Here is a 126,408-nt window from a genome sequence, read left to right as displayed (position 1 = left end):
GTGAAAACCCAGGTACTGCAGCGCCAATGGCATGTTCGCGGACGTCAAGGTTCCTGATTACTGCGTAGTCTTAAAATGTCGAACAGCTAGCCGTAGGAGTTCGATGAAGCTGTAAAAGCCAAAACGGCTAACAGCACGCATCAACATTCGAATACAGCCAGCCAGACAGCCAAGCGTAGGACAAGCTATGGAATAATAGAAATGAAATTTATTTAATGGAATCAGGCGTTACCTTGCGGAAGTCCATCCTAAGCAAGAAAAGGACCAATATTTTAGCCACCTCTGCACATGGAATGAAAGGAAATGGAATAAAAAAGGAAAGGAATGAAATTTTAACTGTAGGCGCGTGATGTTCACCAGTGATTTTTATCACCACTGGATACAAGTGTATGATTACTGTATTTGTGTAAGGATAGTCTTATGTACGTACAGAAGAGTGTAAATGGCAAAATAAACACTACTATTAAAAAAATATCTTAAGTTTTTTTTTTTATATTAAGCGATTTTTTTAAAAAAAATTAGTGTTAGTTAAATTGTATGTCATACTAATCCATAACTAATATAGCCTTTAAGTAATTATAATCTATGGACTCGTAGATTTTGAAATAAAATTTAATATTATTATTATTATCGCAGGCAACACCATATCGGTAATTTAATGGTTTTATTTAGTTTGTTTGAACCGTACGGAATTTATTTGGGTCAAAATTAGAAATTGAAATTTAAGCACCTTCCCGTTGTCAGATTGATCTGAAATTTGGTACACACATTTAATTTAGATGAAAATACAGTATAATAAAATCAATAACATTATAAATCTAAGATGGCCGCCGATACAAAATGGCGGATTACGTATTTTTCCTTAACCCCCTCAATATGGGTATCAAATGAAAGGGCTACACTAGTAAAACACGATGATTATGTCAAAATATAAAATTCAAGATGGACGCCGTTCTAATATGGCGGACTAGGTACATATTTTTTATCATTATACTGCAAATATCCGGACATAAAAGTCACTTACCGATGACACTTGATACCGAACCGGACATAAGAATTTAACATTTTAAAATTTAATATCACTCTCCATAATATTTTAGTAAATGTATTTCAGTAAATGTAAATAAAAGTTGTTTTAAGAAATTTTATTTTAATTTATATTTTTTGTTGGATATAATCTATTCACAGGGTGTTGCATTCAAAGCATTCTGTTGAATCAAGCCAGGGGTTTCACAATAACAATCACTACTAAATAAGGTTCAGATATGCAGTGTAATTTCAAGTGTGTTTGATACAAAATATAAATATTCCATTATTTGAAAAAATAAAACTAAATAGTTTTTATATATCTTTTTTAATACACAACATATTTAAAATACATTCAATTTATTTTTCGTCATAAACTAAAAAATTGAAAACATTTGTACTTTAATACTTTGTTATAAATATTCATATATTATAAACTCTGTATAAAAATTACATCTCAGGCATAAGAAGTCCTTTGGTGGACATAGATTCCTAAAATGTTCGGTTGGATGCAGTCGCATCAAATATTCCAACATGGGCGATGGTTACTTTTATTCGTATACGAATGTTTACATTCCTGATTCTATCTCATAGATACCGCATTTATTTCTATATTCCAGAAGGTACTCGAGCAATTCTTCTCGACAATTATTCTTCTTTGGCAGTATGAGAAAGGCGACTTATAGAGACTAATCCAAGATTCTATATCGAAGAGCTCTTATCTTCTAGAAGGTCAGGTTCAAGCAATTCCTCTCCACAATTATTCTTTGACAATACAAGAAACGCGGGATACAGAGAATAATCCATGACAGAGTCCAATGTGAGAGACAAAGAAATGGGGGCTGGAGTTGTAATATTCTTATAAAATACCAATATATATAACTCGAGATCATATATTACATTTAAATATAAAAATCCGATCTATATAAATAAATCTAATACAGTGTATCCCAGCGTGGGACCAACGTTACACTGGTGGGCAATTTGATAGTTAAGAGGTCAAATCGAAAATGGATTTAACAGATTTTTGTATTTATTGGATTCAGGCGTTATTTTGCGGAAGTCCATCCTATATAAGGAAAGGACTAATATACAACTTCATAAAATTTTCACCTGTACATTATAATATCAACTATGTAAATTAGTCAACAGAACAAGTTCCACATATTTCGATCAACTAAAAACTCTTGAATGCTCTTATGAGATTTATTTAATAATATACTTTTAATTTTAGATTTTAAACTAAGAAGTGGAAGGTCTAACATATATTGTATAAGTTTATTATAAGATGAAATTCCGGCGTTACGAACATTTTATAATTTTTGGTTTTTATCATGTACATATAAGGTTATAAATTATCGTAAATTCTTAGGGAAAATTAGAGTTTAAGATAGAAATAGACCGTACAGTTCAAACTGTGAAATAAATATACACTCATATCAGGAGTATTTTCCCGTAATAAAATACAGTGAGAACGCTATGAAAATAACTAACTAAAAGAATGGTAACTACGTATTATTAAACCTAATTATAATTTTAATATTTTTGAACAAAGTATTTAGAAGGTTATCTTTTACATATCTATACATAAATTATCAACTAACATTGTAATAGGTGGCTCAAAAGTAATGTCATAATATGAACGCATCTTAATTTTTACAAATGGCGCCAAATGTCACTGTCACTTTGACATATACGTTGTAGATATACAGAGAATTAATTGTCAATAAGCGATGCAGCGATATACACGTCAAGAACGTTGAATTGTTGTCACAGATTATTTGACAAATATTCAGTCTGTTGTTTTAACGCAGTGTGAATTCCGTCGTTGTTTTCCATGTGCATCAGACTTCTTCCTTTGGGGATTTTTATCATATACTTACCGCAACATACAACCTTACAGGCTTTGAAAGCTAATATTGAAGATGATATCGCCAATTTAGAGCCAGATGTTTTGAGATCAACAATTCAAAATTCCCAAACGATCAAACCAAACCAAACTTCTCAAAAATGCATAAACTCCATAAACTCGGAAGGAGACCACGTTTTTTTCCAATAAACGACATCAATCTCGTACTAATAAATAAACTTTTTTCAATAACAGACCTATATTTTCAAATCTATAACATAATGGCTGCCGATTCAAATTATGACATTACTTTTGCACCACTTATTATAGCATATTGTTACATCCACGGCCTTCCATATAAGATTTCAGTTAAGAATGGCTGGTAGATTTCAATGCCAAGAGAAAACACAGTGGCAGATGAGAAGATAGATGGAAGCGGTGACGAGGTGACCGATCATGACCGGGAAACCTATCCTGAAGAACCTCATGAAGGTGAACCTGTAGCCATGCTGCTCTGCTACTCCAGCGCATACCACATTAGCGCTGGCTCCGATCAGTGTACCATTACCTTAAATCCACCAAACACAACCCATCACTTACAAATATGTTCAATACAGATTGGTTATAAATATGAAATCTTTAATCAGGTGAGGTCTATATTCGAAGAAATAAAGCCTCCTGAAGAACGAGCCTTTATTTTAGTTCGTACTTTATTTCATTTCACCGCCTGTCAGCTTAATTACCTGCATCTATGAGATGTCCAGCCGTCAGCCCCGATAGTGCCGTTAGTGGAATGCATTCATGCGTTATAGTTAACTTAGCAACATAAAAATGATTAAGTTACACTAACCTCCCAAACAGGCACCGAAGAGTAGAGCCCATATAAGAGGAGCTATAGGCAGCCCAAGTGCAGGGTTGGATCCAATCGCCACCACCACACGCACCATCATGGTGGTCAACGGTATGTTGTCTACAAACGCTGATAACATTCCAGACACCTGGACAGTATTACAAGCAATAACGTAGTTTTTTATTATGACCTTTATACCATATTCGCTGTGTAGAGTTAATAACAGAAAATGCATTAAATCATCAGGTAATTATAGTGATAGGATGTGTTTACACTGTAAGAAAAACATCTGACCAAATAAAATACAACTTATTATTTTAAACGCTTTTATATATATACATTTATCTTATTCTTTTCAGCCGAAGGACGCTGTCTGCAAGTCATATGGCCTTCCACTATTGATATATTTATATATATATATATATATATAGAGAGAGAGAGATAGTCTATCTTTCTAAAATCCTCTTAGTAGCATGATCTGGGTAGGCTAGCAGCTTAAAGGCTAGGTTTTTAGAGATTCCTTCCGCTTCTCTCTTTCGGAGGCACTTCGCATACAAAAATTTTACATGTGCCAATAAACAGCACAATAATTAGAGTAATTCATATTTTCATTAAATTAAAAATAGGCCACGTGTTGACGCATCCTTACTTTTCTATACTATCTTTAACACTAACTCTCTCTATCTCTTTCGCTGACAAGAGAGGTTTTTTTTATTTATTAAATGGTCCCCGTTATTGGGGACCTCTCGTTCCCCTATCTCGTGTGGGACAGGGACTTTTTATTTCTAATAATTTATTCATACAATTTTTTATTATTATCATTCTCCTCTTTCGTGTATCATATCTGTCGTACTGTTCCTTTCGTTCTACAATTTTCCCAGTCTTTCTCTAACAAGTGAGGTTGTATGAGGGTTTTATTAACTCTTGTTAGCGAGTACAGAACATTCATTTTAGATTTCGTTACTCTTTCGAAGACAGTTCTCTGACAATAGTTTTTGGGCGATTTGATGGTCTTTACATGATCTGTTAAGAAAAAGCTGGATATATATGTGTATATATATGTATAGAGAAGGCTTTACCCATAATATCAGCATCAAAGCCACAGCCAGGCGTGCGGAGTGGTCCACCTGAAGAATCAGCTGTTCCATTAAACCACCGATGTATAAGATCAGGCCAAGCTTTGACAGCGCCTAGAATATAGGAAATCCCAAAGGAAAATTTCATGGTTAGTTTCTTAAAAATAAAAAACTTCACAAGCAAAAAAGAATTCTTTAATATTTCTTAATAGCTAATCTCTAATCTATGTACAGGATGATTGGATATACGTGTAAATTTTCAAAGGGTGAATATATTGATCATTTGCTGTCAATAAATGTTTGGTTCTGTCTGTGTGTTAAGAAAAAGCGCATTCATAATTCGTATTACTACATATTAAAATTAATTATTGTTTATTATCTGTTTCTCTTGACTTTGTACTTCTAGATGTTATTGGCCAGTCGCATTCCCTGGTATACTTGGTCATTAAGACTTGATTTTGGTAGGAATATTACTTCCTCCTTCAGCTAAGAAGACCTCAAGCTATATGATAAATTTATAACACATCCAGAAATCTTTATAAATAAAAACATACAGTAAATAAAGAAGAATTGAAAGAAGATGTAGAAGTAAAAAGAGAAACCCATCCTAACTTACCTCCATGAGCACGAACAGTGCAGCAAAAAACAACAACGTCGACCACTCGACGCGGTGCAGGACTGGCTCCAGATCCTGTCTGTCAGCCAGGATCAGCAGCAAGATGGCTCCCAGGAGTGCTGTCCAGCTTAGTGACACTCGATCTGTGTCACATACTTTATCATAGTCCAGGGTTTTGCAGAATACATCCAAGATATCAGGTGATAGACGTCCACTAAGTCACAAGCTTCTTCCAAATATGATGACGAAGACCTGTCCAGCGCTGCCTGTACCCAGCGACTTTCTGATACCTGAGCTATGTCATAGGAATATCTAGTTTGGGACCTACTCACATCACGTCTACTGGCTCTTTGTCGCACCTTGAGAACCTTTCTGCTCCAACAACCATAGGAGGCATGAACTACCTTGGTTCATCTGCTGATTTCCTCATTTGTTATCAGGCAATAACGAAGAAATATACCAACGTGTGTTGTATTATATTTATAATATGCATTAAAAGATTGCCTTGTGTGATAAGACCGCCCATTGTACTTTTCTGTATATTATTTTATCTGTATATTATGTATCTTATCGTGTACAATAAAGAATATTAAATAAAATAAATAAATAAACGTTTTTTTATTATAAGTATATATGTTATATACGTATGTATGTTTAAGTATGTGTGTCTATGTATGTTTATGTATATTTATGTTCATTTGTTTGTATGTATTTTTTTTGTACACGTGAACTACCCTTTATAAGTACTATTATCTTTTCCTTACTATGGTTGTCTGTAAGAGATTGCCTTGTGTGATAAGATCGCCCATTGTACTTTTCTGTATATTATTGTATCTGTATATTATGTATCTTATCGTTTACAATAAAGAATATTAAATAAATAAATAAATAACAACGTTATCGGTCGTGGACGGGGAAGGTCCATTACTGAACACAGCCCCCCCTCCCATAGATTGATAGGACCAATGAGAAACATCCTGCATCCTGTAATATCTGTTCCACCAAGACCACAAAGCAATTGAGATGGGTATACATCCATCTCAATTGCTTTGTGGTCTTGTGTAACAAATCTAACAAGTACTTCTAAATATACTCGTAATGTTAAAAATATATGTGTATGTATGTATATATACATATACTCCATATACATATATATAGTATTTAAATGGATTAGGCATGAGAAAATAGTCACACGAACTGTAATTCTAAAAACTGGACATTTTTAGGGCGCCATTAAAAACCAGGACATCAATGATTAAAAAAAAAATATTTATAATAATTAATTGACTTCAACTTAGTTTTAAATTGTTTATGATTTAAGTTGGTACATATTTTAAAAGACATATGCAAAAACGCGAGTAAAACAAATTCGGAAATATTAATCGTAATTGTTAAAACAAAGGCACGGACGCTAATGTCTGTGGAATATAGATCCTTTTAAAAAAAAAGGAGAATGTCGACCCACTACCACCGTTATACGAAATTTCACTGGAGTCATATACTAAGCGTTTCGATTCTATAAAAGAATCTGCCGGATTCTTTATTTCCCAAAAATTTAAACCCAAGTATCTTCAGGGTCAGATTGAATAGGCACCTTTTGCGTACATCTTTCACCACATCATCGCTTTCCAATAAGCAAGTTTGGGGTCAATGGCGGACTATCAAAATTATAGAAATGTCCAAAAAACAAGAAAATTGTAAGTAAGTTTAATTGTGGAATGAATGAATGGAACGATAGATTATGTGAAGAATGATAGTAGAGAACTATAATGAAAAGGACGGTGAAAAAAAATTATTAATCTATTGGAATCAGGCGTTACCTTGCCGATCCATTCTAAGTGAGAAAAGGACCAATATTTAGCCACTTCCGCACATGCATTGGTAGTCGTGCAACAAAGTGCACCGCCCGTCAGCCCCCTGATAAATGCGTATGCGGCAAACAATGCGAATAACACAACTGCCACCGTTAATTCACTCAACACGTGTTTCACCCCTCCACGGGGCATCTTCAGGAGTTATGTTACACCGATTAGTGCCAAACACAGAGTGCAATAATATAAGTAAGTAATAGTTGGCTTTTTTACTTAGGATGTACTTTGTTTCTTACTTAGGTTGGACTTCCGCAAGGTAACGTCTGATTCCATTAAATAATAAAATTGTAGTATCCCATTTATATGGGAGTACAAATTGATTCTAATTACAATCAACTTGAAATCTTCTTTCATTCTTCTTCGCTGTTCTTCTTACATTAATTAATATTATATTTATATAGACTAGATTGTTATATATCAACTATGTATATAAAGTTTCAATTATATTGTGATATGACGTTGATTTATGGGACATGGTGATAATATCAAAAAGATTTAGTTCTGAAACATCCTGTACTCTGAAATAAGGATTGATTAGTAGGTAATACTCACTGAACTCTGGTATTGAATGCAGGAAGAAGACGGTCACCACAAACACAATTGCCACCGTCGCCTTGCCGAGTAGCGCCGTATCGCGGATCTTGTACTGTTGTTAGTTCAATAAGAATTTTAACGAAATTTCACTAGATAGCTATAGATTACTTGCTTTAATAAATAACCAATAAATATAATCTGTGTGTTGATCACAAGTACAACACCTGGAGATAAATATTGCACGTCGACATTTGGAAAGAGACAATCGGCTAATTTCGTTTTTGTAGAGCGTTATCTCTGTCGCACGAAGTACAACGACTGACAAAACGTCACATAGGTATTGTGGGACAGAGATAGTGCTCTACGAAGCTAAATAAAGAATTTTTATTTTATTAAAATTCACCATACTCTTTTATCACAGTATTATATCTTGATTTAATATTAAAACCAAAAATTTTTTAAACTTTAAAAAAAAAAACGTGTATTTTTGAATTATTTTGATTTTAATAAATGAACAAAAGCTATTAAGATTTAAATGGATGAATAGGAACGTCAAATGGTGCAAGCGAGAGGTGTGTGAGAGGAAGAGAGACAGACAACGGTTGAACGCTGAAGGAGCGAGCGCAGTTAAGGTTAGGAGTTTTTCTTTAAAATACTTTAAAATTCAAACCTTGCATCTCGATTACCACATATATATACATATACATGCTACATATAGCCAAAGTATAACATCAAATATTTTTGTACAATAAATTGGAAATGAATATACAATATTATACACGATGATTTGTTGTAGTGTAAAATATATAAAGACATGAATGCATAAGGCTTTTAAACTAAATCTATTTCAAATCACCCTTTATAGAGTGATCAGTTTGAAATGTTTTATGTATTTTTTCCATTGTAATATGATAGGATGACATTTACCAGTATAAATCTTCTGAGACAGATAGAAAAAAAATTATTTCAATATGTAGCTATACGAATTTTGAAGACGCTTATTATATTATCATTACATTGTTTATAATTTCCGATTTATTCTTCTAAATCTTTTTAACATATAATATATCATCCTGTATATTCTTAAGAAATGTATTATTTGTCAACACATGTAAACATACCTTGTCTTTGAGGTCTGAAAGAGTGCTTCTAAACGTCTCCTTCGGGCAGGCTCTCTTGCTGTTCTCCCTTAACATTTTTTTGAGTTGAACACTCAACTTCTCTATCTTCCTCTCCAGTCTCTTTCTCACTACTTGCACGTCTCTGCTCAGTTGGGGCAATGAATCTGCTGCTCTTCGCCATATTGAGATCTGGTGACGAAGGTCTGTAATAAATCTGGTAAATTATTAGATCCTCGTGGTGATAATGGTTACTTTGGAGTTCAGATACAATAGGCTTTCACTGATTCAATAATAGCTGAAGGCTACTCGGTAAGGAATTTATTTGGAGAAGAATTATTTCAGGATCGTAGGTAGCAAGTTCATTCTTCAGGATTATCTAATTGCACCTCAATATTGACGAAGTCTTTTTTGGAAAGTTTCTGGTGTATTATTTTTATCTTAAATTACCTTTTTATATATTATTTTTAATAAATAACCATGCTTCAGGATATTTACTTAGACGTTGATTCGATTGTGAGGATGGTGATAGAATAGACACAAGTAGTGATGATGGTATTATTATAAATCTTTTCATCGAAAAGGGCTAAGGATTAAAGTGAATATTCTTATATAGAAGATTCACTTTAATCCTTAGCCCTTTTCTCTTCTCTCTTTTATCTTTGTATTCAGAAACAGATGAAATACAAACTTTTACAGATATTCCTTCGACAAATGTGTTTTTCAAAGCAAAAAATAATTATTCAGTGTGTATTACTTCGGCTAATGTGGTATCGAACGTGGTTCATACCTGATCCCACCAGCGCATGGTGCTGCAGCTTTAAAAAAGCACCAATTAGTGCAATTTACATTGTTAAATAATCTCCAAATTATTGATACTCCTCAAAGAATTATAGTTTATGATTATAACTAAACAAACAAAGCAAGTCCAACTAACCTTGTATCTCTCTTGGTTCCTTTAATCTCAGCTTATTGGTGTCGCGGTACATGAAACGTATCTGCAGGCTGGTCTGCAGAGTGACAAGCAGGATGCCCAGCGCCATGTGAGCGGTGAAATTGGTGAAGTTGATGCCCTGGTTGGATGGACATACGATTATACTGGTGGTAATCTAGGACTGAGATTTGCGATCGAAGATCGCGGGTTCAATTCCCGGTGTACAATCTTATGTAATTCACAAGTTTTTCAGAAGATGTACAGCAGCGTTCTCTGCATACCATAACACCACACTGCGATCACCAAGCCTGCCAAGCCTGGCGATTATGGGATATCCCCCTATAGATATCTTTGGGGGAGGCCTTTACCTTGCAGTATGTGTTTACGAGCAGAAACGACGACTACTCAAAGAACATTTTCATGGATTTACATTCTTAAATATGCCGTCATATTCTTCAATCTAAATGTATACAGTAATACCCCGCTTTACGCGAGGGATACGTTCCAAAAAAAATCGCGTTAACTGAAATTCGCGTATAACGAGGTTTATGATTAAACACAGTCAAAAATTATTACAAAAAAATACAAATAATTTTAATCCATCACTTTAATTCTAGGAACACTTTATGCAACACATACTCTTATTTTTTACGGAAAAATACATCTATTGTATTTTGGGTAACGTTTTGTTTATGTTTTTGTAAAATACGTTCATAACACCCAACACTGTTTTTAATTGTTTGACAAATGGTCAAGACCATAGAGAAGTTGATGACTACATTATATTTATACACACTCTTTCGCGTAATTCAAGGCATTTGAGCGCGAAATTTGCAATTCGCGTTATAGTGAAACCGCGTATAACGGGGTCGCGTAAAGCGGGGTATTACTGTAATTGTGGTAAAAACTTATTACAAAAAAACTTGTATTTTGAGTTCAAGTTATAAAATTAAATTTGGGGTATTTTGTTTTATGTATGACCTACATTTGTGAGCGTCAAATATAGATGGAACAAATCAATTGATATGCCAATATGTCTATAACAGGGTGTCCCATAAATCAACGTCAAGACAAAACTGATCTAGGAATTACATCTATAATCCAGAATTTTAAAAAGGATCTTTGTATGTTTTTAATATGTCTATAACAGGGTGTCCCATAAATCAACGTCAAGACAAAACTGATCTAGGAATTACATCTATAATCCAGAATTTTAAAAAGGATCTTTGTATTGAATGTTTTTCGTATATTGTACGGTTTTGTTTTCTTGTTCCTAGGTCTAATTATCATACATAAATTATTTTATCAGTACAATTTAAATTATGTCCTATGACAGGCAATGGTTATCTTTTTGTATTTACGTCAAATCTGAAGCTGATAGTCTACGTGGTCTGAATTTTAGGTCTTGGAGACTTACCGCTTGCACGACTGCCTTATTAGAGGCGACGATGACGTTAGGAGGATCACCAACAGGCGTCGCAGTACCCCCAATGTTGCTATAGATCGCCATGAACATGAGAATTGGTACCGGATCCAGGTCCATCACCTCACATAACCTGGGTCAATGGAAGGTCACAACTGTAAAATTTTCAGAGATTAAAAACAGATTTCATCACCATGATATCAGCCAATGCAGTGAACCCTCCAATATCGACATGGTGACAAGACTTCTGATGCCTACATTCAGTGACTTACCACGACCATAATTATGAAGAGATGAAGGAGTGTCTATGTGTCCAGCCAGGAGATGAGCTCCTGAAGCGAGTGTCTTCAACCAGCGCCATTTAAGTTATCGATGTATCGATTCCCTGCACCTCTGGGGCGCCTTCCTCGCCGTGTCTACTAGTGTCTGCACGGGTGATGTACCTCACCCAAAGCTATCTCAGACCAGGCTATTCGAGCTATAGATATCAAGCCATATGGCTCTTCCAAGTTGAATTATTGACAGTGAACATGTATACATTACGAGGTCCAAACTTTCTGGAGACCGGTAACCGGCAAGTGCAGCGTTGGACATCCACACACATAATGTTTAATGAAATCAGGCGTTACCTCGCGGAAGTTCATCCAAGTAAGAAAAGGACCAATATTTAGCCACTTCCGCACATGCAGTGGTATTCGTGCAATAAAATGCACCGCCCGCCAGCCCGCTGACAAATGCGTATGCGGCAAACAATGCGAATCACACAACCGCCACCGCCAAATTACACAACACGTGTTTCACCCCTCCACGGGGCATCTTCAGGAGTTATGTTACACCGATTAGTGCCAAACACAGAGTCACTTTTCCTTTTTCTTACACACATAATGGACAGACAACCATATCAAAGATTTTAAGCTGTCTATTTATTTATGTGTTTTAGATGGAAAAACCTTCCATTTCAGCCAGAGGACTTAAACAGCTGGACATAAGGCTTTCAAATATATTCCAATAGCATCGACTGGAAGCGCATAGCAGTGAACGTCTAACTCCTTAATGATAATGACATATATAAGTACAGATAGTGCACGAAAGAGTCACGGAGAACGTTATCACGAGTTATCTTCTTACCTGATTGTAACAGGCGACATGAGGAGAACTGTGGTCACGTTGTCCAGGAACGTTGAGAGGATTGCCGTGATGCTGCATAGAAGGAAGATCAGAGGCCAGAGGCGGCCTTTTGTCACCTGATAGATTTATTTATTACAATGGTTTACGGTATATTTTAAGTGGATGTCACCTGAAGCTACATAACCCTACTCCAGACCCCTACTTCTAGACCTTTTCTTGTATAAAGAAATCCATTTTAAAGTGATTTATGATCATCTCCCGTCTTCTACTCTTTGTATATGGCCTGTTCACTTTCACTTTAGTGCACATTTGAGAGTTGAACACCTTGTCTCAAAGGTTGACAATCAGGAAGCTTCTTTCGAAACCTCTTTGACAAGATGTTATTATATTTAAACCACCAACCCGCCTGCCAAGCGTGGCGATTATGGTATATTTCTCCATAGATACTCCAAGACATAATCATCTCCTTATAATCGCACAGAAGAGTATTTGAAGGGTTTGAAATTTACGTATTGATTTCCAAGTCACTCTTCTTATTTTTCTTTTAAGCTGATAGATGCCAGAAGTCATGGACCTCCAGAGACATCCCTTATCTCGACGATCCACCTAGTGGTCAACTAATAATTTACTTCTTACCTCAAAAGTAAACACGGCCAGGAAGTCGAATATTCCAGTCTCAGCCATTATAGCAACGAGAAGCATCATGCTGAAGAGAAGAAGGAGCGTCTCCGCGTCAAGCCAGGAGATGAGTTCCTGGAGCGAGGGTCTTTCTCCAACCAGCGCCAGCGCTGCTATCGATGTCGTCGAAACCACAATCGCTGCCATCGTGCGGTTTATTATCTAAGTACAGGTATCCGTAAATTAATATTTTTTACTGTACACGCTTAATAATATTAGTGCATAACAGTCAAAAAGAAAGTACAATAGGCGATCTTATGTAAGAAAAGGACCAATATTTAACCACTTCTACTAACCACCGTACATGCCAAACACCGAGTCCACCGAGGTAATCGGTGTAACATAACTCCTGAAGATGCCCAGTGGTGGGGTGAAACACGTGTTGAGTGAATCAACGGTGGCGGTTGTGTAGTTCGCATTGTTTGCCGCATGCGCATTTATCAGCAGGCTGGCGGGCGGTGCATTTTGTTGCACGACTACCACTGCATGTGCGGAAGCGGCTAAATATTGGTCCCTTTCTTACTTAGGATGGACTTCCGCAAGGTAACGCCTGATTCCATCGACGATCTTATCACACGAGGCAATTTATTCCAGACAACCATAGCATGGAAACAGTAGAAGTATAAATAATGGGTAGTTAACGTGTATATATAGACAAAACATATATTTACATATATACGTATAAAGCATATATACTTATAATTAATACTGTATAATATATAATTATATATAGAAACATCAAACTGATTTAGATCGCATTAACCTGAGAAAGGAAAAGGAACACAGAAAAAAAAATATTGGTTTAGCAAGAGAAGTAGAGAAAGAGAAAGAGAAGAGTTTAGTAGGATAAAAAATCATTGGTTTAGAAAATGTTTCTTAATTATTTACTTAAAAATAGATAGCGTAGACGTCTTATATTTACCGATAAATTCCACAATCGAACAGCCTGTTTGGTAAAAGATTTGGTTATAAACGAAGAATGTGGCATTGCTGGCATTTCATTTTTAATTTAAAATTCTCTGATGATCTCAAAGACCTCACATGTGTATAAAGAAATAGAAATTTAGATTTGAGAAAAGAGAGAGTGAGCGAATTGAAAAGCATATTATTGTGTAGACCAGGGCTTCTTAAACTTTTGTTATTCACGACCCCATATATGATTGCTAGTTTCTTGACGACCCTATACAAATATAAAAAAAAAAAATATTTTTCCATGATTTATTTATTAGGTAACAATATACATATATATATGAAAATATATTGTTAAAGAATTAGTTTTGAAACATACAAAATTCTAAAATTAAAAATTGCACAAAAAATTATAAAATTGTATTTATATTAGTTTAAAACCTTCAACAAATGCGCGTGTCTAGACGCTGCATGTCCACTGTATTCCACCAACTCTAGTGATGTTATAAAATGGTATATATAAACATTTGACATTAAAATCTGTCGACCCCAGAATTTTGCTACGCGACCCATAGTTTAAGAAGCCCTGGTGTAGCCAGATGATGGGAGTATGGCGGACAGTCTCACTACGTCGGACTGTCCTGTCCGCGGCTGCAACATGCGCGCCCTAGCGCATTGACGTAAGCCAGCAGCCCGGATCCCCGGTCATCGCACTCTGGATTCGGCAGCACATCAGCGCACACGCAAGCACGCCCCAATAAACTCTCGCTCCGACGCGCCTACCTTTGTATAGTGGTTGTCTGAACAATAAATTTTCTCAATAGCATCTGCTTATTTTATTTCACCACCACAGGAGCATTCCGACTAAACCGAATTAAATGGATACATTTATAAAAGATCCAGTAGGGTCAATTTGAAATTCAAACACTTACCTCGAATATAATTAGAATATATAACCCACACAGCAATACGCAAGCATATACCACTCCAGTGCTGCCATCTATGGGGTCTGTAGTAAAAATCACTGTCATGGCAACCTTTTGCATTGAAGTTGTATTCATTCGTAGTGTGTGGTCACTAGAGTCGAATCTAAATACAGAAGACCTAGGTTCTCCGAGGTTGTAGTCTAGATCTTGGTCTTGTAGAGTGATCGTCCAAGAGAATATTGGCTGGAATATTCAATTAAATCTGAATAAGGCCTGTGGCATGGCAAGTGTGATATTATGGTATAGCAGAAGACGCTCCTACATATCCTCTAGAACAGTGATTCCCAAAGTGGTCTATATCGACCCCTAGGGGTCTATGACAACCTGCAAGGGGTCTACGTCAGCGAAAAAAAAATAGGGGGTCCATGAAATGAAAATGGGGGTCCACAGACTGGACATAATTAGTCGAGGAGATTTAAGATTAACCCTTACAAAATTGACGCAAAATGTTGATAATTTATTATTAAAGCATCAGGTTCATCCTTCTCACTAAAATATTGACTTATTGCTTATGTTATTTTATTTATAGTTTATTTTATGTTTATTTAATGTTACGTATATTTTACATGACAGATACAAAATTTTATTTTAAGTAGTTTTAATTTAAATTCAATTAATAAATGTATAAATTAACATGCGTTTTTACTTTAAGTTTTTAACACTAAACTTCAGTACAGTTAGAAATTTACAGGAAATCAATATCAGGTAAGTAGGGATCTACCCAACACGGAAAAACATGGCAAGGGGTCTACGACACAAAAAAGTTTGGGGAACTCTGCTCTAGAACCTTTGTAAGAAGGGGCAATCCTATATAATTACTGCACAATGTCTGAATTATACGTAAGACCGTTTCCTAGGAATCGAACCTACGAATTACGATCGTAAATCTGTCATCCATCAATGAAAATCCTATTGATGTAGAAATCCCTAAATTCGGGCAGAGAATGGTCATTGTGTCAATCTTTGGGGAAGCCTATACCTTAAATTGAGGACTATCAACTCTGATGATGATCATAAAATAAATATATTTTACATCTGCTTGTGGTTTCACAGAGCGAGTTTATTTCGTAGTAGGTAGAGAAGTCAGGTATGGCGCTTGGGGCAGTCGACCCATAGCCAATCTTGGAAAGCCTTTTTGAAATGCATTATTCACATTCATCGACCAGATTTCTCTCCCCTACTTAAATAAATTCTAAACAATCTTACCAATGCTGCTATAGAAGCATGTTTTAGTAATAAGCTGATGTTTGATTTTGTGACCAATCTTGGGGGAGGTCTAGACCTCAAAAATTAATTTATATCTATCAAATATGACTTATCTAGTTTTATAGTGTATATGAACGGTACCTGGCATAATACTGTGCATATATAACAAAACGTTTTATATCTTAAGACGTTTGGTTCAGTGTTTGTGCAATGCATTAGAATTTACTCGGATAAAGTAAAAGAAAAGAGGGTACTTTTAAAAACTGGCTAATATCATTTATGACTACCCACAAAAAATGTAGGGTACATTTTTTGTGGGTAGTCTTACCTTAATAAAAATTCTGTGTCGTTTAACATCAGATAAATCACCGGTTTTTATCGTCATTTATAAATTTTGAAATAATTTAGAATTAAATAAAAAGAGGAGAATAAATATTTACCAGCACTCTGCTTGATTCTCTATCTTTACTCGATGATATATTCTTCTCCAACCAAATAACCATCTTTTCTTTCAATTCCAACTCACTCCTGTTTAACTTTACTTCTGCATGCTCGGAGAGAAATGGTCCGGATAGCTTCACCAATACCGTGCTTACTTCAGGATCGAACGTGAAATCTAGGATTGTGACATTCAATAAATAAATGGTCTGTTAGAGAGGTTAAAATCTCTTTATCTAGGGAATACATCGAAGTGGGGTAAAGGCTATACATCTCTGTTTATCTATTGGCATTTACAGCCTTAGGGTAGAGATAGCAAAGCCTAGAAGGCTTGGAAGGCTTCTTTAGAGTAGTTAAACTCAATCCAGGAGCGCAAAGATCTTAAAACGTTCACGAACCCTTCCTCTCCGTAAACTTTGTACCGATGAAGCTGTAAAAACTCTCGGACAAACAACATTAACATCATAGGTTATTTATATTATTTTGTAGATACGATAGAGAGCTTTTTTACAAGACCCGGTAATAAATATTGCACATCGACCTTTGGTAAGAGACAATCGGCTAATTTCGGCTTCGTAGAGCATTATCTCTGTCGCACGAAATATAATAGTATTATTTAGGCAAAACCCCAAGGCAAGCCACCACTTATAGAATAATTAGTGCATTTTATATAAAGAATAAAAAATTATTATCAAAAGAAGCAAGTGATACTTGTTGTAACAGCTCCTTATAGATACCGGACTGTTTGTATTTCGTGCGACAGAGATACCACTCTACGAAGCCGAAATTAGTCGATTATCTCTTTCCAAAGGTCCATGTGCAATATTTATCTCCAGATACTGTAAACATTTTCACTAAAGTTTTATTTAGTCTGTAATCCAAAAAGGTTTACATACTTTTGACTTCGCCCGGTCCAATGGCGGTGTTTTTGATTATTTCATTCTTCTCACTGCATGTCAGGAATACGACAGTGAAGAATACCCAGCATCCAAGCAGAAGCGTCATCTTTGTATATTTGCCATGATTACTCTGCAATTTCCTTAATTATATTAAAACTTGGAGTGAAATTCGCCATTTGCAAGATCCACATTCAGCATGAATCACCATAACATATTGTAAATCATAAAGAAGCTTTTGAAATTTAACTGTCTTTATGGTGTGGGTGATGGAGCCTTAGGTTCTGGAATGGACACCATAGCTATTTCCACCAACTTGGTGAAGAAAAAGTGACCTTCCTTAGAAGACATTGGATGAAGACCACTTCCAACCTATGATATTATCTATGAAAGGTGACATATGTTTAGTAAAGAACCTCCTATGGCTGTAAGGTTTTAGTGTAAAATTGTTTTAAAGTAAAAATATATGTTGGCGGTTGGGATCCGTTCCGGTTCTGCCGTCAAATTTATCTATCTTGTACGGATAATATCTCTGGCCGTGGTTAAACCTTATCTTAAAATAAAACTTTATATATAACACTGACAATGAACATTAACGGGGATTGTTGACCGTTCCGCGCCGCGTTCAATCTCAAACTACCCTCTCCATATCGCTGCACGGTGGTTTTAACGTTTCGCTAGAGTAGGAACTTCCGGTCAGTTCCACTCTCGTCTACTTCCGGAAGGAACGTTTCATTCTCTTGTACTAGATGGCGCCACCGACACGCCGTCATATATATTTCTGTATTATTTATTTATTATTTGGTACAGTTATACCGAAATGTCCACACTGGTAAATAGCTTCCCTATTTTTATTATATATTACGTGCAAATTCAATTACCAACATGAAGAAGCAGATTAACATATCATTATCAGTGTTTATGTTCGATTCGTTGATGACCAGGAAAATTGGGCGTATAGATATATTCACGGAGGAGGAATAAAAGCCATACCTAGCAGTCTTACGAATGAAATGATGATGGTATATCTAATTTTGAAGCCAATATAATTCTTTGATCAAAAAGTAAGGTTGTTTAAAAATTTTAATTCTTTATTTATTCTTCAAAATCAATTTCATCACCTTCAAAATAATCTCTGTCCGATGAAATGCACTTTCGCCAACCTTTTCCGGTATAGCCTTCAAGGCTTTAGATTCGGTTTTTATTTCCTTGATCTTGTCAAAACGGCGACCGCTTTGGGATTTTGAGTTTGCTGAATACCCAGAAGTCGCATGGAGCAAAATCAGGAGCTAATCATTTCAATATGTTTAAATTTTAGCTGTACTGCACAGTACAGACTTTTGATCACTTACTTAGACACTGCTCCCGATTCGCATCCAAAAGACGTAACCACGTGACCTTATGTGAAAACCTTTATATACCTCCGTTCAACTTATCGGACCTTCTCAAGAAAAAATCTGCAGCAGAATCTTTGGATGGGTTGGCCCGGTACATTGTCCTAAACCTTAAGGCATTTAACAGTCTGAAGCGCTTGGGCAGCGACTTGATATAAAATAATGTACCAACTAATAGATAATTGAGTAAAACTTCCAAATTGTATTGTTAATATGTATAAATTTTAGCTGTATTTACCCATAAGAGAAAATTGTGTAAGAAAAGTTGTAAAAATTATAAAACGCTGTCGTGCCTCGCAGCTGGGAGAATAAAGATCCGTATCAAATAGCGGCAACCCTCTCCCAACTATCTTCACTTAGTAAAAGCGAAAAAATAATTATGAAAAAAAAAAACTTTAGCGATATAAATTTGAATTAATAAAAAGAGAGCTAAATCAGGTGAATGCAGTGGTTGTGGAACGATATCAGTCGAGTTTTTGACAAAGTCGCGAAGAACCAATGCAGTATGATATCGACCAATCGAGACTTGACGCGTTTGAGATACAAAATATACTTCAAAATGGTTTGGACTGAGCCGAATGATATTCCAATTTATGACAAAAAGTCGTTTGGCAAATGTTATACACAATACTACCTTTTTCTAAATAGTTGAGAGTTTTAAATGACCTTACATTTTGATCACGGTAGTGCAGTGATTCCCAAAGTGGTCTATATCGACCACTAGGGGTCTATGATAACCTGCAAGGGGTCTACGTCAGCGAAAAAAAATTTGGGGGTACATAAAATGAAAATGACCACGATAGTGGATCTCAACACATACACTGATAGTACTTTTTTACTTACATCATACTATCTTATAATATCAAAACATTTACATTATTGTAAAAAGTACCTATGAAGTAAAAAATTATTAATATGTTACCTATATTTTACATAACAGATACAAAATTTTATTTTGAGTAGTTTTAATTTAAATTCAATTAATAATTGTATAAATTAACATGTGTTTTTACTTTAAGTTTTTAACACTAAACTTCACTACAGTTAGAAATTTACAGGAAATCAATATCAGGTAAATAGGGGGTCTACCCAACACGGTAAAACATGGCAAGGGGTCTACGACACAAAAAAGTTTGGGGATCTCTGCGGTAGTGCATGTTCAAGTAAGAACCATGCCTGATTAACATAAATATATATATTAGAGGGACCGGAAAGTAATGTCGCTTTCTTAAGTTAAATTCACATGACTATATTTTTAACAAGTTTTTATTTCTAATCAACAATATGTTCACCTTCGTTATCAACAACCTTTTATCATCTAGTATACAAAATCAATGCCGGAGCGGTAACAAATCAATCGGTTTTTATGTAAAATATGTCGACAGATACCATATTACTTTCCTTTCCCTCTAATACAATGAGATATTGCTTTTAAAAATTATCTTACCTTTTTACGTAACATATTTGATGGTTGAACTTGTCTGAAATAAAACAAAAATTAGTTAGTTCAATAACGAAAGAACTGTAATGGGATTAAGTACGCCTTTCAATCAGATCGAGTCATTTTCTAGTGTAATACAATCTTTAAATATTTATTTAAGTTTTGTGTGTGTGTGTGTATGCAGAATCACTAGATTATACACACAGACACACAAACACACACACACACGCACGCACGGACGCACGCACGCACGCACGCACCCATACACACACACGCACACACAAATATATATATATATATGCCATCCTGTCATTCAAGAACCTTACAATCACCTCGGCCATCACTTGCATTATTTCGACACAAGTTTTGACCCTTTAAAACTATGACTGTAACATTTATTTACTTATAAAATTAAATATCTTCTACACTCTTTAACTGTACGAACACCATCGCGACAGTATAGTACATTTATCATACTATCTTCCCCGATTGTGTTTGTACAATCAAATGTTATTGGCCTTTTGCAGTTAAATAAAACTCGAACTAATTGCTTTAATTATAAACAACGATAATATATATAATTTATATGTTCGTTACACTGAAATAATTTAATAACAATGTATTTTTATTTTCATTGTAATGATTCAAGATACATATTTTTTTTTAAATTTCGATTGACGTCAAACGTGCTAGCGAATTCAAATTAAAAATACTTTATTTAATTTATAATTAATTACATATCGTATTCACGTCAAGATTTACTTCCTGTTCGGGTGATAAACACCTATAGATCTAAGAGAAAAGGCCGAAAGAAATTCCACGGAACACTACATGTTTTACGCCTGGCGATTCTACTATGAAATTATTTGTTGTGTAGAAAATCCATAGCATGATAAGCTTTATTGACATTTTTTTAATCCTACATTAGATGCATTTCATATATATGCTACTAGAAAGGCCTAAATAATATACAAAAATATGAAGACAGAAGGAGAAGACATATGAATCCAGACATGGTACGACTGCTGCTTAGAGATCAATGCAGCAATGGATGACGTCAGGTTAGAGCTTCGCTGTGAGATCGAATGAGAAATTAGGAGATAAACGACAAACCAATGTTACTGATATTTCTCCAAGAATTGCTCGTCTGAACACACAGTTGGCGGGACAAATTGCTCGTATATGAAGGCTTTTGAACCTAAAATTTCTCCAGCAACCACGAGAAGGAATGACGAAGTGGTCGCACAAACCGTAACTTTAAAAACTAGATATTGTTAGTGCGTCGACAAAAAGAAACAACACGCCAATGATTTGAGAAAAATTATAGTAATAAGTTTTCAGAGTTTATGCTGGAACATACAAAAACGTGAGCAAAAAAATATTAAATATTAAACGTTATTGTAAAAATGAAGGTTCAGACGCTAATGTCTGTGGAATATAGATCCTAATAAAAAAGGACAACAAGCCGGAAGATGAGGAAGGGATAGGTTCCCTACTAGATGGACCGATGAAGTTTCCAGAGGATGGACAGCAGCGTCGTTTGCGTACCATAATACCACACTTCAATTGCCAACCCGCCTGCCAAGCGTGGCGATTTTATATGATGATATCAAATTAGAAACGAGGAGACCCGCAAAAGAACGAAGATTGCCGAAGTAGCTCGAAGAATTATCTGATATAGCAGTGAGCAGGGCACATGGCTCATGCAAAACTATGGCCGTTGGGGTCGATAGGCTCTCAAGTGGCGACCGCGACCTGGTAGAGGTTCCAGGTCACCGAGAGAGCAATGAAGAGGGCTATGTTCGGAGTTTGTTGAGATCAAATTAGAAACGAGGAGATCCGCAAAAGAACGAAGATTGCCGAAGTAGCTAGAAGAATTATCTGATATAGCAGTGAGCAGGGCACATGGCTCATGCAAACGATGGCCGTTGGGGTCGATAGGTTCTCAAGTGGCGAGCGCGATCTTGTAGAGGCTCGAGGTCACCCAGAGAGCAATGAAGAGGTCTATGCTCGGAGTTTGCTGAGAGATCGAATTAGAAACGAGGAGATCCGCAAAAGAACAAAGATTGCCGAAGTAGCTCGAAGAATTATCTGATATAGCAGTGAGCAGGGCATATGGCTCATGCAAACGATGGCCGTTGGGGTCGGTAGGTTCTCAAGTGGCGAACACAATCTGGTAGAGGCTCGAGGTCACCCAGAGAGCAATGGAGAGGGCTATGTTCGGAGTTTGCTGGGAGATCGACTTAGAAACGAGGAGATCCGCAAAAGAACAAAGATTGCCGAAGTAGCTCGAAGAATTATCTGATATAGCAGTGAGCAGGGCATATGGCTCATGCAAACGATGGCCGTTGGGGTCGGTAGGTTCTCAAGTGGCGAACACAATCTGGTAGAGGCTCGAGGTCACCCAGAGAGCAATGGAGAGGGCTATGTTCGGAGTTTGCTGGGAGATCGACTTAGAAACGAGGAGATCCGCAAAAGAACAAAGATTGCCGAAGTAGCTCGAAGAATTATCTGATATAGCAGTGAGCAGGGCATATGGCTCATGCAAACGATGGCCGTTGGGGTCGGTAGGTTCTCAAGTGGCGAACACAATCTGGTAGAGGCTCGAGGTCACCCAGAGAGCAATGGAGAGGGCTATGTTCGGAGTTTGCTGGGAGATCGACTTAGAAACGAGGAGATCCGCAAAAGAACAAAGATTGCCGAAGTAGCTCGAAGAATTATCTGATATAGCAGTGAGCAGGGCATATGGCTCATGCAAACGATGGCCGTTGGGGTCGGTAGGTTCTCAAGTGGCGAACACAATCTGGTAGAGGCTCGAGGTCACCCAGAGAGCAATGGAGAGGGCTATGTTCGGAGTTTGCTGGGAGATCGACTTAGAAACGAGGAGATCCGCAAAAGAACGAAGATTACCGAAGTATCTCGAAGAATTATCTGATATAGCAGTGAGCAGGGCATATGGCTCATGCAAACGATGGCCGTTGGGGTCGGTAGGTTCTCAAGTGGCGAACACAATCTGGTAGAGGCTCGAGGTAACCCAGAGAGCAATGGAGAGGGCTATGTTCGGAGTTTGCTGAGAGATCGACTTAGAAACGAGGAGATCCGCAAAAGAAAAAATGTGGCTTGAACAAAAGATAGCTTTTGGGGCCGAAAGGTTCTCGAGTGGCGACCACGAGCAGGTAGACGCGGCGTGGGTAGCCCCCCCCCCCCCCCTCATTAGGCAGACGCGGATGCAGCTGAATGCGGGCAACGCCGCAACGCCGGTCATCGTGGCGATCTTTGTAGGAGACCTGTGCCTTGCAGTAGGCTTTTGGCCGATATGATGATGAAGATACTACACGTGACGTCATAAATAGAAGCACATGCATATTGTAACAGGTTATAGAACATTCCAGAACATACCCGTTTCCAGTGTCCGTGTCAATATTTTGTAGGGTAGATTGATTTTTGGAGCTATCATTTTCGTTACCGTCATTTCGGTGTTTACCGTCTAATATTGGTTCAGAGTTCACCGCGGACGGACGTTTATTTGGTTCAGTCCCATTCTTCTCGATTAAAGGTTGCTCTATTTGACCTGGAAGAAACAAATCTATATATATAAAAACGTTTTAATTACTTACGTATAACTTTGTAGAAATTTAAGTATGTTTGTCTATTATTCTCTGGCCTCTTATTCTCCCCTATTTAAGGACAGGAAACTTATAATTTTTATTTAATTATTTCACATCCCTCTTTTTATTTCTTTACTTCTATTTCAGTCTTCTTAAGACCATTCATTCGGTCTTTTAACATACTTCACATGATCTTACATACTCATCCATTTTTAGTTTCCTCCTTTTCATCACCTTTCATTCTTCACCATTCTTCTCAAATCATCACATGTATTGGATTTCTTATCTTTTTATAACAATTCACAGTTGGTATCACAATTTTGTTTGTTTACGATTTGACTGTCTTTTTTTATCTTTTACTGTTTTACCTTATTCTTTTTTCTAAGGAAAACAGAAAGAAAGTAGGTCGGTCTATATACTTCATCGCCCAATATCTAAGCGATGCTATCTTATCTGATCTTTTTACTTAACAAGAGCTTGAAATCGCACCGGGGTCCTCCGGATTCGGAAGTCGGCCACCTTGTGCCCCCATTTATCCCATGAATGAAATAAAATACTAATAATCTAGGTTAAATTGATTACAGAAAAGATTTTTTACTTTCTAACCATGGTGTTGACGGTTGGCATTGGCCAGAGCGGCCATACGTAAAGCTATTCCCCCGCACCCCGCAACTAGAGGGCATGACCCAAGCGTGAACACGCAGAACAAAACCCTGTGTCCCACGCCTCGATATCTCTCCCACTAGTGCGCAGGCCCGAGTAAAAGAAGGTGGGATCGAGGTACCGTAACCAAAGGCATTCTCTCTCTGGTACGGTATCTCGAAGCATTGTATAGTTAGTATTATAATTATTTAGTTGTAGTATTTTTGTGGTGTAAATAACGTACTTAGTTTTTGTTACATTCTTGCGTGTAATCTTTATCAGTAAACGTGTTTGTTTAGTTCATCGTCCTGTGTGTTTCTTTCCGGGGATATGCCCACGTGTAAAACTACAGTCAATTAAATATCAACGTAAAAAGCGTCTCTTTGGAACGAGAACGGAGCCGCAATACTTGTTTAGCCGATATTTTCACATGTGGTATTGTAGTAAGATTTTTTTTTAAGGAAAAAATGTCGGCGTTGCTAGTGGCGTGATGAAAGGTTTTGCATCATAGTTTAATGATCATAGTCTATTAATTACATATAATCCTGCAACGTTTCTCTTGGCGGAGTTTCCGCATTTCTTCAAGCGACTTCCTAAAAAATCTGACATTTGCAAAATTCAAAATGGCAGCCAATCCAGAAGTACCAGCTTTTTATTTTCTTAACACTATATTCACAGTTCTACCACATGTTTTCTTATGTATCACAATTCGTTCTTATATATTTTTTGTTATACTATGTTTTTCAATCTATATTTCTTTCCCCCATAGCATTCCTAAAATTATTACGCCCCTCTTTATAACATATATATATAGGAATACAGATTAAATATACTATGTTACGAGGTACTGTACTGGGGAATTGGTTATAGATCTAATAGCTTTAAAGAAGTGAATGTATAGTTGATTGATAAATTTGTCAAAGGAGATATATATATATATATATATATATATAAAAATATATAATTAAAGCGAAACAGTTAAACTCATGTTGAGTCCACTTTGGAACTTGTCTCCTTTATTAATCAAATTGCCACCTTGTGGGCTGTGGGCCCCATGTTGGGAAACTGCTTTAAATTCTATCCGTGGTAGAGTAACTATAGTTGATTTAAGTATTGGAAATCTACAGGTAGGCCTATGTCCAGCTGTGGGCATACTCTAGTTTAAATGATGTTGAACCAGAGTTAATTAAATAATATATTACCGATCTCCTCATATAGTTTTCTAAACTTCTCCAGCTCAGGGTCATATTTGACTTCTTCAGGTAATCCAAGCCACAGCTGCAGAGTGTCCGGGGTGACCTCTCCGCACGACACCAGCGAGTACCTACTCCGATCCAACTCCTGATCAGACCTCATTGGACGTTGGAACAGCTTTCGTAACTTCTCCATCTTAATTCTTATTCTACCTGTAATAAATAAGTTATTGTTACTATTATACTGGGTGGATTTACAGAAACTAGTTAGATGCGGAAGATAGATCATCGTTGCGATCTTTGGGGAAGATATATGCCTTGTAGTGACAGTCTATAAAAGCAGAATCAATTTAGAATGGAAATTTAGTTATCATTTGTGTAAAGGATATTTACACTCAACGTATATCGGTACGACAGTCAACAATGTTAACAGCCGTGTGTACAAGGTCCCTTATAATCGTGAATTTTTTTCAACAATATGTTCACCTTCGTTATCAACAACCTTTTGCCATATAGTACATAAAGTCAATGCCGAAGCGATAATAATCAACAGATTTTTCTGTTAAATATGTCGATACAAAACGACACTACTTTCCGATCTCCTTAACATTTAAAAGGGCTCGAAATAAATAACACTTGTCCTCAAAATATGTTTATTCACAGTATAAAGATAATAAAAAGCCGCAGACGTATAATTTCATATCTACTGCAACACTGCTTTACTTCGACATCAGGTGACGGGTCGACTGTCGTTTTATTATCGCTTCGTATCGCTGATAAGACGTCAGATGATAAACTCCTGACCTTCCAGGAGACTCGTTCTTAACTGCAACATGCAGGTAATTTCTGGACTCTAGACGTGGGTTGGGGAAATGATGTAAAAAAAACAATAAACCCACTGAAGCTTCTAGTGTAGTCCGTACTTTATTTCATCTCAACATCTATCACAATGATCCAATAAAGCTAGAGAAGCACTATTATTGATATCTCGCCGTCAGCCCCGATTGGCTCGGTCACTGAATTTATCCTTTGTATCAGATATTTCGACAGTCGTTACATTACAATTTATATATCATAAAAATAATTACAAAAATATACTACACAGTCAAAATACCATATACAATATGATTGGTTATATATATAAAAAATATATATATAGATATAAAAAAATTTAAAGGTGTAAATGTATAACTATGAAATGGCAACGTTGTGTTATAATCAGCGCCGTCAGCCCCGATTGGCTCGTTCATAAAAATCGTCCTTTCATTCCGACGTTCTCCTTTCTATCGGATATTTCGACAATCGTTACATTACAATACATATATCATACAAAATAATTACGAACTATAATACATAACCTACACAGTTAAAATACCATATACAATATAATAAATTACAGATACTAAAACTTTAAAGGAGTAAATGTATAACTACGAAATGGCAACATTACGTCATTATCAGCGCCGTCAGCCCCGATTGGCTCGTTTATGAAATTCGTCCTTCATTCCGACGTTCTCCTTTGTGTCGGATATTTAAATGGTCGTTACATTACAATACATATATCATACATAATAATTACAAAACTATACTACATAAACTACATCGTCAAAATACCATATACAATATGATTAGTTATAGATATAAAAACTTTAAAGGAGTAAATGTATAACTATGAAATGGCAACATAACTTCATCGTCAGCGCCGTCAGCCCCGATTGGCTCGTTCATAAAATTCGTCCTTTCATTTCGACGTTCTCCTTTGTAACAGATATTTCGACCGTCGTCTCGTTACAAGACATATATCATACAAAATAATTACGAACTATAATACATAACCTACACAGTTAAAATACCATATACAGTATAATTGATTATAGATACTAAAACTTTAAAGGAGTAAATGTATAACTATGAAATGGCAACATTACGTCATCGTCAGCGCCGTCAGCTCCGATTGGCTCGTTCATGAAATTCGTCCTTTCATTCCGACGTTCTCCTTTGTAACAGATATTTCGACCGTCGTTTCGTTACAATACATATATCTTACAAAATAATTACGAACTATAATACATAACCTACACAGTTAAAATACCATATACAGTATAATTGATTACAGATACTAAAACTTTAAAGGAGTAAATGTATAACTATGAAATGGCAACACTACGTCATCGTCAGCGCCGTCAGCCCCGATTGGCTCGTTCATGAAATTCGACCTTTAATACATAACCTACTCAGTCAAAATACCATATACAGTATAATTGATTATAGATATAAGCGCTGGCAATCCTGTATAAATATAGCACGAAATGTAAATTATATAAGATTGCTTCAGCGAGAATCGAACTCGCGACCTATGATTGCAGGTCTGTCTTCTGCTACAAGGCTGCCAGAACTAACGATAATCAGAAATAAATAAATAAAATCTTAGAATAAAATAGTGAAGATTAACCAGGCTTTTGAACACTGCTTTTCTTATAGCTACAAGCAATTTGTTCTACAGTATACAAATTCAATTTATTAACACATTCCAAATACGACACTTCTAATGGCACATGGCCTCTATGCGATGCTATATTTATTCATTTGAACAAATAGGTACATACGCGAAGTAAAATAATATAATTTGTATTTATATGATAGCATTGCTTAAAATGGTTGTATGTCATGTGCCTTATAGGAAGACTCAGGGTCAAACAGAGGGCGATCGAAAGAGCGATGAACCAAGGTCAACTATGTAGTTGTAAGAATTGAATCGCCCCTTGTAGAGGCATTAGGAGGCACACAACTGCCAAATCACTCAACACGTGTTACACCCCTCCGCGGGGCATCTTCAGGAGTTATGTTACACCGAATAGTGCCAAACACAGAGTGCAACACACACAACACATACGCATTTATCAGCGGGCTGGCGGGCGGTGCACGTTGTTGCACGACTACCACTGCATGTGCGGAAGTGACTAAATATTGGTCCTTTTCTTATTTAGAACGGACTTTGGCGAGGTAACGCCTGATTCCATTAAATTATTTTTTTTTCCACCGTCCTTTTCATTATCGTTCTCTACTATCATTCTTCACATAATCTATCGTTCCATTCATTCTTTCCACAATTCATTCTATCTTTCTCTTTCGTTCTAATCCTCATTCATACATCGCCTTATTTCTCGATTTTTACAATTGGATGGATAGTTTTTTTACAATTCAATATTTTTTCATTTCTATTTATGGAGGCGGGACCCATTGCTTGCGTTCAGCACCATTGAGGCTGAAAGGTTTTGTGAGGGACAAGGAACCATTTAATGGAATCAGGCGTTACCTTGCGGAAGTCTATCTTAAGTAAGAAAAGAACCAATATTTAGCCACTTCCGCACATGCAGTTGTAGTCGTGCAACAAAGTGCACCGCCCGCCAGCACGCTGATAAATGCGCATGCGGCAAACAATGCGAATTACACAACCGCCACCGTCAAATTACTGAACACGTGTTTCACCCCTCCACGGGGCATCTTCAGGAGTTATGTTACACCGATTAGTGCCAAATAGAGTCTCTGTGGAACTGGTAGATGCGGCGTGGGTAAGTTCCCCATGAGGTAGACCGACAACCTGGTTAAAGTCACCAAAAGTCGCTGAATGTAGGCAACGTAAGTCCGGCGATCTTTCCGTTATTTGGGGTCTCTCGTTCCCCTATCTTGTGGATGGACAGGGTCATTTCTTCTCGTTTAATAATCTTTTCACATCTTATTTTATTTCCGCACTCTACATCCATTCATTTTTAGTTCTTTCATTCTTTTTGTCACTTTTCACATTTCGTCTGTCTTACCCTTTCGTTCCATTTCAATCTTTTCGGATTAATTTCTTCTATCACCTAATTCAATAGTTTTATACCATTTGTTTTCTTTTATTTTTTACAAAATTTTGTTTTTCAATTATTATTTTGTTTACAATTAATTTTTTATTTGGTTTTACGATTTTACTCAAGTCTTATTTCGTTTTATTATGTCTTTTATAATTTTTCTACACAGTTTTAGGAATGTAGGTCTCGGATCTTTATCTCTTATCAGTAAAAGCTATGCATCCTATGTATCCCTGACAAGAAAAGAGTGATTTATATCTTTCTGATCTTGGGATATATATCACTCTTTTATATCTTTAACTCATTTAGCTCAGTGCGGCTCAGAGAAAGAATAAGACAGTTAAGACTAATAATATATCCTTTATATCTTCGGCTCTTTTAACTCAGACTTAGAACTCAGTAAGGCAGAATAAAACGTGTGAAATATTCCTATTAAGCATTTCACGCCCGCGCGTATGACGTCGTTCCGAAAATCCGTAGTTTACATTTGTAATACAAACATGCAATAGCTATCCGTCTCTCTGTTTTACGTGTAAAATGCTTTATAAGCCTATCTCTTTCTCTCGAACTCTGAACTAGCCGTAATTCATCACGAAAATTGAGTCTTAGGTATAAAGACATAGAGATACAATTGAATCACGCCAGCTATAGATTAATTATATCTTTTGCAAAGATCATCTCTACTATCGTACCCATAAGAGAAAATTGTTTAAGAAAAATGCTATCGTGCATCGCAGCCGGGAGAAGAAAGATCCGTATCAAATAGCGGCAACCCTTTTTTTTGGTTTCGGGGAGGGGAGGGGAATCTTTCGGACGTTCAAGATGCCTCGCCTCTGGGAGGAGGACAGGGGTATGTGGGATTCCTACCCACTAAACCCCCCTCCTCCCGGTGATCGCCCTCTGCTCTATACGGGGAACCGCGGTATCTCCCGGTCAGGGATCGCCACGCGGTCTTCCCTCGCGCCGTGCTTTTCGTCCGCCCGTCCCTGGGTATGCGTGTATACGCTATCCCCGAAACCCTCGTGATGCAATCACGATGGTTCGAGACCACATCAAACCATCGTCCGCCTCAGAGTCGCCGAAGCTAGTGGGAGTTTAGGGCCCCCACCCTAAACTCCCGCGACTCTGAAAACGGCAACCCTCTACCAACTGTCTGCGTTTAGTAAAAGAGAAAAAAAAATGTAAAAAAAAACACTAGTGATACAAATTAGAATAAAAAAAATAAAGGCTCAGAAGAAGATAGAAAGAGATGAAGCATAACATATTCGAGTCGATCCCCACAGCGACAGACTACAAAGACAATAAAACAAAACCTTGAAAAGCCTGAATTGTTTACAGACGAATAATTTAATTTTTTTATCTTAAATACCGCGTTGTTTATCTTAAGTGAGACTCAAGCAATGTAGTGCATATCTTAATATTTATCTTAACACTTCGTTTATCTTAACCGTGGGTATTTTGAAAATTTTGCGAGTGCTTATATTTTCGATTCCTTTTTCAAATTATATCTTGAATCGTATTTTATTTGTAAGAACTACCACACAGACAAAAATTAAAAAAAATATCATTTTTGTTATAAAATATGTATCGTTATAATGTGAACGTGACTTAATTTTTAAAAAGGGCGCGAAATGTCACCGAGATTTATTAATCAAGCAATATAGCGCATATATCTATATAGTCAATGTCAAAGTGACAGTGACATTTGGCGCCATTTTGTAAAAATTAAGGTGCGTTCAAATTATGACATTACTTTTACCACCACCTGATATATTCAAATGTATTAAAAACCTGTAATTTTATTATAAACGGACACTAACATTTATTATATTTATTAGGTATTGTTTTTATGTATGCATTTTATATATTAATTTGATTAAATGTTTCTCTTAAAGACACTTAGGCATAAATTGTAAATATTGTATTGTGTGTGTAATAAATATGATTTTGTTACAAGTAATACGCGAGTATAATATTTAATGAAGGTCGACGATTGTATGCAATAGAGCAAGGATTATTTCATCTAGTGGGATCTAGTTTAGTCAGTTATATCTGGATTATGATCTAGATAAACCTATATTGCATATATTGCCTTATTTGTAACTAGTTTCAGACTTGAACCTTTTTGACTTACTTCCGAGCCTTATTTTTTCTATTGCATATTGTACTACTTCTTTAGAACATTCTAGAAATATAGGTCGACTTTATTCGATCCTGTTCCTCATCTGGACTTGAGAGTGGTGTCCTCTAAACACAGGACAACCGACAATGGTGTACACCACGGTATTATCCACCTCCGGGTTAAAGATGCAAGAGGAACTCTCTTTAAGATTGACTCAAAGAATCCTCTATACTATTTGAACATTTGGATCAGATACTTGTCCAGCTGTACTTTTCGGAAGAAATTCGTGGTGGATGCCGTATTACCTTCCGTATATCTCCTATTCCAATTCATGAATAAGTGCGCCATGTTGTCCGATGGAAGAACTAATTGGTGTAATTCCGCTGCTTACTCCCCAAAATGCTGTTAAACTGGCAAGTTCCTGCCGATGCTCCAAGCTATGACGCTTAACGGTTACCAAAGAGACGAATCAGGCAAAGCTTCGAGCTGGTACTTCGCCAATGTAAATTTATATTTATAATTTCAGCTGAAGTACGTTCAATGATGGACACAGACTCCACCCATGGATTAATAGAACCTGTTGCGACCATAACAAGGTTATATGTCCACCTTATAAGCCTTACGCTTAGTCTACTGGTCCATCGTCTTCACTCCAACCATAAGACCCCAGGGTTAATCTGTTCTGCTTGACCTCTGTCACTACAACTTGCCAATATACTTGCCTATGTCATTTACTTTCGTCTAGAGATCTCGTTTAGTAATACCACTTCCATAGCTCATGACTGTGGAAGCTAGAAATAATTGTATGGGGATCGCCTAATCAACCAAATACTTCAAACTTTAATCCCTAGTGCTGTCTCTCTCGCACAGTATCTACATGCAGATCTGTGCGTGTTCACTCACCCACGAGTTGTACTACGCAAAGTGTAAGACCTGCGTAAAACCCGTATTTGCTTACGCAAGCGTAGTCTTTGCCCACGATTCGGTGCACATACTACAACCCTTACAGATGTTACAGAACCTCTTCACCCGGCTCTCGACCAGCGTCAGGTGGTTCCAACGTAACATCGACCTCCACAGTGACCTCAAACTCGAAACCGTCCAAAATTTCTTCCAGGAATGCTCAAAGGCATACTTCACGAAGGCCTCTTCCCACCCCAACCCCCTCATAGCGAACTCCTCTCGCTACACCCCCGGCACTTCTTTTAGAAACCTCGTAAGGCGTCCTAAAGACGTCCTTACAGATCCTATCGCAGGGTTTCCACAATCCACTCGCCACACACCACACGCTTCAGACACTTAGTACACTGCAAGCGATAACTCACCAACTACAGCAACCACTCCACTGGCTACCACTCACCGCACGAAAAAACTCGTGCGATGCTCAAAAATCATTCACCACACTTCCTACCATCCGTTACGTAAACGGCGTCGACCTCCCGACGCCGCTGCCGCGAAAAGCGTGAGCGATCCGAGATAGGATCAGTATCGTTCCTTAGATTGCCGAGTGGTCCACGCTACCCTCCACACTTAACTCCTCAATCAGCAAACGATCACTAACACTGACTAGACAGACAACAGAGTTCTGCCGGCCGACTGGTTTGCGCTGGCTTTGTGTCCTCGAGGGCTGGCTGGGTGAGCCCCGCTGCTACTATCTCGCGGCCACTACCTGTGTGACTTCCTCGTCTCCCTGCCGAGTATCTGATACGGGTTCGGAAACTAGAATTTGTAATTTTATATAGTTCACTTACCCCACCGTTCCGTGAACTCGTTTCCGATGAAGCTGTAAAAGCCGCAAGACTAACAGCAAAAACTTCACATGAGACAATAGACAATAGAGAAGCCATATCTTCCTTCCTTAGATTACCGAGTGGTCCATAGACATGTTAAGGGTGAACGAGAGATTCCCAAAAACGGGGGCTTGATGTTCTTTCAGGTCTAGGACATCCACTGCTGGGCATAAACTCCTCATATCCAATAGGACCAGTTGGAAGCATCATCCATCGGCTTATATATGCGGATAGCTTCCAACGACCTTCACAAGGTCTTCTGTAAAGCTTGCAGGTGTACGTCAAAAGCTATGAATGCCGGTCTTTGGTTTCTATTCTAAAACCTAAAAGTTCGTGGCCTAATCTTGTCCACTTCTGGGCTATCTGGTAAAGAAATACGCGTAGTCACCATGACCCGCCACGCGACCACAGGATTGTTTAACCTGTCAAATGCCTATGTACATATCTGTCCGAACTTCCCGGGTGAGTACGGATCAGATTTACCCAAAATAAAGTAGGCTATATTATATCGAATATCCTTAAAAATACAGTTTAAAATCGCTTGCTCTGGATGCACTACAGATCACAGGATTATACACAATATTTCATTTATAAAAATTCGTTCCCGACACTGCCAGGCACCATGTTGCGGCAAACGAAGGGTTGATCGAGCTGGCCAATAAATTTCTTTCCATTTTAATTTCGAAAACTAGATGTAAGCGGCTATTTAATGTTATGTACATAGTGATACTTTAAGAGTCAAAATAATTATTGAAAGCGTCGATTAATTTTTTATTTAAACATTTTATGTTTTAATAAAATTGTTACTTTTAAGTCATTTACATATTCACATATAAAAATAAAATTCAAGTTCATTCACGATGACTTTTATTTTGTAATTATGTATTTTATATCTAATTAATTCATGTTTAAATAATGTTATCAACCAAAAAAATTCCATCGTAACAATAAACATAACTTTTCGCTATATTTATATGTGGCGTCAAATAATTTACGATATAAACAGAAGCAGCAATAAATAAACATGCAACAGATCTATTATAATTTGTACTTGGCAACTGTAGCATATATAATTAAAGCATTTATATTTACCGATAACAAACTTCTGACACAATAATTAAGTTCTTTTTCATATATGTACAATTATCACATCACATTTTTATAATAATTCATATACGCTAAACAATGTTTTCAGTTTACGTATTTATAACTGTAATCAAAATAAATAGCACGTCAATGAGAACTCCCGCTAAAATAACAACTAACGACTTTATTCGCAAGTCAATGCAGTGTTGCCATTTATAATTAAATTTAACCTATTTTGTAAATTTTACTAATATAAATTATATCATTAAAAATATAATTCACTTAATTTATATTAATTCGATTATAAATAAAGTAATAAAAATGTTTGAATTTTTTTTAAATATAAACTAATAAAATTTTGTATTTTCATAATCTTAAAATTTATTTTTAATTATTATTTTGGTAACATTTTTAAGCTATTTACACGAGTTGAAGGTCAATGTAATTTGTACTTAAAGTATAAAAAATAATTAATCTGTTTTTTATTTCTGTATAAGTATATTAATAATGGCTAGTTTTATCTCTGTTTTGATAAGAAACAAAATTTTTCGTATAGTAATATATGTCTTTCGATTGTACTCAAGGACATGTTTCGCACGCTAAAAATTACATAAATGATTTCTATTTATATAATACTACATATTAACAAATTGTTGTAAATTACGAAGCTAATGCATAATAAAGAATATTCAATGTAATATTTAAATTTATAATTATCTCGTAAATTAAACAAACGGTGTGTAGATAACAACCACATTATTTATTACTAAAAGGTAAAAAAATACGACATAATGGCAACACTAATGTTTATTTTTATACATTTGTCACTCTGCGATATTGCAACGTTATCCCATTTACATTTGCTTTAGCAGTTAAAATATGTTATTACAAAATCATACATACAGCATTTATTGTTATGGCGAATAATTAAAACGAGTTTGAGGTTAATTTTTATATATTTCAATGTCATCACGAATTGACTAACACAATATGCGTCACATATTGTAAAGTTTAGTTGTCAAAAATTAAATAATGTTAATTAACTTGAAATTCTTTAATTTAAAAACATTAACGATAAAGTTTAATTATTAAAATAATTATAATTTAAGCTCATAAATATTCACGGTAAATATGTATAATCTTATTCATAAAAACACCAAAAATTTTATGTGGAAATATTTATTACATCTATATATTGTTATTGTGTAAGCCATTGCAATTGTGATCGCGAAGCCGAGAAAAAAATTGTACGCCAAAAGAAATTTAGACGTCTTACTAAATTTAGTTCAAACTAATAACATAGTTCTGGAATGTTGTACAAAAGTATAATGTTGATCAATAAAATGTCGAGCTATACCTATAAGATATACAATTGATGGACAATAATTTATATTAGGATGTTCACAGCTGGGCATAGGCCTGATGCATAGATTGCCAATAGGCCTATCATTTCTTATGATGCTTTCTCCTGTCCGAAGTTGACTTTCATCTCTGATGATTTCATTATAAACTGCGCAGTATTCTGTCTTGTTTTTTCCACCCTTGTATTTAGTTAGGTAATACATGGCAAAAGTATTTCAGCTTCCAATTTTGATTTAGTTCAAGAGTTCCATTTTTAAATTCACTATTAACATTGTCACTGTGGAGATCTTTGGGGGAAGCCATGCAGAGGGCAGGCATCTATAGGCTGATACGAACATATCCTCATTTTACCATCCAAAGCCTCCAGAAGATCTTCACTCTAAGAGCGTATAATTCCGTTACGTACAAAAGAACTGAAAATATGTACTTTCACCTTGCTAAAAGCAACCTGAATATTCGTAACGAGCAGCAATCAATGCCAATGAAGGATGTAGTGGCAGATGAGGAGATAGAAGGAGATGGTGACGAGGTGACCGATCATGACAGGGAATCCGACCCTGAAGAACTTCATGAAGGTGAACCGGTAGCCATGCTCCTCTGCTACGCCTGCGCAGACCACGTTTGCACTTGCTCCGATCAGTGTACCATTACCTGAGGAAGAATAACCAACTCTAAATCATCACAGTTAAAGTGTCCAGATCTTGGTGCGGGCAACAGCTTACTATCCCGTATTTTGCTGCATGAGATCATATCTGGAACTAGAATGAAATTTCAATGGAATCAGCTTTTTCTTAATAGAAATGATAAAAATTGAATGGAATCAGGCGTTACCTCGTGGAAGTTCATCCTAAGTAAGAAAAGGACCAATATTTAGCCACTTCCTGCACATGCAGTGGTAGTCGTGCAATAAAATGCACCGCCCGCCAGCCCGCTGTTATATGCGTATGCAGCAAACAATGCGAATTACACAACTACCACCGTTAAATCACTCAACACGTGTTTCACCTCTCCACGGGGCATCTTCAGGAGTTGTGTTACACCGATTAGTGCCAAACACAGAGTGTCTGTGTTACTAGAATGAAATGTTTCTAAAATTCGTAATCAGCTCAAGTGGTAGCCGAATCGACTTTCCCGGAATGTCTCCATCCTTTTCCTTCTCTATAGTATTTTGTTACGCTTACTCCCTCTTACCTTAAATCTAGATTTATTTTCTTTCGTAACTCACATGACAAATTGCTTAGACCAGTGATTCCCAAAGTAGACTATATCGACCCCAAGGGGTCTATGACAACCTGCAAGAGGTCGACGTCAGCGAAAAAAAATTTGTGGGTCCATGAAATGAAAATGGGGGTCCACAATAGTGGATCTCAACACATACACTGATAGTACCTATTTACTTACATCATACTATCTTATAATATCAAAACATTAACATTATTTATAAAAGTACCTATGAAGTAAAAAAAATTATTATATATGTTTATAGAATTGTGTAAGTTGTAGAATGTTGGTATGATAGATTGGTTTAGTTGGTATAGTAGATACATAATTTTATTTTGTGTAGTTTTAATTTAAATTCAATTAATAAATGTATAAATTAACATGTAAAAACACATTAAGTTTTTAACACTAAACTTCACTACAGTTAGAAATTTACAGGAAATCAATATCAGGTAAGTAGGGGGTCTACCCAACACGGAAAAACATGGCAAGGGGTCTACGACACAAAAAAGTTTGGGGAACTCTGGCTTAGACTATCAGAAAACTTGGAATCGACTATGCCTGTTCACTATATTTGTAATCCGTTCAACTTAAATATAGACTCTGTGTTTGGTACTAATCGGTGTAACATTACTCCTGAGGATGCCCCGTGGAGGGGTGAAACACGTGTTGAGTAATTTAACGGCTGTAGTTGTGTTTCGCATTGTTTGCCGCATGCGCATTTATCAGCGGGCTGGCGGGCGGTGCACTTTATTGCACGACTACTGCTGCATGGAATAGCTATATATTGGTTTTTCTTACTTAAATGTAGATTTTATACAACATATGCGTCTACTGTAAGGTTCTATTTATGACATTTTTATATATTACCTCCAAGGCAGGCTCCAAATGATAGTGCCCATATCAAAGGCGCCATGGGGAGACCCAGTTGACTGTTTGACGCCAAAGTGGTCACCACCCGCACCATCATCGTTGTCAGCGGTATATTGTCAACAAACGCTGATGTAACTCCTGATACCTTAGTAATTAAAATTTAGCAACTCATTATTTATTTACCCTTTATTGTAAATTAATTAAATTAAAAATAAATCACATGTATTAGGCTATGACAATTTTCTTATCGGTTTAATATGGAATGATCAATATTAAATGGCGTAAAAATCAGGGAGGAAACCATAGCCTCCCTGATAAGCGAAAAAGAGACCAAAGACGACTTCCTCTCATACTGCAAAGAAATAATTATAAAAGTAATTACCAAAAATAAAAGTTAAAGAAAATTAATACAAATGTAAATAGAAAATAAGAAATGTTAATGTTAGTAAATAAACAGAAATAAAATTACAAAATGTTAATGTGTAACGAGAGAGAAATGAAAGGTCACAGAGCGAAAGAGAATGAAAGAAGAAATGTGGAAGAAAACCGAATGAAAGATCTTATGATGTATAAATGAAGAGTAAGAAAATAAAAACAAATTGTAAAAAACTAAATAAATGTTAACAAAAAGTCCCTGTCCCACACCAGATAGGGGGTACGAGAGGCTCCCAATAGCCCCGCTATTAAAAAAATCAATATTAAAACGCTACTCCTTCACACACTGCTTGTGGATACGCAACCCGCAATGGATATCGAACTGTTCGATTGTATCGTGGATCTATATAACATTATACAAGTCTATATCTACTGTTCTAGTTTCATTGTACCAAAGTAGAAGATATTTCTTTCAGACAACCAGTGGATGGATTTGATTTTTATTCTTCTTATATTATTCAAGCCCACTGCAAGGTATAGGCCTCTTCCAAAAGATCGTTATTATGATCAGTACTATGACCTTGTTCCACCAAACATTTGTGGCGACTCTTTCGCCCACTAAACATCCATTATTCCTAATGCAACACTAAACGTCCGTGATATCACTTCTTGTAGATACACGACCCGCAATGGATATCTCTCTGTTCGATTATATCGTGGATCTATGTAACATTATACAAGTCAATACCTACTATCCTAGTTTAATCAAAGCAAAGGATGATATACCAGATATTGTAAGTGTTTTACCCAAAGTATAAGAAGCAAGGCGACTGCCGGTCTTGCACTTTCGCGGACCCACATGATCAAAGCCTCCGTGTGGGTTCCGATGAAGTCTATAAACCCAAGCTTTGAAAGAGCCTGAAATAATATCATAAATTATGATAATCTAATGTTATACATAGTAATGTTAAAACAACACACCACTAAAAGCCTTCAAAAAAGTATATCAAGATATATTAACACATTAAAAGCACAAAACATGGTTTAACATTTTTCAATCTTTACTATGCCATGCCTAACTCTAGTAACTAACTAACTTTTGTAAAATCATCACGCCCCCTAATATAACATATATATGTTTATATTAAACCGAAAGGGTTAAAATTTTATCGGGTCCACTTTCGAATTACCCCCCTTTAACAATCAAAATCCTCTTCTTTCGAGCGTGGGCCCCACTTTTGGGAAACACTGAACTAAAGTTAGCTCAGTAAACACTGTAACATGCTGGAAAGCGAGTTGATACCCATGGTGTATATATATATATATATATATATATAATATATTCTTTTATAAATATGTGTAAAGCCTAGTCTTTGTCTTGAATACTAAAATTAATGAATAAATATGCTTTTGGTAACAAACGTATTCCACCATTATCTCTCTCTCTTACAAGCAGCAACCTGGTTAAAAAAGAAGTATTCAAGAAGATAACCTCCATCAATACGAAGAGTGATGCGAAGAACAGCAGCGTTGACCATTCGACCCGGTGCAGGATTGGCTCTATGTCCTGGCGGTCGATCAGCGTCAGTAACAGGATCGCGCCCAGGAGCGCTGTCCAGCCCAGGGAGACGCGATCTGGATAGGTTAGATTAGGTAGATTTGTAACAGAAACCTTTTCATTTTTTGTTACATGACACGTAGGTTTGTAAAATAGGTAACCTTTTCGTTTGCAAATGTGTCCAATATCACAAAACACTCTTGTAGTAAGTTAATAAGATACATTAGATATAAAAATTGTAAATAAATATCCTTTTATGTGTGAATGTTTTATTAACTTTGCGTGCTAAGAACGGTGTGACATTTTCGATTGCAAGGTTTCGTAGAAAGGAACATCGCATCACTTATGGACAACGAGGAGAGTCGGAGGACCTTACTAGAGTACTGCAGAAGGGTCATAGGAGAGACCATTAAAAGGAACAAAAGTTTAATCAATTAATAAAAGGACCAATATTTAGCCACTTCCGCATATGCAGTGATAGTCATGCAACAAGGTGCACCGCCCGCCGGCCCGCTGATAAATGCGTATGCGGCAAACAATGCGCACTCAACACGTGTTTAACACCTCCACGAGGCATCTTCAGGAGTTATGTTACACCGATTAGTGCCAAACACAGAGTCTCTCTGTGAGTTGTGTTGAGTTATTTGGTGGTGGCGGTTGTGTGATTCGCATTGTTTGCCGCATACGCATTTATCAGCGGGCTGGGGGGCTGCATGACTACTATGTAGCTATACATTGGTCCTTTTCTTATTTAGGATGGACTTCCGCAAGGTAACGCCTGATTCCATTAAATGTTAATCAGTCGTATTCTTATGAGAAGGCGATAAAAGTGGGGTGATAAACAAAAAAATGAGAGGAATGAAATCATTTCTGAAGAATAAAAGATAATAATAAAATGACATTAAGTAAAAAAAGATGACAACGCAAATAATATGATAAAAATATATATTTTAAAATACTCCCTGTGTACGCAAAATAAGGGAAGTACAAGAGACCTCCATATACGAGGGTCATTAAAAAGGTATCAAGGTTCTAATCAAGTACTTACTTAGTTCAGGGAAGGAGTGCAGGAAGAACACCAGGACAACGAAGCCGACGGCCACGCAGGCCTTCACGAAGAGTGCTATATCATGTATCTTGTACTGTATTAAGAAATATATATATATATATATATATATATATATATATATATATATATAAACATATATCATCAAAATCGATAATCAAACAAAAGCAAAGAAATAATAGAGTTACAGAAATCGATCTTCACACGTGACCTTAGGCAAAGTCAGAGGTCACATCCGTTGCAGAGGGTCCAGAAGGCTTTATATTATGCCTACTTGCTCACTTATTGGCCTTTGTGAGATGGATTCTTAACAGTTCATCACTCGCAATCATTGAAGAAGCTGATAAGCCTATCATCATTACAGTGGAATCATTGCAAAAGCCTTCACCGTCTTTCGATCACCAAAGTCATCTGACCTCCTTGTAGGTGAACGTCCCACGTTTCGCTTGTCCACCTGTGGTCTCAACTCCAGAAATTTTAAGATCGGCCGTCTATTCTGTTTACTGTGTCCTGAATCAATCTTTCTAAGAATTTTCTGTTTATTGATTCGAATTTCTAAAAAAATCTAGAATATAGCCTTCTCCGTGTATCGTTGAGCTTACCATAGAAGCACGGGGAGAGACAATAACATAACCTTCTTTACTTATTTACTCTACGAACGTTGTACATATATATATATATGAACAAGCTGGTGCATTATAATTTTCAATTGTTACATCGACTCATTGCATTTTAATGCGTCTGTTACTGGTGTGTTTTTGTCTCGGGATTCGAAGGTGTGACCTACGATCGAAAATCTCAGTCTTCACAACATAGCTATATAATATAGCTATATATTATTAGCTATTATTATTTTTTTATTAGATTGCTTATTAGCTATCTATATATATATAAGACACAGAAATAAAGACGTTGGATCGGAAATGTGGGAGAATTTTGTCCAACCGTGGACATCCTGTGACTGAAACGATAATCAAAATATTAGAATCTATTCATTTAACGTCACACCTTGTTCTTCAACTCGACAAGCGTGCTTTGAAAAATTTCCTCGGGGAACTCTGTTTTGATGCTCTCCTTTTCCTTTGCAGTCAACTTTGCGTTCAATTCCGCTAAATTTCCCTCCATCTTCTCTCTTGTTACCTGATGCTCCTTGTTAGTTGAAGAAAGAGTAACTCTTTCCATTGTCCGACGTAAAACAGATATTTGATGTCGTAGATCTAAAACGTAAAAATAACGTGAATTTTAATATGGTTTAAATTCGCTTTAAAGGCTTGCCAGGTGAGCAAAGAATTGAAGGAGTACGACATCGCATTTGCTTCGTCTTTTGTACCCAAATCCTGATTTTTGGTCAATGGAGACAGGTACCATATACAAATATGGTTTTCATTTCTGCATGTCACGGTATTTACTAAATCTACTTGTTATTTCAAAATTTAAATATTAGACTCTGTGTTTGACACTAATCGGTGTAGCATGGCTCCTGAAGATGCCCCGTGGAGGGGTGAAGCACGTGTTGAGTGATTTGGCGGTAGCAGTTGTGTGATTCGCATTGTTTGCCGCATGCGCATTTATCAGCGGGCTGGCGGGCGGTGCACTTTGTTGCACGACTACCACTGCATGTGAGGAAGTGGCTAAATATTGGTCCTTTTCTTACTTAGGATGGACTTCCGCAAGGTAAAGCCTGATTCCATTAAATATTTAAATCTTAGGTTCTTAAATCATTATATATTTAAGTACGCTCTTAACGTCCACTTTTTAAAATTACGTTTCATGCGACCACTCCCTCATTCCTATTTCATATTGTCATCCTCAGGTTTAAAACTAGTATCTGTGCAACTGTGAATCATTGTTTTCTTGACCTCTTTGGTCTTTAGGTGATGAAGCATGAGCCGTACATCTGTATTTGGTGAAGAACTGCTTCTACAAGCATATAAGCTGGTGATATAACTCAGTTGCTCAACTAGTTATGGATAACTCGAGGTTTATTTACGAGAAAGATTTAGTGATTTATTTATTTAGGTACACCAGCAGAACCCATAAAATGAAATTACATTAAAAATTTCCACATAAATAATGTTTCTGTTATATATTCCTTTATAGGTGACACAACATTAAAAATTTACTATATACAACATTACAAAAAGCTCAGACCACATCAAATAAAAAAAAATTGAAGTGAAAAGTGATTGCACGTAAGAGGAAACATCTGACTTTCGACTTTAGACACTAAAAGAGTTCTTAATTTGAAAATGTTTCGCGCAACCTTTTAGGCTGTATGCCAAAAAATTCTAATTAAAAATTAAAAAAATCAGTTATGGATACATTGAATTAATAAGATGGTTTATAAAGACTCTATAAGAGCTGCGAAAGATATCGAAGGAGGGCAATTGTTCAGATATTCCGTTATAAGAACTGCATATTCGTGAAAAAGGAACAAAGATACCTAAGAAAGTAATCAACATAGTCTAGCAGATTGGCAAGTTGAAATATCAGTGTTTAAGCCATATAGGAGGCAGAACAGATGGCCGCTGGAACCTTTTAGCTCTGGAGTATTGACCACGGATCGGTGATCGAAGCGTAGAACTTCCACTCAAATGACCACCTGAGACTATAAACACTGTGATATGCAGACATATTGAATGTAATTCTAAAATCAAAAGCACGGATGCTAATGTCTGTGGAATATAGATTGTAAAAGAAGCTCGGCCCAACAGTGGACAACGGCTAAAATTATAATGACGATGATTGCATAAATACCTTGTATATCTCTAGGCACGTTTAGTAGCAGCCGACTAGTGTCTTGATATATATATCGAAGTTGAAAATATGTCTGTACGCAAACCAAAAGTATACCGGGCGTCATATGAAACGTGAAATTTGTAAAGTTTATGCCCTGTGAACAAAGACATAGAAATTATTAGTAAGTCCACTGGAGCGTCTTAACTTACTAATGGGACAGCATAATTAGGTTGAATTTTCTCTATTTTCCTTTTCTTTTACATCTTCATACTAGATAGAAGTATTGCTGAAGTTTCTTCTTCCATTTCTCTCTTACTAACTTCTTCTCAAATTGCAGTATTGTTAACCAGGAAAAAGCAGCCGACTAATTCGAGGTTCGATACTTGTTTTGGGATGCTAAACTTTGTACATGATGTAACATATATTAATTGAAAACTTTTACACCTATAACTAACGGTATCGACAACGCGGAACTTCTTCCCGGACGCCGTCGCAGCCTATCGATTTGGAAGCGGTCTTGGTCCAATTCTTCACGGAGCACAGGGGATTCTCCGAGTTTAAACTCAAGGAGGATCCCTCGTGCTTCTGTAAACCGAGCGTGGACCAGACCGTGGTCCACCTTGTAGCCCACTGTTCCGCATTCGGAGGACTCAGGGTCGACTCCGAATGCCGGCTGGGCGTTAAAATAAATGAGGAAAACATCGCCTCTATGTTAGAAGATGCCAAAACTAGGGAATCGTTTCTAAGTTTTTGAAAAGTAATAGTTAAACATGATACAAAAGTAACCAAGAGTGAAATAATGTAAGCAAAATTGTAAAATAGAGAAAGAAAGCGATGTATGAATGAGGATTAGAACGAAATAGAAAGATAGAATGAATTGTGGAAAGAATGAATGGAACGATAGATTATGTGAAGAACGAAAATGAAAAGGACAGTGCAAAAAAAATTTGATAAGACAAAAAACGACCCTGTCTTACCCAAAGATAGTGGAATGAGAATAAAAAAAACATCTATAGCTAAACACTGTATATATTTGATCCGTGTATGAAACCTATGTTTAATTGTGTCTAATTAAACGGTTTTATTTAGTTCGACACGGGAGGAATTTTTTATTTCGGCCAAAATTAGAAATTGAAATTTAAGCACCTTCCCGTTGTCAGATTGATCTGAAATTTGCTACACATATTTAATTTAGATGACAATACAATATAACAAAATCAATAACATTATAAATCTAAGATGGCCGCCGATACAAAATGGCGGATTACATATTTTTCCTTAACCCACTCAATATGGGTATCAAATGAAAGGGCTACACTAGTAAAACACGATGATTATTTTAAAATTTAAAATTCAAGATGGACGCCGTTCCAATATGGCGGACTAGGTACATATTTTTCCACAACCACCATTATATGGGTATCAAAAAACCGTTTAACTTAAAAGTTTTTTTTAAATGTATTTATTTTTAAATTACATAAATGCACTCACAGACTGTACAACGGCCTTGTTGGAAGCGATGATGACATTTGGCGGATCCCCCACTGGCGTGGCTGTTCCACCAATGTTACTGTACAGCACCATGGATGTGAGGATCGGAATTGGATGCAGGTTCATCACTATGCATAATCTGATGCGTAAAAATAGAATCTTTAAGCGGCGTGGTGGTTTATTTGGGATTCTTTTGTTAGTTTGGACAGGACTAGATGGTGGTGATCAAAGTTTAACTGCATCACAGTTTTATGTATAATATATGCTTCCAAATATACAAGCAGTTCCGTTCGTTTGTAAAGTTTTATATTCGTTAAAAGCCTTTATCTTATCTAATAAGCATCTCCAAGGATATGTACAATTGTAGCGGGTCGAGTTAAATTACCACCATGCATGTATTTATCCAAAATCATCTCAAATCCAATGACTGCGATAATTTGCCTGGCGGCGTTTGAAATCTGCGTTCGGATTTGAATTTGGAATAAAATAAAAAAAAAACACAAGGCATTATGGTCGTAGAGACAGTACATGTTCCCCATACATAATCTGTTTTACAAATATAACTGAAGTAATAGATGAACAGCTAGATGAATAGCCATTTTACTAAAAATATTTCATCATCATTTCAGCTGTTCATTCATTGGTAACCTTCCTCCTAAATACTCCATAATAACAGTTTAAAGCAGCCATCATACAGTGCCTTCGAAAGATACGGTCTTGAATAAAAACGTCTATACACTTAACCAAAAGTCGCATGGATCTAAATCAGGCGAACACGGTGGTTGCGAAATGAATCAAGTTTTTGACAAGTATTTTCAAAAAAAATCATCGATTTTGGCACCAATAGAGATAAACACATGTAGCTCGAAGATTTTAACATAAAGATCCTTGGCAAACTTGCAGATATTCCTATCAAGCTAGAAAAAAATACCTGCTTTCCTAGTAACTCTCCGCAAGCATTGTATTCGCCTGATTAGGCTTTGTGTGACTTCTGGCTGTTCAAAGGCTAATGCGGGAAGGCTCTTTTGATACAACTGAGGAGATAAAAAGCGAATCGGAGAAGCTCTTGAAGGCTATACCGGAAAAAGACTATTGCGAAAGTTTAGAGGACTGAAAAAAATATTGGCATTGAAGGGTATGAAATTGGTTTGGAAGAATATATAAAGAATTTACATTTTATAAACAAATTCACTTTACTTTTTTATTGCAGTAAGACTCATACTATTATTTTGAGTAAGAAAAGGACCAATATTTAGCCACTTCCGCAAATGCAGTGGTAGTCGCGTAATAAAGTACACCGCCCGCCAGCCCGCTGATAAATGCGATGCGGCAAACAATGCGAATTACACAACTGCCACCGTTAAACCACTCAACACGTGTTTCACCCCTCCATGGGGTATCTTCAGGATTGTGCCAAACACAGAGTGCACTCTGTATTTGGCACTAATCGGTGCACTTTGTTGCACGACTACTACTGCATGTGCGGAAGTAGCTAAATATTGGTTCTTTTCTTACTTATATTCATACTATTATTTTGATCAAAAAAGATGTATACATGAAAAAAATTTAGGTAGTAGTGAAAGACTAAGGGTCATAGATGAAAATGCGGGATATGGTACAGACCTGATGGTGACAGGAGTCATCAGCATTACAGTGGTCACGTTGTCCAGGAATGTGGACAATAGGCCAGTCAGGATGCACAGGAGACTGAGCATAGGCCACAGGCTTCCTCGGGTCACCTGACCACATCGTAACTTTAGAATCGGTTTACATGCTAGGCTATCAGGATCAGGATGATCAGGAACCTTTGCGCATTCAAAGCGAAGGTTTGAAAGCTATCGCTTGACAAGCTGACGGATTGACTAATTTGATTTTATAATTTATTATTTTTATATAAATACACGTATATATTTAAATAAATATGTTTATGGTATATTTATATTAGGTGCTTTTATCGTAATTTATTTTACTTTTCTTTTTGTTTCCGAAATAAGCAATTAGCGGTAAGAAAAAATGTAAAAATTGAAATGATATAAGTAATGGATATGAAAGATCTCTGCCGTTTGGTGGCAGAGAATTATAGATAGCTTAAATAAAAAAAAAACGTAAGAATTTGAATTTTTATTACGTTTATCATATAATGTATTAAAAAGAGAAAAGGCTACTTGTTACCTGAAACGTAAAAACGGCAAGAAAATCGAAGACCCCCGTCTCGGATGCGATGGCCACCAGCACCATCATGCTGAAGAGCAGCAACAAAGTCTCCGCATCCAACCAGGAGACCAGCTCCGGAAGCGAGGGTCTCTCACCGACAAGAGCCAGTACAGCTAAAGAAGTCGTTGCCACTATAATAGCAGCCATGGTCCTGTTTATAATCTGAAACGCAAACATTTCATAGCTTTTCTTGGAAATGAGAGACAGAATGAAAAGGGGAGAGTAGAGTATACATACAAATACTATATATACATACATACATATATATATACATACATACATATACATGTATATATATTTATATATATATATTTATATACACACATAAACGTACATACATTTTTACACGATTGATTTACATGATAAGATAGGCACCAATTGCAAGGTATAAGATCGCCACGACTGATTTTCTCCTTCTCTGCCCGTATCAAGCAATATTCTGGAACTTTGACTTTGCCATGCTATCTAGTGAGGGCGCTAGTGTCCTAAAGAGCGTTGGCATGTAGTTATATAGCTTTATATAATATAGCTATATATAATATAATAGAAGCTATATATAATATATAGAAGCTATATATAATATAATAATTGCGTCCAGAAATATATCTTTAATGCTCTCTAATAATCTCTAATGTTTCAAATATATCAAATACGACAAGGATCTAGTCACGTCGCCGGCTAAAAATGTGGAAAAATGGACTGCGGAAACTACAAGTTTATATATCAATGTACATGTCCTTTTCAGCTGATGGAAACCCACTGCCAGGCATAGGTCTGCCTTAAAATCACGATGACCGTCATTCGACAGACATTCAGCGACTTTCAGGGACTTCAACTATGTCGGTCAAGGTATAAGTGGGGGGCTTACTCCCACCACGTCTACCGGCTCGTGGTCGCACACTGTCACTTGAAATGAGCAATTCTTCGAGCTACATCGATTATCTTGATTTTTCTACAGATCTACTCATTACCATACATTAATTGTCAAAAAATGATTTATGTATCCACCCTTTTTTTATTTACGCACCCTCTATCTGGTGCGGGACAGGGACTTATTATTTACATTTTTTTAATTTTTTCACATACATTTTTTTAATTTTCTTTCTCTTCTTTTATACTTCATGTTATCTTTCGTTCATTTTTTTCTTTCCACAAATCCACTGTCTTTCCCTTTCGCTTTGTATCCTTTTATTCGTTCCTCATCACTTTTATATTTTCTTCTATACTATATCACATTTTTAACTTATGTTTCACACTTTCACATTTCTTTTTATTATTTTTTTGCAAAGTATGAGTAACTGTTCTTTGGTTTTTTCGTCGCATATCAGGGAGGCTATGGTTTCCTCCCTGATTTTTACGCCGTATCCACCCCTTCAAAGCTTTCGCATCTATAACTAATAATCTTGTCAACTGCTATTTCATACGAGCAGTTCTTCGAGGTATGCCAGTGATCTGGTTTAAATGAATTAGTATATATTTACTCACCTCAAATATAATAAGCGTATATAAACCGCAGAGCAGAAGACAGGAGTATATCACACCAGTGCCTATACCCACTGGGTCGACTGTATATCTCATAGCTAAAGGTACAGGACGTTTCGAATTGGTGCTCATACGGATCGCGTATGAATTTGGTGCACTCGAGCTGGTTGTGGATGGGAGAGTGAGTGTATGAACACGGCGTTCCCCATTGGCGATTTCCATAGTTTGATCTGGTTGGAGTAATATTGTCCATTTTTTTGAAGCCTGAAAAATTTTTGTATCGCTATGTTATCGATTTTCACTTTTATTAGATCTAGCACAAACATATATACATAAGTCTTATTTATATATATGTACATGAATTGACTTATTTAATAGGAATATTGCAAGGCAGACATTTTAAAACAGCTTTTATTTTCATACGAACCAAGAAGTAAATAAAAAAAAAACTTTCACCTAGGTGTCAAATATACATTTAGATTTTCTTTGAAAAAAAAATTGAGGAGTAAATGCTCCATAAAAACTTTTTTCTTTTAGCAAACAAACTACGCAGTAAATTAAAAATCTTTGTCAATTCATACATTTGATGCCAATTAAAACCAAATAAGACTTGTTAAAATATATTCAAATAATTTAATCAAATTAACTTTAATTATTATTATAAAAAGGAATGAAGATAAAATTCAAATTGGTGTATTTTAAATGAACATTAGAATAGAAATGAAAGTTATACTAAATTCATTCAGTACCTTGGACCCAGCTCGTAATGTCAGACATTCCAACCAAACCTCCAGCTTGTTCCCTTTCAGCGTATCACTTGATTTTGCGTGTGTCTGTATGTGTTCTGGCAAGAAAGGTCCATCTAACATCACGCGTACCGATTTTACGTCACTTTCCGCCTTGACGTTATGACCTAAGATTTATTTATTATAAATAGTTTATTCTTCAAATTTAATTATAGAATAAGTAATGTAACTACCAGGGTGAATCAAAAAGTTCTTAGAAGTGCATATATATGAAACCTTTTTGGATCAAGTTCGATATTCAAAGTAAAGAGTGTCTATCACACTATATTTATGCAGACTGTCACTTGTTTTTGTCAGTTCGTTCGCATGTAATACATTTTTTTGTGCAACGAGTTGCTAAAAAGTCAAAATTATGGATAAAAGTGAGTAACGTGCGGTGATAAAATATCTCAGTTTGAAAAAAACGTCTACGAAGGAAATTTTTTTGGACATTCAGCAGACATTAGGGGGTGATGCTGTACCCTATTCTACGGTTGCGCACTGGGTGGCTGAATTTAAAAGAGGTAGATCAAGTTGTAAAGATGACCCGCGTTCTGGGCAGCCTTCAACCTCCGTTACAGAAGAAAATGTCAAAAAGGTTGAGAATCTGGTTTTGGAAGACAGAAGAATGACTGTAAAACATATAGCTGAGATCCTAAAGATATCTTTTGGTAGCGTTCAATCCATTTTAATTGATTTACTGGGGTTCAAAAAAGTTTCTGCAAGATGGGTGCCACGAATGTTAACCGACGAAAACAAAAAGCGACGTTTGGAAATTTCCAAGCGTAATCTCGAAATGTTCCAGCGAAATTCGGAAAATTTTTGCCGTCGTCTTGTCACCGTGGATGAAACGTGGGTCCACCATTTTGATCCTGAAACTAAAAGACAAAGCATGTCTTGGAAACGACCATCCTCTCCATCCATTAAGAAATTTCGAGTTGCTCCTACCGCTGGCAAAGTTATGGCCTCTGTGTTCTGGGATAGTGAAGGAATCCTTTTTATTGATTACATGCCAAAAGGCCAGACGATTACTGGACCCTATTATGCAAATTTAATCCCGAAAGTGCGTGAAGCGATTAAAGAAAAACGTCGTGGAAAACTGTCGTTGGGCGTGTTGTTCCTTCAAGATAACGCTCCTGCTCATCGATCGGAAGTTGCGCTCAACGCAATCCGCTGTGCTGGCTTCAATCTCCTTGACCACCCACCGTATTCTCCGGACTTAGCCCCAAGTGATTTTCACTTATTTCCAAAATTAAAAGAGGAAATTCGTGGAACAAAATTTCACGATAATGACGCGGTTATAGCTGCCGTAGAGGACTTTTTCGAAAGTCAAGAAAATAATTTTTTTTTCACAAGGAATAAGGAAGTTAGAAACGCGTTATTCTAAATGCATTGCATTGGAGGGAGATTATGTAGAAAAATAAAATATTATTATTTAAATCTTTGCATTTTTTAATATTGATTCCAAGAATTTTTTGATTCACCCTTTTATTATCTATCTTTTAGTGCGCCTCTTTCTTATTTTTTTTTAAAAAGCCAGGATATAAATGTAAATAGAGTGGTAGAGCTAAAGTTTCTACCTTTATATCTTACAATTTCGGTTTTATCAGATATTTTTCTTCACAATGAAAACCAATAATTCTTAACCTGTCTGTACCAAAGTTTCGACTGCAAAGTCTCTAATTGATTTCCAACAAAATGCCATTATTGGACTGACATTAAGAAAATCCAAAACGCATATTAAATATAAATTGACGAATAAAGCTTTTTCATTTATCTATTAACACTTTTTTGTACACCACAAACAATAAATATAGAAAAAAAAAACGATTCATATGGTACAAGAGGCGGTCTTATCGCTCTAGGCGATCTCTACCAGACAACCTTCGATTGGAGGTGAGAGACACGAAGGAGAGAGCAGTTTAGGGTGTACAAACATTCATATATACAAACATACCAATACATATATACACAAAAACATACACATATCATTAATTTATTTAATAAACTAATATTTAAATGACAAGAATACAAAATTGCAGTGATGTCGGGTGATTATTTTGATTTCATTTAGGCTATATCTGATAAAGTGTATATGTAAAAATATGTGTGACACTTTATTAAATATGTGTTGTTGTGGAGTTTCATACTGCTCCTTCTCCACTACTCTGCTTCGCAATGTGTTATACAAAGACGATCTCTACCAGACAACGTTCATACCTTGCGAAGCAGAGTAGAGTAAGAAATTAAATTGATTGATGGTAAATAAGTGTTCTGCTAAAAGTTCTAATGTTGAATAAATTTTATCGATATCTTTAACGACAAAATTATCAGTAGGCTTCCCTTATTTGTTATTGTAAACATAAAGAATAAAAAAAAATAGATAAATACTAACTTTTAATTTCTCCAGGAGATACATAGATATATCTTGTTATCTCTTCCTTCTCATTGTACATCAGGAATACAATTGTGAAAAATATCCAACAGATTATAAGGAGAGTCATTTTAACATATTGCCTTGTTTTTGGTATCTGGAATAGTGGGAAAGTTCATCATCACGACCATAATTTTAGCAACTGCACTGTTGGACATAGGCTTTCCCCGTGATCCATCTCCCTCGTTTTCCGGTTTTTTAGTGAATGTCGTGCGCTGGGGTACCGGTGTTTAGCATCCACTACAAAATCCTGATCTGCTGCTATTCCTTTCATTCATCTACGGATCTCTCTTTCTTATTCAATCTCGTAAAGAAAACCAATGCATATATCTCTCTAGAGCCAGTTACGAATGGGAGCTCGTCAATGATGACACAAGACCTGATCTTCGTCTATTCCTTTCATTCATCTACGGATCTCTCTTTCTGATTCAATCTCGTAAAGAAAACCGAAGCATATCTCTCTCTATAGCCAGTTACCTTGTGTGGCTTGCCGATGATGTCACAAGAGAGAGAACCTGTTCTGGTGCTAAGCGATGGTCAACATCACCCCATATTTCTCAGATGTTGCAGTGATATTATCAAGGAGGATATAAATGGGCATAAAAATCGAGTAAAAACTACATATCTAGTACAAACATAAGTCAAATGAATGTTACAGTGCAACAGATTATACGCACAAAAATAAATTAGAAGAAAAAAATGTTAAATGTCAAAAATTTAAAAACAATGTCAACAGAACTTCTTGGTCGTAAACTTATCTAGAATTTTTTAATCTATTTTATTCTTGACTCTACTCCGTTTCGCAAGCTGTTATAGTTGAGGAGAACAAGTAAGGAAAAAAACTCCACAAAGTAGACCTAATAAATTAGAAAAAAAATTGTAACTGCGATACTGCGGCAATTGTGGAGTAGTAAATGAAGTGTTATATGGAAGAAGTAAAAGAATGAAAAGAGTACGAAAGAAATTATAATGGAAGACAGATAGACAAAGATAGCGAAAGAAAGAGCATAAGATATTTGATTAATAGAAGAGAATTTAAATAAATGAGATAGAAGTGAATACCGGGGTAGTTAAATATATAAAAATTGGTTCTAGACTTTCGTATAAAGGGAATAGGGGTAAAATTTATTCTACATTTAATGGGATAAGGTTGTACAGAGAATTTAATTGTGAGGTCAAAGACCACAAGCTGGTAGTGGTAGTGGTAAACCCACTGGGTGAATCGACAACGTTGCAAGAAGTCGGTGAATGTGGGCAGCGCAAGACGAGTCATCGTGACGATCTTTGGAGAAGACTCATGCATGGTCGAGATCTTTCAGCTCAAAAGAAGAAAAAGAAACCGAAGGTTATACCAACTTACCTCATATTCATTGTCTATTTCTTCATCATCTTCTCTGTAAATATTCACAAATTAATTAGTATATAATAAATATAAAATTGTTAATATTTTATTTAATGGAATCAGGTGTTATTTTGCGGAAGTTCATCCCAAGTAAGAAAATGACCAATATTTAGCCACTTCCGCACATGCAGTCGTAGTCGTGCACCATAGGTCACCGTCCGCCAGCCCGCTGATAAATGCGCATGCGGCAAACAAGGCGAATCACACAACTACCACTGTTAAGTCTCTCAACACGTGTTTCACTCCATAACTCCTGAATATGCCCGGTGGATGGGTGAAACACGTGCAAATAGATATCGCACACTACCGCAATTTCAACGGCGTTAGACCAGTGTCTAGACTCCTTACTTGTGGCGGATCACCCCGATTCCGTCGTCAAGGCCATGCTAAGAGGGTTGGAGAAAGGCGCGGTATAGCACCCTCCGATGTCCAGGTCTCCGACAAACGAGGAGCTCAGATGTTCTTTCTCTCTCTCTCCGCAACTTCCTTCTGCGACATTACTTTTTCGCAGGTTATATCAGCGCTCCATCACTGTTCATTCCTCAGCCTGGTAACGAGACGTCATTTTCCACAGTATCATTGAGTTCTTGGCGCAGCTCTTCCCAAGCTGTATACTCCTCAAGCGTGTGCTGAGCTGTATCCTCTTCGCTACCACAATGGTGGCATATCGTCGACGATTCCCTGCTTATGCGACACAGGTACTTGCCAAAGCATCCATGCCCTGAAAGCACCTGCGCCATTCAGAAGGTTACAGTACCGCTTATCATGTCCTCTAGGACCCAACGAATAGCACCGATCCCTGCTCTTAGGTTGCTCATTCGTTTCTTCCACCATCGTGACTCTGTGTTTGGCACTAATCGGTGTAACATAACTCCTGAAGATGCCCCGTGGAGGGGTGAAACACGCGTTGAGTGGTTTAACGGTGGCAGTTGTGTAATTCGCATTGTTTGCCGCATAAGCATTTATCAGCGGGCTGGCGAGCGGTGCACTTTGTTGCACGACTACCACTGCATGTGCGGAAGTGGCTAAATATTGGTCCTTTTCTAACTTAGTGACATATATATATACAGTTCGTAAATTATTATAAATATTTTATGTACATATTTATAATAATTTACGAACTGTATATATACAATAATATAAATATAATAATAATAAAATTATTAGAAACATGGAATATCTCACGTTAGATTTTCGCTAGGATTACTAGTCAAACCATCTGGCTCCTTAACATTAACTTGTCCTTCGTCTACTGGTGTTATCCTTTCGTCTTTTGGATCAATTTTGGACTCGATAGGTGGTAACCTATTTTCTTCTGATGTTGATACTTTAGATGCAGTATTATCTACTGAAACAAGTGATAATAATTAAAGTTATATATCGTTACGGGCTTAAGTTTCAAGTGGTACTGGAGGTGAATATGGTCAAACCTAATAACTTTCTTTTTATTAGTAATATATTTAATTAAAAGTATACTAATAAATATTAGGGTGTAGAAAGTAATGTCGTTTCTATCGACATATTCTACAGAAAAACCGATAAATTTGTTACCGCTCCGGCATTGATTTTGTATATTAAATGACAAAAGGTTGATGACGAAGTTGAGTATATTATTGATCATAAATAAAAACTTGTTAAAAATGTAGTCGTGTGAATTTAACTTAAGAAAGCGACATTACTTTCCGATCCCCCTAATAAATCAAGTGTTTCAGTTGTTCGAAATATGCGGGTCTAGGTTTGTTAACACATTATTAGGGTTTTTTTAAATGTCCATAGTTTATGGGAACCTTTCGTTCTTTGTCGTCTGTGGTATAGGGAGGTTACATGTCATTCTCTTTCTGTTCTTCACAAATTCTTTCGTGCTTTTCTTTCGTCCATTTCAATATCTATCTTTCGATCGCTTACATATCTGCGTTTTAACGGCTTGCTTCTCTTGTCTTCGCTCTTAGATAACAGTTTGAATTGCAGGTAAATTTTGGTATAGCAAAATTGATTAATTTTATTTCTAGTTCTTTATTTCTTATTTTTAGATAGCATCATTTTTATTTTTCTTTTTACAATAGTTTACTTCTTTATTTAATTTGGGGTTTCGCCCGACCTCTGTACTACATTTGAGTTTTGTTTTTATTTATTGCATACTGCACTACCTTTAGTTTTCAAGGTTTATATTAAGATAAAATGTTCTTAAATTTCATTTAAAGGGTGCAAATGTCGAGTTTCTGGTCGGCTATTCTCAACAGATCATTTTGATCAATTTTGATTCCAAAATACACGCATATGCTTACTCAAATACAAATATTTTGAAAAAGTATTGATGAAACCCAAAGAATCCACTCGCCTTTCTATGATATCAACACAGTTGTGAAGTTTATGGTCACAGGAAAACCAGGGACAGCTTGGAGAATCTTATGATCATCTGAAAGATGGGTGTATATGACATCTCAGCCACATAATCTTGTCCGATCAGTCTTATTATGTAATATCCCCTATAGATATATTTGAAAAAGACTTGGGTCTTACTCACCTACAATCTTTTCTATATCTAAATATTTCTGACATGATAATTAAAACTCACCTTCCATATCCTTGGTTTGTCTGTGTAAGCCTAGTTCTAAATCCAATCTGCCACTTAGACCCAGCCAAATTTGAATCGTTTCTTTCGACTTGCATGACAGTTGGCTGTATTGAATGCCACTCATTTCCTAAACTTTCAACATACATTACCGATATAGAGAATTAATACTGCTGTTAAACATATATATTTACTATAATTTGAATTAACATATTATTATTTCAATTAAGGATACTGTAATTTAGAAGCAATCCTGTCAAATGTCAGTTGAACAACTGTCAAGGTGATAGACGTATTTTGAATTTGTAATATATGCTTGAACGCTTAGAACACGATAAAGTCAATTTTGGCTGTCTTAATGCGAATTTTCTTTTATTCACTTCTACATAAAGACACATAAGAGAAGATAGAAGTTCTCTACTCTCATTGAAGTAAGATCGTGAAAGAGCAAAGAGCAAAAATACACCTTGGCTTCTAAAATAGAATATTGTGTAACATTTATCATTTATGTAATACCTTTTCCATGTAAAATTGATGTATATATATATATGTATATTTGTATGCATATACACCCTAAACTGCCCTCTCCTTCATGTCTCTCATCTCCATTCAAAGGTTTTCTGGTAGAGATCGCCTCGAGCGATAAGACCGCCTCTTGTATCTCTATATAAATAGTTTTTTTATTTATTATTTATGGTGTACAGTGAAGTGTAAATAAAAAAACAAAGTACTGCTGTGTGAAGTAGATTGTTCCATATGGAACATTTATTATTTAAGTATTCCATATTCACATAATTACATTGCCTATTTTACACCTGTGTTGACAATATAAACTACTGTGAGAAGTAGATTGTTCCATATGGAACATTTATAATTTAAGTCTTCCATATTGACATAATTACATGGCTTATTTTACACATGTGTTAACAATATAAAGAAAGGTTTCGATATGCATCTAATGGTCCGTGGTCGCCTGTTGGAAACATTTTTACGGCCTCCGTTTTTGGGGACATTTTGTATCTTTACATATGGGATGGGTGCTTCGTTTACAAGGATAAATAAATTTTTAAATTCTGATTTTCATTTTATTTTCTTTTTTAGTGCTTTACGATATGTCACTCTACATTCTTTGTATATACAACTTTAAGTTCTCCAATGATCTAAGCGACTTAGCATGTGAGTCAGGTAAGAAAATAAATCTAAATTTAAAGTCAGAGGGAGAAAGCGGGTTAAACAAAATACTATAGTATTTAATGGAATCAGGCGTTACCTTGCGGAAGTCCATCCTAAGTAAGAAAAGGACCAATATTTAGCCACTTCCACACATGCAGTAGTAGTCGTGCAACAAAGTGCACCGCCCGCCTGCCCGCTGATGAGTTCTTCATGAAATTTTCTCTTATAGACTCTTAACAAGCGAAATTATATATAGCTTAAATTACTATTGTCTGCAGTACAAATGTTGTTTTTATATATCTACATAATCTCTATTCCTAAATCATTTAAACTTCTTTTTCTATTAAACTTTACGTTTCATTATGTTTAGATATATTCCATTGACATTATACTAGATTTAACAAAAGGAAGTTAGAGAAATGAAAAAAACATTTGTAAATGTAAAAGATTTTTATTAAACATTTTTATTATGTTCAACGAGTTAAAATGAAACTTATACTATTTTAATTCACTATATATATATTAACGTTTCAATATACAATATTCCACCTTATAACACAGTTGTTTATAATGCAAGATTTTCTATTATATTTCTGTACCGTGATAAATATAATCATTTATATTTACTCTAAAATCACTTCATAGTTTGATTTTATAAAACGCAACTATACCGCGTTATACGGGGTCAGTGGGTTCTTTATACGTTATACGAGGTTCAAGTGTAATAAACTGTATGTATATCCCGTCAGATAAACGGCTGAGGGTGGATTTTACTTACTCTTTTAGATAAATCATTCAAAGCATAGTTTATTATGTTAAAATAATTAAACCTTATATTGTAAACATATATCAGTGATTGAAACAGGTGGAGAGATATAAGGAAAATAATGTGATACTTATATATATATATATATGCTTCCAAAGTCCTGAAACTTTGAAACCTAAAAGGCAATACGTTGATATCAATTCTTCTTTCTTTCAGAGTCGAGGTTTTAAACATAAAACAGTGATAAGTTTAAAAACGCGACCGTTTTATATAACATCAAAAAAAAATATATTTGCTTAAGTTCAATCTGTATCAATCACGATATAATTCAGTAATATTTAAAAATAGTGGACGAATACAATATTATTATATCTAAAAATTAAAACATATCTTAATAAATAGTTTTGTTCTCACGACGCTATAGAATTTGTTTAAATTACATAACCAAGGATCTTCATTACAGTTATAGAAGTTCTATTGCTATTTTGTTTAACACTTTACCGCATTTAGATCGCCAACTTTCCTTTTTTTTGGCCCCTGTTTTAGGGGACCTCTGCATCCACCCCTATCTGGTTTGGGTAAGGATTATTTTTTATCTTTACTAATTTTTTAGTTTTTTTTTATTATCATTGACATTAACTTTCTAAATGGAACGAAAATATAAACATGCAGACTCATTTGATACCTATTCAATATGATCATGAATAGACCTGGGTTATAATTCTGGACAAATAAGAAAGCGGACGTTTCGTTCCGTACTGAACAGAAACTTGGAGTCCAAACACTGGCGAAACATAGGCATTCTATATATTCCCAATAGGAGGTAATCAGCCTACTTTCATCTATATTCAGCAGAGGACGTCACTTGAAATGATTATAAAGCATGCAAACTTGCTTGCAAACTCTGAAATTTTCAAAAAAATTATATAGGTAGTTGCAAAAATTAGTTAATTTCAATATTCCATTTCATATTAAAGGGGAAAACATTACGTTGTCGTCAGCGGCGCATTGAAAAGGGGAATGCCACAGAAATATAATTCTTCGTTTACATCGGTATTATGGGAGAAACATTAAGTCATCGTCAGCGGCGAATGTAAAATGGGAATTCCACAGAAATATAATACTTCGTTTACATCGGTATTATGGGAGAAACATTACATCATCGTCAGCGGCGCTTTGAAAAGGGGAATGCCACAAAAATATATTTCTCCGTTTACCTCGGTATTATGGGAACAACATTACGTCATTTTCAGCAGTGCATGGAAAAGGGGAATTCCACAGAAATATAATTCTGCGTTTATACCGGTATTATGGCAACAGCATTACGTAATCGTCAGCGGCGCATCGAAAAGTGAAATTTCACAGAAATAAAATTGTTCACTTACGACTACATAATTACGGGTGAAACTCATATGAATATATTTACCGATGAAGCTGTGAAAGCCTTTGGGCTAACAGCAAAAACATTACAGAGGCAATACAAAAAAAATGGATAAATATTGTAATAAGAATATATATTATACTAGCTGTTCCCGCAAACGTTTTTTTGCAAAAAAAATAGGGTTTTAATTAACAAAAAAAATAAGGGTTGATCGTAGAGGGGTGAAAATTTAAGGTTGTATGTATTTTTGTATGCTGTATCATAATAAAATAAAAACCAAAAAAATTGTCTAAAAAATAAAAAAAATAATTTAGGGGTGGACCACCCTTATCACTTAGGGGTATGAAAAATAGATAGTAGCCGATTCTCAGATCTACTGAATACCCATATAAAATTTGGTAAAAGTCGGTCAAGCCGTTTAGGAGGAGTTCAAGTTCGAACACCGTGACAAGAGAATTTTATATATTAGATAGTTCAAGGAACCTTACACTTTGTGAATTCATACCAGGCGAAGCTGTGAAAGCCTTATGGCTAGCAGGAATAATATATTCGAAACAATGAATAGAATATACACACTTCTGTTTCGGACTTCGTGTCATTAATATTTCAGAACCTATCGGCTCTAGGAAGAATCTCACAAAATATGAATATTATAACTTAATTTATTATTAACTTAAACCAACTTACATGCTCATGTGTTAAGTACAAACATATTATCACAGGTTAAGACACATTCGTTTTGTACTTATATAAATTTAATTATTTATTATATTTATAAATATAAATTGTAACTATAATCAACTTAAATATGCTTAATAAGTATTATAAATTGACTCTAATATTATATATGAATTATTCTATTTCGTATATAGCATACATGAAGAAAACTTAAATACATCAGGAGTTGAACATTTAATATAACCTTTTAGACTCTCTTTAGACATAAATGTATCAGTGTGTATATATACACCAATACCTCACTTTGCGTCGTAGTTACGTTCCAACAAAACACGACGCAAATTGGAACGCCGCAAAGTGAATTAAGATTTTCTATAGCAAACCACGTAAAGATCGAAGATAGGTTCCAGGGTTACGAAAATACTACTATTTAAAAAGAAATTTGAACAAGTAAACATTTTAAAAAAGAAAATAATGTAACTCTGCCAATAAGTAATTGGAAAAAATATTTACCTATTTTGTAACCAGAAACAACACGTATAAATTTATTATTATCTATTAAAAAAAGCACAACACACTAAATTACATCACACTACGTAATTGAAACTTAACTCTAAAACTAGCAAAACACAATGAGAATAAAACTGTATTAAATTTTCGTTGTTTTTAGTTACAAAGGCAATCCCCGAGTTTTAATGGCATGGCGCAGTTAGAAAAGAGTTGAAAAAAAAGAAAATTTCAAAAAAAATTAAAGACTCGAACCCAAAACAACGCATCCTCGAAAATCTAACGACGCGCAGTGAAAATTAGTACTAATTAAGCAGCGACGCAACTTCGAAAAAAACGCAAAACGAAACGACGCAAAGCGAGGTATTGGTGTATATCTTTTTCTTATTTTCAGCTGATAGACGCCCACTTCAGGGGATAGGCTTTTCTCAAAGATCGCCACGAGGACCTGTCCTATGCTGTCCACATCCAGCGACTTCCTGGCACCTTCACTATGCCATCAGTTCTACTTGAGGATCATGCCAAACCGCATCTATCAGCTGACGTTGTGATGATGATATGTAACAGGATTTATATCTGGATTTAAACTATATATGTGATCATGTCGGACGAATAATGTAATAAAAACATAGGTAGTATATGTTTTTGCTACATATTTTAACATAAATATTTGTGTTTCCAGTAACATCAATGCCAGGTAAAGGCGCAGTGGCAAATGAGGAGGTAGATGGAAGCCACGACGAGGTGACCGATCATGACCGGGAAGCCGACCCTGAAGAACCTCATGAAGGTGAACCTGTAGCCATGCTGCTCAGCTACTCCGGCGCACACTACATTTGCACTGGCGCCGATCAGCGTACCGTTTCCTTTTTTAAAAAAGTAATAATATTACCAATACAGTTGTGATATATAGAGATACAAAAGCAGAGGTGAAGGTATAGCTCACTTTGTATAAAATAACGGTACATGCCATCCAAAAATCAGTGGTTTCAGAAATAATGTAGTTAGAAAATGCTCTTTCATAATCCAGATGGTAAATTATAGGCCTATCGTGTTCCGAAATAAAAATAGATAAATATAACATATTTCATAAAATTATTCATACACGATATTTAGAAATTGATGTAGATTTAAAGTTTGTTGACAAATTAGTCATATAACTTAGGTTAGGTTTTGATATCAAGAACATAATTACGGTTAAAAAACTAGATTCTTGGTTATAATTTAAAAATGAGAAGTTTACCTCCCAAACAGGCACCGAACGACAGTGCCCATATTAAAGGCGCCATCGGAAGACCCAACTGTGGATTGGACCCTAGAGTGGTCACCACACGCACCATCATTGTCGTCAACGGTATATTGTCCACAAATGCAGATGTCACTCCTGATACCTATGGGTAAAATCATATTGTTATTTCAACCAAGACTTCAAATCAGTAATAATTATTTACCTGATATATCATAAACTATTTCTATTAGAGGAACCGGAAAGTAATGTCGCTTCCTTAAGTTAAATTCACACGACTACATTTTTAACAAGTTTTTATTTCTGATCAACAATATATTCACCTTCATTTTCAACAACCTTCAACAAATCAATGTCGGAGCGGTAACAAATCAATCGGTTTTTCTGTAAACATGTCGGCATAAACGACATTACTTTCCGATCCCCCTAATACAATTATTGTCATCAACTGGCTATTATTAAAACATTATAAGTAGTAAGTTACAATATTTCAACGCTGATTTGCTGAAAAGAGCCTTCAATTGCTTTTTCAAATGAAATTCAACAAACGTTGATGTACACATTATAATATTGTACATATAAATGAGTCAACAAATCAACTAAAAATTTTTGATTGTTGTAATGAGATATATTTCGAAAGTTCTACTCTTATATATCAAAGTATTTTATTATAGTGTATTTAAATAAAAGTTAAAAAACAAGTTTCAATTAAATCTCCTAGAACTTTTATGCCAGCAGTGAGATTCGACAAGGTTATAATGGTACGTTCTGTGGATTTTTAGATCCTGCATGTTCTTCTTTTTTTAATGGGATTCAAAATATATTGTCGGTTTTTAAATCAAACAATTAAAATGGTAATAAAATTAAATTACCCATAGCATTAACAGAAGTGCGACTGCCAGTCTTCCTCTTTCATCCACTCTCAGGATTATTCCTTCTGTCAGACCTCCTATATATTCGATAAGACCCAACTTAGATAAAGCCTGCAATGATATAACAATTTATTCACAAATTACACTCAATTATGTGTATGAATATCTGTATAGATATAAATTTCCATCTGCGTCCACGGTATGTACGTGTCAAAATATATCTATATGTAGATGTAAAAGTAAATGCACATGATCATATAGATATAGAAATAGATGTATATGTTCCTATAGATGTTTTTGAGCTTGTAGATATAAAAGTAAATTCTACTGTTCATACAGATGTAGCAGTAGGTATACATATTTCCCCAAATGTAAATGATAATATAGATATAGAAGTGGATGCTTATGTTCTAATAGATATAGAATTAGATGTACATGTTCTTGTGTATGTTTGTTATTTTATATATATAAAAGTAAATGATTATAATGATACATATGTGGAAGTAGGTGTACATATTTTCGTTGATGTATATAATAATGTAGATTTAAAAGTAGACGTATATGTTCTGATAGATGTTTGTGATCATGTAGATATGTAAGTAAATGCTTATGATCATATATATGTAAGAGCATTTGTATATATTTTACTAGATGTACATATTCTTGTAGATGTTTGTGATCATGTAGATATAAAAGTAAATGCTTATGATCATTTATATGAGTGAGTAGGTGTTAATATTTTACTAGATGTACATATTCTTGCAGATGTTTGTGATCATGTAGATATAAAAGTAAATGATTATAATGATACATATGTGGAAGTAGGTGTACATATTTTCGTTGATGTATATAATAATGTAGATTTAAAAGTAGACGTATATGTTCTGATAGATGTTTGTGATCATGTAGATATGTAAGTAAATGCTTATGATCATATATATGTAAGAGTAGATGTAAATATTTTACTAGATGTAAACATTCTTGTAGATATTTGTGATCATGTAGATATAAAAGTAAATGCCAATGATCATACACATGTAGGAGGAGGTGTACATATTTTAGTAGATCTACATGATCTTTAAGATGAAGAAGCGGATGCATATGATCATAAAAACGTAAAACTAAATGTATAAGTACATTAGAAACATATTAATTAATTATAGATACTAAAACTTGTAGCGGCACCTTGTTATTCCCCATCATTATCGTCATAGGATGTCCACTTATATATTTATTTACTGTATTGGAGATAGACAGTAACAAAAGGCAGTAAGAAAGTACGAACTTAGAAGCTTAGAAATATAAAATTAGTTACAGTTGTTACCTTATAACTATCTCACTGAGAACATATAATGAATTATAGTCAAAAAATGAAGTAAACAAATAAAAACTACTCTTATAGATTCGGAATAGTACCGGAAGGCTTGCGTCCTCTTTTTGTCCAACTATCGTAACAAGGTCACCTGTTTGCTTTGGTTTTATTACTACGTGTAATTTCGTTTCAAAGATGCAAAAAGCATTGGTCTCTTCAGATGATAAATTAAAACATCGGATACATTTTATTTTAGAATATTTGATATCTAATCCGTGTTGATCCCACCTTGTGCCTGGTTCTGAGTTATTTATATGCAACTGAAACTTAGCGTCTTTTCTAAGCAAAGTTAAGGAATTTATTAAGCACACGCTCTACTGAGACATATTACTGTATTTAAGGATATATTCACGATAAATGTGTTTGAAATTAACTTTCTATTTTTAATTCCACTAAGTTTGTTGTTAGTTCTTCTCAATAGATGGCGCGCTAAGAACTTACGTAAATATAATTTTAAGGTGATGATAATAAAAACAAACGAGATTTTGTATGTATATGATTATATATATGCAGATATACAACTGACCTCCATTAGAACGAAGAGTGAAGCAAAGAACAGCAAGGTAGACCATTCAACCCGATGAAGTATAGGTTCCAAGTCCTCCCTATCAGCTAGCGTTAGAAGCAGGATTGCACCGAGAAGCGCCGTCCAGCCCAACGACACTCGATCTAGAAATAAATTTAATCTTTATGTTCTACCAGGCTCCAGCCCGTGTGCAATGAAACCCTGACGCCACCTAGGCCTGATCCCCCCGGTTACAACTATCAACTTTGCCGTCGTAACAAGAAAGTTTTTTCATATTCCAACAAGCTATTTTATAAGTAGGTATAGCTTACAGTATGGTATTAGTTACGGCCTTTCTTCTTATGATAGCAGAATAACGCTCATTGTTTTTATTTAGCACATCTTTGTTGCCGCCGCGCCCCCTGATACGGCTGCACCCATGCACACCCTGAACTGTAGGTGAAGCCGCCCCTGTATCTACTCTCTCTTTTTAAATAGCAACACATCATGTTGAAATTGAATTAGAGTATGAAAATACTGCTGAAGTTTGTTATGAGGTATTTTTCTTAGACCATATGTAAAGATAATGTATTTTTAAATGCATCAATATATGTGGTGATGGTACTTGGGGTCGAAAGGTTCTCTAATGGTGATTACCAGCCGGTAGATACGGTGCCAGTACTCCTCCCACTAGTGGGATCGATATAGTTAAGGGTGGGGGAAGTTGCTAGATGCAGCGCAAGATCGGTCAACGTGATCTAGGTCTATATCTAGGTGATCTAGATCTTTGAGAGAGGATTTTGCCTTGTCGTGGGCATCTATCAGCTGAAAAGAAGAAGGTACTTGAAAATTAGCACTGCACAGAAATAAAGTAACAAAACACAAAAATCATAATATTATTTTTAAATGTCTGTGACTTCTAGATGGAATTTAACAAAAATATTTACTTGTTTATTCATTTTTTTATTCGTTTAAGAATTTTTCTAAAATCAAAATAGCTTAAGTTACAAAATTAAAACTAACACTTACTAAGATTAGCTGTAATAAACAGACAGAAAGATAGACAGAAATAAAAAAAATGTTATTTTTGTATATTTAACGTATATGAATGAAATTAAAGCGCTTATTTTAATATTACAAACATACACTTCAATTTTATTAATGTAGATAATAGTTTTTCTAGTAATGCTAATTGAAATACAAGAGATTAAGTTTTTTCTTTTCGCTTTTCCTTAATAGAAATAATAAAAATTTAATGGAATCAGGCATTATTTTGCGGAAGTCCATCCTAAGTACGAAACCAATATTTAGCCACTCCCTCGCATGCAGTGGTAGTCGTGCAACAAAGTTTGCCAAACACAGAGTGGCACTAATCGGTGTAACATAACTCCTAAAGATGCCCCGTGAACGGGTGAAACATGTGTTGAGTGATTTAACGGTGGCAGTTGTGTAATTCGCATTGTTTGCTGCATGCGCATTTATCAGCGGGCTGGAGAGCGGTGCACTTTGTTGCACGACTACCACTGCATGAACGCAAGTGGCTAAATATTGGTCCTGTTCTTACTTAGAGATAATAAAAACCTTTTGAAATATAAAGATATACCCTTTGATCTAATATCATGATTACAATTACATGTAGTATTGTGGCGTATTTTGAGTACAAAATGATTACGAAAATAATTTCAAATTACTTACTTAGTTCCGGTATCGAGTGAAGAAAGAAGACCAAGACGACGAAGCTGATTGCGATGGAAGCTTTTACTAACAACGCTTTGTCACGTATCTTGTACTGAAAGAGGAATATAATATTGATATATGTGTAGTTTTAGATAAGAATAAATTGCACTAAAACATGTCCCCGCTGGGTTTTTTTTTATTAATTCTGTTTTGGTTGTTGCTATTTGATACAGATTTCTCTTCTAGCTACGAGTCAAGACAGCGTTTATTATTTACAATTTTCTCTTATGAATAAATACAGCTAAAATATATACATACTAACTGATCCCGCAAACGTTGTTTTGCAAAAAAAAATTGATATTTTAATTTACAAATAAAAAATAAGGGTTGATCGTAGAGGGGTGAAAATTTATGGTTGTATGTATTCTTGTATGCTGTATCATAAAAAAATAAAAACAAAAAATTTCGTTAAAAAAAAAATTAAGTGTGAACAACCTTTATCACTTTATCACTATAGAAAATAGATAGTAGCCGATTCTCAGACCTACTGAATACGCATATTAAATTTGGTAAAAATCAGTCAAGCCATTTCAGAGGAGTTCAAGTTCGAACACCGTGACACGAGAATTTTATATATTAGATAAACTATAATATTTGTAAGTTTTACTCAATTATACATAAGCTGGTACATTATTTTATTTCAAGTCGCTGCCCAAGCGCTACAGACCGTTAAATGCCTTGAGGTTTAGGACAATGTACCGGGTCAACTAATCAGAAGATTCTGCTTTAGGTTTTCTGAAGTCCAGTAAGTTGGATGGAGGTATGTTAAGGTTTTCACATAAGGTGCTCTCGCTGGGTCAACTACACAGTCGTTTAATGAGCCATCAGAATCGGTATCGGTAGCGTAATTTTTTTGTATTGACACCATCTTTGGGGTCCTCTTTTACTTTTCTTGTCTTGGGTACATTTGGATAATTTTTACTTAATATTTTATTTTTAGCATGTTTCATTATTTGCGTTCTTTTCCCAATCTCAATGTCATTTATTTATTCATCACAAATTCTTTTATTCGTTTCATTCATCATTTCACTTTCGTCGCCTTTCCACCAGAATGCTACAGGTTTACATTTTGTTCTGTTTCATTTATATTCTTTTATAATTCAATTTTTACTTTCCTATCTTCTTTACACTTGTCACAGATTTAAATAATCACACTTTTGTTTTTTTTTTTGCTTACTTGGTTCTATCAAATAGCTAGATTGCAATCTTCTTAGATTTAAGTTGAAACCAATATAGGTGAGCTCAATCTGATTCTAGTTTGTATCAAATTGAACTTATCACAACTATTTGGACAATTGAATGTTCAGTTCAATTTGTTACTTGCTATATAAAATATTGATGGAAATTTTTAATGTGTTGGTGAGAGATACATTAAAATCAAAGTGAACATCTCAGACTTTTGAAATACAAAACAACCGACAGCTTGATATGTTTTGTACCTTAGTAATTTTACTAAATGTCATTAAGACAATATTTCAAATATAACTTCATATGTTTAAGTTTAAGTTTCATCTTAAAATGTTCAAGATATATAAAAATAATGTGTTTTTATTATAAGGACACATTATTCGCAGTACGGCAGACGAAGCGTGGGTCCACAGGTGGACCGACACATAGTAAAGGTCGTGGGAAATCGTTTGATGCGAGCAGCAGTGGGCGTCATCTGCTGAAAGAAGAACTGCAGTCTACCTGTCCATGGTCTTCACTAAAAGTCTCAAGGTTTTTTTTATAGCCCCGCTATTGGGAACCTCTCGTACCCCCTATCTGGTGTGGGACAGGGATTTTTTGTTAACATTTATTTAATTTTTTCACAGACATTTTTTTATTTTGGTTCTCTTCTTTCATACTTCATATTATCTTTCGTTCATTTCTTTCTTTCCACAATTCCACTGTCTTTCCCTTTCGCTCTGTATCTCCTTTCATTCATTCCTCATTAATTTTTACATTTTCTTATATTCTATTATTATTCTCATATATATATATATATATATATATATATATATATATATACACACACATATATATATATATATACACACATATATATATATATATATTCTTATATTCTATTATAAGGTTTTGTTTACCAAAGAAACCTCTCACTGATAACATCAACATACCTTTTCTTTCAGTTCCACAAGAGTGCTATGGAAAGTCTCTTTAGGGAAAACTCTTTTAATGCTCTCTTTCTCCATTGCAGCCAACTTCAGATTCAACTTCGCCACTTTCCTCTCCAGTCTTTCTCTAACCACGTGTTCGTCTTTACTTAAGTGAGGCAAGGATTCTATAGCGCGGCGCCAGATCGAAATCTGGTGACGAAGATCTGGAAAAATTGTAAAATTAATTTTTGGACATTTTCAATAGAAGTTCATGCTGGATTTTTTTGAATAGCGAACATTTCCCTAGTTATTTAAATTTATCTATAATAAATCTAGTTTCTTTTATTAGAATAACTTATAAGCTAGTCTAAGCTAGTAAAAGCAATAAGCTAGTCGATGGTACATACTACTAAATTATTAATAGAGTGTACTTAAACTTACTTAAATAATCCTGGTGTACGACTTTCTGACGGTATATACATAACGAGTAAAATCGAGACGAAATCACAGTGTTACTAATAATCGAATATTATCTATGTTCTATCTCTCTCTCTCCTCCTATATATATATATATATATATATATATATATATATATATATATATATATATGTATATATATATATATATAGATAGATACTTTAAAAGTAGGATCTATATTCCACAGTACAACTCATTAAAACACTGTTCTATAATAATTGAGAAGAACATGAGAGGCGATGTTAATAAATAAATTAGGAATAAACGAAAATGTAAGATTTTATGAAGATCTACAGAAGAGTGACAATAAAAATAAATGTGTAATTATTATTAAAGATATAAAATGTCTATTTAAAAAAAAAAGTGTACAAGAGGTCCCTGAAAAGGAGGGCTGTAAAAACACTTGAGTTTGAAAATGCCATTTGGGAAGCAATGATAGTCCGGTCCAAAACAAAAATGTTTCACTATCAAAAAAAATCATTAATGTTTACTGTTCGTCGCAAATTTAAACAGTTGTATCATAAATTGAATATGAAATTATCTGAATAAATATTTCAACATTCGACCAAGGCTAAATAACGAATGCAACAACAAAAAAACTTGACACAAAAAAGGAGGAAAATTTTATATTTACCTTGTATATCTCTGGGCACGTTCAATCTCAATTTGCTGGTGTCCCTGTAGATGTAACGGAGCTGGAAATACGTCTGAACACACACCAGCAGGATTCCCAGAGCCATGTGAAGTGTGAAGTTTGAGAAATTTATGCCCTGGATCAATGTTTTATACGTATAGATATAAATTACTTAGCAGTGGTATATGATCAAACACATTATGCTTTTAAACAATACATAATGTATTAATTTTTTTTTTAACAAAACATCTATATTTAACTAAAGCAAATTAAACATTGTAACATTAATATTATCTGTGATTATTTAAAAATCATTATATTAACGAAATATGTAAAAATAAAACTTACAGATTGAACGACAGCCTTATTAGAGGCTATTATTACGTTGGGTGGATCCCCCACCGGTGTAGCTGTACCTCCGATATTACTAAATAGTACCATGGACATCAATATAGGTATTGGATCCAGGTTCATCACCTCGCATAGTCTGAAAACATTAAAAAATACAATTCGTAATAATATACATTTATGCGTGATCGTTTTTTAAAATCGCTTGACTAAGGGCCCATCGGTCTTTTGTTCTGCGCGCTATATGTCTGTTGTATATGAGTGTGTCAAGTCAATTTTAATTGTATTATTATTCAGAAATAAGCTCTGGGAACTTGTTATATATTTAAAATAACTTTTATACTACATAATCTAAAAACATTAAAAAAATATATCTTTTGTAATAATATACATTTCTGCGTGATCGATTTTTAAAATCGCTTGACTAAGGGCCCAACGGTTATTTGTTCTGCGCGCTACATGGCTCTTGTGTGTGTGTTTGATGTCAAGTCAATTTTAATTGTATTATTATCCAGAAATAAGCTCTGGGAACTTGTTATATATTTAAAATAACTTTTATACTACATAATCTAAAAACATTAAAAAAATATATATCTTTTGTAATAATATACATTTCTGCGTGATCGCTTTTTAAAATCGCTTGATTAGGGGCCCAACGGTCATCTGTTCTGCGCGCTATGTGACTCTTGTATATATGAGTGTGTCAAGTCAATTTTAATTTTATTATTGTCCAGAAATGAGCTCTGGGAACTTGTTATATATTTAAAATAACTTTTCTAACTTTTCTATTATAACAGAGAACTTGTACTCTGATTTTATTAAGTTATTATTTCAGATATTTACTACAACTTTATGATCTACTAGCTGATCCCGCAAACGTTGTTTTGCAAAAAAAAATTAAAGTTTTTAATTAACAAATGTAAGATAAGGGTTGATCGTAGAGGGGTGAAAATTTAGGTTTGTATGTATTTTTGTATGTTGTATCATAATAAAATAAAAACCAAAAAAATTGTCTAAAAAATTAAAAATAAAATTTAGGGGTGGACCACCCTTATCACTTAGGGGTATGGAAAATAGATAGTAGCTGATTCTCAAACATACTGAATACGCATGTAAAATTTGGTAAAAATCGGTCAAGCCGTTTCGGAAGAGTTCAAGTTCGAACACCGTGACACGAGAATTTTATATATTAGAAGATTATCAGATAAAAATAAAAAAATATTCTCTTCTTTTTGTTTCACATAAACCGCAGCATCGCGCCTTATGTATGTGTTAGAAGTGAACGACCGCTCTATACCGTAGTTCATCACTACAAACACATCCCACTGAATAGATGTCGTCCAAACATCGCCCTGAGTACTGGTTCAGCGCTGAACCTTTCGGCCCCAACGACCATCGGTTACTCAAGATACGTCGATGACATTGGTTCTTCAGCATAGGTCTCTCCATTGCTTTCTGGGTGACCTACAGCCTCCTTTTAAGGCTTGCTGCAAACGATCATGTGACGGACAATACACTTTGGTCAACAACCTTCACTTACAGACATTACTTATTTACTTATTACTTATTTACTTTATTGGAGATAGACAGTAACAAAAGGCAGTAAGAAAGTACAAACTCAGAAGCTTAGAAATATAAAATTAATTACAGTTGTTACCTTATAACTATCTCACTGAGAACAAATAAGAATAAAAAACATTACTAAACAGGGATCAAAGACTATGGTTTATATATTTATATTTTATTTATATTATGGTTTAAATTGCATTGTATGTACTCAATAATTTCGAAGTTGTTTTTTAAAAGATACGAGACAGCAATAGAATATATATATCACAAACATATGAATTGCATTGCAGTATTTTGGACGAGATGTTTCAGATGTCTTCGAACGGCTGCAGTTTATTCGATGCAAATACAACTTGTTCGTCTATTTATTTATTTAACAGTACATTGTACAATTCTTTATTTAAAATTATTCAAGTACTTAAATTGTTCTTAATTTTGTTCCAATTGACGCTATATAAGCATGAAAAGAGTCAAGATATTTATATATAAAATTAGCTATATGGAGCATCCTGTATATGGGCTAGTTAATAACTAAATATGTTCGATACACTGCTATATATGTATGTACCCATGCCGAAGATATAAAATAGTGAGATTTCGTAAATGACGTCAGAGTCGATACTTATTTACTTACTCCGCTGGCTCAGTGACCCAAAGTGGGTCTTGGCCTCCGAAGCGAGAGACTTCCACTTTCCTCTATCTCGCGCCATCGTCTGCCATTGGTTGACATTCAATTCGCGCAAGTCTGCCTCAACGCGATCGATCCAGCGATACCTGGGTCTACCCACTGGTCTTCGACCCCTCGGTTTTTCCAGGTACGCTACCCTTCACGCTCCGATCCGATCCCATTCGCTCCAAGTGACCAAGCCAGCGGATTCGTTGAGCAGAATCGATGAAGTCACGATTTAAAAAAAAAAAAACCTGCTACGTAATATATATACATATAGATTGCTGTAAAATACCTGATGGTAACAGGAGTCATCAGTAGAACAGTGGTTACGTTGTCAAGGAATGTTGACAGCAGGGCGGTGATAGCACACAGCAAAGATATCAAAGGCCACAATTTGCCTCTTGTTACCTGAAGTCAGAAACAAAAATCCATAATTCCAGTCATTGAACTTCTCTTATTTCTTCTTTTCAGCCAACGGACAGAGTGACTCTGTGTTTGACACTAATCGGTGTGTCACTGCATGTGCGGAAGTGGCTAAATATTGGTCCTTTTCTTACTTAACTATGTCACCGGTCTACCTAGTGGGGACCTGCCCACGCCGCGTCTACCTGTCGTGGTCGCCACCTACCTTTCTGCCCCAATAGCAATCATTGCACGAGCGTTTTTTTTTTTTAATTCATTTCTCATGTTCCTATATGTCACCGTATTGACTAAACTAAATTACTCTAGTCTCTTAATTCCCTACCTTTAATCTTAAACTATTTATAACTAAACTAAATTAATTATTAATTTTAAGATTTTAAGGGCACCTTCTCAGAGAGTGCACGACCTCCTTGGACTACTATGTACCCTCGCACATATGCAGGGTTTACGCCATAGAAGATCTAAGTAAGAAAAGGACCAATATAGATACTTCCGTCATGCAGCAGTAGTCGTGCAATAAAGTGCACCGCCCGCAAGCCTGTTGATAAATGCGCATACGGCAAACAATGCAAATTACACAACTACCACCATTAAATCACTCAACACGTGTTTCACCCCTCCACGGGGCATCCTCAGGAGTAATGTTACACCGATTAGTGCCAAACGCCGAGTGAGCTCTTGTTATCAGCGTGCTGACGTGCTGTGCACTTTATTGCACGACTACTGCTACATAGCGGAAGTAGCTATATATTAGTCCTTTTCATATTTAGGATGGACTTCCGCAAAGTAACGCCTGATTCCATTAGATATAATATATGCCTTCGTTCACATGCAGGGTCTAAGCCACAGAAGATCTAGCTATAGGATGTTCACTACTGGACATAAGGCTTCCCCATATATTTTCAATAGGATCGGATGGAAATAGTCTACATCCAGCGTCTCCTGAAGACCTTAAGAAAATCTGTCACCTAGTAATTCTATGATACTCCTTCTAACAATCATCAACAGATGGATATTTATGTCCAACAGTGGAGATCCTGTGACTGAAATAAAGACGATTAAAAAATTATGATAAAACTGACCTCGAAAGTGAAGACGGCAAGAAAATCAAAGATTCCAGTCTCAGCTGTAATCGCGACGAGAAGCATCATACTGAACAGCAGCAAAAGCGTCTCCATGTCCAGCCAGGAGATGAGTTCGGGGAGGGAAGGTCTTTCGCCGATCAGAGCCAGTACAGCCAAGGATGTTGAAGCAATGATGAGAGCGGCCATGGTTCGATTAATTACCTGGAATAAATTAATATATATGTTGGTAATTAAATACTAACCATACTATCTGCCTGTTCACAACTATATATACTCGTATAAAAAATAATGTTTGTCTGTATGTTATTCGGTGCCCACATTCAGCGAGTTTCTCCATAACCCTATGTTGGGAAAAGTCGCTAATTATACCCTAGTACTAGCATAATTCTCCCTGTTTATATTGCTTCAACTGTACCACCATCTTTCTGGATCGTTTTATCTACACCGCCTGTAGTTAATACGCTGAGAGTATTAGAGAATCGATATTCAAATTTAAGTTCTCTATCTAATCTAATGTTTTTATTTTTTCCATTCGGATCAGGATTTTCTAGAAATTTCGAAAAACTAAAATTGATATTGATCTTAATTTCATATTCGAAAGGAACTTGATCATCTTAACCACTTATATGTCATCATATTTAACGGTTTACTGTATTCTCAGATACAAATAAATTTCTTATAGCGCCGAAATCTTTATACAACGCCTTAGGACACGGTGGAGAAGTGTGCAGGGTAATGTGTGTTGGAGCCTATGAATAAATAGCATAAGAGCGGCAGATTGATATAACAGTGTCTGACTCTCTCCCTTCTTACCTCGTGCATGTTTAAGGCACGGTTTATTCTAGAAGAACAATTGGCAAAAAAATTGGTCGGCCATACAAAAGGTGAAGAGGAGGTGAACTAGGTGAAAGGCTGTGATGCTTAGAATAAGCTGGAATCATAAGAGTCCACGAGCGTGGGAAAATTCAATGGTTTGACTGCCAATATAGTCAAGTAATCCTGGCAGTTCAATAACAGTCATCATATTTTTGGGAGAGGCTTGCACCTTGCAGTGGGTATCTGGCTTAAGCTGCGATGATGATTATATACAAATGTGTATTAGCAGTGATGATCTACGGTACAGAGTGGTCTCTCACTGCTGGAACATATATATTCAAACTCTGACAGACCAAGGTAACCGATATAGTCCAACGGATTGGTAAGTTGTGTTCAGTTAGTTGAGCCATATAGTCAACATATTTTCATAATCACGCTTACCTATATTAGTAAAGTAAAGCTGGAAAGTAATGTCGCTTTGAGTTAAATTAAGTAAAGGACCAATATTTAGCCACTTCCGCACATGCAGTGGTAGTCGTGCAATGAAATGCACCGCCCGCCAGCCCGCTTATAAATGCGTGTGCGGCAAACAATGCACATCACACAACCGCCACCACCAAATTACTCAACACGTGTTTCAACACGACTACCACTGCATGTGCGGAAGTGGCTAAATATTGGTCCTTTTCTTACTTAGGATGGACTTCCGCGAGGTATCGCCTGATTCCATTAAATATTGAGTTAAATTAACACGACTACATTTTTAACAAGTTTTTATTTCTAATCAACAATATATTCACCATCGTTATCAACAACATTTTGCCATCTAGTATACAAATCAATGCCGGAGCGGTAAAAATCATCAAGAGAAACGACATTACTTTCTGGTTCTTCTAATATATTACTACAAAATTGGAAATGGTTTATTTCATACTATGAACACCGCATTTAATATCACCCTGACATAGTAATATATATATATCAATGTCTAGGACATTAGCTCCTTATCAACAGATGTCAACTGTGCGTTTGATATGTGACATATAAATTTTCTTATGACATTATCATGTCGGAAATGGGACGTAAGTAAACGATGTGCGAGATAAGAGTGACATGAAACATAATTCAAGTCTAGTAAAACAAGAACAGTTAATTATTCTTATCGACACGATTTACTTGATATGTAATCTTAAGTTAGTGTAAAATGGTATCAGGAAAACTTATATAAATGTTATATTAATTTCATCTTACATATACATCGGTACACGCCTACCAAGGCATAGAACTCCAAACTTGGGGTGAATTAAACTATGTTATATCTTCACCTAATATATGATCACGTGCCAATTCAGATTACCTTCAAAGAGCTACGTTTGACCTTGGTACTTCTGCACATCTTATTTCTCTTTCGATCTGTTACGTTCTCATTTTTGGACCTAAATTATCTCTTTATACTGTTAAAGTGATGCAATTCATTGTTATCCAAGTTTAAAATAATACATAGGAGTGATTGTTTCCCAAAACAAAGAGCAATGGGTTGTTTAAACAAATAGTATATATAATATAAGCGACTATAAATAGGTGATTTTATACTAGAACAAAGATCAGTGGTTTGTTAACATTAAAAGTATATCTAGTAATGTTTTAATAATCATTTAAACGACTATAAGTAGGTGATCATTTGTCAGAACAAAGTCCAGTGGATTGTTTAATTTAATTAACTATATATAGGTGATTCTTTGTCTGAACAATATCCAATGGGTTGTTTAATTTAAGCCACCATAAATAGGTAATTTTTGCCAGAACAAAGTCCAATAGATAGTTTAATTATTCGACTATAAATATCTGAGTTTTTCCTGAATAATGTCTAATGAGTTTTTTAATTATTCGACTATAAATGTGTGATTTTTTGTCAGAACGATGTCCAATGGATTGTTTAAGCTAAGAGACTATAAATAGGTGATTATTTGACAGAACAAAGTCCAATGGATTGCTTAAGCTAAGCGACTATAAATAGGTGATTTGACAAAACAAAGTCCAATGGACTGTTTAATTTTATCGACTATAAATAGGTGTTTCTTTGTTAGAACAATGTTCAGTGAATTGTTTAATTATTCGACTATAAAAAGTCTTCCGCACTTAAGTAAAGACGGTCAGTTCGTAGAAGCATTATAACTTAGTCATAGTTAAGTATCTAATCAGACTTAGTTAAGATTGTGACGTTTCATTTTCAAGACAATTTTCTGATCTTCGAAGTTTACAGATCTCGCAGCAAAATCCTGACCAGATCCCTCACCGTTGCTAAATGATAACAACGTTTCGGATCCGTAAGCTAGCTTCGGCAACAATAAACTGTAATATATGGTATGCTCAATGGAAACACACTCAAATTCACTTTCATCTTTAATTATATTTCTTAACAAGTCCTTCTAATCACAATACCAACTGTTATCTGTGAAAATTAACTAGAAGTCATTAGATTAAATTCTTTTTTAAATGTTGCTGTAATATTTTGTATTGTGGCAATATAATGGAAAGGCAACTTATATGAGCAAGAATTAATATGACCCTAAAAGATATTTATCTTTCAATGATTTTGGTACGTGCGGAAACAAAGACACAAAAACGAAATTGTCAAACGATTATCTATAATGTGTGTATTGTCTTTCGAGTCGTGTAGAGTGATATTAGTTCTCTACTAGATCAAGAATGAGGAGAGCCTTGGTTGAAGTGGGAGTAAGTATGACACACAGAGCTAGAAAACATGGAAAACTGTCTGTTTTAAAAAACCAACTATCTTTTGTTTTTTTTCTTGGTTTAAAAAGTATTCAAATGTTATTAGTTCAGTAATTTTTCTATATGAAATATAGAATAAAATAATGATAAATAAAAAATATCACGCACCGGCGCGAATCAGGCACTGCGAAAGGAATTCTCTATTAGTGCTAGGTGTCGCGTTTTTTCGGCACGTGGCAGATAATCTAATACAGGGTGGGCCTCGGAGTTTTGCGAATTTGAAAAATTCATAAAAAACTAAACAAAAGTAATACTAAAATAAATTTATTTTTAAATTAAAGTAAACATTTGGGAAAATCGTTTTTTGAAAATAACATCATCCATATGCGCACCATTCCGCTGCAAACATTTTTTGAATCTCGTCTTCAAATTGCCGAAAACTCGTTCGCACATGGCGCGCGGAATTGCTGCCATTTCTCCGTGGATATTGGCCTCCAACTGGGCAATTGAGGTCGGATTATTACTGTAGACTCTACTCTTCATGTAACCCCACAGGAAAAAGTCTAGTGGGGTTAAATACGGACTCCTAGGTGGCCATGGAATGTCACCTCGGCGCGAAACGAGTTTTCCAGCGAACTTCTCCTTTAAGACTGCCAAACTCTTGTTAGATGTATGGCATGTGGCGCTATCTTGTTGAAACCATGTCGCACTATTGTACCCTTGAAATTCTGACAGCTGCGGGAAAAAGAAATGGCGTAACATGGCTATGTATGGCTCAGTATTTACTGTCACAGAATTCCCTCGCTGGTCTTCAAAGAAAAAGGGTCCGATGATTCCGTGTGCTGAAATAGCCGCCCAAACTGTCACTTTTGGCGAATGCAAAGGCTTTTGGTGTTTGAAACGTGGATTGTCTGAGGCCCAATAACGACTATTTTGTTTATTTACGTGCCCATTTTAGTGAAAATGGGCTTCATCTGAAAAAAGAATATTGTTGAAGCGCCGAAACCGCTCAAACATTGTTGGACGAAATCATGTCGTAAATTGTGATCATTCGGCTTCAAATCTTGCACTAGTTGAAGTTTATAGAGGTGCAATTTTAAATCTTTCTTCAAGATTCGGCGCAAAGTCGTTCTTGATACAGAGAGCTCTGCTGATCGCTTGCGAGTTGATTGCCCAGGCGGAAGCTCTGACTTCGTTTATGTTTTCCTCTGACTTTGTTGTCCTTTTGGGCCCCTTAGGTTTCTGATTGAGGGTCGAACCGGTAGCCTCGAACTTCCTGACCCACGCCCTAATCAAACTTTCACTCGGACACTGTTTTAAGTCATGCAATCCATAGTGAGAGCGAAATAAACGTCGAACAATAACGCCCGAATCGGCATTTTTGTAATAATTTTTAAAACAGAACGCACGCTGTTCACCCTGGAAGTGCTCTATCGCAACAAAATTTCCGAGAACCGAGCTACAGATCCCCACCTCCCGCACTCCGCTCCCTTACCCCGTTCCAACGCTATAGCGATTTTAAATTCGTACGCATCCGTGGCCCACCCTGTATATAAAATTCTCGTGTCACGGTTTTTGAACTTGAATTCCTCCGAAACGGCTTGACCGATTTTTAACAAATTTTACATGCGCATTCAGTATGTCTGAGAATCGGCTACTGTCTATTTTCCATACCCCTAAGTGATAAGGGTGGTCCACCCCTAAATTTTATTTTTAATTTTTTAGACAATTTTTTTGGTTTTTATTTTATTATGATACAGCATACAAAAATACATACAAACCTAAATTTTCACTCCTCTGCGATCAACCCTTATCTTACATTTGTTAATTAAAAACTTTAATTTTTTTGCAAAACAACGTTTGCGGGATCAGCTAGTTATTTATACAATAGTTTGCAGACAAAGTTAGAACGTTCAAGCGCAGTGCCGATACATTATTTATGTTACTGGCCGATGCCGACGCCGTACTGGCTCATACAAATTAGCCGATAGGCATCTCACGCCGGCGCGAGATCGGCTCTTCACCGTACACCTTACATCACGCGCTGGCGCGAGACCGGCACCTAGGTTAAGGTTTAGATTAGACACTAAGAACAACCAAGCGTAGTGTAATAAGTTCACCCAAAAGGTGTAATCACACTACCAACCTGTCATATTTTATGGAAGATTCCACCGGATGATTTTTTTTTGTTTTTTTTTATGGCCCCCACTATTGGGAGCCTCTCGTACCCCTATTTTGTTTGGGACAGGGACTTACAAATAATTTTTTCAGGGTTTTATCTTTATTCTACACTCACTTTCATTTTTCTCAATTTCTTTTATTCTTTCCTTTTATCCTTCACAATTCTTGCAATTTTTTTTTGTTCTTTCATTCCTTCTTGCTTTCATCGCCTTCCTTTCCTCATCTTTTTTACTCTTAGGTGGTTAGGTACAATTTTATTTCTAATCTTTATTTTATTCTTACATTTTCTATCCTTATCTTTTAATATCACAGGTTTGTTTAGATTAGACATTTTAACCACTGGATGATAAATGTTGTTAGAACATAACTAATAACTCTAGTTTTAAATATTCATATATTGCGCATTTAATTGACCTCTTTTTCAAATGTAACAGGACCATTACAATATATCAGACTCATTTAAAATACATTAAGATATAAATATCATAAATGTTTCTCTCGATATTTTGACGTCATATAATTTTGTAATATATTGGTAATTATTATTAAATATGTACATATGAAAAATAATTCATATAAGAAATCGATAAACACGAAACTCAACAACCACAAATATATCTAGTTATGCAATCTAAAATACGATAAAGGTTTTATAGAGAACAATAATGGAAATATCATAAGAAGGATAAGATAAGTAAATAAGGGCTCCCGAAAGGGGATCACGGCTTTTCACGTAGACTCTTACTCCAGGATGCTTCATGCAGTGTCCGAAAAGTAACTTTGTTTGTATTGGAATTTTGACCATACTAACCTTTTTGTGTCTAATGGATTCAGGCGTTACTTTGCGGAAGTCCATCCTAAGTTAGAAAAGGACTAATGTATAGCTACTTCCGCTATGTAGCAGTAGTCGTGCAATAAAGTGCACCGCCCGCCAACCCGCTGGTAAATGCGCATGCGCATATATTAGTCCTTTTCTTACTTAACCTTTTTTTGAGTATGACTTAATTATCTGGTCACTTGGAAAATTCCTGATATTAATACTGATTACAGTGTTATGTGTGTTACCGGTGATGATTTATGGATCCAAGACCTCGTTATTAACAAAGGGTCTCATAAGAAAGCTCAAGATCACCCAAAGAGCAATGAAGGGGGATATGCTCGGAGTTTCACTGCGAGATCGAAATGAGATCCGAAAAAAACAATGATCACAGGCGTAGCTCTTAGAGTTGCTCGTTGAAATAGCAGTGGGCGGGCAAATCGCTCGTCCAACCACTAAAGCCTAAAGGTTCTAGAGCAACGACCATGGTAGACGCGGCGTGGGTGAGCTCCCACTAGGTGGACCAATGACATTGTTAAGGTCTAATCATCTTCACGATCTTTGGAGAAGGCCTTTGCCTTGCAGTGGGCTTCCATCATCTGAAAAGAAGAAGAAGTAGAGCTATGAAGACTTACCTCAAATATAATCAGTACGTATAAACCGCACAGAAGCAGGCAGGCATATGTCACACCGCTGGTGATTTCTATTGGATCGACGGTGTAAGTCATTGTCAAAGGTATGGTTTGACTTGACGTGCTGTTCATTCGGATGGCGTAGACAGTGGTAGACGAGCTGGTGGTGTTTGAAGAAAGTTTGATTGTAGCTGATCGAATCTCCCCTCGACTGAAGTCCAAGAGTTCTTCTGATTTTAGCAACACAGACCATTGATTTGAAATCTGAAAGCAGATTCCCTAGTAAATTATCTACAGGCAAAACACTGAAATGATAACACACAACTTGAATAACCAAGAGAAAATAGAAGTCCAAAGCGGTACGAGATCTAGCAGAAGTCTAACTATGAAATATCTTCTTTCCATATACCTCAGCGATTAAAGACAAAATTCTGAATCAATGTGTGATACCAGAAACGTGGACTCTGTTTTCACTTCTTTCCTCCTCATTCTGGACTATTCCTGGGATAAGCGGTTCATAAAAAACCAATTAATCAACGAAGGCAATGGCCTGGTTATATTGCGTGCAGAACAGGTCGCTGAGTAAGGTATCTGGAGTAAATACCATTTTTTAGCAAGTGAAGGATGTTGACCAAGAAGGTAGACTTTGTTTAAGAGGACCTTGGGTACAAATCGATTTCAATAGGTCTTTGGGTAAAGGCCAATATCCAACAATGAACGTCTTGGACTGTTTACTATAAATTTTCGATATAATATTTACATCTTTTTGGTCTATTAAACTGCTTAGATGAATATAAAATAATTTCAATTACCTCAGCTTCTTCCACTAGTGACTCTTCATGAAAACCATTATCAGATTTCAGACTCCATTTCTCCAACCAGACCGTAATCTTTTCAGCCTTCGATATCTCTGTAGAATTCAAATGTTTCTCCACGTGCTCTGGTAAGAATGGCCCGGAGAGCTTCACCAGCATTGACATTTCGTCATTAGATACGTTGATGATGTAACCTAAAAATGCAATGGGATTACGTGATCTGTCGTTTATTCCAGTGATTCCCAAAGTGGTCTATATCGACCCCTATGGGTTTATGACAATCTGCAAAGGGTCTACGTCAGCGAAAAAAAATTTTGGGGTCGATGAAATGAAAATGGGGGTCCACAGACTGGACATCATTAGCCGAAGAGATTTAAGATTAACCCTTACAAAATTGACGCCAAATGATGATAATTTATTATTAAAGCATCAGGTTCATTCTTCTCACTAAAAATATTGACTTATTGCTTATGTTAATTTATTTATAGTTTATTTAATGTAACGTATATTTTACATAACAGATACAAAATTTAATTTGAGTAGTTTTAATTTAAATTCAATTAATAAATTTATAAATTAACATGAATTTTTACTTTAAATTTTAACCACTAAACTTTACATTACAGTACAGTTAAAAATTTACAGGAAATCAATATCAGGTAAGTAGGGGGTCTACCGAACACTGAAAAACATGGCAAGGGGTCTACGGCAAAAGTTTGGGGAACTCTGGTTTATTCTCTTTTTAAAATAAACATCGTCTTAAAGAACCGACGTGTACATTCTTCTTTTCAGCCAATATACACCCACTACAAGGTGTACATTTCCTCCAAAGATCGTCATGATGACTGATCCATCCCTTCAAGCATCCAGCGACATCCTGAGACCTTATGTATATCAACCCTTCACCTAGTAGGAACCAAGTGGTTATCAGTAGGCTCGTGATCGCCACTCCAGAACCAATTTCACGGGCGTAATGCCCCACCTACTGCCACTTGAGACAAACAAATCAAGCAAATTCGTTGATCTTGGTGCTTTTGCGGATATCCTCATTTCTGAATCGATTTCATAAAAATCTGAGCACAGCCTTCTCTGTTGCTCTCTAGGTTACCTTGTACCTTATGAGGTCCATTGTAAGTTAAAGGTTCCCGGATGCTGGACGCTACCTGGGTAAGTCTGGGGGCGCTGGTGGACAGATATAGTCAAGGTCGCGGGAACTGGGTGCGGGTAAAGCAAGACAGATCGTCGTGGCGATCTTTCGGGGAGGTATATGACTTGCTTTGGTTGACTGGTCTTTTTGGTCAGGTCTGGCGCCTGCTGATAAGAGTACCTTGACGTGGATTTTTACCTACTATTTTTACAAATGCATTGTATCAATTGTTCTCTCTACCATCGGTAGAATTTTTGTTTGAAATTTGCTTATCATTGCCTGTTCCATATGACCTCCTTATGCCGTGCAGTGAGTGTTTATCAACTAATATGACGAGGATGATACACATAAAAATGTGTATAAGGTTTTGAACTAGGGTACAGAGTGGTCTCTAACTTTTGACACACAGACATTCTAAGACGAACGAAGACCGACATAGCCGAACGGTTTAGTAGGTCGAACTGGCAGCGGGCAGTGGGCATATATTGACTGTAATGATGATAGTTAAGTTCGAAACACTGGAATATTTTGTGGGTGTAACTTTTCAAAATCCCAACGATGGTATAGATCTACAAATAAATGTAATACATAAAATTCTCGTGTCGCGGTGTGCGTGATTGAACTCCTAAACGGCTCGAACGATTTTCGTGAATTTTAGCGCACATATCGGCTAGAGTGGAGAATCGGACAACATCTATTTTTCATCCCCCTAAATGTTATGGGTGGTCCATCCCTAAATTTTTTTTTGATGCAGCATACAAATATACATACAACCCTAAATTTTCACCCCTCTACGATCAACCCTTATTTTTAAACGGTTTTATTTAGTTCGACCCGTACGGAATTTATTTTGGTCAAAATTAGAAATTGAAATTTAAGCACCTTCCCGTTGTCAGATTGATATGAAATTTGGTATACACATTTAATTTAGATGACAATACACTATAATAAAATCAATAACATTATAAATCTAAGATGGCCGCCGATACAAAATGGCGGATTACATATTTTTCCTTAACCCCCTCAATATTGGTATCAAAGGAAAGGGCTACACTAGTAAAACACGATGATTATGTCAAAATTTCAAATTCAAGATTGACGCTGTTCCAATATGGCGGACTAGGTACATATTTTTTCACAACCACCACAATATAGGTATCAAAAAACCGTTTAACTTAAAAGTTTTTTAAATGTATGTATTTGTTTGTTAATTAAAAACTTTAATTTTTTTTCAAAACAACGTTTGCGGAATCAGTTAGTAGTTTATAAAGTAAAGAAACTTAGAATATATACATGCATCAACGTTTACCAAAGAGAATGAAAGACATTGTTCATTCATGCATTATTCATATCACAGACTGCTATTATACGAAACCGGTTTCATTTAGTACTTGGCAATTGAAATTACGCGAGAAATACTGCGACCTACACGTGTTGAATGCTATATCTATTATAATAATATTATATGACACGTTCGAAACTATATTAAGACTTCTATCTACATATATACCTGGGTAATACTCACTCTTTATTTCACCTGGAGTTATAAATGAGTTTCTTTTTATTTCTTCTTTCTCGTTACAAAGCATGAAGATGATGGTGAAGAAAATCCAGCATGAGATCAATACAAACATTTTCACGTAATGCCTTGCTTTGGCAAACTGTGAACAAGTAACTCTGTTTATTATTGGCTACTTCGAGAGGAGAGTCAGTACATCGACGTCATGTCAGCTGACACACGCGCGCTGCAAAGGAAAAGCCTCTTTCAAAGAAGGCTCGACTATACTGCCGGTAAAACTAAGTCTTGAAATTTATTAGTAATAAAATTTGGTACGAATTTTCTTCTAAACTTCCTTAAGGAAAATCCGTTATTCGGTCTCTAAGTCTTGTGATATATATATATATATATATATATATATATATGTGGGATGCTCAATGAAAAAACACTCGAATTTACTTTTAAAACTAATTAATACCACACGACAATTGTAACCTGTCAATGTCAATCCTCCTATCTTTATGTCCTAATGTTGCCATTTTCTTCCATTTATATGTATATATATATAAATATATATATATATGTATATATATGTATGTATGTATGTATATATATATTAGGAGGACCGGAAAGTAATGTCGTTTCTGTCAACATATTTTACAGAAAAACCGATTGATTTTTACCGCTCCGGCATTGAGTTATATACTAGATGGCAAAAGGTTGTTGATAACAAAGGTGGATATATTGTTGATTAGAAATAAAACATTTTGAAAATGTAGACTTGTGAATTTAACTTAAGAAAGCGACTTCCGGTCTCCCTAATATATTATGCATAGTGGCAATGGCGATTTTTCTATATATAATAAAAATAGATTAGTGTTTGTTATTTTTAAGACAATTACATGAAAAGATATACTCAAATGTGATGTATTGAATAACATTTTTAAGATACTTCTTTTAACATCTCTTAATTTCACATGTCAGATATGATCACTAAGTAAGGGCATAGAAATAAAAAAATCGATTTGGCTTCATTGAATCATATACTTTTCTATATAGATATGTATTTTATATAGATATATATATATATATATCTATATATATATATATATATATATATATATATATATATATATATATATATCTGTGTAGAATAAATATCTGTATAGATATATATTTCACGTTTACAATAGAGTAAGAGGAGATACATTTAAAAAATGGAGTTACCTTTGTTTCCTTTTTGTGAATCGAACCATGTTCTTCTCTGTAAAAAAATAATAATTAAATTAATATATTACTGGCAACAAATAGATGTCTGATGGATGAAGGAGAGTAACTGTCAGAGGAGACGTCAGAGGAGAGTCTGGAGTGGAGTCCACCACCGGCAGAAGTGGAGTATGACGCCTATAGACATGGTGTACAAAGACCTGGTTAATATAATCAGAAGGAGCTGGTTGCAGGCAGATTCCACCCGGTATCATTTTAAATCTATGGGGGAGGCTTATATCCAACTGTGGAAGTTCCATGGATAGAATTATGATTATGATGACATAGTAATTACTTTTAAGGTATACGCTTCGAAAAAGAAGGTAATGTGTGTTTTAATTATCGAACAAAAGAAAAACAAAAACTGAAAAAGTGTTAAGAGAAGTAAATATAACTATTCAGTTACATTTATTACCTTCAATCACTTAAACTGATAAGTTATATATTTGAAGAGTTGAATTTGATTGAAAATGGAATCAAATTCAACTCACCAGTAATATTAAGTTAGACTTAAAAAAATTAAGGTAAGTGAAATAGATACAAAATACTAAATATTTGTGGTCCAGTATATAACATGTTTATATATATATATATACTAGCTGATCCCGCAAACGTTGTTTTGCAAAAAAAAATATTTTTAATTTTCAATTTAAAAATAAGGGTTGATCGTTGAGGGGTGAAAATTTAGGGTTGTATGTATTTTTGTATTTTGTATCACAAAAAAATAAAAACAAAATATTTCGTCAAAAAATAAAAAAAAATTTTAAGGGTGAACAACCCTTATCACTTAGGGGAATGAAAAATAGATAGTAGCCGATTCTCAGACCTACTAAATACGCATATAAAATTTGGTAAAAATCGGTTAAGCCGTTTCAGAGGAGTTCAAGTTCGAACACCGTGACACGAGAATTTTATATATTAGATATATATATATATACATATATGTATATATATATATATATATATATATACATATATGTATATATATATATATATATATATATATATATATATATATATATATATATATATATATATATATAACTAAATAAAAAAAATAGCATTAGTGAGTTTTTAGTTGATTGAAATATATGGAACTTGGTGGACTAATTTGTAGTTTTAAAAAGAGCAACTGTTGAGCTACCTTTCTCAACAGATCAGCGTTCGGAAATAGATAGATTTCTGCTTATAATATTAAAATAATCGACGAATCAAAACCATATGTTAATGCGTACATCAGGGGCGGCTCTAGCTCGTGTAGCGCCCGTGTGCAATGAAACCCTGGCGCACCCTAGGCCTGACCCCCCCCCCCTCCCCGCGGCTATAACTATTAACTTTGCCGTCGTAACAAGAAAGTTTTTTCATATTCCAACAAGCTATTTTATAAGTAGGTATAGCTTACAGTATGGTATTAACACGTTCACTGCGGCTTGAGGTCGATTCAGCCTCATGGTAGACTTTGCACTGGTGCGGCGCGTAAAACTCGTGTTTTCTCTCTAGTGCGGCGGCTGTTTACACTCAACCGTATGAGGTATGACAAAGACAAATATAGCTTTCTTTATGTCTGCGAAGCATTGACTCAATATTGTAAAAAAATATTGATGAACATGAGGCAGAAAAGGCCTCAACCGCACTACTAGGAAGTTCAGCTTGAGGCTGATTCGACCTCAGCCGCACCAGCTGAAAGTTCTTCAAAATTGGGCCCGCAGTGAACGTGTTAATTACGGCCTTTCTTCTTATGACGGTAGAATAACACTCGTTGTTTTTATGCCTGTAGCACATCTTTGCTGCCCCGGCGCCCGTGTGCATTGCACACCCTGCACTTTAGGTTAAGCCGCCCTTGACGTACGTAAATAAAGATATTTTGAATTTTGTAAATAAGACGGCAAGCAAGGGATGTCCAAAGATCACTATGTACCATGTCATGTATACTCACTTCTCATTATTTTTGCTAAGCTGCGTGTCCAATTTCTCCAGGTCTTTGGCAACAGATGCATCGTTGGACTTCAAATTGTTGTTGTTCAGATGCGGCGCTGACTTCACCAACGGCAGACGTTTGGTCTCCGGAGCTGATCCGTTTGAAGTTAACGGAATATTCTCGACGTTGCCTGTTTTAAAATATACATTATTAGCAATATATATAGCAGTAGATTAAATGATTTTTACGCCTTTTAATTATAAGGTGATTATGACTGTTCAGTGTTTTAACGGTGAAAAGTAAGAAAAGGACCAATATTTAGCCACTTCCGCACATGCAGTGGTAGTCGTGCAACAAAGTGCACCGCCCGCCAGCCCGCTGATAAGTGTATGCGGCAAACAATTTGAATCACACAACCGTCACCGCCAAATTACTCAACACGTGTTTCACCCCCCCACGGGGCATCTTCAGGAGTTATGTTACACCGATTAATGCCAAACACAGAGTCTCTGTGATTCGCATATATATATATATACACATCATAAATGTCAGTGACAGTGACGTTTGGCGCCATTTGTAAAAATTAAGGAGCGTTTACATTATGATATTACTTTTGCGGCACCTGTTTACTATAGAAGCTAAGTATGAAATTAAATAGTCAAATGTGTTAGTAAAATAAAACATGTATACTGCTCAACCGAATCTCTAATCTCTAGCTGTTATATCTATAAACGATCATCCTGTATTTACGAACAGCTATATTGATATTCATGGCACAATGTCCGAATTTAAAACATAAACACAGCGACTTAAATATCAAACATTAAAAATACATTAGTGGAAAGATAAATTTCAGTAATAATGTGGACTGTTAGGATATATTCGTGTAAAATTGACCAATTATACGTAGTCAAAATACGTTTTATGTAATGATGTATTTATAAAAACGTAGGGTGACCAGATATTAAATATTTTACGGAAATTTTTTTTGAGGAATGTGACATGACGTGTTGGCACCGTATCGTACATTCAAATGTATGATTAATAATAGCAGCGTTTCTGTGTATTCATCTATAAAACATATTCCTTTATTTCTTTATATATGACAATAAACAAACAGAGTATAAAAAGATAAATAGATTAAAAACGTAAATAGAAACAAAACTATGATAGAAATAATTATAGAATAAGTAATAATGTGTAAAAAAAAATTGTAAAATAAAGATATAAATCAAAAAATGTAAAAAGAAAAAGGGAAGAATGATAGACGAACAGAGCAAAAGGGTAAGAAAGAAGAAATGTGGTATAAAGGAATGGAATGAAAGATCATGTGAAGAATGGAAGCAGAGAATGGAAATAAAAAAAAGTGAAAAAAAATAAATTGCCCAAAAAAGACCCTGTCCCACCACAAGATAGGTACGAGAGGCCCCCAATAGCGGGGGTCATTAAAAAAAAATGGCGGGCGTACCAAATCCACTAAAACCTGTATGTAATATCTTAATTTAACATCAACTAATAAAATACACTAACATAAGTTTCTAAAAAGGTAAAGACGTAGGCGACCAAAGTGCCGTACGTTGATTAGCACCTACCATATACACGTACGAAGGTGTATTGCGTATCAAAAATATAATATCAGGGGTGACAAACTTAAGGGTCGCAAATACAAATCAATGTTCATGCAAAGAAATACTTTTATTTTCATTTTTTTTTTTCTAATTATTTTTTACACGCGTTTAATATTATGTCTAATAGAATCAGGCGTTACCTTGCAGAAGTCTGTCCTAAGAAAGGGATTAATGTATAGCTACTTCTGCTATATATTAGCGGAAGTAGCTATATATAAGTCCCTTTCTTAGTTAAAATAATGTCATAACAGTGAGTTGGGTATAGGGAAACGCACTCTCCAAAAATACGCCTTTTAATGTCCTAGAGCTTGGGCAAAGAAACTGGCAGCGATTCTGCCTACAGTATCTTTCCACTTTGTTTTTCACTTCTCTTCCGGATGTAGATTGATCTAGAATGCTCTAGAATGATCTAGAATCAGCTCCTATAGTCGTCAACAATATTAAATCTGGCATTCCATTATGTAATAATTTTGATACTTGAAAGTTTGATATGACTTTGTCAATTCTCTTACAAGCCAGCTGCAGTATAAAACCTCAGCAGTTGTTACAAAACTATAATTTGGATACTCGTTCTAATGGATTCCAGTCATATCAACTTCTTGAATCTTTTCTGAACATTTTGTATGTGACAATAATTTTATTAGTTAATTTTACATTTCTATTTTATTCTTAATTTGCGTATACGTTGACTGCGCTGCAAGTATATTTATATCGGGCCGAAAGTTTGACAGCCCTGTACAAGTATATACGTGTACAAAAGATTTTTAAGTTTTATTGTTAAATAAGAAAGGACCAATATCTAGCCACCTCCGCACATGCAGTGGTTGTCGTGCATGAAAGTGCACCGCCCGCCAACCCGCTCGTAAATGCGCATGCGACAGACAATGCCAACTACACAACCGCCACCGTAAATTCACCCAACACGTGTTTCACCCCTCCACGGGGCATCTTCAGGAGTTGTTACACAGATTAGTGCTAAACACCGAGTGAGCTCAGTCAGTTTTCTTGTTGATGTTTTTGCTGTTAGCCTTGCGGGCTTTCACAGCTTCGTCGGATACAGGGCTCGCGGGTCGAAGACCCGCGAGCTAAAACGTGAGCTCAGTCCGCTGTCGCTTTGTTATTTATATGTCACCTCCTCCCCACCACAACTTAATGTCACGTGACCGACCACATGGGTATTTTTATTTTACCCTCTCTTACGCATTTGTTATATTTGAGATTTTACGTAATAGACGAGTGCCCCGACCGATTCCCCAGACAAACCTGCAATAATGGAGAGGAGGAGACATTGACCTGCTCATTAAATACAGGTCCACTACCCGCGTGTCTTATTATTTCTAGCCGTTCCAACACGTCCATACGCAATCCTTTGCTACAGGTGTGCAGCACGTCATAGGAATGACCATGGGGCAAACTATGTCCAGTCTCTAATAAATGTTTAGAAAAATGAGATCTTTCAGGGCGATCATTTCTATATGCGGAAATATGCTCCTTATAACGAATGTTGAAACTTCGACCAGTTTGAGGTGGGTCAACCACTGCATGTGCGGAGGTGGCTAGATATTGGTCCTTTCTTATTTAGGATGGACTTCCGCAATGTAACGCCTGAATCCATTAAATAGTTTTATTGTTAGCAAAGTATGTTCGTATAGCACTGTGCCGTAATGAAGGTTGTGGTATGATGCAATAGCTGTAAAATTTTTGGAACCGATCGAAATACTGGACAAATAGTTTTGGAACTCCTGTCTTGGTGCTAACATGATGATGCATTAAAACTTTTGATGAGATCGTAAAAGGTTGAAAGTCAAGGCTATATGGTGGATGCATTATCACTCCCCAGTCATCCTGTTTTAACTATTGAAAAGCTAAAAATGTGTGTTCTCGAGTATTATTGTGATGTGATCTTCTCCTCCTTCTTTTTAGCTGATGAACGCCCACTGCAAGGTAAAAGGCTCCCCCAAAGGTCACCAGGATGACTGGTGCTGTGATCTTAACTATGTCGTCGGTCGACCTAATGGAAGACCTACTCCCGCTGCATCTACCAGCTAATGATCACCACTAAAGAAATTTTCAGCCCCATCTGCCATCTGTAGGAAGAGCAATGTGCGCGAGGCACCACCGCTGCCACTTAAAATGAGCAGTTCTTCAAGCTACGTAGGTGATCTTGGATCTGGTCCAAGCGAAACTCCTAGCATAGTCCTCTGGCTATACAAGAAGTTTGAATGAAGACTCATTTCACTTTTGGTGACCTTCAGTCTTCTTATGTGATCCCTTTCTATTAATCAACTATCTATCGATAGAATGAAAGTAACAATATACAAAAAATATCATAAGCTGTTGTAGATACAATATATAATATCGCACACATAACATACAACATTTATATGACTGTAAACATGAATTAACAGATACAAAAAATAAAAATGAACCTACGAACAATGGACCCTTTAAAATTGAAGGTCAGAACCGGTTGGTTTTATAACAATTTATTCATTGATGTTTATGTATTTGGATTTTAAAGAATCCTTCGTCCTTTTTTAACCCTGTTTAAATTGAGATATATTAATAAGGATAGATTTGTATGTACGAGGCTTGAATAGAAGTAAAGAGGGGGAATTATTGTTGTTGATAAATCATGTTTCAAAATGGTCACTATACATAATATGTTTGTAAATATGTGTTATACTTTTAAAGCATTATACTTGTATTAAGTTATATATCTAGTTATATATGTATTTAAAGCTTTTACATATATAATAAATAACATATATATAAATAGTTATTTATCTTAAAGGTTATATTTACGTTTTAATTTTAAAAAAACTTTTTAAAACACCTTTTATAACGATTTTACATTGTTAACATAACACGTACATGGTTAAATAAGTTTGTTTGCTTAAAAATGTAAATGTTACTTATATTTGGACCTTGTGCTTTATCGTTTGAGGTCTGACGCCATATACCACACCGTGTAAACAAATTAATTCTTATCTAGTTCCAGAACCTTCGCTAGAATCATATACGGGTGTTTATTACGAAATAGTTAAAACAGTTGCATTTACTAATAGTTTTAAATCATTTCAATAAGTTTGAAACATTCCGCTGTGATATGAATTATAAATTCATATATAAAGGCGCGTGAGAAATGTATGTATTTATTATAAGCTAGGAGTAAAAGGACCAATATTTAGCCACTTCCGCACATGCAGTGGTAGTCGTGCAATAAAGTGCACCGCCCGCCAGCCCGCTGATAAATGTTTAAGAATCTCACACTATGTTTGGCACTAATCGGTGTAACATAACTCCTTAAGATGCCCCGTGGAGGGGTGAAACACGTGTTGAGTGATTTGGCGGTGGCGGTTGTGTGATTCGCATTGTTTGCCGCATACGCATTTATCAGCGGGCTGGCGGGCGGTGCACTTAGTTGTACGACTACCACTGCATGTGCGGAAGTGGCTAAATGTTGGTCCTTTTCTTACTTAGGATGGACTTCCGCGAGGTAACGCCTGATTTCGTTAAATATAAGCTAGGAGCACCCAAACATATTACTCACACACGTCTTATATATTCCATATATTATCATCATATATTGACAGACACCCAACGCAAGATATAGACTTTCCTCAAAAATCGCCACGATGTCTGATCTTACTGTAGACAGACAGTTCACTCAGTGGTGGTCTGCCTGTTTACCGACTCATGGTCACCACTTGAGATGTCTTCGGCCTGGACGACCAAGCGATGTAACCCACCCAATGCCACTTCACACACAAGCGATACGGGTAACCTTGTTGATGTGCGTTTATTTTTAAATTCGTTCTTTTCGCTGATCAGGTGATGGTTGTCCAATAAGCTATACAATCACCTCTTTATATATTTACCAATAAACATATATATACCAGAAAACCCAAAAGTTTATCACCATTAAACTTTGTGAAAGAAAGATATACCAAATGAAGAACAAATACACTGTTGCTATGCAGAAATCTTCTCTCTTTGTCTTTCAAATGAAAGAGAAGCGTCTTAAGGATCCCTTTCTCTGATAAAAAAGTTGATATAAATAAAATATTACAAATTAATTTTACAAATAAAAATTTTATAAAAACCAACTGCGTTCTTTTGATTTATAATATAATTAAATATCTCTTCAAAGTTTTTGTTAGTCAATGACACTGGTAAAAAATCTAAATTCTTGGGAATAAAATGCGAATTGAATTTTAATTCGTACGGTGACCACACGATTTATTATTGCAGATATATCTCGTGTAATGCAACTGTTATATACATAAAATGGTGAACCTATTTATATGAATTCTATGTTTAATTCAAAGAATTTGTATAAGCTATACACCAATACCTCGCTTTGCGTCGTTTCGTTTTTCGTTTTTTTTTTCGAAGTTGCGTCGCTACTTAATTAGTACTTATTTTCACTGTGCGTCGTTAGATTTTCGAGGTTGCGTTGTTTTGGGTTCGAGTCTTTAATTCTTTAAATTTTCTTTTTTTTCTAAAAGATGGCAACACTTTTGTTTCTAATTGCGCCAAGTTATCAAAACTCAGGGATTCCCTTTCTAACTAAAAATCAACGCAATTTTAATACAGTTTTATTTTCACTTTGTTTTGATAATTTTAAGAGTTCAGTTTCAATTATGTAGTGTGTTGTTTTTTTTTAAAGAGAATAAAAAATTTATATCATTTTTTACGTGTTGTGTCTGGTTACAAAAAAAGTAAATATTATTCCAATTTATTTATTGGCAGAGTTATATTATTTTTTTTTTTTTTAAATGTTTACTTTGTTCAATTTTCTTTATAAAAAGTAGTATTTTCGTAACCCTGGAACCTATCTTCGATCTCTACATGGTTTGCTATAGCAAAACTTAATTCACTTTGCGGCGTTTCAATTTGCGTCATGTTTTTTTGGAACGTAACCACGACGCAAAGTGAGGTATTGGTGTATATATATATATACAATAAAAGCTAGAGATTCCCTAGATGTTTTTAAATAAATCAGTATTCTCATGGTTGCATTGTAATAAATTTTCAATAAGACATTATTTATGCGCCATAATTTTAAATCTTACATAAAAAATAGTGACAAATAAATAAAATATACAAGATATATATATTAAATTTCGTCAAAAGTTAAGATATACTTCATGTATCCGATTGTACGCATATATAATAATGTTCTACAAGATATATTAGACCTTCATTGTTTAAGTTTCTTATATTAAAACTAGCTGATCCCGCAAACGTTGTTTTGCAAAAAAAATTAAAGTTTTTAATCAACAAATGTAAGATAAGGGTTGATCGTAGAGGGGTGAAAATTTAGGTTTGTATGTATTTTTGTATGCTGTATCATAATAAAATAAAAACCAAAAAAATTGTCTAAAAAATTAAAAATAAAATTTAGGGGTGGACCACCCTTATCACTTAGGGGTATGGAAAATAGATAGTAGCCGATTCTCAGACATACTGAATACGCATATTAAATTTGGTAAAAATCAGTCAAGCCGTTTCAGAGGAGTTCAAGTTCGAACACCGTGACACGAGAATTTTATATATTAGATTATATCATTAAATAAATCTAATTGTAGCATTCAAGACTATTTAGTTGATCGAAATGTGTGGAACTTGGTTTGTTGACTCATTTACATAGTTGATATTATAATGTACATATTAAAAATTGTTAAATTTCATTTAAAAGAGCAACTTTGAGTCTGGTCTTCTCTTCAACAGATCGCTCCGAGCCAGTGGTAGCTACTGCTTAGCTACTGCTTATAAAAGACAATTAAAAAGCACATATAAATGTCTACTTAATTAAACATATCTTGGTTTTGAATAGAATGCTTGTCCTTATTTTTAAAGTGTTTACAAGGGCAACATTATCTCATCGCCAGCGACGCGTCGAAAAGGGGAATTCCACAGAACTAAAATTTTTCATATACATCGGTATAAATACGGGCAACCTTGAATGAATACACATACACATACACACACACACTTCTACTTCACACTCAGACTTCGTGTTGTTACAAACACAAGACCTACTAGCCCTAGGAAGAAATTCACATATTGTTACATTAGCGTTTGCATATATATACATACATATATATGTATGTACGTATTAATATACATGCGTGTGTGTGTGTGTGTGTGCGTGTGCGTGTGTGTGAGAATAAATAAGTTCAATTTTGTAATTTAACCTCTAATACTTTATCTAATTTCAATTATGATATCTACAGGATGATTGAAAATAGGTGTGAAAACTATTAAAATGTGAATGTACATGTCATTGGTCAGCAATAAATTTTTAAAGCCTATTCATTTTCACAGCTATTTCAAATCAACTTATATATAGTGACCACTTTATAATAAGTAACTACTGTACTGTACTGTATAATGTATAATATGTATGTTAATATATTTAATGTAGTATAAAGTGATTCTGGATAGATGCAGAGATAGATTTAGGGTCCAAAATTGTTTAATTTCAATTAAAAAGAGCAACTGTTCAGTTTCTAGCCGGCTCCTCTCAACAGATAAGCGTTCCGTATTTATATTGTAGAAATAATCTACGATTAAAAATTGCATGTAGTATTCTTCACTTCGAATTTGAATTTAGAACATTTTAAATTAATAGAACACCTGAGATTTCTCCGAGAGATTAAGAAATCCGTGATGCGGCGCATGCGTCCGCGCGTTTGGCACAGTGCCAGGCGGCGGCGTTGCTATTTTAAACCGGTTCGATCCGGTTCCACAAGACTGCGTCGCGTCGGGTGCAGCCGAGGTCGCTTTTTATCTTTTCAGATGCGTTAGATTGTCTATATCTCTCTTCTATAGTTTCTCGAATGTTCCCTTCGCGTTCTTGTCAAAACGTGTATAGTTCCGCACTGGCCACTTTTGCCAACAATCCTCCTTAATGAATTCTAGTTCTAAATTTAAATCCGTTTGAATTTAATTATTGCAGTTGATCGCTGCCATTATTGTCAAATTTAGATTAAAAATATTTTAATTCGAATAAACATTTATAGCCATTTTCGAAACGTCGATTATTTTTAAATTATATTTATTTTTAAATTATAATTATATGAGATTGCCAAACAATAAAGGCGGCGGTCCCTTAGCATGTAAAAATAATTTTATTTTTAATCATATAAAATAAAAAATAATATAAATAATAATTAAATATAGCAAGTCATCTAGATCAACCCAATAAACTTTAACTTTTATTTTTAGATAGAAAAGAAATATAGTCTGTGTCGTTTTTGAACTTTAATATATATGCGTACATAGATGTACGAAGCATTTATTATCTTTTGAAGATGACATTTAGACGTTTAAATTTCGAATCATCAAGACTTACTGGCCTGTTGCAGTCAAGAGGAAAATTAAATCAATAAAACGTATTTTATAGCAGTTAGCGATTGACTTAAAATCTTTTTTACTATTTTTATTTTTTTCTATACTTTTTATATTTGACAGTTTCTGTTGCGATGCAGTTTATGTATGTTCGTTTGTTCTGTCAGTCTATTGTTAGGTATTATTTTACTGTTATCTAGTTTTTTTTTTAAATTATATTTAAATTAGCGACATCATTTAAATTTATTTAATACGTTTATACAGTCATTTTAGTTAAGATAGTTTATATAGCATTGAATTTGAATTTACAATAAATCCCCGTGAGAGAAGGGACCTAAGTTTAATTCTTCTTTGTAACGTAATATTATTCTTCTAACTTCTGCAATTTAGACTGAGATTTCATGTTTCTTCTGTGAATGACGAACGAAATATGACTAAACACAGAACAGTCATATTTTTTATTTATTATATATTTTGTGCGTGGTAATGTTTCAATTATAAAAAGTCAAAAGAAGTAAATTATTGAAGTACTAATATCAATAATAAAAATAAGGAATTGATAATAGGAGGTTGAAAATTTAATCTTGTATGTATTTTTATTAATAAACATAAAAAATTAAAAAATTTGTCCAAAAAGAAATTGTTGAAATGGACCTCCCTTATCATTGAGGGTTTTTTTGCCCCCTTTTTATGAACACCCCTCGCCCAATGTTTTATGTGGTACAGTGAGGTAACAATAACATTAATTTTTTTTATTACATATATTTTTTTTTATCATTTACATTTTATTCTTCACAATTTCTTTAATTCATCACTTTTTGATGGTCTCTCGCACATTACCTTATTTACCTCGATTATTATATATGTATATATATATATATATATATATATATATATATATATATAATACACGCGCGCGCGCGCGTGTGTGTGTGTGTGTGTGTGTGTGTGTAAGTTTGTGTGTGTGTGTGTGTGTGTGTGTGTGTGTGTACAAATCGATCAAGACATTTTGCAATGCCAATAAACAGTGACACGCGAATTTTGTATACACATGTCTATTTATATCATACAATTCACAAAAGGTAAACGAACTTTGAAAATATATCGTGAAGGTTGTCTGAATGAAAACTCCATTACTGTACACCGGTACATTGTCTATTGAATTGTTTATATTTAATTTTCAATAACGTGTATTTAATTTATTCACCTTCTATAATTGCGAACACATTGGAAACTACAAGAGCGGTGGTAGTCCAGTCCAAGAATGAGACTTGCGTTTCTGGATCTCTAGTTGGATACCCAGGATATATTCTTTTATAATTCACACTTGCATTAATTATATAGGATTGCCACTGCTTACAGAGAAGTTTCCAGAGGATGGGCAGTTGGGTCTTCTAGATTATTATGGTATATCACCCATAGACATATTGGGAGAGGCCTAAAACTTAGTTGGAGGCTGTGGGCTGAAACGACGTCGAAACCTGAAGTACTTTCAGCCAAAGGACATTCATTGGTGGACACCAGCTTCGTATAAACTCTAGAGTTTAAAGACGCAGGATCCAGGATATTCCATTGACCCCCATAAGGTCGCCTGTCCACTTTGTGAATGTACGTCATTAGCTGCTCTTATTGGTTCGCCTTCTTCACTCCAGAATCTCCAGGTCAAGCAGGGTTCTGAGAGGTATTCGTGCTAGTGCTACTTCAAAATATAAATCTGTTTGGTTTTTTTCCATTCGTCAAAGGATTTCATAACTGATTTGATTTTGGAAAAAATCCCGGACATAGCTTCCATCATGGAGTTGTATGTCTGCGAGGTTTTCACTATGGACTATTCAGCAAACTCAAAATACCAAAGTGAAGACGCCATTTTGACATTATTGAGGAGATAAAAACCGATTTAAGATTTAAGTCCTGAAAGCTATACCAGAAAAAGACTATTTCAACTGTTTTGAGGACTAGAGAAAACGTCGGCAAAAGTAAAATTGATTTGGTAAAATGATAATGCCTAATCTTTACACTGTCCAAGTTCCATCCTGCATGGAGTACTGCAGTCACCTCTTGGATGGTGCAGCCAAATATCATCTGGAAGCTTTGGTTTCAGTTGACCGAAGCGCCCGTAGGTTAATTAACAACGAAAAACTCTCAAATAGCAGACCACACATCCTTGATCATCGTCGGCGAGTTGCCAGCTTATAGGCTTTTATAGGATACACCTTGCAGATTGCTCGAAGGCTCTTTTCGAACTGATTGAGCCATATCCATTCCTTTATCTGACTACTAGGCGCAGGTAAAAGTTTCATTCATATCTTGTTGACATACACAAAAGTCGAACTAACTATTGACAGCTCGTTTTTGGTGAGATTCGCCAAGATTTGGAACGACCTGCCTGGATCTATTTTTCTTGATGAGTTGAACTCTGGAGCCTTTAAGAGTAGAATGAACAGGTTTCTTTTGGTCACCAAGTGAGATGGAGGACAAACGCCTATTCCATTACAACTATTTAAAAAATGCATATTATGAACAAATTCACCTTACTTTTTTATCGCAATAATACGTACAAAAATATCATAGAATGTGAGAATATGTGAAGGATGAAAAATAAAAAATAGTGGAAATTTTTTTAAAATAAAGGTTCCTGTCCTTAACGATCATAAAGGAACCAGGGATCCCAATAACGATACCGTATAATAAAAACAGGTAGACATCTATTCTTTGATATGTTAGCAAAAATTTAAACATTATTTCTGAGTTCACCGAGCGATAAGTGAAGCACCTTGACACAGTTCCACTATGGACGAAAACTTATTTAAATAAACGAAACATAAATCGCCTATGACTACTGCATTTTGGCACCATGTGTTATTATGGTAACATATATTGTAGGCTGTAGGCTGAAACAAAACCTGAAGTACTTTCAGCCAAATGACATTCATTGCTGGACACCAGCTCCGTTTAAATTCCTTATAAGAGTTTAAAGGCGAACGCACGATCCAGGGTATTCCATTGACACTCATATGGTTGCCTGTCCACCCTGTGAATGTACGTCATAAGCTGCCCTTGTTGGTCCGCCCTCTCCACCCTCTCCACCCCAGAATCTCCAGGTCAAGCAGGGTTCTGAGTGGTATTCGTGCTACTGCTACTTCTAAATATAAATCTGTCTGGTTTTTTTCATTCGTCAAAGGATTTCATAACTGATTTGATTTTGGAAAAAATCCCGGACATAGCTTCGTTGACATACTGGTGATGACGTCATAAGAGTGTTTAGAGGATTGATAGAATCCACAGGTGGATGAATCATAAAATATGTTTTCTTGCCGATTAACCTGGGTGGTAAGAACACGTCGATAGGTGGGCAGACGAGAACGTCAAGATCGGAAGTCACTAGATGCGGAAACCTATCATCATGTCGATCTTTGGGATTGGCTACGGCTTGTGGTAAGCTTCCACAAACCCTACTTGTTATACCTAAGTTAACGGTTAATGAAATATAGCCTTTTCTATTATCATCGTCATTACCATTATAATCTCCTGTAGAACCTTCTCTAATAAACATCAGCTTTCTTAATAGATTTCCAACAGTTCTACCAAATCATAGGTTGACGTCATAGCTACGCTTTTCGCTTAGTATGAATGTATGTGAGGCGATGTATGAAAGGTAACAAGGTATGGAAAAGAATGAAAGATAATGTGATGGGAAAAAAGAAGAAGTAGTGAACGTTATAGACACGGATAAAAGAATGATTATGGGAATAAATTGTTAAGAAAATATGTGTAATATGTCGTGTCTTTGTCATGTCTTCTTTATTAATGTCGTTTGTACTGCGCGGCGCTCCTTTTATACGCTTACGAACCACTAGCGCCATCTGTCGACGCTGACCGAAACTACAGAGCTCCTTCATATATATATATATATATGCGATTAGGTTTAAATGTTTGATTTTTTGGGAGCGCGCGTGGAGCTCTAGTACATCGCAATACAAAATGTATATATATATATATATATATGTATATAACCTGTCCTGTCCATGGCACGGCAGGTACTAGAGCTCCTCCCGCGCTCCAAAAAAATAAAACCTTTACACCCAATCACATCAGTTCTGCGCATAAATTATCTGCGTTCTATTGTTTACTTATATCTACGGATCTTCTCACTCTTGGTTCGATCTGAAGAAATTCTGTGTATGTTCATTAAGGAACAGTCAGCATATAGGTACAAAAAGATAGGTGTTTTATGTTTCTTTGGTATCATCATCATTTCAGCCGCAGAGTGTCCACATCTGGACATATGCCTCCTGCCTATCCTCCTCCACCTAAAAATGTCATCTGTCTGTCTTGTAGTTGTGTATTATAAAAAAAACAACTTACCAAACTCTTTCTCGTACCGCTGCCGAAATGGTGCCAGCTCCGGATCATACTTTATCTTCTTCGGCAGACCGAGCCACACCTGGATAGCCTCTGCTGTCAGCTCCCCGCAGGACACCAGGGAATACTGGCTCCGGTTCAACTCCGGCGTTGATGGCCTGGGCACGCCAGTCCACTTCTTTACATTCTCTATCAACTTCGACATTCTCTTACACCTTTCTCATATCACTTTGTTAAATATTCACAATTTTATAAATTTCTCACGTGATTGCTAAATAGAAATAAACGTTTAATAATGATCACTAATTTTAATTTTAAACTTAGTGACTTTAACATAAGTATGTTAATATCAATTATTATTTAAACGCTATGCTAGTTACATATATTACAGATCACCAGGGTTCATATAAGATTGCTTAATTATTACTTGTCACTATTACAATACTTTTTTTTAATTTATTCATGCGGATTTTATTTGAATTTCGAACGTTGATATTTCGGGTATATGGGTTGATTTTGAGGAAGAAATACTTTCACGGATACACCTTCCGGTAGACCAGTCACCGTGATGATCTTTGAAAAGAAGAAGAAGCAGTTCACCACCTTCTACTAATCGTGTATGCTGGTGATTTCGCCCTTGAGAAGGTGATGATGTTCGGGAATTAATTCATCATCACCTGTTAAACTTGTACATGAACTAATAACAGTATATGTATCAAGAAAAAAATTACCAAATAAATCGAAATGAAGTCCCTTATCTTGAAGTTCATCTACAAGGGTGATAGATAATTTTTTTAAAGTCGTTTTTCGACTTGTCAAACTGGAAAATTTATGACAAAAACTTATTGCAACAATGATATTTATGAATTTATATAAAAGAGAGGTTATCTTCGACTATGCAAGTACGAATGTATCAGCTCTTTGGATATATCACCCGTAATGTGAACCCAATGGAATATTTGGTGGTTCAAGACAAATTGGAAGGTAAGAGATCCTGTGAATGATCTGTAAGAATATGGACATACATTATCAAGTGTCAGTTATCAGTAAAAGAATGGTCTCACTGTTGGAAACACAGAGTTACATAACGCTTAGAGAGAACAACAGAGAAACCAGAATGAATTGCAGAATGACTTTGACCAATCTGATAAGAGTTCACGAATTAGAAGAAGATAGAAGCATAAATAGTTGCTTATAAGAGTTACCAGCCTAAAGAAAGGTGACCAGCTTTTAACTTATCTGATATATTCTGTTACTATCCATATAAATCATTGAAATATTTCTTTTAATCTGTTATCATACATTTTCACTTCTATATCGATATGCAATCATTCACACAGATATACGTATAGATAATTTCACAGATTATAATCGTTTTATCAAGGTAGAACGAATTTTGAGTAAATTGTTCAATAAATTATACCGTTATCGCACTAGGTAATTAACGTTACCTATTTACAAATATCGTTAGATAAAGACTAGAGCTATTATTATCGCATTAAACTAGTTTTGTCTAAAACTAGATAAATACTATGTTAATGTAGTTTTTTTTAGTAATATAGGTTAACAATTTTATTAAAATATAAGACGTAATAAGGAAAATTTTAAAACGAAATTATTTGTTAACTTGTTCAAGGAAAATAAACGATGTACGCTTATAGCGTTTTAAAAATGTTTATTAAATAACAGCTATTTTTAGCTGCGTTTATAGCACTGCTATGTTATATAGCATATTACTAGTACGAAAACTATAAATAGTTTAGCATGAGACATGCAATTATAACGATACTAAATATTTTGTTTTAAAAAAAAAAACTGGTCTTATAAATTCAAATTTAGAATAAAAATTATTAGAACGTTAGGACAAAAAAATTTAAAAATTGTTTTCTCGTTTTAAAAACATACTTCCAAAAATTAATTTACAAATAATTAATATGTAGTAATTATTTTTTTTAGTCGTTTGTTCATGAGTGAGGGTTGTGGCGAATGATGTCTCCTACCATTTTTCTCCTGAATTTTCTGTTTTTGGTAAGTTTTTTTATTTGTATTTAATGGAATCAGGCGTTACCTTGCGGAAGTCCATCCTAAGTAAGAAAAGGACCAAACACCAAACACAGAGTCCACTAATCGGTGTAACATAATTCCTGAAGATGCACCGTGGAGGGGTGAAACATGTGTTGAGTGGTTTAACGGTGGCAGTTGTGTAATTCGCATTGTTTGCCGAATACGCATTTATCAGCGGGCTGGCGGGCGGTGCACTTTGTTGCACGACTACCACTGCATGTGCGGAAGTGGCTAGATATTGGTCCTTATCTTACTTATATGTTGTTGGTTGGAAACAATGATGACGTTAGCTCGTTCCACTACTTGGCTGTTCGCAATCTAATATTAGCGAAACATTGCGGATGAAAGTGATGTGCACTTTGTTGCACGACTACCACTGCATGTGCGGAAGTGGCTAAATATTGGTCCTTTTCTTACTTTTTATTGTACGCTTCTGTTACTTCGCCTGTTCAGCGAATAGGTGACCATTCTATAGCTGTTACATCTTCTTCATAGCTGACAGCAATAAACTTTTCATTATTTCCCCAGCTACTCCGTGCAATAAAGCCAAGTTCTTGAATAATAAATCCACATCTTTTTTTTGTTCAATATTCCACAGACCGACCGTGCCTATGTTTTAACAACTACATTAAACATTTACATTTTTTTCTTGCTTTTTCATTTACTAACTTATATCTTAGGTTCTTAAATCATTGGAACTTTGATTTTCACGACGTCTTAACAATAATCCTAACATTGCGGTTCGTGTGACCACTTTTTCATCAACATTTCGGATGTATCTATTCTTTGCTTGATTTAAGGATCTACCTTTCGCTTGCGTAAACAATATGGAGAAAATGAAGGCACTAAATAGTTCCACGTGTTTCTCTGATGATCTTTTTCTACATACTCTCTTCAACCATCCACAGCTTTACTCATTTGTGATCTTCTTATCACTTCAGCATCACATGATGTACTTTCATCATCGCTATGTTATTTAATAGATGTCCACGGCGTAGACCATGATCTGTCTTGGTCTCCCTGCATCTAGCGACTTATCACAACCTTGACTATATCATTCGTCTAACTAGTGGAGGGCATATCCACCCAACGTCTACCGGCGTGTCGTCTCAACTCCAGAACCTTTTCACCTCAATAACCTGCGGATGCACGAGTTATGTGCCATACCAATTGCCACTCCATGTAAACAATTCTTTGAGATATTTCTCTATGATATCCAAAAAAAATGTAAAATGTGATATAAATAAAATTGTAAGGAAACCTATAATGTAGTGGTTGAGGATGGATTTATTGCTAATGGAGTGAAAGAGAAAGACTGGGAAAATTGTAGAACGAAAGAAACAGTACGACAGATAATATGATGGATGAAAGAGAAGAATGATAATAATAAAAAAATTGTATGAGTAAATTATTAGAAATAAAAAGTCCCTGTCCCACACGAGATAGGGGAACGAGAGGTCCCCAATAGCGGGGACCATAAAAAAAGAACCTAGGTAGTGAGCAGTGGTAGCCCAGTAGAGGAAGGAAGTCGATGGTTCGATTCCTGAGATATAATACAATAACTCACGCTTTGTGGGTTAATTATACAAGATTGCCAGCGTTCTCTTCGTAACATAACATCACACTGCGATTGTCTATCCACCCGTCAAGTATGGTGATCATGATGTGGGAGTCGTATATACACTGACGTGATGTCTGAATGAATAATAGGTGTAAGATTTTGTGGGCGAGCGTAGCCGACGGGCGAACTTAGTGTGCCGAATTAGTGCAGCGAGCACATGCACGCACCGGTGACGCGGGCGCAGACCTTTTGTTACTTTTGTTTCTTTTGTTTCTTTTGCGCCTTTGTTCTATTGCCCGCTTTCACTCGGTCGCAGAACACATTGCGCCCCAGAGTCCTACGACGAATGCACATCCTTTTTGCTCGCACTCAAGCGCTAATAAAAATTTGTTCGTGTGTTAAATAAATTGATAAAGTGTTACAAACGTCTTTTAATAAGACGCTAACTCTTTAATGATATAGCCCCCATGGGGGGTGGGCCCTGCATTGGGCGTCAATAAGCTAAAATAATGAAACGATAGACGAATAGAATATGAGAAAATGTAAAAAGTAACGAGGAATGAATGAAAAGCGATACAGAGCGAAAGGGAAAGACAGTAGAATTGTGGAAAGAATGAAACGAATGAAAGATAATATGACGTATGAAAGAAGAGGAAGAAAATAAAAATGTCTGTGAAAAAATTTAATAAATGTTAACTAGTTCCTGTCCCAAACCAGATAGGGGGTACGAGAGGCTCCCAATAGAGGGGGCCATAAAAATTGGTCGACTGGTACCAGGTCTTGCAGGTAGTATATGAAACATATCTCGCTCCAATAGTCGTTTCTGCCCATAGATATCTATGAAGAGTTGTACCATAATTGCCACGTTTATTTGGCGATCATTGTAGTATTATGGTACACAGAGGAAAATGCTGTCCATTCTCAGGAAATTTTTTTTGTAACAGTGGCAACCCTATATAATTAACGAACAAAACGTGAAGTATATAAGTTTGTATCTCGGGAATTGAACCCGCGATCTGCGATCTCAAATCTGTCTTCTGCCGTTGGGGTACCACTACTCTGGTAGAATAGTAATGACTCGATATATCCAATACGTAAATCTAAAAGACGTAACGTTTGTTTTCATGAAGTCTCTATAAAAATTCAAGGCTAGATTTACGTGTTATTTATACTCAAATTTGATCCCTTTTTTAAGATTGTAAAGCGAGTTTAAATAATGTCAGAAATACCTAACATTACTGGCTGCATCGAAGCCTGCAAGACGTGAAAGGCTGCCACATGACCTTATACTAAATAGGCTGTCACCTATTTTAATACTTTACAGGATTTCTACTAATACAAAAATGTATTTATATGTCGTCTTTACGAGTTTTAGCTAGTGTATTAAACCTCTTTCACATGAATTAGTATTTGTTTTATTTAATACTGAAATTTTAGCACGTAATATAAATTCCCTTTATCTTACGCTGCAAATTTATACCTTCATTAATAAACTGTCAAAACTATCAAACGGGTGACTTAAGAAAAGAAATGTCAAAAATGTTCTAAATTTAAAAATATTTCCGTGCAATTTTTTTAGCTTTTTTTTACAATAATGTTGTCTATTCCATATAGTTTAAAAAAATTAAATCGATAATCTCCATCGAGTGATGGCTTCGTTCATTAAGGAAATAACCATAAATGTGTTATTATATTCTTAAACAAGCACGAATAAATTGTTACTTGTCAAAAAAGCGCGGGAATGAGCTGTCAGTTTTGGCGGAAGACGCCATCTTGGATCGATGGCGTCTCACATATATATGTATAATGTTTAATAAGGATTATCCCGAACGATTTGTTAATATACTGCCCGTAGTTTTCCAACATGGCGGGAAACACATTGACTAATGCTCATGTGTGTTATTCCAACAGCTGCAATGGCGTTGCGAATGCAGCGAGGGTAATAACCTTTGAATCATTTCCAATGCATCTTTGTTTGCGAATACGTGAACTTCATTCAAACATTTCCTTTACTGTTATTTATATTATTTATTTATAAATATAAGCATTTACAAACATATTAAATAATCCATATGGAAAAATCAATGATTTTAGAAAAAAATTACGTAATAATACTTTAAAAAAGCATTTTCAAAATTCGTTGTCCTTGACTTTGATGACGTCATAAAGACATTGCTGTCGTCGTCGTTTCAGCCCATAGATGCCTACTGCTCCCCCTAAGATATCTGTGATAATATGGTACATTGTGAGCAGTAGCAATACTATAAAATTAATGCGTAAAGTGTGAATAATATAAGGTTGTATCTTGGGAATCTAACTCGAGACTTATGATCGCAAATCTCAGTCCTCCACTGCTAACAGATGGAAGTCTATAGGTTAAAGAACAAATGCTGATGTCGCTAAAGGCTTTTATAAAGGCAGCTGTCTACGTGGTTGTACTATTTTATCATTTATAGACAAATCATTTGACCTTTGTGTCGTTTGATGGTACATATCTGCCTAGCAGAATGCTATTGAGAGACAGTAAACACTATTTAATGGGATCGGGGGTTATTTTGCGGAAGTCCATCCTAAGTAAGAAAAGGACCAATATTTAGCCATTTCCGCACATGCAGTGGTAGTCGTGCAACAAAGTGCATCGCCCGCCAGCCCGCTGATAAATGCGTATGCGGCAAACAATGTGAATTACACAACCACCACCGAGTTATGTTACACCGATTAATGCCAAACACAGAGCCTTTCTCACAGAGGGACTTTGTGTTTGGCACTTTGTTGCACGACTACCACTGCATGTGCGGAATTGGCTTAATATTGGTACTATATATATATATTTATATATATACTATTACGAAAATTATTTTCAAAATATAGCGTTTTTTGTAATGCCTTTTAATAAAAACAAGATAATATCAATTTTATGGCGCAGTAATAAATAATTTTGATAAATTTCTTACACGGAAACAGGCGACAATGAACACGTGAAAATGAAAATTTTTTTTTTAAATAATTACCTCGAACAGGCATCAACCGCCTTCACGATTTATTTATTGTCTTTGCTAATGTAAAACGGAATGGAAATTCTATATTTTTTCTTAAGAAACTTCCATAAATTATTAGGAAATTTAAAAAAATAATTAAATCGGCCTTCCTTTTTACGTTATGACGTCACGAGGGCAGTATAAAAATCAACCCATAGTCTTATATAAGTGTGCGTGCGCGCACGCGTGCGTCTCCCTCTCCCTCCCTCTCTCTCTCTCTCTCTTCTTCTATGTGTGTGCGTGTGCGTGTGTGTATGCGTGTGCGTATGCGTTACTACATTTATTTTCTGTGGTTTTTTGACAGGACTGTCATATGTCATATATATTGATTTATCATAAAATTTTCCTCTTATAGGATTATAAAATAAAAAAGGAACTTTACAATAGATCTTAAATGTCGTTTTTTTGTTTAAAGGTGAGACTTTTGTATAATTTCATTACAACAAAGTGTCAAATGCCAATATAAGTAGTAACTAACATAAGAATATTTGTTTTTAAAAGCAAAAGTTTAATGTTTTACTGTAAGATCAGAAATGATGTCTTATGAACAGACATTGAAAGTTTCTTTTTATTATTTCAGACTAATTGTGATTTACTCCACGTGGAGTTTTACAAAAAAATGTTTTTTCTCATTTAAGAACTTTTCTATAGTAGTCTAAGTTATTCCTTATTACATCAGCTACTTGCCAGTACAAGTCCCGTCAAAATCGGTCCAGCCATTTAACATATTAGCCGGAACAAACAGACAAACAAAAAATGTCATTTCGATGTATATATTTATATGTTATTAAAAGCGGTTATTTTAATATCACAGACAGACAGATCGATATTATTTATTTGCACAGATTACGTTTCGATATGTCATCATGAATAATCGGAAAGATTGTATAAGATTATTCAAACATTGTAAAATATATCTATATAATAAACACGTCATAAATAATTTATTACCAACCGAACGAGACTTAGAATATTCCAGAATGTTCTAAGCGTTGTAGTTCCAAAGAGGTATATTCATATAACATGAGCACTTATAGCTCAGTGATAGAGGACTGGCACTTTCGATCGAAGATCCCTGGTTCGATTCTCGAAATGCAATCTTATGCAATTCACACTTTGTGCAGTAATTATAGACATCTTGTTTCTAATTGAATCTCGCGGCGAAGCCCTGGGCGTAGCTCTCTTCTTCTCTCTCTGGGTGACCTTGAATTTTATGAGGTGACTCTGTGTTTGGCACTAATCGGTGTAACATAACTCCTGAAGATGCCCCGTGGAGGGGTGAAACTCGTGTTGAGTGATTTGGCGGTGGCGGTTGTGTGATTCGCATTGTTTGCCGCATACGCATTTATCATCGGGCTGACGGGCGGTGCATTTCATTGCACGACTACCACTGCATGTGCGGAAGTGGCTAAACATTGGTCCTCTTCTTACTTAGGATGGACTTCCGCGAGGTAACGCCTGATTCCATTAAATATTTTATGAGGTGTGTCGTAAGTGACCACATCCTCATTCCTACTCCATATTGCCTTCCTCTTGCGTCACCTACGTACCATAATACCACACTGCTATCGCCAACCTATCTGCTTTCGTAGCGATTATGGTATATCTCCCAATAGATATATTCGTGGAAGGCCTATGTTAAGTAGTGGGCGTATTTGAAACAACGATAATCAAATTTAAATCCTTTATAATTATATCTATAGCGTTTAAGATTGATCCTTGAAGATCCTTCAATAAAATGAATGTATTTTGTTGTGATCACCTATAAATTTACTGTAGCAAGAATAATTCATTTCCAAGCTTCATGTTATTATGTTTTAAAAAATCCTTTACAATGTGATAGATTTTTTTTACTACCTTTTGTATGATTTCTTTTATTAGGCTTCATATTTCACAGACATGTCTTTATTTTTGGTCGTCTCTGCATGTCATAGTTTTTAATTAGTTTTTTAAACTATTTACAAACTTAAATCGTAAACTACTTGTACTATTTATTTATTTTCAACGATTATTTTTCGTGCGACCACTTCCTGGTGCCTGCTTCATATTTGTATCCTCAGGTCGTGTGCTAATGTCTCTAATGCGGTTGCCGTATTCACATCGATGAACCTTGCAATCGCATCTTGAGTCTCGTCCGTGTGATACACGCACGTGTGTGTCGTGATATTTCTATCACCGCGTGACACTGTTATACAGCTCGAGGGTGTCTGTTGTTCGACAGACGACGATGACCGCCTAGTTCTTTAGCCCCTGAGCCTCGTGGATGATGAACAATTAATATTTCGACTACCAGTTATTTGTTCTCCTCTTTCCATATGCACGTTGCATGTACGAAATTGCAGCGGGTGATAAGTCAACTTTATTTACATTAGCATAGATTGATATCGTCTTCGTTATGTTCTTTAAAAGGCCTATCCCTCTAAAGTGTTTTTAATCCTATTGCTTTTCACTTTAAATCATTTATAATTAACACTTGTACCGTCAAAAGAATACCAATGCGTAATAAAAAGTAACTTAAAATCAGACTTCTCTGTTATGTTATATTTACTTGAAATAAAGTTGAAATAATTTTAAAAGTGTGCTGTTCAAAAAAGTGTAGGATAAAGTTACAACGGTAGTTGAGCAGTGTAGGACTTCGATTCCCGAGTTCGATTTTCGAAATGCAATCTTGTACAATTCACACTCTGTGCAGTTATATAGGATTGCCACTGCTCACAGAGAAGTTTCCAGAAGACTGTAACACCACACTGCGACTGCCAATCTGCCTGCCAAGCGTGGCGATGGTATATTCCCCTGTATATCTTTGGGAGAGTTTTATACCTTGCAGTGTTGGGTTGAATAGCCATCGATAACGATGTACCAAAATACCCATTATTTTAGCCATAGATGTCTATAACTAGGTATAAACTTTCCCCATAGATTTAACTAGTTGTTTCATCTTGGAGACGTCGTTCACTACGCATGCGTACCTGTAGTGTCTGCTCTAGAACGTAATAGAAGGTCATTATAGATTTATCAGCTGTAAGACCGTAGGCCTTTCCCCTAGATATACTATAAGACCGGTTGAAAGCGACCTGTATCCGCTTATCGACTATAATAAGGACATCTGTCCATATTTGACGTAAATACATAGAACTGTTTTATCATACTTTCTCTAAAAGTCTACTAGATGGCGTTAATCAATAAGCATCACGTTGTACTGTTTTACCGACGTCTTGTTCTCTTTTTAAATTGCTCCGTATGTGTGTAATACGTGGTCTAAAAAATAAATAATTATATATATCACAAAGATCGTGTTTCTGTCTTCCTGGACCTAAAAATCAGCGTACCGTGGTATGTAGACTGGTCTTCCAAGATCAACTGTTCACCTTGTGGAGAGTCGTATATACATAAAGTTGTTTTATCATATTTTCTCTAAAAGTCTACTAGATGGCGCTTGTCAATAAGCATCACATTGTACTGTTTTACCGACGTCTTGTTCTTTCTTAAACCACTCCGTATGTGTGTAATGCTTGGTCTAAAAAATAAATAATTATATATATTACAAAGATTGTGTTTCTGTCTTTCTGGATCATAAGATCAGCGTACCATTGTCTGTAGTTTGGTCTTCTAAGATCATCTGTTCATCTTGTGAGTGGAGGTTCTTTAATACGCTTGCGTCTAGTCTAGTCATAAGTCCTCAGAGTCTATCTCTTCTGCGTTTGGTCTATCCATTGACGGTTTAACATACCAATCTAATATGCCATTTCTGTTGCCTACATTCGCCTGTGGATCGCCTCGTTTGAACTAATAAAGAAATCTTAAGTTTAGAGGATTGAGAGTAATAAAATATAATAAAAAAATGGTACAATTTTATAAGTGAATTATTAAAATACAGACATTACATAACCACTAATGGTTAGACGAAAGAAAATAAAGTTTCATTACTTACGCAACTTGAAATAACTCGGCATTACTTATTGGTAATTCTCAATGTTATCATGGACTCAGTCATAGCGATTTTCGTTTATTAAAATAACTTAATAATTACATTTGTTTCTGTTCTATTCGATACGGAATTTTGGAAGACATTATTAAAGGAAAATTAAAAATATAAAAATAGATTATTCTGTCCTATAAGTTATAAATTGGACAATTGTAATAAATATATATGAGAAACTTTATACATGATGATAATTAAAGATTTAAAAATGTGAATGTATAGCTCATTTACTTATAAATAATTTAATTAATTTATTATCTGTGCTGAATTTTTCCCTTTCTTTCATTATTTCTCTTCTCTTCTTCTATTACTCACAATATCTATCTTTCTGTCTCTTTCATTCCATAATTAATTCTATCTTTTTCTTCCGCTTTATAAACCTTTTAATTCATCACCAATTACTGCAGTGTCTAATTACTATTTATAATATCAAAGATTTTATTTTTATTTTCCTTTTATACATATATCACAGTTGTTTGTTTATTTATATTTTATTGTATGCCATAGATTAAAAAAAATCAAACTAGAGGTACAAGAGGTGGTTTTATCGCTCGGCGATCTGTACCAGACAACCTTTGGATGGAGATGATAGAGAAGTGGTTAAGCGGAATGCTAGGAACAAAATCAAGGATTAAAATAAAGAATCAGAGGCCGAACTACAGGGAAACAAAACGTAAATGATAATAAAATGAGAGTAAGGTCAACTATCCATGTCATTGTCTGTATAAATAATATGTAACGAAAATTACATATAAAAAAGATATACTGTAAAATAAGAACCAATATAATTAGAAATGTAGACGAAGAAAGAGACGCGACGTGTGAAAGATCGAAATCGTAAAGAATGAAACGTTTTGTGGCGGATGCGAGGGAAAGAGAGAAAGAATTTGTGAGAGAAGAAAGGAGATAGAGTATTACTACTCTTTCAAAATGAAAGCAGGGAACGTGACAATAAAATTATCAAGAAATTTAAGCCTATCTATTCTGCGCTAAATCTAGACTTAGATATAAATTATTTATCTTATATACATTTTAAGACAGGGGTGTCCAACTAAAAACCTAACTTAGACCAAAATAAACACAATTAACTTTAAATGGGTCGTAAATAATATTAATAACGCTGATATTTTTACGCTGATATTTTTACGGCAATATATTTATAAAAACGTTTTGTCTGTCTGATAGACACAATTTTAATAAATAATAAATACGTAAAAACTTCTAGTTTTCGTCATCAAAAAATAAACAAATCATTTATGGCACAAGGTAGTCGTATGTGCATTAAAATTTGACAATTAATTTTAAATCCGCCAATGGAGAGATTTGAAACAAATTCTATTCAAGATTACTATGATGCTCACACAGGAAAGCTAATTATTGTCGCGCGCTCTTTATAAAACTATATTTGTAAAGAGCAACTGTTAAGTTCCTAGCAGGCTGTATAACAGCCTTCCGAACCTGCGGTGGCTTCATGTAGCGACAACAATACCGACATTGTATGTTAATTGACAATTCGACAATACGTTTAACTTTAATTATATATACTAGTTTAGTTTCTAATAATTTGATTGGTTAAAATAATGTTCAGTAAGAAAAGGACCAATATTTAGCCACTTCCGCACATGCAGTGGTAGTCGTGCAACAAAATGCACTGCCTGCCAGCCCTCTGATAAATGCGTATGCGGCAAACAATGCGAATCACACAACCGCCATCGCTAAATTACTCAACACGTGTTTCACCCCTCCACGGGCATCTTCAGGAGTTGTGTTACACCGATTAGTGCCAAACACAGAGGCACCACTGCATATGCGGAAGTGGCTAAATATTGGTCCTTTTCTTACTTAGATTGGACTTCCGCAAGGTTACGCCTGATTCCATTAAAAAAAAATAATGTTCATCTTTGGTCGTATTCAGCGGGCCGCGAGTTTTGCACCTCTGCTTTAAGACGTTAAATACCATTAACAACTAAGTGTTTTAATAAATAACGAACAGTACTTAAATACGTTTAGTTGCATCACAATAAACCAATTGTTTTGCAACTTATCCTTATAACCGAGGTCGTTTTTTAAAACAGTGTTAACGATTGTAATATTCTTTGTTGAACAACGTAAAAATTAAGTGATATGCGATAATCTTATTAACAAGTGTGACTTGTGTACACAGACAATGCAATAAGAAGTAAACAAAAGAACTTCTGTTGTAAACTTTAATGAATCATCGAATATATTGTTAAAAAAACGCAAATTTAAAACCTATCTATAGTAAATAGATTATTTTTGTATAGTTTATTTTGCAGATGATGACATGGATATGAGAATCTCTGATCACTCAGAGAGCAATGGAGTGCGCTATGCCCGGAACTTCGCTGTGTTTTGTTAATAAGAAATGAGGAGTTTCCCAGAAGAATCAATATCACTGACGTCACTCGAAGAACTGGCGGTTGGAGACGAAAGGTTTTCGAGTGTTTAGATCCTAAATATCTAATAGATTCAGGCGATACTTTGCGGAAGTCCATCCTAAGTAAGAAAAGGACTAATATATAGCTACTTCCGCTATGTAGCAGTAGTCGAGCAATAAAGTACACCGCCCGCCAACCCGCCGGTAAATGCGCATGCGCATATATTAGTCCTTTTCTTACTTAACCTTTTTTGAGTATGACTTAATTTTCTGGACAAAAAATTCCTAGTTCTAACACTGATATGTAGCAGTAGTAGTTAAGTTTTATAAATTAAATTAAAGAATCTATTACTTTGTTAGTAATGTAAGGCTATTGAATATTAAACTGAAATGGACCATGGCAACAAGACCAGATGCCAGGTGGCCATCTTTGGTGAAAGAATTTGCCTTGCAATTGATGTCTATAGACTGGTATGATTAAGATGATCAATATTAAACAGCAAGAGATGATAAATCTTTGTCGAATACAGCAATTAATGACAAATATAAAAGACTTCCAATTGTTGTGCTGACAAAATTGGTAACTGTTCAACATTTGTGAAACTTTAATATTTAATGGAATCAGGCGTTACCTTGCGGAAGTCCATCCTAAGTAAGAAAAGGACCAATATTTAGCCACTTCCGCACATGCAGTGGTCGTGCAACAAAGTGCACCGCCCGCCAGCCCGCTGATAAATGCGTATGCGGCAAACAATGCGAACTACACAACCATCACCGTTAAAACACTCAACAAGTGTTTCACCCCTTCACGGGGCATCTTCAGGAGTTATGTTACACCGATTAGTGCCAAACACCGAGTGCTGCTGAACTTTATTAATAATAATATATTTTTAATTTGACCTCTGTCTCGTCTGATGTTAAGCGAAGAGATCTATGATGCCACATGCTTGCTAGAAGAAACACTCTCACTCTTGTCTTCAAGACTCCTGAGTTGTAATTGCCTGGAAAGGTTTACGCGGGGAGGTTGTTAAACTACTCGTCTGTTCGAAGTATAAAAGTATTAGCAATAACTTAGTGGGGGTGGAAGGAATTTGTACGGATGTTGTGAATCCGTGCGTCTTAGTGTCCGATGGAAAAACGATGGGATATTTGGTGTAATTTCGACGCATATTCTCCAAAATACAGTCTATAGAACACCGACAAACTGAGTTGAGTACTCACCAGGGTATCGTCACCAATCAGCCTCTTGGCTCGTATCTGGAGTCCAAATCTTTGAGCTGGTACTTCGCAGACCCATCTCACAGATGGCTCCAGTATTCTACACATGGCCGGACTTACACTACATACAGACTTAAGAGCTGTCCTGGTATAAGATACAGTCGAACCTTCCCCAGAATATCCAGGTCTTTGGCAGGTAACTTAGCTTTGGACGTAGACGACCCAAAGTTAATTGATGTTTGAGTAATATCCAAGAGTTGGAGGTGATCTGTCACCTATATGCACCTGTACCTGTACCTGTAATGCACCACGGAAAAACGCAGACAGTTGAAAGAAGTCTACCCTTGAAGAGGAGTTTTGTGAGGAATATATTCAAGCTTGCAATTCCGGCAAGGGACAGTTGGTAAATATATAAAATTTCTTGTCGTAAATTATGTGCATTCCAGTGAATGGATATATCAAACAATCCATTTTAAACTATATGCTCCTTGATTTAAAATCCATTTCTCGTTGATAAATTCCAACGGAAATTGATAGGCGTTGGAGATAGCGATATGACGTATTCATCACAAGTTAGCTGCATATAGAATGGTTTCACAAGTTTCTTTTATATATCTTTTTCACTAGAATGACAATTAGAGAGATTTTGAAACAAAGGCTTTCGTGGTAAGTAATATATCATAGTGTATATGTAAATGCGATCTGACAAATAGGTCATCAACATCACAGATATTATTTTAAACATTGAAGACCACAGCCTGGACACAGGTCTCACTCTAAGATTTACAATTGGAACATTAGGAACCGAACACATTGCGGTCATACCTCCTACAGCAATAGTTGATGACAAAAAAAGTAAGTCACTTCTAACTTGTCCAGTTGGAATATGTCTCTTAGTATATTTACGTTTTCTAACTCTTTCTGGACTGGAAACCATTGTACGACAAGAGCAGCATTGGAAGTTCAACTATAAAGTGGACAGATGAGCTCATAAAGGTCTTTGAGTAAAGGATTGCGTTTCTAATCGGTTTAATAATTGCTTCGGTAACGAAGAAATTTTGTCCAGACACCAATGGCATGTCCAAATGTTTACAAGATATGGGGGATCCGAGTACCTGCATAGGTTCAAACCCAGGAAGAATCCCTCATGCATTTGTGATTCAGGTGATCAAAATTCCAGTCTCGGTTAGCAAAGAAGATAAAGGAGAAGAACATCGCCTTATTGGTGAGTAAAGAGGAGTGTCGCCTTATCTTATTGGAGTCCAGCAAGAGTAAACAAAATAAAAAGCAATGAATAAATAAAAAAAACAAGAAGTGAATAAGTGCGATACGGCTAGTGAGATAAAATAAATAAATTGTTAATGCAGATGATAAAGGTAAAGATAATAAAGGTCAAACTGTAGAACTCTAGAAGGAAGACGAAGTAAGTGAGGTGTTGAATGAAATAGAATGAGATATTGTAAAGGAAATTAGAGGAAAGAATGAAGAATGAAAGAGATTGAGAAAGACGAAAGATTTAAATAAAGATCCTGTACGCCCATGATAGAGGTTGAACGAGAGGCACCAGCACCAGCACTCTATTGTAATTCAAAGATATGAGACAGCAGCTGGGGTCGCCTTACGGTTGAATTTATAATGATGACCTTCTGAGCACTTTTCCAAGAACATATCGTAAACAATACAACTTGTTATAATTGCAAATAATCATCCGTCTGCATATTGATGTAAAAATGACTTCGTTTCGGACTTGATTTTCCGTGTGATTCTTATAACAGGCGCCGTCAGATATAATGCGTAAATCAATGGAATATTTTATATATATACTAGCTGATCCCGCAAACGTTGTTTTGCAAAAAAAATTAAAGTTTTTAATTAACAAATGTAAGATAAGGGTTGATCGTAGAGGGGTGAAAATTTAGTTTTGTATGTATTTTTGTATGCTGTATCATATTAAAATAAAAACCAAAAAAATTGTCTAAAAAATTAAAAATTAAATTTAGGGATGGACCACCCTTATCACTTAGGGGTATGGAAAATAGATAGTAGCCGATTCTCAGACCTACTTAATACGCATGTAAAATTTGGTAAAAATCGGTCAAGCCGTTTCGGAGGAGTTCAAGTTCGAACACCGTGACACGAGAATTTTATATATTAGATCTGTCTGAGCAAGTAGCGGTAGAGGAATGAGATTTGCGATTTTAGATCGCTTGTTCAACAGCGATACAACCTTCAAATTACAGGCATAAAAGAAGACCATGGGGTTAAAGTCGGTAGGAGTACAGTAATACCTCGCTTTACGCGACCCCGTTATACGCGGTTTCACTATAACGCGAATTGCAAATTTCGCGCTCAAATGCCCCGAATTACGCGAAAGAGTGCGTATAAATATAATGTAGTCATCAACTTCTCTATGGTGTCTTGACCACCTGACAAACAATTAAAAACAGTGTTGGGTGTTATGAACGTATTTTACAAGAACGTAAACAAAACGTTACCCAAAAGACAATAGATGTATTTTTCCGTAAAAAATAAGAGTATGTATTGCATAAAGTGTTCCTAGAATTAAAATGATTGATTAAAATGATTTGTATTTTTTTGTAATAATTTTTGACTATGTTTAATCATAAACCTCGTTATACGCGAATTTCAGTTAACGCGGTTTTCTTTGGAACGTATCCCTCGCGTAAAGCGGGGTATTACTGTATGACATAACACATTCGTTACCCCCGCAGGGGAGGAGTATTGAACTCTGGAGCCTTTAAGAGGAGAGTGAGCAGGTTACTTTCGTTTACATCTACACTTTCCATCAGGTGAGATGGAAGACAAACACCTATTCCATGACAACTAAAAAAAAGGATACCAAGCAGGATTTACCCAGACGATTTATATTTTTGGATACGATACTTAAATGTGTCGAATAATATAAAATGTCTTTCTCAACAACAGCAGTTTACAATTTAGATATTTATAGCGTTCCTTTAACGCATACGAATAATTACAATAAATTATCCAAAGAAGTAAAAAAAACTAATAAATAAACCTAAATGAATGTTAGTCAATGAAAAGACGTCTTGTATTGATGTTTTGTTGACCGCAAGATTGGCGTAATGGTAAATTGCTATGGGTCAAAAATATTGTTTATATGTATCTTATTTAATTTAATATAATTTATACATAAATGAATAAAGAAATGAGCTAAATTTGGATAAAAGCGTTCGGGCTAGAACTTTAAGGTCAATTCGTAAGACCTAAAAATTTTTTTCTTTGAGATATCACAAGACAATATCTACCAACCAAACAGAGGTTCGTCTTCACTTCTATTTTCAATGTCTTAATGAATATGAAAAGGATTAAATAAATCTATGTGTACAGGGTGATTATAAATGTCTTTTCTTTTTAGTTCATAGACGCACACTGCAAGATATCTATGGGGAGATGGGTACCAGAGGATGTTCCTATCCTTCCTCTGGAAACTTATTTATGAGTAGTGGCAATCCTATATAATTATCTAAGATTGTATCTCGGGAATCGAATGGGCGACCTAAGATCGCAAGTCATAGTCCACTACCGCGGAACTAACACTATTCCTCACATGTATATGTATATAGTGTGATTATATGTCTATAACCATAGCGTAAAGGCTTTAAAGGAGTCAATATGTAGTCACAAAAAACAATTGTCAACAAAAAAAAACTTTAAAGTTTTTACTCTTATTTCCAATCATCTTGAATAAGGTTATCATTTTGAAACTCTGTTGGAATATGATAGACCAATATTTGTTCTTTGAGAGCGTAAAGGCAATCTGATTTTTAAAAAAGCCTTTTTATATGTTATTTTTAAGTTACTTATTATTTTTGTAACCATTGTTTTTTGAATAGGATATTATTGTACCAAATTATAAATATTAGGGTTACCGGAAAGTAATGTCGATTTAAGTTAAATTCACACGACTACATTTCTAACAAGTTTTTATTTCTAATCAATAATATATTCACCTTCGTTATCAACAACCTTTTGTCATCTAGTATACAAAATCAATGTCGGAGCGGTAACAAATCATTCGGTTTTTCTTTAAAATATGTCGACAGAAACGACATTACTTTCCGGTCACCCTAATATATTCCTTAATCAGGACATAACTTGAAAACAATATCACTTATTACTTTAATCTTTTTTTTTAAATAATCCTAAAATTGCAAATGATTTTTATAAAAAGAAAATTAAAAAATTGTACAGAAACTTCGAATTTTCTGCATATTGTGACTATTTATTTATTTAAACACTTATTACAACATATGTATAAAGGCGCAATTAATGGAGAAGGCTTTCTCTACCAGTAAACCGTTGGTAATACAGAGATATAGGTAGGTGAAACAAGTTAATATCATAAGAGGAAAAAAATTTAATTGAGAAGGAAAATCGTCACATAAATACATCTTATATAAATATACTAATGGCTACTATTTACCATCTAATATATAAAATTCTCGTGTCACGGTGTTCGAACTTGAACTCCTCTGAAACGGCTTGACCGATTTTTACCAAATTTTATATGCGTATTTAGTAGGCCTGAGAATCGGCTACTATCTATTTTTCATACCCCTAAGTGATAAGGGTTGTTCACCCTTAAAATTTTTTTTTTATTTTTTTGACGAAATTTTTTGTTTTTATTTTTTTATGATACAACATACAAAAATCCATACAACCCTAAATTTTCACCCCTCTACGATCAACCCTTATTTTTAAATTGATAATAAAAAATTTTTTTTGCAAAACAACGTTTGCGGGATCAGCTAGTAATTATATATAAATATACCATAAAATATATAATTAGATATGTACATATACTATTTATATTAATATAATAAATAAAATTGATTCTGTCTGCTTGTCAAGCGACAGCTTTCGAAACTTCGCTTTGAATGCGCCACGATTGCTGATCATCCTGATATGGAAAGAGAGTGCGGTCCAGAGAAGAATGGATTGTATTGTAGGAGTGAGAAGAGTCAGTACTATGGGGGGATATCTGTGTAGACGATTGCATTGAACGAAGTGTTTCATGTGTAGTGGCTACGAAGTGGAATTGAGATGTAAAGCAGGCAGGTGAAGTGGGAGAAGAGAGGAAAGAGAGAAGTGAGTTAGTAGAGTTAGACCGTGGATGCACAGACCGCGGCCCGCCGGTCGAATACTGGTGGCCCACCGACAGCAAAAATAATACTCTCGTACATTCGAAAAATATTGAATTCTATTCCAGAATAAAACCAAAAAAAAATAATTACCAACACTTCTGGCCGCCGGCCCGCCATCAGTTCATGATTTGCCCGAGTGGCCCCTAGTCTTAATAAGTCTGTGCAACCATGATTTAGACTTTGACATTTGACAGTTGGCTTTGAGCTACGCGCTTTTATTTATTTTTATTTATTTAACAGTTTATTGTACACAATAAAAACACTAAAGTAACAATACAAATATAACTGACACAACAGGCACTACTTATTTCTAACCAGAAATTTCTTCCAGTAGGCCTACGGAAGGAGATTCATAAAAAGTAAGGCAGACAAATTTTATGTGTCTATCGTCATTTACCTCTGGTTTTTTCATATATAAGGTAAAAAAGATCTTTATATCACAATACATCTTCATGTAATATATCCAAATTATCATGTTATAAAATTAAAAAACAAACTTATAAAAAAAAGTAAACAAAATTACCAAAAAAAATTTAAAAGACGAAGTATACTTTTAAAAAATAATAAAACCTTTGAAATATTTACGTAACTACTTTATTAATGATATAGTAATATTGATCACAAAAAGAACTATCGTCTGTGTTTTTATTTGTTCATAGTATTTTTTTTATTAATCATTTTAATTACCATCACATATAGTTGCATTATAAATGATACAATGTGCATTATAATACAAATGTATATATATGTTACTACCATGTGTATACACCCTCTATATATACAACTACATATATAGTTTTATTCACATGAGGTTGCTCATCGAAGATATATAAACTTATTGGTGTAGCGACATTAATATATTAAAAAAGAAAATAAGTATTTTGAATTAAGAACGACAGTTACATGACATAGATTTCGAACCATTATTTAAACATTGCAAAGAAACGCCATATGCATAAATGCAAATATTAAAATATATTATACTTGATACGTAGCAAAATGCATATTGGTCTATAAAGTGACTTTGACTTAAATGCAATGTAAAATCGATCAAAAATAACAATGCATCTGCAATTAATTTATAAATAAATCGTCTAAATACCGCTACTTCGTATCTAGAAATCACGTGATAATTTTTTGGCACACACAACTATTCTTTATTCAGTTCGACACAAAATAAAAAATGCACAAGAAATAATAATATATCACTGAACATTTAAAACTCGTTTACATATATCTACATATATATGTAGCGTATGATTAACAGATTAAATACACGGTTCACGGAATATTTTCGCGCGCTTTTATGACGTTTGTTTTGTTTCTTTTTTTTTTTTGAATTGTTTACTCACAGGCGACGCGTTCGGATAGTCGCGGGGAGCGCGTCGTACTGAGTTAGATTGTAAACAAGAAACGATTTTATCAACGGCTTTTCTTATCATGCGATGTTGGCTTAGCAATTTGAATTGTTTGTATCGATTTATAATACTGCAAATTCCATTCGCTAATTAGTGATAATTAAAATGTAATTAAAATATTTAATCCCGCTCATTTATTTCGTATTATTAATACAGCGAATCGAATTAATATTTATATTGTCGTTTATTATGATTTTTGTTGCTATTGGCAACTGAATTTGTAGTCCACTGTGACGTCATCATTACTCCATCCATAAAACGTCCCCTAGACATAAGACCATTTTTTTTAATCATACATGATACATTCTTACTTAGAAAAAAACTATTCACTCTAGTCTTGAAGATTCCTAAGTTATAATTGTCTGGAAACAATGACGCAGGTAGGTTGTTGCACTATTTGGTAGTTTGCACTATAAAAGTATTAGCAAAACGCTTAGTGCAAGTTGAAGATAGGCACTACATAGCATAGGCCTTCCACAAATATATCTATTGGGGGATATACCATAATCGCCACGAAAGCAGAAGGGTTGGCGATAGCAGCGTGGTATTATGATACGCAGAGGACACTACACCATCCTCTAGAAGCTTGTTTAAGAGCAGAGGCAAACCTATATAGTTAATGATGTGATAAATCTGTGATGAATAAGGAAGACATGTAATTTTTTTGTCTAGGTTGTTAGATCTGTCTATAACATTTGACGAATGTCTGTTTGTCAAAAGATTTAATAATCTTAGAGATATAGGTGTTTTGTCGAACGCGTCAAGACACATATTTAGAAAAAAACCTCAAATACCCGACTGATATCGTTCTGCAACCACCGTATTAGCCTGATTTAGCTCTGTGCTACTTCTACTAATGCGGGGACGCCGTGTCAACACGAGAGAGAAGATAAAAACCCGAATCAAAGGTATAGAAGGCTATACCGGAAAAGAACTATTCAGGCTGTTTCGAGAATCGGAAAAATCATTGGCAAAAGTGCATTTTACTGGAAGGTAATAAAATTTATTTAGAATAATAAATAAAGAATTTAAATTTTATAAACGAATTCTATACTTTTTATTTAAGATTATGTCTCGGGAATTGAACCAGCGAGCTACGATCGCAAGTGTCATTGCTTTACCGCTGAGATACCACTGTTCACAACATGCTTATATTTTCTATCGAATCAAGCTCTTCTGGCATTCTTCTCATGACTTGTTTACACTGTTCCTACAGATGTACTGCCAGAAGAAGTAAAGGAAGAAGTCTGTCGCATTGCAATATTGAAAATAAATAGAGTAACACATTCATACCTTTAAAGATTTTATATCTATATTCAATCATCCTGTATATAATTTCCTTTTGTTTAAAGATTGTTATAGTCACCCATAGGTGCTATCTCTGTAACTATTTTCACCAAATTCATAGACTTCTTTGTTAATAAAATGCTTTATAAAACAATAAACGGATGTATGTAAAGATGCGACATAGAATGCAATGAAAGTGCATATATTTATTTTACGATAGACAAAGTGCAAACAGTTAATGTTTTATTTGTTAAGTACACTGATAGTATTAATAAGGCACGTGTGAGAAGCAATCTGATGATGTAACTAAAGTCAGTTCTCGACATACAACCATTCGCATTTACGACGAAAAAATTTCAAAAAAATATCACGCTTTATTAAGGCAATTAAAATATTTGAAAATATGGACTCTGACAACGATAGATTTTCAAAGGTATAACGCAATATTCAACAAGCAATTGCCTGATCTGATGAAATTTATAACGAGGAGGAAAAAACAAACTGTCCAAAAATTAAAAAATTGGATTTGTTTATAAAAGTAAGAAAAGGACCAATATTTTGCCACTTCCGCACATGCAGTGGTAGTCGTGCAACAAAGTGCACTGCCCGCCATCCGGCTGATAAATACGCATGCCCCACATAACACCTGAAGGTGCCCCTCTACGGGGCATCTTCAGGTGTTATGTTACACCGATTAGTGCCAAATACTAGTGTTGTGCCGCATGCGCATTTATCAGCGGGCTGACGGGCGGTGCACTTTATTGCACGACTACTGCTGCATAGCAAAAGTAGCTATATATTGGTTCTTTTCTTACTGTGGATCGACTTCCGCAAAATAACGCCTGAATCCATTAGATAATTACTAGTAAGATCTTTTTTTTTTTTAGATACTCTATCATTTTTCAAAACAGCAACTTTGATTTCACTAAGTCTTATAGTACAGTCTTCTTTATTTTTCTTCTTTCGTCCGTCACAATATCTCGCATTCTACCTTCTTCCTTCACGTTTTCTTTCATTTTTATGGGCAGCAACCTTTACCTCATAAGGTTGGTTGAATTTAACGACGTCCATGATGTATATCCTACTCTATGCTTGTCGATTCGTGGTCACTATTCCAGGACCTGAAGGCTCTAGCGGATATCAATTCTACGCTTAACTTCTTCTTTCTTCCGTCAATGTTAACTGACTTGCAATTAAAATTCTGAGTGAAATACCATCGATCATTCTCTTATCGCGTATGGTTGCTAAGAGTCATTTATTACAATAAAAAGTTGTCAAATCAATTCGATAAATATTCTATCGGATCAGTTATTGTGGAATTTTTCAATTCTTTATCATATTATATTATATATTCCGATATGATCCTTATCATTAAATACGATAAATACCTTTAATTTATTGATAGTATTTTCATATCCAGTTATAAAGAAACTGATATCAGATTTAGATTTTTTTTATTTGGATCTATATTTAACGGATATTAGCATCCTTGCCTTTGTTTTTATATTTACGTTTAATATCTCTGAATCTATTTTCGTGTCAAGTTTTTGAATTTTACAGTGTTTATATAAAAAGGACGTTTCTATCGTGCCTCTGAACGTATTCCAGAGAGGTTCGGTCGCTGTTCACTATGATATTGGGGTAACCGGAAAGTAATGTCGCTTTCTTAAGTTAAATTCACACGACTACATTTTTAACAAGTTTTTATTTCTAATCAACAATATATTCACCTTCTTTATCAACAACCTTTTACCATCTAGTATACTATCTAGTAAAAATCGATCGGTTGTTCCGTAAAATATGTCGACAGAAACGATATTACTTTCCGGTCCCTCTAATATTTAGAGAACTGTAGTTTGATACGTGGAGTTAACTTTTAAAGACCCGCAGGACGATGTAATTAATAAAAACGCATTAAGACCAAGGGTAAAGTCTACAAAGCCGTTGTCAGACCAGCTATGCTCTACGGTTCGGAATGCTGGACTGTAAGTCAGAGACAGGAGCAAACACTTCATGTCAATGAGATGAAGATGCTTAGATGGTCGGGTGGCGTCAATAGAATGGACAGAATACGGAACGAATATATCAGAGGTTCGTATAAGGTAGCTCCGATCCCCAGCAAATTACAGGAAAATAGATTGCGATGGTATGGCCACATTCAACGAAAACCATATGACCACGTGGTAAAAACTGCCTTAAGCCTCCCAGAATTCCCAAGAGGGAGAGGGCGTTAAGCTACGTGGTGGTCTAATATTGGAAAGGAACTGGAAACCCTTCAACTTGATGCAGAGACAACCCAGGATAGAGTGGCCTGGCGCAAATTGATAAGGAGACCCGACCCCAAATAAAGGGAAAAGGGAAGGAAGAAGAAGAAGATAGATACTGATTTAAATAAAAAGATTTTGTTGTGATCACTTTTATAAATATATTTTAATAAACACAGACCGTTCGATTGTGGAATGATTTACCGCTGAACATAAGACTTCCTAAGTCACTACCTATTTTTAAGAAAATGGTTTAGAAATATTTACTAGATCTATGATATTTCTGAGGTAATTGCCATAAGTCAGTTTGATGTTTTTATTTATTAATACATGTATACAATGTATTATATCGTATAATAATATATATAAATACATATGTATGCATTGTACTTTTTTTCTTTATTATTATAAAATCTTACATATATTTTCAAGTGTGTACAATAAAGAATATTAAATTAACTAACTAAATTATATTTATTACTGTGTTTAAAATAAACGTTATAATCACAGTAATAAATATAATTGATTTTCAAGCTGCATTTGCAATTAAATCACTTTACTTAGTGTTTATCTAAGTTACAAATTGTTTGTAGAGTTTTGATTAACATTTTGTAATGTATTTTATTATACAGTTTAAAATTACCTCTTACATTTAACCATTAAATGCATGATGATTACTGAATGAGAAGTTAGCCATATAAGAAAAGAAAAATAAAAAAAAAACCTTTTTATTTATGAAAACTATACTTTCTGTAAATACGAGTAATATGATCGTTTGAAATATATGTCAGAAGTAATAAATCAGATACAAAATATAGAATAACATTTGGAAAAATCTTGGTAACGAAGAAGTGACAAAAAATGTGTGGCAGTTGACATACCACAACGGCTAGAACAGATGGTCGTTGGAGTTTTTAGGTTTTGGATGAATGACGCAAAAAAAAATGAAGGGTAGTGGACAGAAGGCCTGGTCTGATTTTCCACCGTAGCTCAGTACTCCCATGATGGTGGTAAGAAGCATCACGATATCCC

General features: G+C 35.2%; 3 protein-coding genes across 6 annotated transcripts; all 3 read right to left on the bottom strand.

Moving 5' to 3' along the window:
* Positions 1-3,263: 3,263 nt before the first annotated feature.
* Positions 3,264-26,023, bottom strand: LOC137922940 (P protein-like). The gene is made up of 16 exons (XM_068766052.1): positions 25,826-26,023; positions 23,773-23,944; positions 20,380-20,413; positions 17,539-17,671; positions 16,645-16,820; positions 14,945-15,181; positions 13,062-13,265; positions 12,426-12,541; positions 11,292-11,430; positions 9,878-10,013; positions 8,944-9,146; positions 7,841-7,934; positions 5,418-5,560; positions 4,805-4,915; positions 3,726-3,873; positions 3,264-3,443 (listed from the first exon to the last, which is right to left on the bottom strand). The coding sequence occupies exons 1-16, from the start codon at positions 26,010-26,012 to the stop codon at positions 3,265-3,267; spliced, it is 2,412 nt and encodes an 803-aa protein (XP_068622153.1). The 5' UTR covers positions 26,013-26,023; the 3' UTR covers position 3,264.
* Positions 26,024-36,481: 10,458 nt separating this feature from the next.
* hoe1 (hoepel1) lies at positions 36,482-49,915 on the bottom strand. Its single transcript, XM_068766051.1, has 12 exons — positions 49,796-49,915; positions 49,050-49,310; positions 47,523-47,726; positions 46,974-47,089; positions 45,351-45,489; positions 43,878-44,013; positions 42,129-42,337; positions 41,103-41,196; positions 39,989-40,131; positions 39,304-39,414; positions 38,119-38,266; positions 36,482-36,678 (listed from the first exon to the last, which is right to left on the bottom strand). The coding sequence occupies exons 1-12, from the start codon at positions 49,913-49,915 to the stop codon at positions 36,500-36,502; spliced, it is 1,860 nt and encodes a 619-aa protein (XP_068622152.1). The 3' UTR covers positions 36,482-36,499.
* Positions 49,916-61,332: 11,417 nt separating this feature from the next.
* On the bottom strand, positions 61,333-121,782 carry LOC137923107 (P protein-like). 4 transcript variants are annotated; one of them, XM_068766254.1, is made up of 17 exons: positions 121,510-121,782; positions 100,961-101,228; positions 87,627-87,798; positions 85,652-85,688; positions 84,452-84,587; positions 81,777-81,973; positions 80,968-81,228; positions 73,780-73,983; positions 72,567-72,682; positions 70,036-70,174; positions 69,688-69,823; positions 68,597-68,799; positions 66,435-66,528; positions 64,761-64,903; positions 62,863-62,973; positions 61,988-62,135; positions 61,333-61,610 (listed from the first exon to the last, which is right to left on the bottom strand). In XM_068766254.1, the coding sequence occupies exons 2-17, from the start codon at positions 101,160-101,162 to the stop codon at positions 61,432-61,434; spliced, it is 2,478 nt and encodes an 825-aa protein (XP_068622355.1). In that variant the 5' UTR covers positions 101,163-101,228; positions 121,510-121,782; the 3' UTR covers positions 61,333-61,431. The 4 variants fall into 4 exon arrangements, with proteins under 4 accessions (XP_068622355.1, XP_068622356.1, XP_068622357.1 ...); XM_068766255.1 differs by having other exon boundaries at positions 121,556-121,782; XM_068766256.1 differs by having other exon boundaries at positions 100,961-101,185; positions 121,649-121,782.
* Positions 121,783-126,408: the final 4,626 nt, after the last annotated feature.

This window comes from Battus philenor, unplaced genomic scaffold (assembly GCF_028537555.1).
Source record: "Battus philenor isolate CCGP_79_NKW_IND1 unplaced genomic scaffold, ilBatPhil1.0.hap1 SCAF_20, whole genome shotgun sequence".
NCBI lineage: Eukaryota > Metazoa > Arthropoda > Insecta > Lepidoptera > Papilionidae > Battus > Battus philenor.
Note: the sequence above shows the minus strand (reverse complement) of the source record. Positions and strands in the feature narration are given on the sequence as shown.

Coding starts and splice junctions, on each gene's coding strand:
- LOC137922940 (XM_068766052.1), bottom strand. CDS start 26,012: ATGGAGAAGTTACGAAAGCTGTTCCAACGTCCAATGAGGTCTGATCAG. Junction 23,945..25,825: donor AAAACTATATGAGGAGATCG/GTAATATATTAT, acceptor TGTTTCTTCCAG/GTCAAATAGAGCAACCTTTA. Junction 7,935..8,943: donor TTTCAGACCTCAAAGACAAG/GTATGTTTACAT, acceptor AACTAACAACAG/TACAAGATCCGCGATACGGC.
- hoe1 (XM_068766051.1), bottom strand. CDS start 49,915: ATGTTAGATGGACCTTTCTTGCCAGAACACATACAGACACACGCAAAA. Junction 49,311..49,795: donor CATTACGAGCTGGGTCCAAG/GTACTGAATGAA, acceptor AAAATTTTTCAG/GCTTCAAAAAAATGGACAAT. Junction 39,415..39,988: donor CACTCTTCGTATTGATGGAG/GTTATCTTCTTG, acceptor ATATTATTTCAG/GCTCTTTCAAAGCTTGGGTT.
- LOC137923107 (XM_068766254.1), bottom strand. CDS start 101,162: ATGTCGAAGTTGATAGAGAATGTAAAGAAGTGGACTGGCGTGCCCAGG. Junction 70,175..72,566: donor ATGACTCCTGTTACCATCAG/GTATTTTACAGC, acceptor TAATGTTTTCAG/ACTATGCGAGGTGATGAACC. Junction 68,800..69,687: donor CGTGCCCAGAGATATACAAG/GTAAATATAAAA, acceptor CAATTTTTCCAG/ATCTTCGTCACCAGATTTCG.